General features: G+C 41.0%; 2 protein-coding genes across 2 annotated transcripts; one reads left to right on the top strand and one right to left on the bottom strand.

Annotated features, from left to right (window-relative positions):
- Positions 1–7,450: 7,450 nt before the first annotated feature.
- LOC142665524 (protein-glutamine gamma-glutamyltransferase E-like) lies at positions 7,451–49,617 on the top strand. Its single transcript, XM_075845233.1, has 15 exons — positions 7,451–7,475; positions 8,194–8,256; positions 18,713–18,898; positions 20,391–20,606; positions 22,288–22,406; positions 32,213–32,341; positions 36,017–36,191; positions 37,018–37,153; positions 38,890–38,993; positions 40,965–41,207; positions 41,372–41,686; positions 44,428–44,490; positions 46,537–46,694; positions 48,284–48,417; positions 49,325–49,617. The coding sequence occupies exons 1-15, from the start codon at positions 7,451–7,453 to the stop codon at positions 49,479–49,481; spliced, it is 2,223 nt and encodes a 740-aa protein (XP_075701348.1). The 3' UTR covers positions 49,482–49,617.
- A 2,502-nt stretch (positions 49,618–52,119) lies between these two features.
- On the bottom strand, positions 52,120–69,583 carry LOC142665525 (protein-glutamine gamma-glutamyltransferase E-like). The gene is made up of 12 exons (XM_075845234.1): positions 69,382–69,583; positions 66,309–66,557; positions 65,727–65,845; positions 65,181–65,309; positions 64,109–64,286; positions 62,494–62,629; positions 60,815–60,918; positions 60,414–60,656; positions 59,590–59,916; positions 58,815–58,975; positions 56,629–56,762; positions 52,120–52,297 (listed from the first exon to the last, which is right to left on the bottom strand). The coding sequence occupies exons 1-12, from the start codon at positions 69,581–69,583 to the stop codon at positions 52,150–52,152; spliced, it is 2,130 nt and encodes a 709-aa protein (XP_075701349.1). The 3' UTR covers positions 52,120–52,149.
- Between the last annotated feature and the right edge of the window lie 74,596 nt (positions 69,584–144,179).

The following is a 144,179-nucleotide window of genomic DNA, read 5'->3' on the forward strand; positions in this document are numbered from 1 at the left end:
CAGCTTGGAAAATCTCACGTTTCTGAAAATGAATCAAGCGTGGATCGGTGAGGATTTTAAAACCCCTGTGCCTGATGCCACTGATTAGATCTGACATTGCTGCTGCTGCCGCCTGCTACTGCCGCCTGCTACTACGGGATTCTGTCCTGTCCACTCTTTTTTTAATGTGCTGCTGCTACTACTACTACCACCACCCTTGCTGTCTGTGTTGGCTACCTCTACTACCACCAATACACCTCCACTGCCGCCCGTCTGCTACAAGCAGGCCTGAGGCCTGCCCCACCACAGGGCTTTGTCCTGTGACTGTCGTCCAGTCTCTTTTTTTAATGTGCTGCTGCTACTACTACTACCCCCCTTGCTGTCTGTGTTGGCCACCTCTACTACCACCAATACACCTCCACTGCCGTCTGCTACAAGCAGGCCTGCCCCACCACAGGGCTTTGTCCTGTGACTGTCGTCCAGTCTCTTTTTTTAATGTGCTGCTGCTACTACTACCACCCTTGCTGTCTGTGTTGGCTACCTCTACTACCACCAATACACCTCCACTGCCGTCTGCTACAAGCAGGCCTGCCCCACCACAGGGCTTTGTCCTGTGACTGTCCAGTGTCTTTTAATGGGCTGCTACTACTCACCCTTGCCAATAAAAAGGGTCAATTTTTGGAGGGCTTGTCAAAAGCCATTGCTTGTTGCTTTTACATCCATGTATGGAAGAACCCCGGCAGGCATCTGCCAAAAAAAAGGGTCAATTTTTGGAGGGCTTGTGAAAAGCCATTGCTTGTTGCTTTTACATCCATGTATGGAAGAACCCCGGCAGGCATCTGCCACCATAAAGGGTACATTTTTTGAGGGCTTGTCAAAAGCCATTACTTCTTCTTTTACCACCTTATATGTATGAACCCTGGCAGGCATCTGCCGCCAAAAATGGTTAATTTTTGTACCTTTTTTAACAATGCATTATGCATACAACATGCACAAGTGCAGTGGTTTCTGTTAGTTATTACCGTGTCCCATCCGTTTTCCTATAGCCATACATGTTGGCGTAACTTTGACACTAACTTTGCCTTAAAGACAGCTTAAAAGTACTTGGATACACTCATGGGTGACCTAAACTCTTATAAAGGCCTTCTAGGGCTTTTAAACAGTGTTATACATGATTTTTAGGGGCTTTCTTGTATTACAGGTTCGGTCAGAACTAGTTCGGTCCGAATTGAACTTTTTCACGAAATTCGGCGAACCTGCCGAACCGAACTTTTCATAAGTTCGCTCATCTCTAATTCTAGTGTATTAGTGCCTGTCCGTTTAAAATGGACAGGCATCTGCTAGGCCATGCCTCTGGCATGGCCTAGCAGGCATAACTAGGGGCAGACCTGGGGGCCTTTATTAGGCCCCACGGTTGCCATAGAAGACACCGACACCCGGCGATCTTATCGCCAGGTGCAGGTGGGATGAGAGGGAGCTCCCTCCCTCTCTCCGTAACTCAGAAGTGGCACTCGCTATTGAGCGCCGCATCTGAGGGGTAATTGAGAGCAGGGAGAATTAACGGCTCCCTGCTCTATTACTTTATTCCGATGCAACGCCATAAAAAGGCTATTGCATCGAAATAAAGCCTGTTAGTGGCTACCGTAAAAACACCTATGGGTGGTCACTAACGGGGTAACTGTTGCTTTAAGGTTATATTCACAATGGGTGAATACAATCAGTGGGGGTCTCACTGCTTGGACCCCCATCGATCAAAACATCTGCCATGTCACTATGACATGTCAAATGTTTTTTTAAATGTTTAGTTACCATTTAACTACTGACTTGCTAACATGCAGTGTATATTTTGTGTGGAAATCCTTTTTTTATTAGAAACGGCTTGCTGGAATTCATAGTCACCTATATGCCCTACTATGTGTCCTACAGATGTAGTACTGCTGCATTTTTCATTTCACTGTATCCTTTGTGCACGTGATAAATTGATTACTGATAGCTGCCATCCTATAAAAACCATTCAGAATTTATATCACAATGCATTGCTCCAAATGACAAATGAATACAGTTCAGTATACAGCAACAACTGTCAGACGTCATCAGTAAATAGACGCTTTGAATAATAGTAAGAAGTCAATAAAAGGGATCCACCCAGATCATTAGGGATAATAGCAATTAAAATGCTAGGAGAGGCCGCATTCCTATAAATGTTAGCTGTGCATGCGAGAGTCACAGAGGACAGTCATATACTCCGAAGTCTCAGGACAGAGGCAACATGACAGGTATGTGTTTCTGGGTTTTAATGAAAAAAAGTATCAATTTTGAAAGGCAGACGAATACAGTCATGTGAATTTAGCATCATTGCGGAGAGGGGTTTATTGTGGATGATTCTGTGTTACTGGAAAAAAACATATTGTCCTTGGTATTGACGGATGAGTTCTATGTGCACATGTCAAATATTGGAAAGACAGGGCAGTATATATCATATGGATATTAAGAATGAGGTGAAGTGGGATCTGGTGGTCTCACCAGTACCCATTGTGGTTTTATTCTGCCATCGCCTTTATGTTACTTTTAAGATGAGTTGTTATATTGGCAGCTATTGGTATTTAAAGGGGTCTTATTAGAGCATATGGAAGATGAAGATGGCAGGTCTCCTATTCAAGTACCCCTCTTTATGAGCCAAAGTCTCTCACAAAGAGCGGCTCTCACTCTGGCAGACCTGGCCTGTTAATTTTCCCAGCAGCGGCTGAAAAGTCTGGCCTGACAACATTAGCTGTTATCATTGGGGGTTAGATAAGATGGACCCAGCGTGATTTCTAGCTAAAAGGGGTAGTTTTCATGAGGCAACCCCCTTAAAGGCGTTTTCCAAAAAACAAATGTATCTGCTATCCACAGGATACATGAGTGGTCGCTGGGGGTCCAACCGATGGGACCCCCAGTGATATGGAGAATGGGGGACTGAATGTCCCCCGAAGTGCTCCATGAGAATGGAGTTCTCGCTCGTTCTCCTCATCACTGGGAGTTCCAGCAGTCGGACACCCATCGATTACACATGTATCCCTTATCCTGTGGATAAGGGATACATGTGTTTTGTGGATAAATCCCTTTTATCTGGTAAAAGTGTATCCATGATATCAATCAGTCTAGCCCATTTCATGAGAAAGTCAATTGACTGGATCCGTATATTTCTTTCACTACAAAATATCCCCTATTGTGAACACTATCCCATAGTTTCCAAACATTATTACATCTTTTTTTATGCTGTAGACTCCCAGTAAGAAATCCATACTGCGGATCTGATCTGTTTCATTTAACTAACTTAATAAACGTACTTAGCTTAAAAGCTTAAAATGGAGAATACCCTTTCGTTAGAATTGTACCCTAAAAATAATCTGATAACATGGTGTCCCACTACTAGGACCCCAGCAGTCATCTAGTATATGGGGAAACGTGGCAGAGAGTACTCATTTTCCCTGCAGCGCTGCCACATGGTAAATAAAGAATTACACAAATCTCATTAAAATTAATGGGTTGTCTGTGTAATGCATAATTGTTCCGAGTCCTCCAAAGGGACACTTTTTATAGCCATTCTCTGCTCTGGCTAAAAGATGGGAATCCTGAATAGGAAACCAAATGTTCTATTAACTCAGCTACTTAATATGGAATATAAAATGAGTTATCTAAACTGGACAACCCCTTTAATCATACTCTAATAAAAATGGCAATATAGAACTAGTACCGTCTTGCTAATTTGTTAAAGTATATCTATTGATTTAGACAGTTTGCTAATTTTTAAATATCTATATTAGAATTAGAAATAGTTTTTTCCCCACTAATATTAACCATTAGTCACAATGAAATGTAAATATCATTACACTCTTGTTCACTTTGTAAAACAAATATGGTGTATTTTATACTCTGTAATTAACTTTACAGTAGCACCAAATGAACAGTCACCATACAAATGTCATTTGCTTTATTAGTCAGTACTTCTTAGAACTTCACATATCCCAAATATCCTAAAAAGAAAAACATGCATTTAATAAATGGTGAATATTTCATTCTATATTTTATAATTGGATACAGAATCTGACCGAAACATAAATGTTTTGTACGTCTAGCTTACTAATTTCAATGGATTGTTTAATTCATATCACAATGAATTTTGATTGGACCTTAAATGCAAGAGAAAAAACAAACCATGTGGTTTAAGGAACACTCTGGGCCCTATTTATCAGAGCTTATGTAATGGCCGTGGTCGCAGACCGCAGACCCCTCTCATCCTGCCGACATCTTCTTCCCCAGAGATGCCAGCACATTCCCGTCCTTAACCGGTTCCCGACCGATGACTGTGTATATACGGCCGGCGGTCAGGGTCCTTAAAACCCGCGCCATAGACTATTTAGCTTGTTGCCCGAGCGATCATGAAGCTGAAGGTCGGATATCCAGCAGTCAGTGACTGCCAGGGACCCTGAGTAGAAGATAGAAGCAGCTTTCGCTTCTGTCTTCTCTGATCTTTTCTACACAGCGCTCAATGAGCGCTGTGTATATGAATAGACGCAGCGTCAGCGCCGCTGCCTCTATTGGTGCTGGTGATCATGTGACTAGTCACAGGATCGCCGGGTGCGTTAGTGTCAGACTGCTACTGGGTCTTACTAGACCCAGCACAGCCCTATTAGGGCTACAAGAGGGCTACATGAGGGCTGATTTACCATGTAACTGGGGCTGCTGTGCAGCCCCAGTTACAGTGGAAAAACATGGTGTATAAAAAACATGGTGTGAAACAAATAAAGTCCCCAAAGTTATTTTCTGACCTTTGAGGGACAGACCATAATAATAAAAAAATAAAAGTAAAATAAAGTGCAAAAATAATAATAATTAATACATATAAAATACCCACCCAAAAAAAAAGTTCCCCCCGCCAATTATTGTCGTAACGCTAGCCCTGAGCCAATTAACCTAAAATAGACATGTAATATATTACAATTTACGGTAGACAAGGACGATCACAAATAAAAGGTCTATTTTATGGTAAAACTATGTTATTACAAGAAAAAAATAGCTAAAATGTAAAAAAAGCTTATTTATTACTATTATTTTCAAACTTTAAGCCTAAAAATTCTAAAATAGCAAAAAGGGTGTATATAAAAATTATAAAAAAAAAGTAGCCTGCATCGTCTACGAAAAAAACAATAATCACGTAGCTAGCTCAACAAATGAAAAAGTTATAGCCGTTTAACTAACGCATTCTAAACATGGCTAAACGGTGTCTGGTCCTGAAAGTTTAAAATAACCCGATCCTGAACCGGATAAAGGGCCAGTGCGTGCACCTGTTAAGAATTAACTAATCACTCCCAGATCACCCTGGACTATAAAAGGGTCCCTGCCCTTTCACTCCTTGCCTGAGCGTTGTTTGTATTTTCTGTTAGTCTTGCAAATGGTCCCTTAGTCGTATCCTGTTACCTGTGTTCCCGTGCCCTGCTACCTGTGTCCCATGTCCCGTGTTGTATTTGTTACTGTGCCATCTCTAGTGTTGGAGTCGTGTTGTGCCGTCTACGATGCCTGCTGACTTAAACCACGTCTGGTGTCATCTGCCACGTTTTGCATCACCTGCCGCCAAGGTCCAATCTGTGCCTAAGCCGTTGCTACTGTCTGGACTATTACAGCATACGTACAGTGCTGGAGTTCTGAAAACATCAGCAGATAGGCCCGTTGTTAATGCAAGAAGAAAGCATTGATTCATAGGATTGTTTGAATATAATTAATATATTCTTTCCTGATCTCAAAAGATTAAAATGAGTGCAACGAGATACTGCTGTGTGAGGACATGCAAATCTTTTCATTGTTCTTTAGAACAGTAGTATTCAATAATTACACAATGGGACACATATACAACGCTCAGGCCATTGACTCCACTGGTCATACCAAGACCATGACGACATCACAAGTCATGCGGGCGGATATGCTAGACCTACGGTCACTACAGGACCAACTCCTCCATGCAGTGAACATAATTGCACATCGGCTGAATACGCAAGCTGCAGCCATGGCACCTGCTCCTATTGCTCCTGCTGTTCCTCCCATTACACCTCCTGACAGTACCGATTCCCGATTCTCTATGCCACTACCTCCTCGCTACGACGGAGATGCGAGGACCTGCAGCGGATTTCTGAACCAATGTCAGATCCATTTCAGTCTACATGTCAGAGCATTTCGTTCCGATGGTGCAAGGATCACATTCATAGTCTCTCTTCTTACTGGCAAGGCCCTGGCATGGGTGAACCCCATCTGGGATTGCCAGGAACCAGAGATTCGTGACTTACAGTGTTTACTACAGACTTTCCACACTATATTTGAGGAACCTGGACAAGTCCCTTCAGCAGCTGCATCACGGCTGACCCTTCGCCAAGTAGACACCTCTGTGGGAGAGTATGCCATTCAGTTCCGTACTCTGGCGGCAGAGCTGACCTGGAACAACGAAGCCTTGGTGGCTACCTTCTGGCAGGGTTTATCCTCCGATATCAAAGACGAGCTTGCCGCTCGAGATCTGCCTTCTACCCTAGATGACCTCATTCTTCTAGCCACTCGGATTAGGCTGAGGATCCAGGAACGGTCTCAAGAGGTACGCCGGGCCAGAAGACTTCCTAGGCTGGCTCCTCCATTCCAGCAACCCCTGCTGCCCTCATCAGCGGTTCCTCCTGAGGAGCCTATACAAGTAGACCATCTCAAGCTATCTGTCCAAGAGAAACAACGCAGACGCACTTCGGGATTCTGTCTGTATTGCGGCCTCGGAGACCATTTTGTGCTTCTGTGTCTCCAAAAGCCAAAAAGACTCCAGCGCCTAGGATTGGTTGAAGAGACAACTCTAGGTGGAAAAGGACTAAATAATAAATTGTCCATTCCCGTGACCATAGCGTCCGCTGAGAAGACGCACCTGGTCTCTGCCTACCTGGCCTCCGGTTCAGCGGCCAACTTCATCCAACAGGACATACTGGATCAGCTCCTGTTGCTGACGGTTCCCTTGGAGACACCCCTGGCTGTTGCCTCAGTGAATGGACTTCCTCTGCCTGACCCCATCATGTCTGAGACCAAGCTACTGAAGCTCCAAATGGGAGCCCTTCATACCGAGCAGATTAATTTCCTCATCTTGCCCAAAGCCGTCAATCCGGTGTTGCTGGGTCTGCCTTGGCTCCGGCTTCATGCCCCGGTTCTGGACTGGAATTCCGGAATTCTCAAATGGGGCTCCAAATTTCTCCATCGCTGCCTGTCGCAAATTCAGCCTGTCCTGCCTCCTATGTCTCAGTCATTGACATGATTACCAACTCATTTTTCACAGTTTGCGGACGTCTTTTGCAAGAAGGAGGCTGAGATGCTTCCCCCACACCAGGCGTACAACTGCCTGATTGAACTGGTCCCTAATGCTTCACCACCTCGTGGACGGGTTTAGCCCCTCTCCTTGCCAGAGACTCAGTCCATGTCGGTGCAGAGAGAGGTGGAAGGTAATGAGTGGTCTGAAAAGGAGATAGAGCAGTGTGTGTGAGGAAGGGGGTACATGGGAGCAGTGTGTGTGAGGAGGGGGGTACATGGGAGCAGTGTGTGTGAGGAGGAGGGTACATGGGGAGCAGTGTGTGTGATGAGGGGGGGTACATGGGAGCAGTGTGTGTGAGGAGGGGGTACATGGGGAGAAGTGTGGAGGCGGGGGCATGAGCGGTAGTCTGGGGGAAACTGGAGGTACATGGGACGCTGTGGGATACTTGTTTTCGTGATGTGTTGTAAGTAGTGTGTGTATGTAGTGCTTATGTGGTGAAGTGTATGTACAGTCTGTGTGTGAGATGTGTGAGTGGTAAATAGGGGGGTCTAATCTGAGGATCTAATATTTAGGTGTCTTTTTGCGGGTCTGAATTTATTTATGGGACAGAATTCATTTTTTAAGCAGGACATGTCACCAGATCCTAACATCCCATTTACATGTATTACCTTTACCCCGCTTCCTCCCTGTTTCCAGCGCGAGGCAGTTTAGAACAAATATGTTTGATTAGAAGACTTCTCCCTGCGCGGTGTCACTGGACAAGGCTTATCATAAGGTACTTCATGCTGATTGGACAGATGCTGAGAAGATGGCTCCACCCAGGGAGATTCGCTGTAGTTCACACCTTGTTGTCTTACTACAGAGAATTACCATATTGGGCGCCTGAAGTACGGAGCATCATTACTCAGGAACAGGGGGGAGCAGAACAAAAATAAATACAGCGTTGGAAACAGGGAGGGAGCGGGCTAAAGGTAATATATGTGAGTTGTATGTTAGGACCTGGTGACAGGTCCTCTAAGTCTAGTCTGGAATTAAATTAGTGGTCTAGTTTTGGGGTCTGATTTAATTTTGCAGAAGTGCTAGATCAAAGATGTCTCGGCAGCAAACTCTGCAGTAATTAGGAGACTATGTCACAGCGGCCTGGACCAGATGAAGAATAAAAGTAAAGAGAATGCCTCAGAAAAAAACGTCACCTTTTAGTCACTGAATGTAATAGGTATGAATTCTGTCTGTGAGTGCAGTTTAGGGTCTGTATTATTTCAAACGGTTCTACACAGATCACCACATGTGACATGTTCAGACTTGGCGGAAATTTGCCACTACCTGGCCACAAAGGAATTCCGTAGCAAATCCAATAAGTCTGAACAAGCCCTAATAAGAAATCAGGAAAACCACCCCAAATTAAAAGTTTTGGGAAAGGCTGTCCTGCATACCTCTGATGGGTTATCAATCTGTTTTTGATATAAAGTATATAGCACTTAACCTGAGCAACAATGCAATAGTGTGGAATACAGTCGTAATAAGACGTCAGGGGGGGCCAGGGGTCCATCTGTCTATAAATGAAAACCGCCGATAAATGAGATTGTACTATATGAGGAAAATATTTATAGATTGAGGGTGTTGGAAGAGAAACGTTTGCATATGTGGGGTTACGGAAAAACACTTCTCTCTCTGAGGCTGTGAGTGGGTCACAGGTCAGTGGGGTGGAGTTGGGTTTATATTTATACTTTATATTTGTACGTTTTTGAAAGAAATAATTCAAAAAAGTCAGGTGCAGGACTACAACAGGAGATGGCAGTGTCGGCGAATGGGTACTAACCCCTTCCCGACATTTGATGTATCCATACGCCAAAGTCGGGTAGGGGAAGTATGGAGCGGGCTCACGCAGTGAGCTCATTCCATACGATGCCGGTGTCGGCTGTATGTTACAGCCGACACTTCAGAGTAACTAGCGGCATCGCACTCGAGCGCGATCCCACTAGTTTAACTAGTTAAATGCCGCTGTCAATACCGACCGCAGCATTTAAATCGTCAGAAAGAGGGGGGCGACCCCCTCTAACAGCTCATCGCGCCCCCCGCAATGCAAACGCGGGGGGGGGGGCGATGGTTGCTATGGCTGCCTGGGGGCTTAATGAACGCCCCCAGGTCTGCCATCTTTGTACACCTATTAAGCCCTGCCTCTGGCAGGGCTTAATAGATGACTGTCAGAATCACGATGTACTGCAATACATTCGAATTGCAGTATATCGTGCAAGCGATCTAACGATCGCTGGTTGAAGTCCCCTAGGGGGACTAATAAAAAAAGTAAAAATGAGTTAAATAAAGTTTTTTTTTGTGTAAAAAAAAAATAGAAAAAATTAAAAGTTCAAAAAACCCCCCTTTTTCCATTTCCCCCCTAGAGCATATTAAAAAAAAAAAAATAAACATAATTGGTATCGCCGCGTCCGTAAAAGTCTGAATTATTACAATATATCATTATTTAACCCGCACGGTGAAGGCCGTATAAAAAAAAAATTGTAAACGCCAGAATATCTATTTTTTGGTCACCTAATCTCCCGCAAAAAATGAAATAAAAAGCGATCAAACCATCGCATTTACACAAAAATGGTATTATTAAAAACTACAGCTTATCCCTCAAAAAATAAGCCCTTATACAACTTAATCGACGGAAAAATATAAAAGTTATGGCTCTCGGAATTTGGCGACACAAAATAAATTTTCTTTTTTACACTTAGGTTTTTACTTGTAAAAGTCGTAAAATATAGAAAAAACGATACATATTTGGTATCGCCGTAATTGTATTGACCCGCAGATCAAAGTTAACATGTTGTTTTAATTGAACAGTGAATTCCGTAAAAATGGCGTGTGAAAAACCATGGAGGAATCGCTGTTTTTTTTATTTTCTACCCTACAAATTATTTTTTTCCCGTTTCCTAGTACATTATACGGCAAAATAAGTGGTGCTACAAAAAACTACAACTCGTCCCGCAAAAATCAAGCCCTCATAGTACTATATCGATGGAAAAAGAAAGACACTATGGCTTCTGGAATGTGGGGAGGAAAAAACGAAAATGAAAATCTCAAAAAGGGCTGCGGCGGGAAGGGGCTAAGGGCATGTTCACACGTGGCGGATTTCCTCCGCAACTGTCCGCATCAATGCCGCACAGAATCTGCGTTGCAGATTCTGCTGCGGATCTGCACAAAATGTGCAGTAAATTGATGCGGACTAGCTGCTGCGGACTGCGGTAAAAGTACTTCCCTTCTCCCTATCAGTGCAGGATAGAGAGAAGGGACAGCACTTTCCCTTGTGAAAGTCAAAGAAATTCATACTTACCGGCCGTTGTCTTGGTGACGCGTCCCTCCTTCGGCATCCAGTCCGACCTCCCTGGATGACGCGGCAGTCCATGTGACCGCTGCAGCCTGTTATTGGCCTGTGATTGGCTACAGCCGTCACTTAGACTGAAACGTCATCCTGGGAGGCCGGACTGGAGACAGAAGCAGGGAGTTCTCGGTAAGTATGAACTTCTATTTTTTTTGACAGGTTGCTGTATATTGGGATCGGTAGTCACTGTCCCGGGTGCAGAAACAGTTACTGCCGATCGCTTAACTCTTTCAGCACCCTGGACAGTGACTATTTACTGACGTCTCCTAGCAACGCTCCCGTCATTACGGGAGCCCCATTGACTTCCTCAGTCTGGCTGTAGACCTAGAAATACATAGGTCCAGCCAGAATGAAGAAATGTCAAGTTAAAAAAGCAAAACACATCCGCAGCACACATAACATGTGCATGACAGCTGCGGACTTCATTGCGGAAATTAGAATCTCCATTGAAGTCAATGGAGAAATTCCGCAATGAGTCCGCAAACAGTCCGCCACACCTCCGCAACAGACAGAGCATGCTGCGGACACCAAATTCCGCTCCGCAGCCTATGCTCCGCAGCGGAATTTTACGCATCGTCTAAACGAACACTGCTAAATTAAAGTGGAAGTCAATGGAGAAACGGCTCCGCTGCGGATTAACGCTGCGGAGTTTCCGCAGCGGAATTTAAGTGAAATTCCGCCACGTGTGAACCCAGCCTAAGAGAGAAAGTATAGTACCGTGTTGTCCTGTGGGTGTAATTAAAAGATGTCCTTAGTGTATTTTATGTTCTGTTAGGAGCACTGTATGGGGGTATTTTTCACACATGACATTATGATATTATTTGGACTATGTATGGGGTTATTATTTACACATGGCATGGTGATATTGTTTGGACTTTGTTTGGAGGTATTATTTGGATACTTTAGGTATTAGTTCAGCATCACTTGCTTTCAGACAGTATTATACAGATGCTGTATTACACTATTTTTAGGCATTGTATTGCTTTTATTTGCACATTGAAAGTTATTATTATGTTTATTATGTTGGTATTGTATGAGATCATTATTTCTATATAATATTGTAGTAAAAAGTGGAGCAAATTGTGTACATGAGGATGTATTCAGTCATAATACTTTTGACAACATCAGACTCTGTTCACATATGCATTTGAGGCTGTTAGGAGCCTCCGTAGCAGATCTGCCTGACATTACTGAAAACAATAGCACAGCATGCTGCGCTATTGTTTCCGGTAAAACCATGGACACCCCTACAGAAAGCCAATGGAAACCATTAAAGTCAACTGGTTCCGTCGGCTGCCGGTGGTGTCCATGGTGCAATGGAACCGTTGCTTCCAGTATTTCCTTGTTCTGCTTCTCTGATGGAGCAGAACAACTTAATCACCTGACGCAGGTGTGAACGCAGCCAGAGATGTAAATATGTCCCTGCCTGGTAAGCGTGATATTGTGCTGAAGGAAGAAGCAAAGTGTAGCAAGTAGGAGCCAGGTTGTTAATGGTGTTTTTATTGTGCAAAATGCTGGTATAAGATAAGAGATATGTGATTTAACCCCTTCCCGTCGTAAACAACTTTCAGATTTTCATTTTCGTTTTTTCCTCCCCACTTTCCAGAAGCCATAACGTCTTTATTTTCAGTCGATATAGTACTATGAGGGCTTGATTTTTGCAGGACGAGTTGTAGTTTTTTGTAGCACCATTTATTTTGCCATATAATGTACTAGGAAACGGGAAAAAAAATATTTGTGGGGTAGAAAATATAAAAAACAGTGATTTCTCCATGTTTTTTTGCACGCCGTTTTTACGGAATTCACTGTGCAATTAAAACAACATGTTAATTTTGTTATGTGGGTCAATACGATTATGGCGATACCAAATATATTTAGTTTTTTCTATATTTTACTACTTTTACATGTAAAAACCTAAGTGTAAAAAATAAAATTTATTTTGCGTCGCCAAATTCCGAGAGCAATACGTTTTTTATTTTTCCATCGATTAAGTGGTATGAGGGCTTATTTTTTGCGGGATAAGCTGTAGTTTTTAATAATACCATTTTGGTATACATGCAACGCTTTGATCACTTTTTATTTCATTTTTTGTGGCAGATTAGGTGACCAAAAAATAGACATTCTGGCGTTTACAATTATTTTTTTTTACCGCGTTCACTGTGTGGGTTAAATAATGATATATTGTAATAGTTCAGACTTTTACAGACGCGGCGATACCAATTATGTTTATTTATTTATTTTTTTACTATGCTCTAGGGGGAAAATGGGAAAAGGGGGCTTTTTTGAACTTTGAATTTGTAAGTTTTTTTTTTACACAAAAAAAAACTTTATTTAACTCATTTTTACTTTTTTTATTAGTCCCCCTAGGGGACTTCAACCAGCGGTCGTTGGATCACTTGCACGATATACTGCAATACTAATGTATTGCAGTATATCGTGATTCTGACAGGCACCTATTAAGCCCTGCCGGAGGCAAGGCTTAATAGGTGTACATAGGCGTACAATAGGCGTTCATTAAGCCCCCAGGCAGCCATAGCAACCATCGCCCCGCCGGCGATTGCGTTGCGGGGGGCGCGATGAGCTGTTAGAGGGGGTCGCCCCCCTCTTTCTGACGATTTAAATGCACAGTCGGTATTGACCACAGCATTTAACGAGTTAAACAAGCGGGATCGCGCTCGAGCGCGATGCCGCTAGTTACTCTGAAGTGTCGGCTGTAACATACAGCCGACACCGTCATCGTATGGAGCGAGCTCACTGCGTGAGCCCGCTCCATACTTCCCCTACCCGACTTTGGCGTATGGATACGTCAAATGTCGGGAAGGGGTTAAGCTACAGTATATATTGTGAACCATACAGCTTAACGACTTCCCTCTGCTTGCATTCTGGGCTTTAATGACCAAGCAATTTTTATAGTTTTTCCATCGCCACATTCAAAGAGCTATAACTTTTTTATTTTTGCGTCGACATAGCTGCATAAGGTCTTGTTTTTTGCGGGACAAGTTGTATTTTTTAATAGCACCATTTTGGAGTAGATGCGATTTTTTAAAGTCAGGATTCACAGAAAACAGCAATTTTTCCATTGTTTTTTATTTATTTTTTTACGGCGTTCACTGTGCGGGTTAAATAATGTAATAGCTTTATAGTTGGGGTCGTTACGGACGTGGCGATAACAAATATGTGTAACTTTTTTGCTTTCTTTTGGTTTTTTAATAGTAAAGCATTTTGTAAGGGGAAAAAGTGGGTTTTTCATTTTTTTTTATTAACATTATTAAACTTTTTTTTTACTTTTTTACTAGTCCCACTAGGGGACTTTAATATGCGATCCTCTGATCGCATTTTAATACACTGCAATACTTTTGTACTGCAGTGTATTACTGCCTGTCCGTGTAAATGGCTCTGGCATATCCTAGCAGGCATTCGTTACAGGTAGACCTGGGGGCCTTTATTAGGCCCCCGGCTGCCATCGGAGACACAGACACTCGGCGATTTTATCGCCGGGTGTCAGTGGGATGAGAGGGAGCTCCCTCCCTCTCTCCAAAACCACTCAGATAGGACGCACGCTATTGAATGCCGCATCTTAAGGGATTAAACAGGTGAGATCGATACTAATATCGATCTCACCTGTTCGAGAAGGGATGCCCCCAGCTACTTCTGGTAGCTGAGAGCAGGGAGATTTAACGGCTCCCTGCTCTGTTTATTTATTCCGATGCAGCGCCGAAAAAAGGCTTATGCATCAGTATAAAGCCCACTAATGACTGCCGTGAAAGGGCTTATCGGCGGTCATTAAGGGGTTAAAATGTGTAAGTAACGTTATTATTTTTGTCTGGAGTTGGTGAAGGTCCCTAAGTTAGTAGGGGTGCCCCCATGTAAATTAACTGCTACATATGCAAGACATCCTTAATCTGTCCCTGACTGCAGTCCCTTCATTCAGGAAATAGGTGGTTGTCTGACTTCATGGACTGCATTTTTGTTCTCTTCTGACACATATCTATGACAAAAAATAGGTAACACTTCCTTTCTTAGCCATCAAAAGTTGTGTATACTCTCCCAGTATGGTGACTGACAAACAGTCTTTATCATGCTTTGTTTTGGCTAAAGTGTAGCAAAACTGGATAAAGAGACACAACTTTTGACAGATGAGAAAGTGAGTGCTGCCTCAATTTTCCACACTTCATTGTGAGATTGAGAAGGGGATTGAGTTCCACAGAAGCATTTTACCACTTAGTATAAACCTCATGTACATGCTGCTTTATAAGTTCTATATCACATATATATGACACGTCAGAAACTAATTTCCCTTTAATCTTCCTGAAAGATGTTTGTAGAAAATGAGTTGTGTGACCCACTGGGGACAGGGTTTATTAAGAGCAAAGGGATCATACACTTAAGGGGAACCTGTCACCAGCATTTCACCTATTGAACTTTACTTATCCCTCACTGGCTGCTGCTATCAAAACGTCATTGCCGTTATCCCCTCTCCTAAACTCCTCCTCCGACTGTAAATATCGGTCTGCAAACATTTTGCGTCTTTTATCGTAATAATCCTGTGTCCCGTTGTGTGCACACACCAGAAGAGGACATCAATGCACAAGCACAGGATTTTGTGTGCTGGGGGAAGGCGAGGAGCTGTCAATCAAAAATATGGAGGCGGGTAAACTCGGAAAGACTTGAGGAATGAAGATTTGACTCTTTTCAAACGAAGATTTGACTCTTTTCAAACGAAGATTTGACTCTTTTCAAACGAAGATTTGACTCTTTTCTGCTCATTAGCATACGGTGTGGGAACACTAAAAAAACGGAAAACTAAAGCTACAGAGACGACTAAGAAGACAATTATAGGTTATATAGAAATTATTTTTCACCCATGGTTTAGTAGGTGAATATGAACAAAAGTATTGGGACACACCTCTTAATCATTGAATTTCGTTTTTTTTTCATTAAGGCCCATTACTACAGGTGTATAAAATCCATCACCTCGCCATGCAGTCGCCTTTACGAACATTTGTGAAATAATGGGTCGTTTTAAAGAGCTCACTGAATTCCAGCGTGGTACTGTAATAGCGTGCCACCATTGTAACACGTCAGTTCGTGACATTTCTTCTTTCCTAGATATTCCTCCATCAACTGTGAGTGGTATTATTGCAAAGTGGAAGCATTTAGGAATCACAGCAGCTCAGCCACGAAGTTGCAGACCACGTAAAGTTACAGAGCGGGGTCGCCGAGCGCTTAGGCGGATAGTGCATAAAAGTCGCCAATGCTCTGCTGATTCAATAACTGCAGAGTTTGGACACTTTTACACGGGCCAATGATTGGGCAAAAAAGCATTCATATAAAAGCTCATCTATCAGCTGATTGTAATTAAATATTATTGCTGTTGTCAGCATTTCTCCCTGTCTAAAGTTTGGTGGAGGAGGGATAATGCTATGGGGTTGTTTTTCAGAGGTTGGTCTAGGCCCCATAGTTCCAGTGAAGGAAAATCAGAATGCTTCCGCATACCAAGACATTTTTGACAATTGTTTTCTTCCAACTTTGTGGGAACAGTATGGGGAAGGTCCTTTTCTGTTCCAGCATGACTTTGCCCCAGTGCACAAAGCAAGGTCCATAAAGGCATGGTTAGGTGAGTTTGGTGTAGAAGAATTTGACTGGCCCGCACAGAGCCCTGAATTCAACTCAATGGAACACGTTTGGAATAAACTAGAACGGAGATTGCGAGTCAGACCCTCTCGTCTAACATCAATGCCCAACCTCACAAATGTTCTTCTGGATGAATGAGCAAAAATTTCCACAGACACACTACAAAATTTTGTAGAAAGCCTTCACAGAAGAGTGGAAGCCGTTTTAGCTGCAAATGAGACAACAACTCCATATTAATGTCTATAGATTTAGAATGGAATGTCATAAAAACTCCTGTAGGTGTAATGTGTAGGTGTCCTAACACTTTTGTCCATATAGTGTAGTTGTTGGCCAAACAAGCTATTCCTCCCAATTTCACCATAAATATGCATGCATGGCTCGGGGAATAAGACTCTTCTGGCAGTGACTTATTTTCCACTGAAGTAGCATCCAACATGTCCAATTCTTTATCCCCTCTGCACGGGTTCGGCTGACATTTGTCTAATGTATATGGCCACCTTAAGTGCATCTTGTGGACAGTTCTACTGAGTATATTGGTGCTATATAACTAGTAGTTATGCGACTACTATGGTAAATATAATTTGACAATATAGAATTCAGACTGCCCCAATATCTTCCATTCTAATATTCCTTTATATGGAAATCCCACATCTGATATCCCCCTACTTATTATTTCTTGCATAAAAATTTATAATATTTCCCACATATCAAAAGAATATTGTAGAAAAAATTATTCACATGAAGAAAATCATATCTGAAAGTCAATTTAATGAATGTATTCGGAGTTTATTTATGAACTCACAATTCACCTATATTTGTAGCCCTATGTTTGGTACCTGAATCTTTCATTTAGCTTTTACTAGCTCGTGATTAATGATGATGATAAAATACGGCAAATAAAATAAGAATAGTAAAATTGGGTTTCATAGATATGTACCGAGAAAATGAGACTCCCTTGATTAAAAAAAGGAAGTGTTAAGTATTGCTTAGGCGGCTGCCTGACCTAGATAGATAGAATAAATGGAAAATACATATCTTTATTTTCCATTATGTAACCTATAAACATCTAAACCCTTCTAGAGCCTTTACATTTGGTAAAATTAGCCAGAATCCAACCCCTAACAGACTCTAAAGACATCCATGAAGCATCTCTATAAAAAATGCTACATCAAGATTCATTTCTAAACATGCTCACCAAAATTTGGTAGGAGTCTAGTGAGGATTCTCTTAGTCTCACCTATTAACTGAAACGTTTGGTTTCTGCCAGTCCTACTGGACTTATAGAAGACTTCATCAAAGAGGAGATACTTTCCATGTCTAATTATCATTGATACCTGTTGGCTTTTACTTGGTGTCTGAAGACTCACAATATTATAATCATTATATTAAAGTATTAATGATATATAGCAAGTTCTACTGCCATATGATCAACAGAGTATATACCAATCTATGGTAACCAAATAAAAAGAGTTTAAAAGGGTTAGTTTTGGACATTCTAAAATCCACTGTTTTTGAAGAAACAGCATTGATGTAATGGAATTAAGCAGAGACATTTTTATTTCGGCATGCCATGACTTAATGTCATAATATCACTATGAAGAACTGAATAATGCTGCCGTTACCGAATAATACCCCCTCAACATGACCTCATAGTGATTAAATAGTGTTTTTTACAGTTTGTTTCTTAAAATATTTTACCTTACTGTAAAAACCTATTGAAGGTAATTACGTGTACATATCAGCCATTTTTTTTTTTCAAAACCATCTGCTCCCAATTTGCCTTTAGATTCAATGAGAACTTTTGTGGTAATGTCCCCTTTCAACTACCTAAAGATAGGCTATTGTAAGCAGATGAAGCTGAATTATATGGTGAACATACAGTATAAGAAGACATAAGCTTTACCAATCCCTCAAGTGATCACATGATCTCACTCGGACTGTCCTATACTCAAATATATTAATACAATATTATTGGTACTGACCCATGAAACATCCAACTGTGACAACTTTTTAACATACCTGTCATTTACGTACAATGTTGAGTGAGAGATTTGGTGGGTTTGACTAAAATTCCTAACATATTCATAGAAACAGACTTAACCCTGAGACATAAGAGATTGTTAAGGCTAATTGTATAATAGATTTGTTTTCTTGAATATTGGGTAATAATCACGATGTGTTTCACAATGCTTCAAATCATTAGACTGGGTTTACACTGTGCGTTTTTGTTCCGTTTTTACAATGCGTATTTTTGTTTTGGTAGATAAACTTCCTTGTCTCTCGATGGGAGTTCATCAACCAATACAAAAAAATGTATTCTCAAAACAAAAATGCACATTGTGAACCAAGCCTTAAACTGAACTCTGACAGAACATATTGTTCATTTATCATCATATAATATTGTCTTGCAGCTCAACTAACCAACTATGACTTTCACGTAAGTGAGAATAAAACAGCCCACAACTGCAGTGCGTACATAGGCAATGACCTGGTTGTACGTAGAGGTCAAGAATTCCGCATCTCACTGACCTTCAATGCACCTGTAAAAAATGAAGATAGACTGCAATTCATCGCTAATCTTGCCACTTCATCAGGAGGTAATGTAATAAACAAATTTTATTGTACAACCTATTATTGTACTCTAGCTTACTGTATACGGTATGTGCCCCAAGTATTATGGGAGAAGCATCAACCAGCTACACTGTCTTAGCTTGGCTTCAGATACATGGTATGGAAGGTGAACATTAAACTTTTCCACAGGTAAGGATAGTCTAGTTACGACTCTGGATTCCCCCACTTAGATTCCCCCCAAATTATCTTTCCTCTGTTGCATTACTCACTACATAGTCCCAAACTGCAAATGACCTCAGCACTAGAACTGTGCATCGGGAGCTTCATAAAATAGGTTGAATGGTCGAGAATCTGCACAGAAGCCTAAGATCACCATGTGCAATGCCAAGCGAGGGCTGAACTAGCGCAAAGCATGCCACCACTGAACTCTGGACAAGTGGAAAAATGTTCTCTAGAGTGATGAATCACATTTCATCATCTGGCAATCTGATAGATGCATCTCGGATTGGCAGATGCAGCAGAATTAATACCTACAGGAATGTATAGTGCCAACTATAAAATGTGGTGGAGGAAAAATAATAGTCTGGGGCTGTTTTTCAGGGTTTGGGTTAGGCAAATTATTTCCACTGAAGGGTGCAGTTAATGCTACAGCATATAAAGGCATTTTAGATGATTGTCTGCTTCCAACTTTGTGGTAACAGTTTAGGGAAGGCCCTTTCCTAGGCACAAAGCTTAGTCTAAAAAGACATGGTTCAATGAGTTTGATGTGAAGGAACTCAAGTGGCCTGCACAAAGCCAAGACTTCGACCCTATCTAACAGCTTTGGGATGAATTGGAACACCAATTTCTAGCCAAACCTTCTCATACAACATCAGTGTCTGACCTCACAAATGCTCTTCTAGCTGAATGGGCACAATTTCCCACAGACACACTTCAGAATCTTGTGGAAAGTCTTCCCAGAAGAGTGAAGGCTGTTATAGTCACGAAAGAGGACCAACTCCATATTCATGCCCATGGTTTTAGAATGGGATGTCATAAAAGCTCTGGTTGGTCTAATGTGTAGGTGTCCTAACACTTTGTCGATATAGTGTAGTTGTTGGCCAAACAAGCTATTCCTGCCAATTTCACTATAAAATGCACGCATGGCTTGGGGAATAAGACACTTCTGGCAGTGACTTATCTTCCACTGGAATAGCGGATCGGGCATCCAACATGTCCAATTCTTTATCCCCTCCGCACGGGTTTGGCAGACATTTATCTTATATATATATATGGCCAACAAGCTCATATACTGTAGGTGTGCTGGTCAGGTGTCCAGATACTTTTGGGCATATAGTGTATAATAAAATTAATCAGCAGAATATCTTGGACCTACTTAGAAAGCAAAAAACTAAAATAAAACAAAAGTATATGTACCGTTTAAGGTAAAAAAAAACTGTGAAACAGTAGCAATGTAAAATATACAAAAAAATAATAATATATTATTTGGATTAAAAATAACTATGTTTACATTGACAGGTAGTTCCCTTCTTGAGTACAGTTTTTCAGACTCTTCAGCATCTTCAAGGAAAGGCTGGGCAGCACAAAGGAGTGGAACTGGATCATCCTCCATTACTATGACATTTAACACTCCAAATGATGCCGTAATTGGACGCTATGCTCTGCATGTGCAGACTAATGGCGGAACCAGACGCATTGGAGAGTTTATGCTGATCTTCAATCCTTGGGCTCCAGGTACGATGTGGTTCTAGTAAGTCCATTTAAGTCTCACAGTGTATGAAGTGAGAACAGTCAAGTGTGATGCTACACCACAAATTGTAGATGGCTTTAAAGAGTTAATGCATCCATTATTCAATTATACAAGTATTAGAGTGAAATGGTAATTATGAAATGAGAAGGTTCTCTAGCTGCATTCATTCTCAGAAATCAGTTTTAAAGGGTTTTCCAGGGCTTAAATATTGATGGACAAGGCACAGTCACACGTGTATGTAGTGTTTTTCCTGCGTAGACTATGCAGAGGATGCAGAGCTCATTGTGACCCCATGGCCACTCTATTTTGCTGATCTGCGGGGCTCCCAGGAGCTGGACCCCCACCATCACATTTTGATGGCCTATCATGAGGATAGACCATCAATATTTAAACCGGGGAAAGCCCATTTTAATCGGTTCTGTTCAAAATGTACAATTTTAAAGCTAGCCAAATAGCTTCCCCACAATTATTTACATACAGCACATACATATAAGATGGCTTTTACCCCTAATGGACTTCACCCTGAACAAAAAAGTGATTTTTGGAAGAAGTTATATGGTTTTACGAAACTATTACTTCCTACCCTTTGTACTGATGGATAACTCTTCAAGGATTAGAGTTAAAGGAGTTAATCATTCTGTACATATACTACTATTCATTTAGCCTATTACTATTTAGTGAAGCTGGTAACATTGCTGGGCATCTAGGGCATCCCAGACTGTAGAAAGTTTCCAAAAAGTGGCCAAAAAGCAACATAGAGCGATCGAAACTGAATTTACATTTATAGAAAGTTTTATCTACTGTGGGAGGGAATATTTTTTGAGGGGCAACTATTGCTTATTCCGGTCGCCTGGTCTCATCATCATCATCATCTCATCATCATCATCTCATTGTCAGCTCTTCAGTAAGCCCCATTCAAAATCCAAATGACATACCTGCATAGAACTTTTGGTTACCAGCCACTTGGCCAAAATAAACCATGACGTCTCCACTATGATAATTCTTATGTAAGGAAGTTGATAAGGATCCGAATGTATATGTATAAGTGCTGTTCCTTATGCCAAACAGGTATACAGTACCTGTATAGAACATATTCAGGGAGACTCCATGGTTTACTATAAAGCTTTAAGGATTATCATTTGCCATCTGTTTATGAATACTTGACCAGTCATGATGATCACACCAGGTGGCACCATGTTAATAAGTCAATTGTGGCAAATGTTAGTAGCGTGTGTAACATCTGTGAGTGAGAAAATACAGGATAATATCTGGTGCCATATCTCTTGGAAGTAAAGGTGATGAATTTATTGCGATACGAATATTTACACTTAAATTAAACTTGTTGAGATTCCTGTTAGTGTGTCATACTTTCAGCCCATTACAATATCCAACATGTCAACACATAATCAGAGGTATTAACTTAGCTCATCTGTCAAAAAGGGCTTGGCATCAATCTCCATGTGCTGTGTAGTTATTTATGTACAGGGAATATATTCTTTTATAGAATGATAATTCATTCTGCCAGTCAGGATCTATGACACCTATTGTTGGAAATATTTCTCATGGATTTTGCACTTTTAGAAACTGCATGACAAATATATGACAGGTTAATATTAGAGCAGGTCTGGCCTGTTGCTATAACACACAATCTTCATTTGCTTCCAGGTGACAGCGTATATCTAGCAGATCAAGCTGACAGAGAGGAATATGTTTTGCACGAGTTTGGTCTTATTTGTGTTGGTGAATTCTCAAATCAAATTGCAGCCCCATGGAACTATGGACAGGTAAATAGAGGGGCAATTGGGAAATCCATCATGGGTGCCGAGCTGTTACTGTGATTTAGAGGACACTCTTGGCATATGTTTGGTTCTGAAAGTCTATGGGCACCTTGGTGTATATGTCGGGAAATGCTACCAATGTATTCGGACTGTCTGTGGTGACCTTGCTATAGAATTTCCACCCAGTTGTTAAGTGGCCAGCTTGCCCGGTAATTGATAGGGGAAGGCTCATGCTGGTGAGAAGAATGGAGCCTGGAGAGTTGTGTAACCCACTGGACACCGGATATAATTAACCTCTTCAACACGCTAGACCACCAGGGATGCTGACATTTACCCCTTACGGCTCTAGACCATCGGGTATGCTTAAATTAACCACTAACTGCCCTAGACCACTGGGGATGTTGGCATGAACTCCTTCCCCAGGCCATCAAGAAAACTTAAATTAGCCCCTTCACTGCCCTAGACCACCAGATATGCTTATATTAAACCGTTCACAGCCCAAAAATATCCAGTGATGTTGATGTTAGGGCTTAAGTTGTGCCCACTGAGGCACGTATATACAGTAAACTTTAAAGCAATAACTGGAAACATGTTTTAATGTATTGACAGATATTTTTGGAAAAGATAAACTAATTTTTGTATTAAATTGATTAATCTGTCTGTATTTACATAGACCATGATTATATGAATAATTAAAGATGAATGGTGTGGTCACAGGTTGATGAGTACAGAGCTTGAGGCTTAAATTTTTGGTGTAAGGCCAGCAACTATTATGTTTATGAGATGCAGCTATGTACATGTAACAAAACAGGCTTTTAGCGCACAATAGCCATTGTCCATGTGGTATTACTGTTCATATAGCTATAGATAGAAACAAAATACAGCAATATTCTCATTCTATAACTAATTTTAGCCAAGACATAATAATAGATGTAAAATTTCCTTTTAATTACCTGCACAATATTCCAGTTTATGGTGGTCTGACATCGGGGCGTACCTAGGAAAGACTGGGCGCCATAGCAAACTTTTGACTGGGTCTCCCCCACAACAAATGCACCCCCACATTCCCGACAATAAACACATCAGTCATGTGTGCAATATAAAAATATAGCTAGGCCGCCAAGTGTACTCCTATTAACCTTTAGTTGCAGGGTTACGAAAATTGTAACAGTTAAGCACTGATATTTTAAAAAATTGTATCACTTAATTATCCTATTTCTTTTTTTGAAACAAAAGTTTTTTATTGAGAAAATAATAAGACATCTGATGTACATATATTCCACTTTACCAGAGTATCTCGGGACAACCCCCGCTGACAGTCATATATGAAGATCATACTTATACAAGTCAAGGATGTTCAAAGCATACTTAAATATACATCTTAGGCCCATATAAAGTTGTAACATGAACAGTCAATGATATATAAAGGACTAAGAACATATGTATTCCTTTAGTAATATATTTGTTTTACTCGGATTTTGATACAAAATAAAATAAAAAAAAAAAAAAGAAAACAGAAACCATCTTGGTCAAACTAAACAGAATTAACTAAAAACAGAACCAAAAAAAAATAACACTAAACCTTACTCACAGGATCATACATTTGTAAGGAGAAATGTCTTATGTGTGAAGAGCATCAACAAAGTAACGAGAGTCAGTCCATTTATCCCAATGAAGACACTGGGTCCCTAGGGTTCTCTGCTGATAAATCGAACGTTCCATAATACAATTTAAATTTACACATTGAATCACCTCCCTTATCGTAGGAGTGGAGATCTTTTTCCAATACCTAGCAATTAATATTCTTGCTGAGCACAACACATGAAAGATTACGGTCTTATCATGTGTATGAAAGTCGCCTAATCCCACATTAAGTAATGCCAACTCCGGGGTACATTCTAGCGGAAAGTGTAGGACATTGGTTAATAGTTTGTCTATTTTCTTCCAAAACGTCCTAAGAGCTGAACAAAACCAAAAGATATGCTTAAGAGTACCAATTTCTTTACAACATCTCCAGCACATATTAGAGGAGTTGGGGTAAATGAGAGATAGGCGGTGAGGTGTCAAATACCACCTATATAATACCTTCCTAGAGGCTTCTAAATGGTGAGTGGAGTTGGATAGTTGAGAGGCCAGGGAGAAAGTAGCTTCCCAGTCTACACTACCCGTGGGCATTGCAAGATCCGTTTCCCATTTATCAACGAATAGAAGGTTAGATTTGTTCAACACTTCCAAAATGGCCTGATAGGCTTTGGACACCCCTTTTGCTCTTCTATCCGGCTGGTGAAAGTATATTTCGTAAGGTGTTTTAAGGGGAGAAGGAGTATCACTCATTCCCAACAAAAAGTGACGAACTCTAACATATTTGTAAAATTCTGTAATTGGCAAATGATACTTAGTAGATAGCTCCGCAAAGGTAAGAAGAAGACCTTCACTCCACACGTCTCCCACCCTCTCAATGCCCTCCGATTCCCACATTGACAGGTTCATATCAGGTAACAAGTATGAGAGATTCTTAATGGATAACTCTGCTACCCTTAGTGGAACTAGGCCTCTTTTTACTACCATCATTTTCCATGAAGCAAAAGCAGCCTTGGTAGTTAACATAGTTGGGGTGGGAGTGGGCTGTTTAAGTGCCATAGCCCATAGGTATGAATCTAAGGAGCTAACACTTTCCCATTCTTGTTCTATGAGAACCCAATGCAAGGACTGTGTAGGGTGCATCCATTGTCTAACCTGATCTAAAATGCAGGCGTGATAGTACGCTGTAATATGAGGGAAGCCTAAACCGCCTTGAGCGATTGGTAGGTAAAGAACCTGAGCCGCGACTCTGGCCCTTTGTTTTTTCCATACATATTTCACCAGTAAATTTTGTAATTTATGTAAATATGAGGTAGGGATCCAGATGGGCAAATTCCTAAACAGGTAGAGAATTTTAGGTAAAATCATCATTTTCAGTGCTGCAATACGCCCTACCCACGAAACCTCAAATTTAAGAAATTCCTCTAGCTCGCTGGATAACTGGCTCAGTAGCGGGGGGTAGTTAAGAGCATACATCTGAGAGGCTGGGAAAGATAATTTAATCCCTAAATAAGTCAGCCCTCGAGTCGACCATTGAAAGGAGTACAAAGATTGCAAATTCTGAACCACCGAATCTGATGAGCCCATGTTCATAATTTGGGACTTATTTTCATTTAGTTTGTAATAAGAGACAGCACTGAACGTGCTTAGGCTATTCATAATGTGTGGAAGGGAGGTGCAGGGGTCTGTCAGAATCATAAGAACATCATCAGCGAATAGACCTATTTTGTGTTCTGTTCGCCCTGCTTTTACCCCTCTGATTTCTGTGTTTGATCTTATGACCTCCGCCAAAGGCTCCATCGCCAGAGTAAAAATTAGCGGGGAAAGCGGACACCCCTGACGCGTGCCATTAGTGATAAGAAATGGGGGAGATTGATACCCCGAGGCCAACACCGTAGCGGAAGGATGAGTGTATAGAGCCATAATGATGTCTCGAGCTTTCCCCACTATGCCAAATTTGGTAAGAACAGCCTCCAGGTAACCCCAGTGCACCCGATCAAACGCCTTCTCCGCATCCAAAGATAAAAGCAGAGAAGGCGTCCGACTTCTCCCCACCCAGTCGATGAGGTCTACAAACCTTCTCGTCCCATCTACCGAAGATCTCTGCCTAATAAATCCGACCTGATCTTGATGTATCAATTGAGGAAGTATCAAAGCCAATCTCGTGGCTAAGATTTTGGAGTACAACTTTAAATCTGTATTAAGTAGGCTAATGGGACGAAAATTCTGCGGCCTGTCCGCAGTCTTGCCCGGTTTAGGTAATGTTATAACTGTAGCTCGGAGCATTTCTGGAGGCATTTGACCCGTCGTGTGAATATGCGTGAATAAAGATAAAAGCTGGGGGCCTAGAATAGCTCGGAATTTTTTAAAATAGTCATTAGTAAGCCCATCAGGCCCTGGGGATTTTTGGGACTTCAGGGAACTTATAGCATCTCCAATTTCTGTCAGTTGGAAAGGCTGGGATAAGGTTTCCAGCTGGTCTGGCGTGACACACGGTAGCGCTACAGAGTCTAAAAATCCTGTAATGCCCAACGAGGAAGGTTGGGGAACCCCTGGATCCTGTTTTAAATTATAGAGAGAAGAGTAATATTGTGCGATAGAGTTCGCAATATCCTGTGGATTAAATAAAATCTCGTTTTGTTGGTTGTAAAGGAAGGGAATTCTAGATTTACAGTCTTGACGTTTTAGTTGTTGCGCTAAAAGAGTTCCCGCCCTATTACCGTGCCTGTAATACTTGACTTTCAGTCGTCTTAAAGCTTTATCGTATTTGTATAAGTCTAATTGGTGCAATTGTGTATGGAGATGTCCAATCTCTCGGGCTCTTCCTGTATCAAATGTCCCTTTATTTACCTGCGTAAGTCGGATAATATCTTCTAATAATTGAATTCTTTTAGCTTCCCTAATCTTTTTGTCTCTAGCTGCTAAACTAAGGAAGTGCCCTCTCATATAGGCTTTATGGGCACACCAAACCATTGTGGGAGATACCTCCGGGGATACATTAAATTGAAAAAACTCTTCTAAGTTAGTTACATGAGCGTCTTGGTATTTAGGGGAATTTAAGATAAAGTGATTAATCCGCCAGGGGAATGAAGGGGGTTTATTAAAATTTTCAGAGATTGAAATCGAAATAGGGGCGTGATCAGACCACGTAATGGGTCCAATTTGAGAGGAAGAGACCTTATCAAACAAATACCTATCCACAAATACCATATCGATTCTCGAATATGTGCCATGAGGGTGTGAAAAGAATGTGAAATCCTTCTCGTTCAAATGTTGCAAGCGCCAAACATCCACCAGACCCTCCTCTGACATAGTTTTGAATAATTCCGAGGGAGAATGCACCGCTCCCAGTGTTGTAGTGTCTAAAGACGGCCACATAACTTTATTGTAGTCTCCTACTATTATAAGATGCCCTTTTTGAATCTGATGAATCTTTCTAAAAAGCCTATTAAGGAATCGGATCTGATGAGTGTTCGGCGCATATACATTGACAATAGTATACTGTACATTATTCAAATGGCACACTAGAATGATATACCGGCCTCCAGGATCAATATGGATATGATCCTGTACAAATGCAACTGCGTGATTAATTATAATAGACACACCTCTTTTCTTTGCAACTGCCGGGGCTGTATATATGTGGGGAAAATGCTTGTGTTTTAAACGAAATGTGTCTGCCTGATTTAAGTGTGTCTCTTGTACACATAACACCGATGCCTGCAATTTCTTAGCTTCAGCCCATAACATGGAGCGTTTGAAAGGGCTATTTAACCCTTTCGTGTTCAGGGAGGAAAATTTAAGTACCATATTGACGGTTAAAATGTACTTGTGTAAAGGCCCCTTTCTCACGGTGTAACAACCCCATCTGTAATTTCAAACTAGTTATGAGATCCAGTATCTTATGACCTGTGAGTGTGAGTAACTGAACCACCGGATCCAACCCGCGGATCCTTAAACAAACAACTAAACATAGCAATCCAGGTCCCATCTGCCAAGCAGATAGTACAGCCCCAGAAGGGAGGGAAATCTGCATCAACCCTAGCAGACATGACCCTACCCTAGGCCATATCAACGAGCTCATCCCCTCAAAACAAAAAGCATAAAGCTTAAAACTCATCCAATACTGGCATAGCATAACTGCCTCCACAGAGGCTACTTATACATGAACAATGCATTCTAGCAGTGTAAGCAATAACAGAGGATTTAAATGGGAACCCCCACTGGAGGTTAAGATAAAGAAGACCGACGATGGCGCACTTCGCGCCATTCCTCCTCAAGGCGGTGAAACTTTGTAGCTGGGTTGACAGCTCGGAGCCGTGGAGAAGATCCCCCTTTTGGTAGTCCCCCAGATTCTAAATTCCACTTGGTGATGAGTGCCGCGGCTTTAACCGGAGTGTCCGCAACATGCCTTGAATCTTTGTATGAGATAACCAATTTAACAGGAAACCCCCATTTATAGGGTATCTGGCAGTCCCGTAAGACACGTGTTGTGGGGCCAAATTCTTTCCTGCGAAGTAGTGTAGCTGCTGAAAGATCAGCAAATAGCTGTATATTTTTAAATCTCTCAGGTAGAGAGGTTGAGTTTCTCGCTGCCAGGAGAAGCTTATCTTTGAAATGGTAAAAGTGTATCCGGGCAATCACATCTCTTGGTGTCGATGCCGGCAGGGATTTAGGTTTAGGGATACGATGCGCCCTATCCACCAGCAAATCTCCCTGCGGTGTCTCCGGCAACAGGGCTACAAATAGATCCATTAAATATTCCATCAGTTGAGCATTTGTTATATCTTCAGGAATACCCCTAAAGCGCACATTATTTCGACGTGACCTGTCCTCCAAATCCGCAATTTTACACGACAATGCTTCCACTTGTTCTTCCAAACAGATATTAGAGTCCACTAAGTCATTATGGGCCACAGAGTATTCTGATAACTTAGTTTCAATGTGAGAGGTTCTATCCCCCAGGGCCATGAAATCTTTTTGTAAATCATGGAATGCATGCTGAATGGACTGCTGTATAGAAGCATGAAAATCGTGCAGCATGAGTTTAAGTGCAGATTCAGTCACTGGTTTATCAGCCCCTGTGCTGTGTAACATCTCAGACGCCATGTTTAGCACATGGTCTGAAGGAGATTTATCAGTACTCACTGTTGGGGAAGATTGCGGCCTGGAGGAGAACAGTCCAGCTTGAGGCCCGGTATGCAGCAATGCAGGGTCCGAAGATCGAGGAAAGCAGGGTGAGGAGACTGCGAGGCCTGCACCTCTAACAGTCCCAGAAGATCTGCGGTCAGCTACATGCTCCTCTGACCTCTCTGAAGACGGCGATCCGGCGCCATTTTGGGACCTCGCCGCCGGGAAGAACTCTGTCATCTTTGCAGCGGCCGGTTTCTTGCGAATCCTTCCCATCTTGACAAGGTAAGTATCCTTACGGTGTCCGGTTAACGGTGCTGTTATTTAAAATCACGGATGAGCCCTGTGAGAGCCGATGTTAGCCGATTATAGCCTAGGAGCTAGGGAGCTGGAACAACACACGTCCTACTCCATGCGCTTGCGGCCACGCCCCCTTAATTATCCTATTTCATAGTCCTGATAGTTGATTAAAAAATGACTTACCTGAAACTCAAAGCACTGGGACAAAAAGGACTTTTTTTCCATCTGTTCTTACTTACTTTTGAAAGGTGATGGGTGAGTATATGTTACAGCTATCTCTGCATTCCCACCCCCCTCCCTCCCTATTTTATGTGATACCATTAATATAGATCTATAGTAGATCTATATCAATGGGATATCAGACAATGAGGTAGATCATCTACCCCTCCCCCTGTAGAAAGTATCCCACAAAGTACCCCCCCATATATAGTGTAACACAACCCCCTTGTAGATAGTGCCACAGTGTCCCCTGTAGATAGTGCCACACTGCCCCCTGTAAATAGTGCCACACAGCCCACTTGTAGACAGTGCCACACAGCCCACTTGTAGATAGTGCCACACACCCCCTTTATAGATAGTGCCACACACCTCCCCTTGTAGATAGGGCCCCAAAAACAAATTAAAAATAACTTATGCACACCTAGCCCCGTTCCCAAGATGAACAAAGCTGCAAACCCTCACAGCCTTTTGCAGCCTATGAGACACCGAAACAGGATGTAATCGCGCCGGCCTGCGCATGGATCCTGTCCCAGCGTCTTATAGCTTGCAGGCCTTACGTGGCCAGTAACCTAGTGAATGGCGGAGTATACAGCTCCCTGCTTCACCATAGTATTCTATTGTATCTGTGTCCTGAGGACGCGGATACAATTGAATGTGGCAGTCATTCCGGAGCACCGAGCCAATACCAGGGGCTAGTGATGCCACTGAGCGTATGGCTGCTATATCGGTAGTTCCGCCACTGTCTGACATTAACATATAGATCCTGACACTATAAGGTCACTTTATGAGCAAATTAGTTTAGGTTGCCTAGTAACAGCCCTTAAATGGCTTATCTCATTGACAACTTCTTTCTTCAAACCCTGTTGGGTATATTAACATCATAGGCAGGGTCCCCCACATGGGACACCCCATCTAGGAGCCAGAGAAGAGAGCCACTAAGTAAAAGCGGCTAACACACTGGCAGACCTGGCCTGTCCATTTATTACATCATCCCCACTCACTTGAGTGCCCAACATGTAATACTGAGTTTTCCCCCACAGCAATCAGCATGAGAAAACTACTTTAAGTGCCAGAGATGACCATATTGGATCTCCATAATTTTGTATACACACTGTACAGAGGCATAACATGACGTTTCTAGGCCCCAATGCAAAATCTGTTACAGGACCCCCCAATGCTAAAGAGATCATGCACAAAGTGATGTCAGGAAACAGGAATAACAAACAGTTATGTGACTCTATATGGATAATAAACACTGTAAATTCATAGGAAAGGGTAATGGCACACAGTGATGTCACAATATGGGAATAATTTGTACATTAATGTCACAGAACTTAAATAATAAAAACCGCATCATGATACAAGGATAATGCACAAAATGAAGTTACAGAAGGGATAATTTCACAGAACAGGGATAATAAACATATCAATGTCACAGCTAATGACTAAGAACCACAGTGATGTCCCTGGGATAATTAATGTAGTGATGTCAGAGCACAGTAGTAGTAGATACAGTGATAAAGCTGACAGATAATGCACACCGTGATGTCACAGTACAGAGAAGAAACACTGCTATTCCCTTATGTGGCTGAGTGGTTATTGGGCACCTTATTGGGCACCGTATTGGGCAACCTCTGCACCCCCTATAGTTATGCCCCTGGCACTGGATATATATTTTTTATGATCTTGGTTGTTAATAAGCCAATAAGACCAAAGCCAATTCACAACAGGACAACGTTATGTACTTAACAGGCAAGAATAACAGATTTGTACACAGCTGATTGTTGACAGTTTCCATGTATTAATGTAAGATTTTTTTTCTACATCACACAGAGTAAGGGTATGTGCACACGAGAACTGGCTTTTACGTCTGAAAAGACAGACTGTTTTCAGGAGAAAACAGCTGCGTCGTTTCAGACGTAAAAGATCCTCCTCGCATTATGCGAGGCATCTTTGACAGCCGAACATTTGAGCTGTTCTTCATTGAATTCAATGAAAAACGGCTCAAATTACATTGCAAAGAAGTGTCCTGCACTTCTTTGACGAGGCAGTCATTTTACGCGTCGTCGTTTGACAGCTGTCAAACGACGACGCGTAAATGTCAGGTCGTCAGCACAGTACGTCGCCAAACCCATTCAAATGAATGGGCAGATGTTTGCCGACATATTGGAGCCGTATTTTCAGACGTAAAACGAGGCATAATACGCCTCGTTTACGTCTGAAAATAGGTTGTGTGAACCCAGCCTTAAAGTACAACTAAAACACAACTGACACAACTGAAAACAACAAAAAACATAAAGCTGTGTTATAAAGATGGGTTTTACATTTGCTATTTAAAGAGCCAATGGGTATCAAGTGGGTATTAAATACACTGTATGATGTTATACTACCTCATTTGCTTTAAACCACTCACACTTTTTTTTTGTGTAAATTCTTTATTTTTTGTAATAAAGTATTTTAGGGGGGGGGAAGGGGTACAGGAAAAAAAGACAAGGGATGGGTAGGATAGTATCACAATAACAAGTCATGTTAAACATATTCCCTTTGGGGGGACTACTCTCACACTTTTTATCTCCGTTTAGTTTCAGGAAAATATTTTGTATATCACCTTTGTCCTTTTGGATTCAACTTTAAGCTTCAGAAGAAACCCCCAGGAGGATGTAAGGCAGCGCAACAACCCTGCATATATCTGTAGGGTCCTGAGTGCTATAGTAAGTGACTAAACCCTATTCAAGAAAAATGTGTTGTCTGCTCGGTGCACTAGTGTTTATTAATAATGATAGTTTTGTGATATAATTTATATTTTAAAGAGCGTTAACTGTATTTCCATACCATTAGCAGGCGAGCTAAAAGTTGTAATATCAAGTCTGGAATATGAAGAATTAAAAAGATGCTAATACAGGACTTGTATGCATTGTATTGCATGGAATTGACATTTTTAACAACAGGTTTCCACCTTGGCCAACCAGACCTCATCACGACTTCTCCCGGACACTAGCCATTACTGCAGAATTTACCACTCAGATGTTTTCGGCTCCTCATTATTCCAACATCATATAATGGCACCATATACTGCGCCCTTAATATAATAGTACCATACACTGTGCCCCTGAATATAATAGTACCAAACACTGTGCCCCAGAATATAATAGTACCATACACTGCACCCCCGAATATAATGGTACCAAACACTGTGCCCCTGAATACAATTGTGTCAAACACTGTAAAGAAACACACACATACAATGCCCCTGTAGATAGTGCCAATCACAAATAGATAGTTCCATTTACAATGTCTCTGTAGATAGTGCCCTATGTAGAGCCCCCATAGAGTCCCCTGTAGATAGTGCCCCCATGGAACCCACTGTAGATAGTGCCCTCTGTAGATAGTGCTCCGCAAAGAGTCCCCTGTAGATAATTCCCCCTGTAGATAGTGCTCAGCAGAGTTCCCTGTAAATAGTGCCACCTGTAGATAGAGCTTCCCACAGAGTCCCCTGTAGATAGTGCCTCTTGTACCTAGTGCCCCCTGTAGATATTGCCACCTATAGACTCCCCTGTAAATAGTGCCCCAACACTGCCCACTGAAAACATTACATGCTCATCTGTCCCCATTCCCGCACCGTCCTCCAGAGATGCAGACCTAGTCTGAGAACAATCTTCATCCAGCGGAACGATGCAGGTGGCACGATGACATCATCGCACTTCCTGCATCATTGCTACAGTACCAAATAGCAAGGCATGGAGCTGATAGCTCTCGTGCCTCGCCAGTGCTAGACTAATCAATTGTATCCGTGTCCTAAGGATGCGGATACAATTGAGTGCAGGGGACCTGTTCTGGTTTTCCGCTATTGCCAGGTTTTCCGAACCAACTGTAATTTTAACAACCGGTTCAGCAGAATTGGGGAAGAACCGACCGGATCCCATAGACCCCCTGGGAGCCTCGGGCCCAGACGTCTGGCTGAACCGCACTAATGATGATCCACCATTGACTGGGACATTATTGTCAAGATAGTTAGGCTGCTCCAGGCTCCCCTCACTGAAGTCAGAGATTAACAGTTAGGGAACTGGCCTGTAACTTGCCCAAGAATAAATTCTGCAATCTGATTTTGATTTTAACAACTGGATCAGTATAACTGAGATGAACTGTCCAAATGCCATCCCTGACTGTAAGCAACATTGCTTTGAGAGTACATTATACATGTACCCTAATCTAAGGCAAGCTTGGGCTGAATGAGGAAATTTACTGTTGAACATTATTGTGTGTTGTTCTTGGCTTTGATCCTACATATATTACTTATATTTAATATTAAGCCCCAGGAGAAAAATGATCAAGCAAATGATTTCCCAGCTTGCTCAATTGGCTGTTAAATATATTTACAGTGATTACATGGAGGTTTATGGTATTAACATGATATTGTAGCAAGACAACTTATCATAAATTAAGGGCAGGGATTCCTCTGTAGCAGTCAGAAGCTTTTATCTCCATTGCATTTTCCTTTTATATTGCAGAAGTCATCTAGAGGTGCATTCCTCTCCATCAATGCATTTACTATAAACTGGCATGTTCAGTAAGATGACAACGTAAAGCAGGGGTGCACAACCTTCTTTGGTTTAGCGGCCAAATTTCACCATTCCCTACAACCACAGTAACACTTAAAGGAGTATACCCACCTGGTATATAAATTTATGGTATATTGATAATATAAGCCACACATGTCTGAAAGGCAAGGGTTCCATATCTGGGACTTTAACCCATCAGGAGAATGGGGGTCGACGTTTGATCCATTTGAGCAGCCATTAGAAGGGGCTGACATCTATCTTCCAAGACCTACACTGATACCTACAGTCATTGCAGGGAATGGAGAACGGAGCTGTCATGTCTGTGTCTCGATGGTTGAGGGCCACATAGAATGACATTGCAGGCCACAGTTTCTGCACCCCTGACATAAAGCCTTGCATATTCATTTTGTATCATAATGCAAACAACCAATTTCCATGTGCACTAGTAGACCGGAAAAATATTAAAGAGAGGTCACTTGCATTTCCCTAGCTATACATATATATATGTGTGTGTGTATGTATATGTGTATATATATATATATATATATATATACACACATGTACATATATATGTGTGTTTGTGTATGTATATATATATATATATATATATATATATATATATATATATAATTTGAGGCAGTGCTCAAATCTTTTTTTGTTGTATACTTAAGGGCTCCAAGCCTGAGACTGGGAGGAATTGCACCCATTGTTGTCCTTACCCTGTTAGCGACTTTCTCAGGCAATTGTAGAATAACAAAGGTGCGATATTGGCTATGGAAAAAGATAAAACAAGAACACGGTGCACATGGTGCATCATCCCAAGGTGATTGAAGTGTAACGTTAAATATAGAACGGTGCTCCCCTGATAGCGTTGTGCTGGGAGCACAACGTCCTTGTTGGTATGAGAGTCAGGGGGTCTGCAGCCCGGGATTTTTCCAGTGACCTGTAGGGTTCCGTTGGCACAAATTGTAGATATTCGATAAGAAAGAGGAAATCCCACTGGACAGCGCTGATCCTCCCAAAAACGAAGAAAAAGATCCAACAGGCTCCTTGGGTATAGAGCTGCTGGTATAGATTTCAATAAAATCCTGGACAGCTGCAGTAAAGATCTTTTAACTATTTATTGCGTTTTTTGGGAAATAAAATACATTGGAAGGAATGCTAAGCGTTTCAAGATCGGACCGGTCTCCTCATCAGGCTAGGAAAAAACAATGACGTGACCCACCTTGCTGAGAACTATATAGCCCGTCGTGAATCCACAAGGAGGCTCAGGTTCAGAGTTCATATATTCAAAGTTGAAATTAAAACAAGCATTGGTGTAAAAACACAATATAAACATTCGGTGCATTAGCAATTGTAGCATTCACTGTTAGCAGATGTTTGGTGTGAATGAGCAGATAGGCAGATAAATGTTTATCGGTATTATTAAAAATTCTAATTATTATTAGCCAAGACCCGTCACCGTCATTGTGTTTTTTCCTTGCCTGATAAAGAGACCGGTCCGGTCTTGAAACGCGTAGCATTCCTTCCATTGTATTTTATTTCCCAAAAAACACAATAAATAGTTAAAAGATCTTTACTGCAGCAGTCCAGGATTTTATTGAAATCTATACCAGCAGCTCTATACCCAAGGAGCCTGTTGGATCTTTTTCTTCGTTTTTTGGAGGATCAGCGCCGTCCAGTGGGATTTCCTTTCTTATCGAATATCTACAAAGGTGCGATATTGTCACATAGAGAGGATGCCTGTAGCAGTCTATAGCCAAACATTGTACCACATTACTATCCAACTGCTGTGTACTCAACAAATCTCACTTTCATACCCTCCAGGTCAACAGTAAAGATGATAATGGTGTGGTGATGGGAAATTGGAGTGGAGATTACTCGGATGGCACAAACCCTGGTGCTTGGAATGGAAGTACCAGTATACTAAAATCTTGGAATCAGCAAAGACAACCAGTTAAATATGGGCAATGCTGGGTATTTGCTGGTGTTCTCTGCAGTGGTGATTATAATTTACCATATAATGTCTTAATAATGTACACTGCTCTATAGGAGGTTTCACTCTGTAATCTGTCACTCACCAGCTGGTGGAGAACTAAAGCTTTGAGAATTCTGTATATGTGACCCGGCCATATACAGGAAGGCATCTTGTAGACACTGACATGATTCTTGTCCATGGACTCATAAGCTAGAAAACTCTAACCTATATCTTCCCATACATAGTCCAATTCTTGGTCCAATCACTGCATCGGAAAATAAGGAGTTGAAACTTGTATGGTGGGTGTCACCTTTTTATTTAGTGTTCGGTTACTATCTATTGTAATATTGATGCATATATGAATACATGATATTTTCAGTTTATATCTGGAAGTAGCTGCCTGACAGCTGACATTGGCAGTCATAGTAGCTTTACAGTCACCTGGTCATCCGCAGAGTCCTATTCTCTTCCTCTCTCAGGTTTCATTGGTAGTCAGTCACACTTAGAGATCACTCCCCACCAATCCTTCTAACTTTGCAGATACATGCTTGAATTATCTATGCCTGAAGACTCTGAAACATCATCTGGTATCAGTGACCTATGTCATATGTCATATGTTAAACAGACAAGAGCTTCCATCCTAATAAAGACTAAAGAGACTTCTTTTTAACAAGGAATGAAGGGAAGTGTAGTTCAATGGTGGCTTGTGTGAGGGAGGAAGTAGCTAGCTTCTCTTATTTGGGTTTCAATTGAAATCAATAACTTTATCGGTTTTATCAAGAGTGAGATGTACTGTATACCATGATCAGTTTTTATCAGGCTCTCTGTCCATAACTGTCCTTCTCCTCAGTCAGCAGAGCACTTGGGTTACCCTGTCGAGTGATAACAAATTATAACTCTGCCCATGACGCAAATGGCAACTTGAGTGTTGAGGAATACTATAACGTGTATGGGGAGCCCGTGATGGAAAGCGATGATAGTATATGGTAAGTACTGTATTACTTCATAGTAAACCATTTCCTTTACAAAATTAAGTCATTGCATTTACTTGCCAAACTATTTCTCATCTTTATCAGCATTTTTCAAATGTGTAGAACAGTTGGAAAGTAGCTCCAGTAAAATTTAAGTGTGGTATACCTGCACATCTAGTGGTAGAAAAATAGTAGTGATATAAAGATGTAGCAGAGCTTATTAATCATTTGGATATGATTATGTGTTATTTGTCATTTTACATAGGACTGTGTTGAAACCCACACAGAATAAATAAGGCTATGAACACCTTTGTATGCATTTTTTTTTTAAGTTAAATTAATGTATTTTGTCTTTTAAAGAGGCTCTGTCACCAGATTTTGCAACCCCTATCTGCTATTGCAGCAGATAGGCGCTGCAATGTAGATTACAGTAACGTTTTTATTTTTAAAAAACGAGCATTTTTGGCCAAGTTATGACCATTTTTGTAATTATGCAAATGAGGCTTGCAAAAGTCCAAGTGGGTGTGTTTAAAAGTAAAAGTCCAAGTGGGCGTGTATTAGGTGCGTACATCGTGTGGCCGTCACGATGCAGGACCTGTGAGTGACGTCACAGATCTGCACTGTCACAAGCTGGGCGTTCTGAAGAGAAGAGGATGTTACTTCTCTTCACAGCGCCCAGCTAGTGAAAGTATTAAAAACGCCCCGATGTACGCACATAATACACACCCACTTGGACTTTTACTTTTAAACACACCCACTTGGACTTTTGCAAGCCTCATTTGCATAACTACAAAAATGGTCATAACTTGGCCAAAAATGCTCCTTTTTTTAAAATAAAAACGTTACTGTAATCTACATTGCAGCGCCTATCTGCTGCAATAGCAGATAGGGGTTGCAAAATCTGGTGACAGAGCCTCTTTAAGTCAAATTTATTTTTATTTAAAAAAACAAAAACTTTTTAAGATACCGCTTCTCTGTACCCTGTATACAAAGAAGCTGTATTGTTCTGTCTCAGATGATTCTGTCAGTTCAGCTGGACTGACGGCTCGGCTGAGAGCGGGTCCTGCGTGTATCTGACTCACAGGATCCACCTAATATCAATCACATCTAAGTTCATAACTGTCTATTCCCCTCGCGAACACAAGACACAGGTTCCGTGGAGAATATTAGTACCATGTAGCTATTGTGTCAATCCTCCCATTCTATTTAGATTGCAAGCTCTTATGGGCAGGAACACCACAATCCTTTTGTCTTATTGTTTGCTCATTTGATTTATCTACATTTTACTTGTTTCTTACTTTCCCAATTGTAAATTGCTGTCCAGTATGATGGGGCTATATAATTTAAAGGGGGTTTCCACCTTCTAACAACTGATGACCTATCCACCGGATAAGTCATCAGTATATGATCGGTGTGGGTCCGATACCTGGACCCCGCACCGAACTTCCACTCCGGTGGCCTGCGGGCACCGGATGTTATAGCACATAATGCTATGTACGGAGCTGGAAGAAGTTGGCTCCGTACATAGCATAGCGACCGTGCTGCAGAACTGCAGGTCTGCTCATATTCACCTGAACTGCTTCCGGCACCGAACCAGCAGATCTGTGTGGGGGTTCGAGTGTCGGACCCCCACAGATCATGTACTGATGACCTATCCGGTAGATAGGTCATCAGTTGTCAGAAATTGGAAAACCCCTTTAAGATTATTATTATTATTCCTACAAGATAATAAAACAAATGTTCTTTTCTAGGAATTTCCATTGCTGGAATGAGGGCTGGCTCACCCGGACTGATATTGATGCCCATTATAGTGGATGGCAAATCTTTGATTCAACTCCACAAGAGATGAGTGATGGTAAAAAACAGCAAAACACATATAAGACAAAAAAAAACCTCCTGGTTCCCCTCCTTTCCTCTTCTTCCAGCCTGCCTTAAAAGGCTCAGCTCAAAACTGCAATGGCACTTGGTTGAATAAGCCGCATGTCAACTGTCAGCTCATACCATTGCCCCGCTAAAGCTCAAACACTTGTGATAGGATAAAGCTAGAATATGCCATCACTTTCTGATCGGTGGGGGTTTGACTGCCATTACTTTTCACTGATACTGAGAATGAAAAGAGTTTGAAGAGGACTCAGCACTATACAGCGCTATGGTCCCTTCAATCTTACTTTCTGTGATGGGAATAACCCTTTAAGTCATTGGTCTCCAACCTCAAAACAACTTGAAGGGACTTTTGCAATGCTCCGTATTAGACCCTGTTCTTCTGCAGGCAGAAATAATCTGCCTCAGAATAACTTCAGGAATTTTGAGGCAGACTTTGATCTGCCTGCACATATTTTCTCGTCTTTTTTCCCCAGCGTATTCCCCCCCCCCCCATGGCAATTGAAGCTAATGCAAGGACCGCGTGGTAAAAAATGCCACGAAAAGCGCTCAGAAACTAGCGCCGTCGTTTCTTCTGCCTCCCTTTGAATTCAATAGGAGGTAAAACCATCAACAAAGTTCTATGTGTTGCAACTTTTGCGGCGGAAACGCTGCGATTCCGCCCCAAAAATTTGTAAATAAAAAAAAAAGGTATTTTTTACTTGAAATTAATAAAAAAAGTTTATACTTAACCTGGCTGTAGTCCTAGCGACGCGATCCTCTCTTATGAGTTCAGGCCGGCCTCATGGAATGATGTTTCATCCCATGTGACTGCTGCAGCCAATCAAAGGATGCACCGGTCACATGGACTACAGCGTCATCCCAGAAGGATGGGCTACACTCAGAAGAGAGGGCATGTCACCATGACTACAGGGGAATTATACATTTTTTTTTATTGCTGCAGGATTTTCGCAGCAGACATGCCGCCTAAAAAACTGCACCACAATTTGGTGTGGTTTTTCGGACGTAAATCCCTGTGGGTTCCAGGGAGGATACACTGTGTAGTTTTACACAGTATATCCGCCAAGTGTGTTCCTATCATAAGCTCGTGGGCGTATCTGCATGTTGGTCCATGGCTAGCGCAGTCGAAACTTTGATGATGTCTTTGAGATGGTGAACCAGAGTAGTACAGGATAGCAAGAATTATCAGGGATGGTGAAGCAAAGTAGAACACTGCGGGAGAGGTTTGGCAGTCGGCAGGAACAATGAATTACTTATTGAGTTGGCACAAACTAATCTGAGTAGTGGAGTCTATGGAATCCCTCGTACTCTACACTTAACCCACGCAAGAAGGTTTGGACTTTGCCGGTAAGTCTTCCTGGTTGTAGTCCCCAGGTTAGACACCAATAGACGGTTGGGCTGCAGATGGTGGATGTGAATCATTTCGTGGTCATACAGGTCCGCTTTGGTAATAGGCAAGCAACGTCAGGTCGAGTAATCTGTATCAGGAGGAAACGTCAAGGTCGAGCCAGAGGTTGGTACACGGATAGTCAGATCAAGAGAAGTAAAGTCAAAAGCCGGGTCAAACACATGGAACAACAGTAAAAAATGCCAGGAAATTCACCACCAGCGCTGATAACCATTCACTACAACAATGGAGTGGCTCAGTGACAACGGGTCCAAACGCTTCAGGTCCGCGGGACTGTGGATTCAGTGAATAGTGCTAGATACAGCTATAGAGAATACAGAGCAGCTGTATCTAAAAAAGTAAAACACATTTTTAATAAAAAAGTATTTACAAAGTTACACCAAACACACTGATATACCTTTTTACAAAAAAAAATTACAATTTTTTTTTTGCCTTTGAAAGGTTTACATAGCCGTTACACTTACTGCTTGCTTTGCGTCAGCATGTAATGTGAACATTATATTGGTACCTTAGTAAGATTTACATTTCTGTTTATAGGTATTTTTCAACTGGGCCCTGCGTCTCAACGTGCAGTGAAAGAAGGGAGTGTGGATCAGCTTTATGATACTCGCTTTGTGTTTTCCGAAGTAAATGCCGATGTAATTAAAGTGATTGTACAACAGAATGGAAATAAATATATGGGAGAAGCAGATCGTACAAAAATTGGAAAATACATCTGCACAAAGGCTGTGGGAAGAGACGGTTACATCAACATCACAAGTGACTACAAGTATGCTGAAGGTACTCTACTATTACTGTATGATACTAAACCCTGTGACAAGACGTTTGATGTAGAGCAGGCTGTGAGTGCATGTTGGGTGTTGTAGTTTCCCAAATGTTGTAAGACACAGTTTGGAGACCACTGATGTAGAGTAATGAAGTTCTAATGTTCCTTCTACCTTAAGGTTCTTCAGATGAGAGGCAAACGTACAATAAAGCCCTGCGTTTGATTGGTATGGGTTCAGGATTTGTAGCATTCTCCGCAGACGCAAACCCTTCATCGGCCCCAAGCCGTGAAGCTGAGGTTTCTGGAGAGATATCAGTTTCTGGATCACCTAAGCTTGGAGATGACATCGAAGCAATCCTAACACTCAAGAATTTAACACCAAAAAGCAGAAATGTTACTGTCAATATCTGTACAGCTGCAATTGTATACAACAAGGCTGTGAGACGAAAGATCTTTAATCAATCTGTGACTGTGAATCTCAGCCCGAATGAAGGTATTGTCTTCTACTTTTTGATATTTTATAACTGCATAAAGGGGTTGTCTTCTTTTCACAATCCTTTGTTGTTAGAAGGGTCCCCCAAAAATAAGCTTATCAAAGGCTGTCACCCAGCAGGGACTGACAGGGATTAACTGTTATCTGTGGGGTAATCCAGCAGCAAGTGTGGAATTCCTCTGCAGTACCCCCACAGGATAAATGAAGAATTACATGATGCTCATTAAAATCAATGGTCTGTCCAAGTAATGCATGGAGAGACTTTATTGTGTATTAACATTTGGAAAAATAAAAATTTACTTTTTTTTACAGTAGATTAAAAAAAAGTCAATTGATTAAACTTCTCCTGCACCGAGAAGGTCTAACAATGATAGTGTAAGTGACCCTCACCCACACACCCCTGACTAGGGTACAGTAAGTTTGCCAGTTTTCAATGTCTATGACATATAGATTATTAAATATTTATAGGTATAGTGTCTTATCATTATACCATCATTATACCAGGAAATGCCACAGTATTCAAAAAAAATTTATTCTATAGGCAGGATATGTGTTAAGTCAATATACAGTTTGACAATTATAAAGAAATTCTAGCTATGCTAATTTTAATAAATTTATATATACTAATTGTCAGGGGGTTGTGTAGTTGGGGGTCTCTCACACTATACCTGTTGGACCTATTTCGTGCAGGAGACTTTTAATCACTTGACCCCTTTTAATCTACTATAATAAAAATGTATTTTAGTTTTTCAATTTTTTCAAAACTCGTGGGCTTTTTGTTTTTATTACCATCTATGATGTTTGAGAGTTGTAACCACTCCAATCCTAAGATTAGGTTACTTGTCCCCATCAAAGTCATCATGGTTGGTTTGCTTTGAGTCTGATCGTTTTTCCATTATAAAGTAAATTATTCTGAGTTAAACTCTTTATAGGTATTGGCCATGGCAGGTTTAATATTAGATAAGTAGATAATGTTAGGCCACAGTCTCTTCTCCCATGTAGCAAGCATAACTATTTTTTTTGTAGATTTATGTGTTGTACAAGGTAGCAGCAGAATATTTTCCTCTTGATAAAACAGGGAAAGCTACAAAATGTGGATAAGGATTTGGCAGTTTTTAAGCTCAATAAAACTAGACTCTTGTTTGGCCGACAGCAATTTTTCTTCCCCATAAATATCCACGCTTGACCTGGCTGATGATGGATTTTTATTTCAGTGGGAAAAATGGCAGTATATCTTTCGGGGTCTTAAGGATTGGGCATGTTGAAACTTCCGCTTTCCCCAACATCTGCCCTTGGGTAACGTTTGTCCTGCCCCCATACACATCAGATCGTTGGCTGATTCAGACAATATAGGCAGATTCCGCCTACTTTAATCTAATCTGTATGACCACCTGTAGAGCAACGAACATTGTGCTCCAGCAGTGTTAGGCTACATTCACACGAGCGTGACAGATTTACGCGCGTAAAAAAAACACATGTAAATATGTCCATGTGCGTAGCATTTTTGCATCCGTGTGCTTTGCGTGTGGCATGTGTTTTTCATGCACTTGCAAGTCCTTTTTTCTTTCAATGTAATTGATGTGTAAAACATGGACACCACGCCGATGTGCGTCTGTGGTTTTCACGCATCCATTTACTTCAATGGGCGACTAGGTGCGTGAAAATGCACCAATATATGTTGGACATGCAGTGAGTTTCACACAACGGACACTTGCAGCGTGAAATCTCACGCATGTGTGAATAGCCCCATTGAAGTCAATAGGTCCGTATGCTGTGCGTGGTTTCAATGTACAGCACACGGACGAGATTCACACTTGTCTGAATGAGCCCTTAAGCTTTAATGTTATCTATTCCTGGATCTACATTGAAAGCCGCACAAAAGGGGACAATGTGCTAGTTTTTACAGACCTATTCCATTTTTTGGAAATTTTGGGAATCAAGGAAGAAAGAAAACACATAGATGAAAAATTGTGCATCTTTACAACAAAGATAAAATACATAACTTCTAATAACGCAGTACTAGGCCTTTATTGTGAGGTGCGTCAGAGACGTTTGGCCAACTTTAGCAGTCGGTGGCTTGCTTGTATGAACTAATGACTCTTGACTTTGGACTATGTAAAACAAAAGCCAGTGGTGTGGGTACTGGACAACTTTTTCGGGACCTCAAACGATATTTCCAAGCTGCAGGATTTGAAGCACTTTATTGAATATATATGTCATAGTTTCTATTGTCTAAAATGACATTTTACTCCGGTGAACCAGCATCAACCCAAGATGAGCAATCAATGGTCAAACATCTACATGTCCAAGAGAGGAGAACATGTTTTCTTCACAACTCTTTAGAAAATTACCATTCGTCAATGGAACATCAATGAAAGGTAAAAGGAGGTCTCAAGGTTAACACAACACATTACCTATAAAATCTATGATGGAAAGTGTTACAAAAAATTATCATGAAAAAAAATCATGGCTGCCATCATACTCTGAACAAGACTCGGCATCTAACGTATTAACTTGACTCCACTTGCAGATGCTGCCTGTAGACATTAAGGAACTAGAAAATAGAACTTTTCCTGAAATTTTCGCTTCCTTTAGTCAGGAGGCAGCACCGATCTTATTAAAATATGTGCATGAAATGAATGTAATTGTACTGTTTTTGTAATATAAATCACATTGAAAAATAGAACACTGGGTAGAAAAGACAATTCCAGGCACCAATTATCCTTCTTGTCCTATAATAGGTAATGGGCGGGCAGTACCCGCATGTATATCCTGCATTCCAAGCAAAAGAAAAAAAAAGTTTGGTAAATATTTTTTTATTTTATTTTGCATTTAATCAACAAATTACATAGAAATAAAAATGAAAATACAACTTCATCCAAAACATAAGATTATGTACTGGATGAGAATAATAAATCAACCAAATACTATCAATTACTTCTCTACTGTGATTCACTGTTCTGATCAATCACTTCTCATGGGACCTTAAAGGGGAAATGTCCAACAAAGTTTTCTACACAACTCTTGTATCAGAGACTGCTGCTGATGGAAATCTCCGACTAGTGCCAAAGGGGTGTCCATTGGGTGTCACCCATGTCATCTCTTGACATTGTCTATATGAAATCTGAGAAGAGGTCAATGGATAATTTCCCCTTTGACAGCCTTTTATTCTTTTGTGGAATTATTATTTTTCTATACCAATGAAATGAAGATAAAAAAAACATGAATATCTCACTATCCGGGTTGTTACTTACAGGGTCAAGATTGTTTCAATTACTTATTTATTTACATAAAATATAAACAGACTAATTATTAGATTATATAATAGTTTTTATTATTTAGTAAGGCCCTATTCACATTGCACAACCATGCGCACATTCACCTGTATGAATACACATGAAGTCCCTGCGGCACCATACTATGGAGTCATAGGTGTTCCATGTGTTGCTGAATTATACCTTTTGTACGGCACCGTATTACAGAGACAGTATCCCTTAGAAGTAATGCTTCAATGGGGAAATGGCTTTGTAGTATGGCATCAAATAGAACATGACAGCTGAAATCAGTTGTATATGGAGTTTCCTTAGGGCCCAATACATTTCTATGGGTGCCGTATTCTGGCTTTATCCAACTCAAAGGCTATAAAGCCATAATATAGTGGTGTTCATGAGACCTAAGGTCTGTGCAGCCCACAAGTGAGTAATGAAAAATGAGACTGACTCTGTAAGAAACAGAGAAGACAATTAAAGGGTAACTCAACGTTCAACAAACTTCTGACATATCATAGAGACACACGTCAGAAGTTTTGATTGGTGGGGTCTGAGCACTGGGACCCCCACCAATCGCTAAAACGAAGTGTCAGAAGTGCTCGTGTGAGCGCTGAGCCGCTTCGTTTCTGTTCGGCTTTTTCCGGAAATCAGTGTATCGGAGTACAGGCTCAATAGAAAGTCTATGAGCCCGTACTCCGATATATCGGTTTTCCGGAAAAAGCCAAACAGAAACAAAACGGCTGAGCGCTCACATGTGCACTTCTGCCGCTTCGTTTTAGCGATTGGTGGGGGTCTCAGTGCTCACCAATGTAAATTTCTGACACGTCACTATGACGTTTGTTGAACGTTTAGTTACCCTTTAAGTAAAACAAAAGGAAATTATACATTCGAGGTGGACCTTGCAATACTTTTCTGTAAATGAATGTCAATGTAGATTTGCTTTCATTTTGAACCACATAGAAGATTTTTTTTGATAAAAAATAAAAGCAAAGTAAAAAAAATATAGTATAGTAAACAGCAAAACCATTAATTAGAACTACAAACTTAAGACACTATAAACTGTACTCCAGTCCCAAGTCCCTCCAGACAACTATATATAATTGTCCATACGGATACAAAGTGAATAAGATATGTTCATAAATCTCCATGTTTCTAGGGGAGAACACCTCCGAACATACGGTATCTGTTGGAACATGTCATGATGTTTTTCCTATTGGATCCGTACGAAATCCAACAGACAAAAATGTCTGTAAGTCTCAGTATGAAACCAGAGACGTACAGATGTACAGTAGAGGCGCCATGCACCTCTATGGTAACTTTTGCAGCTCCGTACAAAAAGGAAGCCATAACACGGCCACGGGCATGGGTACTAAGGCCGCCTTAAGGGAATTCACATGCTAAGTCTTTATACCACCATATATAATGAAGAGTGAAGCGGGTAACATAATATAAGGAATAATGAACTGTTGGTAAATATCTTGTTAGGTTTGTAAGACCAATATTACAGCCAGAAAGAGTAGATGACTGTATGCATAGAGCATGTAAAAATAATAAAACACTGTTTATTTTTATTTTTTACAGAGAAGGAAATCCCTATAAAGATTACATATTCCCAATATGAAAATGCATTAACTACAGATAATACAATTAATGTGACGGCTGTATGTCAAGTTGAAGACTGGGGTGATCTATTTGTAGAAAATAATATTGTCTTGAAGAAACCACCACTTGTAACTAAGGTACAGTACCTGTTCTCATAACTACACCATTCTGCAGGAGTCACATAAAGGCCATCTCAAAGGCCAAGGCATGCCAATACACAGGAGATGTAAGTTTCAACTGCAGATTATCTTCAAAATCCACGGCGGAATTGCCTAGTGCAAATCCTGACCCTGTGAACAATCCCTAGTTTCCTATACTCTGTAGTTTAAATATGGGATCTACGCTAGAAATTTCTGTAAGGCTGAGTTCACACGTGAACCCCCCTACCTTTTTTGGGGGAAGGCAAAAAGATTGCCTGGATACACTTGAAGCAGAAGCATGAGGTTTCCCATTCTCCAACTTCAGAAATGGTATGGACTTTGCTGAACTACTGAACGGGTATGGGGGGTTCAATAACCCGCAAATGCTATTTTTTGCATCTATCTGGGAAAAATATTGTCCGCATACTCTCTAACTTCGAGCATCATATGCACTTTATATACAACATACATGAACATAGCCTCTTGAAAGTGGCATTATACAAAATCCATAGACATTATATTTCCCTGACAATAGGGAATATTTTTCTGTTTTGTACGTATTTTCCAGTGTGCTATTGTCTGCACACTGCCCTTTTTTAAAACAAGTAAAACTTATATTTTATGAAACTCTAGTCCTCCTCCAGTGATCCTAAGTTAGTGGAGTTAAAAATAGAAGTAAAAAAAAGGACAACCCAAGAAAAATTAATATCCAAGGTAGCCAGATGAGTAGTTTCAGGTCACTCCACCATCTCAGGCCCCATGCACATGGCCGCAATTTTGATCCACAATTGTGGACCGTAATTGCGGATCAAAATACTGATCAATTAATTTCTATGACCCACGGACACTTTTACATATATTTACGGGAAGATGCCCATGTGGTAGAAATGATCCTTTAAAAAAATAGAACATGTCCTATTTTTTGATTTTACGGACCGTGCTCCCATACTTTAGAATAGGAGCACGGCCCGCAAATGCGGGAGACTGTCCGACTGTGATTATGGGCACAGCTGTGTGCAGGGGGCTAAAGGGAGGGATTTTGGTAATATCACCAATATGTAAACAGCACCAAAGCTAAAGCTTTAAGGGTTGTGCAAAATTAGAAAAAAAGATCTGCCTTTTTTTCAGAAACAGCACCACTCTTATCAATGGTCTCTATCTGATATTGCAGTTTGTTCCCGGTCAAGTGAATAGGACTGAACTTCAATACCAGAAACAGCCCAGAGGCAAGAGTGGCGCTGTTTCTGGGGAAAAAAAATCTAAGAAAACCCCTTTAAATTGATAGCTGTTTGTGCACATTTATGTCATTTAATGTAAAATCAGATGATTTAGATTTTCTGACTCAATAACAAGGACCAGACACATTAGGGCACATGAGGTTCATAGAAGGAAAACGTCACTTGTACATCGCTTACTGCTCGATATAGCCGGAGGGTGGGTACTTTAAATAATGTTCTCTAGGGGATCCCATTTAACCAAATCCAACACTGCCTGTAAAAATGTTACGGGAAATATACTACCGACCCTAAACTACTGTATGGACAGCAAATAACAACAATTTGAGCATTCCTGTTCCCCTCTTTCAGGCTCTAGGGCCAGTTGTGTTGGGCAAACCAGTGACTGTAGAAGTGAGATTTACTAATCCTTTGCCAACTCCTGTGAATAACTGTGTGCTGACAGCAGAGGGCAGCGGCTTAATAAAAAATGAAATAAAGAAAAGGTGGGTACTGTATTTTATTAGTGTCACATCATTCCAATTCATTCTTATTAATATTTTTTTTACCCATGAATTAAAGGGGTTGTTTCCCCCCCCCCCTCCCAGAACAGCACCTCTCTTCAAAATGGGCTTTGTCTGGTATTGCAGTTTAGGCTCACTCACCTGACAGCCCATGGACAAGAGTGATGTTATTTTATTTTTTTCGAACCTCATATAACCCCTTTATTCTAATTAATACTTATTAATCTACATCGCACAAAGGAGCGTACACAAATCATGCTCACAGTAGAATGCTGCCAAATTCCTACACTGAGTCCATGCTTGGTTGGTGGCATTCAGGTCATAGAAAAGTGAACTAGCATTACATTGACTTGCACTACCATACAGGGGGCTAAACAAGTGCAAAATTACATTATTGCCAGCCATTTTGGTCCTAATCATGTCCCAGAATTAGATTTGGGACCACTTCATTAAAACACATTTTCCGGTAGGGAGATTTCTCATTTGTTGGTACTCCTCTCTACGCTCCCACACCTCTGGTGGCTGGCCTGTTACCCTTCCATCCTGTCACTGACCCGCAAGTTTAGGACTGCCACAGATTATTCGTCATGGAGTCTGTAGGACTCTCAAAAAATAATTGGAATTGAACCTCTTAGATTCATCAGAGTTTGTATGGGGGCAATGTTGTATAAAACTTACTGGGTGGAAATATCCTTTAAAGCAGAGTTTGGCCAAAATTTAAAGAAGTGCAACAAAAATGCCATTTGGATTTGGCATGTCATATCCCTTATCTCTCACGAAACTATGCGGCCCCAAAGATGTCTGAAAGCCACTTCACTCCCCTGCTGTACTAAAATACCAAGCACGTAACTTTAAAAAAAAAAGTTTTTTTTTCTTTCTTTTCTTCCAGTTTTGGTGTCCTGGAACCTGATCAGACAATGAAGGTCACTTTGGACATTGAACCTTATGTGTCTGGAGAAAAGAAGCTGCTAATAAACTTCACATGTGATAAGTTTATTGACGTCAAGGCCTTTTTATCCATGGCTGTGACTGAGAACTCTTCATAGTCATAACCGGATCTGCTCCGGGCTGTTGTGCTCGAATATGTTATCCAGCGTCAGGACTTGCATCTTACAGCACAGACACAAAATTCTACCCATCAAGTGTAAAGAGGTCGCATGAAGATCTGAACTCCAACTTTATCTGCTGTTTATATAGAAGTTATGGTTTTTCTAAATATTAATTTGCTGCTATAAACATTGGAAACGTGTTTGTTTTCTGGATTTATTATTGACATGCACCATTAGGGCATTCATTGTCAAACTGGATTCTGGGAAATACAAGAAGAAGAAAATGGCAGAATGAATGAACGGGTCAATAATGCCCCTCTGCAGTTGAGCCATGCATTAAGGTTTTTTGCTGCAGCCAGTTGCCCTCCGTCATAGGGTCAATACACACCTTGTATTGTAGCATACATTCTCCATTTAGGTCTGTATGACTGGCGGGCAGACACTCTGTGTGTTACTGTTTGGTGCCTCCATAAAATGATACATTGGAACATGCTACAATTTTTTTTCTTAAGGATTCTATATGAATAAGTATTTAGATAGTCCATGGCTTAAACAGAGGCACAAGGAAGTTTTCATTGAAAAATGTCATGCTCCGACACATGTAGTTATTTTTCCCTAGAAGCAAGTGCAGAATTTCTATGTTGTGTACTCAAGGAGAATGCCTTTAAATTTTGGGCCCTGAGTGCTATGGGCTCATCAGATGATCGACACTCATAACCCAACAGTTATAACCCTTTTCACGGTGTAAACTTATTTTTTAGATAAAAGAGACCCATTCCATAGTTATAATGTGTTTCTAGGTGTTAATCTCTTCATCAGATTAAAACAGAGACTCACACCTCATTCCTTTCATTTAGGAAAAGTTAAACATGGCAGGGGCAGAGTCTTGCTGCATTCGTGGGCCTTTTAAACCAGTAGCCACACACCCTAGTTTGTGGACTCAATTCCGTTGACCAATCCTTTTTAAGGGGTCGGTCTCAATTCACCGCACCCTCTTGCAAGTAGTCACCCATTGAGCACCAATCAATAGGAGGTATAATAGTCAGTAACCATGGAAACTTAGCAGCACTTCTCCTGTGCCTGAATCCGGGTAAACACCGGCAATTTACCGTCTTTTTGATAGTAGCTCAGTTGACTGTGCTAAGGCTGAGGGTTATAGAGATATATCTATATTAAGCAAACGTCATCGGTCTGCACATTAGTATTGAGTTTGTGCTTCTGTTACATTTGCAGTCTACCTTAGGCCCCATTCACATCGCGTTTGTGCTATCCGGGGGGCATACGTTTTTTAACACTAAAAAAAGTATTGGAACATATAGCTCGGCGTATACATAGACTTTAATGGGTCAAACGTAGACCAAAATAGCTATAAAAAAAAAACACAAAACATGTTTCTATACGTTTTCAATGGTCCACGTTTTTATTTTAAAAAACGTATACGCCCGGCAGATAGCACATAGTCACCGATTCAACAGTTTGGTCTACTGTTGATTTTTAACCAAATTCATTTGTCATTTACCATTTAAATGCTAAAACGGTATGGAGTAAATTAAAGTTTGGGGTCAATATATTTCACTGGCATCCCATTCACCTGCCCATGCTGTTTGATGCTCTAATAGTTGGTCATAGGAATAGGGATTTTGCATTCTAATTCATTCAAATGTACTGTACTGCAGCTTAGTATACATATGGGAGTGCTGCAGTGCAGACTCATATGGTATTCGTTTAAAGGAAGCAACTGAAGCGAAGGTTTTTATTTAGACCGTCTGGAGTGACTGATATCATGCGATAAATACAGTGACACTTGTATTGTAATCCATTTTTGTCCCAGTTTTCACCTCTCATATTCATGGAAATCAGTTGCATCCCCCAAAACCGTATTGTTTTAGAGTCCTCTTTTTAAAAAGTGGGCAGGCTTATCATAAAGAAGCGGGGCAGTTGCCGCTCTTGCTGGACAAATCATATCCCATTTATCTCTTTTTGTGCTGCACCAGTTACTAAATGCATACATTTTTCCAAAAAAGTAGATTACAAGAATTATAGATGTTGTCTAGGGTTACTAAAAAGAGTCTGCTTTTTTCTTTCTCAGGAACAGTGTCACTCTTGTCCATAGTTTGTGTCTGGTATTGCAGCTTTTCCCTTTTCAAGTGAATGGAGCTGAGCTGCAATACCAGACACAGCCTAGGCACGAGAGTAGCGCTGTTTCTGGGGGGAAAAAAGCAGACCTTTTATTTTTATCCCTGACAACCCCTTTGAGTAATAAAATGTACAAGTTGTCCTAAATGAAACAAAACGAATGTACTTTATATAAGACTATAGCTAGTCTTAGATAAAATTTAGCAGCAAACATAGGATAATGTAACAGAGAGCTATTTATTCAGCCACATAAACATAATCACATTTCAATATTTAAATGATTGATCTACAATACTAAAGAGGTAGAAAGTTAAACAAAAAAAATGTATCACAATGAGAACAAAATCAGCCATAACTGTACAATCCACTAACATTAACGGTGACAATATTGTTATCATGCACAGTACTGGTGGCCACAGGGATCAAGAACCACAAGTAGATGTCATCACCAAGTCTTCTTGATGACACAGCCAGCTTGTCAGGATGCAGGCAGTGACAATTACATGGATTCTGGACTGACACCATGGAGTCAGGGAGCCACAGCAATGTTGTGATAGCTTTTAATATTCTTTATCTTATCACAGGAGAAGGTCGCAATGAGTGTTTTACTGCCGCTCTTAAAAGGGGTGATTAAAAAGATAACCTCCGTTTTTTCTCCAGGCTTCAGAGGTGGTAGGCTAAAAATAGAAATGAAATTAGCATTTAGGTTCATCAAACAATTCTGGTAGGGGCGTAGCTGGGGGGGGGGGCAGGTGGGGCATGAGCCCTGGATGCAACTGGGAGAGATGCTTGGGGGGTACCCCAGGCCCGGCGCAGATACAATTAAATACTCCTCCTGGAGCGGAATCCCCCCTGACGTCACTATCCATATGTGGACAGTGACGTAAGGGGCTCCTCCTGCAGGAGAGGAATCATACCTCCCAACCATCCCGGACGACCTGGGGTATGTCCCACAGTCAACTGTATCTGCGTCCTCAGGACGCAGATACAGTTGAACCAAATGCTGAAGCAAGGAACAGTCAGCTCCCTGCTTCAGCATTAGTTTAAAGTGTAGAAGCAGAGGGAGCTCCTCTGCTCGCCGAGGACTCCCAGCGCTGTGCCTGGGAAAGCCCTTGACGTCACTGTCCATATATGGACAGTGACGTCAGTGGCTCCTCTGAAGCAGAATCCCCGTTGCCAATGCTCTGGCAGGAGGTTTCGCTCCTGGAGTGGAGGAGGTGATGGGGTAGGGCTATCTAGAGGGACGGTGGCGCTATCTTCAAGGGGGGTGTGGCACTATCTATATGGGCTCCGTGGCGCTATATAGGGGCACTATCTACAGGGGACACTGGCACCATCTACATGAGTACTGTGAGCACTTTCTATGTGGGCACTGGCACTAGGGGTATGGTATCTAAGGGGGCATTATACTGTATGGTGGCATCAAAGGCAGCATTATACTGTATGGGGGAAGTTATAAGGGCATTATACTATATGGGGCAGCTGTGAGGGCATTATACTTTACGGTGGCAGCTAAGGGGGCATTATACTGTATGGGGACAGCTATGGGGGCATTATACTGTATGGAGCAGCTATTGATACATTATACTGTATGGGGCAGCTATGGGGCATTATACTGTATGGGGGCAGCTATAGGGGTATTATGCTGTATGGGGGCAGCTATAGGGGTATTATGCTGTATGGGGGAAATTTGATTGGGCATTATACTATATGGGTGCATATGTGTGGGCACTATACTGCATGGGAGAATCTGTGTGGGAATTATACTGTATGGGGGCATCTGTTTGGGATTTATACTGTATGGGTGCATCTATGGGGGCTTTATGCTTTATGGTGGCAGCTATGGGGGCATTATACTGTATGGTGGCAGCTAGAATACATTATACTGTGTGGGGTAGCTAGAGGGCATTTTACTGTCTTGCTCTACGCGCCGTATCGGTTGTCCCTCTTTGTGATACTTGAAAGTTGGGAGGTATGGAGGAATCCATAGCCAAAGCGTTGCCGAGGCTTTTCCCGGGGATTCCGCTCCTGGAGAAGCCTCTGATGTCACTATCCATACGTGGACAGTAACGTCAGGGGCTCCTCTAGGGATCTCCAATGGCGCTATTTACAGGAGTGTGTGAGTGGCACTATCTACAGGTAGGGGTGCGTGTGCCACAATCTACAAAGGGGGAGGGTGGCAATATCTACAAGGGGGCGTGTGTGACACTATCTACAAGGGGGCGTGTGGGCACTATCTCCTGAAGGGTAAAAGTGTGGCAGTATCTACAAGGGGGGGTGTGGCACTATCTATAGGGGGTTGTGTGGCACTATCTACACGGGGAGGTGTGTGGCACTATCTACAGGGCAGGTCTGTGGCCGGGCTGTTCATTATGTCACCATATAGTCTCATTAGTCTCAGTCATACAATCTGTTTTAGTCCGGCACTGACCTCTTTATTTTCTTAACTCCCTTATATAACTATACTGCTTGTAAAATGTACAAATGGTTTTATGCTTTTAAAAATTACATCTCATTGATTGGTAGAGAAAGCAAACATGGCGAGGGGTAAGGAAATTTTAGGAAAGAGGTTGTGGGGGATGAATGTTTGCCCGGGATGCTGGATAACCTAGCTACACCTCTGAATTGTAGTATATAATTTGCTATATGAATAGTATCAAACTGAGGGACATTGTGTTTACTAGTGGAATGGATTTAAGGACCTTCTGCTAGCTATACAGAAACATGCATGCACACTTTTAGTTGCATTGTAAGCTGTCCTATTACCACTGCACTCATGGTTGCTGATAACATGGACGAAGGCTCTGTTCACATCTGTGTTGGAGGCTCCGTTAGGGGGTTTACTGGAGTTTACCGGAGACAATAGCGTTATACGCTAAAATCATGGCCACCACGATGGAAAGTCAAAGAAACCCTTTGGTTCCGTTATTGCCTTGTTCCGCTCCTCTGACGGAGCAGAACAGTGGAACAGCAAAATGCAGATGTGAATATGGCCTAATACGTTATTTGTAAGTGTGACAAGCCCCAGTGTAAATGATCTGGTTGATGTCCACCCTTGAACACCAGTTTGTTTTATTTAATCTAAATAGATCCAACATTCTGTGCTGATTAATATCTTAATATATCTCCATAACGGTCAGGACACAGACATTTCTGATATATATATATATATATATATATATATATATATATATATAGTTCAAATAGATGCAAAAAACACAGCACTCAATGTAGACTGGAAATCAGGCCATGTGCACGTTACCATAGTAAGGATGAATCAACTCCTTGGAATAAAATAGCAGGAATAAAGAGCGAGTAACGGCACCAGGACTTCAGTGTTGGGGAGATGTTGGTTTATTCACCACCAGGTGGAAAGAATGAGCGACGTTTCGGTTCACACCTGAACCTTTCTCAAGCTTGAAAGGTTCAGGTGTGAACCGAAACGTCGCTCATTCTTTCCACCTGGTGGTGAATAAACCAACATCTCCCCAACACTGAAGTCCTGGTGCCGATACTCGCTCTTTATTCCTGCTATATATATATATATATATATATTTATATATATATACCGAATTTTAGCAGCAGATCCTTTAAAGCCGGGTTCCCACGTAGCGTAAATGCTGCAGAATTTTCGCAATGGAATTTTTGTTTGTAATTTCCACAGCATTTACAGTAGCAGCAAAGTGGATGAGATTAAGAAAATCTCATGCCCACGTTGCAGAAAAAAACGCAACGTAAATATTAATAAATTGACTTGCAGTGCGGAATTTAAATCCGCAGCATGTTAATTTATGCTGCGTTTTCCCCGTTGAATTCAATTGGGATGCAAAACCGCAACAGAAAGCCAGGTGTTGCGATTTTTGCAGTGGAATCGCAGCAATTCCGCTGCAAAAATCGTAACTGAGGAAAAATCCAAAACATTATACTTACCCAGAAGTCTCTCCTTCTTCCTGTAGTCCGGCCTCCTGGGATGACGTTGCATCCCATGTGACCGCTGCAGCCATTCACAGGCTGCAGCTTCACATGGCCTGCAACGTCATCCCAGGAGGCCGGACGACACGCGGAGAAGAGGGAGGGGTAAGTATGAAGGTTTTTTATTTTCCCCAAACCTTCTTTCCGCAGCGGAAATTCTGTTTGAAAAACCGCACCACAATGTGGTGCGGTTTTTGTGACAGAAGGTTCTGTGGGTTCCAGGTCGGACACACTGCACAGTTTTTACGCAGCGTATCCGACCTGTGGGAACCTGGCCTAAGTCCTTTAAGTTATATGGTGGGGCTGCATGGATCGGACTTGTTTTTCCAGCACATCCCACAGATGCTTGATCGGATTGAGAACTGTGGAATTTGGAGGCCAAGTCAACACCTTGAACTCTTTCTCATATTCCTCAAAGTATTCCTGAAAAATGTTTGCAGAGTGTCATGGCGAATTATACTGCTGAAAGAGGCCACTGCCATTAGAGAATACTATTGTCATGAAGGGGTGTACTTGGTCTGCAACAATGTTTTAATAGGTGGTACTTTGTATGGGAGCACGGCCCGAAAATGCGGCCCGCAATGATTACAGGCACGGCCGTGTGCATGAGGCCTTATGGCGGAATGCTGTAGAGTTAAATGATAAAATTCTGGCTGCTTGCAGCCACCACTAAAGGCAGCTTGGGAGCTTACAGCATACCGTTTACACATTGAACTCATTAATAAAACTGTATACAGTAAGCTCTTAAGCTCCCCTAGTGGTGACTGCAGGTCGCAAAAATTGTATCATTTATCTCTTTGTAGAAAGATGTGCATAACAGAGCTGACCACTATAAACATATTAAGAAAATGATCAATACAGATTGTTGGACAAGTGACATGGTGATAAAGGGTTGTGATTCACTTTAAAGGCCTTGTGATAGCCAGGTCTAGGTACTGTAGTAGAACTTGAGTCCCCTGTTGGTAGCTCTAGTCCGGTGCGTATGGTGGCATAGTCTAATTGTCATAGTGAAAACAGATTGAACCATTTTACTTACTCTTTCTGGACAAATCCATCAATAAGACCTCCTCCTTCAACCAGCAAAATGCAAGAGTCCATTGTTTCAGATAATGTGTTGGTGATAATAACTTCAGCTTTAAATGCGGATTTTAGCGCAGCTTGGTCTGAACACTGCCATAAAGGAAATCCACAGAAGACAAAGCAACAATAAGAGAATAAAGAATGTGAGTATATCCACAAAGTAATACTGATATTGTACATGCTATAAGTATTTTAGCAAGTTGAACTTATAAATATATATTTTTTATTTGAAAAATTTCATTAATACCATATTCTGATATTTGAAATGGCATGACTCAGTAATGTCCCAATACAGTTACGTGCTCATGTCATGCCAAGTTGTTAGAACTAATCACAAATTATCATATTGGTCCTCATGCACATGTTACGCCCCGCATGAAACTTTTTGCACAATCGTACAAAAAACAAAACGGTTGAGTGATATACTGAGATCTAGTCATTTGACGTAGGGCTAGGTGATTATGACCTAAATCAAAATCACGATTAATTGAACATTAGTTGAAATTAACCTCGATTACGATTAATAAATGATTATTTAGGCCACACCCCTTTTTGCATACCACACCCTTTATTTGCATGCTATGCCATTGAATTAATATTTATCCCCTGAGCCTGCTGTACACTACTGTATATAATATACCCCCTGGCACTACCTCCACACAGTATATTGCCCCCAAACTGTTCCCCACACAGTATAATTGCCCATAGCTGCCCCCACACATTATAATGCCCATATAGTTGCCTCCACACAGTATAATGCCCCCCATAGCTGCTCCCACACAGTATAATGCCCCCATAGCTGCCACCACATAGTATAATGCCCCCATAGCTGTCCTCCACACAGTATAATGCCCCCATAGCTGCCTCCACACAGTATAATGCCCCCCATAGCTGCCTCCACACAGTATAATGCCCCCATAACACAGTATAATGCCCCTCATAACTGTCCTCCACACAGTATAATGCCCACCAAAATTTGAAAGATGACGTCGATTAATTGCGCTGAATTTTGGTTTCTGTTATTTTTTCGATTAATTGCCCAGCCCTAATTTGAAGTTATAGACCCAAAGCCTGAAAGACACAACAGAGATTCTCATGACTGTACATTATCTTTCCGTAATTATCAGTATCGCCATGGAAACCTCATGTGGATTCCAATTCACAAATACAACAATATCTACTCCAACCTAGGTCTCCATGAAAACACCACAATTGACAGAATCAAGACAGATTCAACAGAATCACTCAGTAGTGCAGCTCAGGCTTAGGGTCATAGTTAGTTAGTTAGTTAGTTAGTTAGTTAGTTAGTTAGTTAGTTAGTTAGTTAGTTAGTTAGTTAGTTAGTATGGTTGAAAAAAGACATCATTCCATCAAGTTCAACCAAGGGAGGGGAGGAATTATAGAACATTATTTTACCTCTATTGATCCAGAGGAAGGTTTAAATAAAGAAAATAAATAAATATAAAAATTACCTATAAGGCATTAACTAATCTTCCCTAAAAATAAAAAAAAGCCCCTCCTGATCCTGAGTGGCAATCTGTCTGGATCAACATGCAAACAAGAATTCTACACATTGACATAGGAGCTTCTATTTTTTAGTTCTAGGAAGCCTTTTTTAAAGCCATCTCCTGTCCTGCGGTGACGGCTCCTGCGGTGACTATTCCATAGATTGACAGTTCTCACAGTAAAGAAGGCTTGTCGCCTCTGCATATTGAACCTTTTTCTCTCCAGACGGAGGGAGTGCCCCCTTGTTTTCTGAGGGGGTTTTACATGGAACAGGATTTCACCATATTTTTTGTATGTGCCATTCATATATTTATATAAGTTAATCATGTCCCCCCTTAGTCGTCTCTTTTCAAGGCTAAATAGGTTTAGTTCTTTAAATCTTTCCCCATAACTTAGATTCTCCATGCCCCTTATTCGCTTTGTTGCTCTTCTTTGTATTTTTTCCAACTCCGGGGCATCTTTTCTATGAACTGCATATTCTAGATGAGGCCGCACTAACTGTAACTTTAAATGATCATATCTTAGCCATTCCATCCAACCATGATAGGTCTCCTTTAAAGACTCTTTTTCTATCGATCATTGTCAAAGGATCCTAATTAAATCCAATTTCATATATTAGTTCTTCAAGTGCATTACCTTGATGGTTATTGGAGGCTTTACCAAAATGATATCCTTCTCCACCAAAATGCGTTCCTCTGTCCCTTCAACTTCACACAAAGCTGTCATACGGATTAGATTGTCTTCACCCATATATGTTTTATATTGAACGTATGTCAAAGGGATTGAGATGTGTTTATCTGGGATATAATCATTAATGACACAAGTCATCATATGCTTGCATGCAGGTTTGTTAAATATTATAATATTATTTAAAGATTATTCTAGTATATGACTTTCATGACTTATCCTTTGGTTAGGCCACCAATGTAAGATTAATGGGTGCCCCACCCCTGTGACACTGATTAGCCCCTTTTTTGTATATCTAGGAACAGGGGCTCATATGTTCCTACAGTTATGTTTGGTTTTGCAGCTCTGTCCCATTAAAGTTAATGGGGATGAGCTGCAGTACCAGACACAGTTCCACATACGGATAAGCCACTGCATCTGATCAAACTTTGAAGGGGCTGTGACACCCCCACTGTTCTGCTATAGGAAGGATAGCCCATCAATGTTTTATTTTACCCCAGAAAACCCCTTTAACACATAACATTTATTTGTGAGCATGTCATATTACTAGTTAGTGTATTCTCTGTAATATTACCACATAAGGGCTTGAATTGAAACATATCAAGGAGACACACCAAAAAAATATCCCAATGTAAAGATCCATTATCATGAAGAAGACAAAATGAATGTTACTTAAGTGCTAGCAAGAAATCAGTAGACCTTTATTACAGACGGTAAGACATACCTTCACTTGGACCCAGGGGTACCATCTTTGTATCTGCCCAGATCTCATACTTGTGTCTCCCGGTGTACAGAATGCTGGAGGAAGTCATGTTCACAATCACTCGAATGTTGTTAGCTGTCAGGTTCTTCAAACTTAGTATTAGATTTACATCTTGACCAAGACTAGGGACTTGTAGTAAATTGAACATTCCAGCCAAGGTTGTGTCCATTCTTGGTTTTTCTTCATCTCTTTTTCTGAAATAAAGTAGTTTTTTCTCAAGCTCCACAAAAGGACTATCTAGTAGTTTGTTGACTGCCTTCTGAAATACCTGTCTTTCCTCTGATGAACCTGAAAGGCAAAATGGCGACTATTAGTCTGTATCACTATAATGGACCCAAAAAAGAAAAATCTTACTGGGCCCCAATGCAAAATCTGTAACAAGTCCCCCTATCTACCATGTACAAGTTATAATACTGGGGTCTTCTTATGTGGCAGACAAGCCTTTGGGTACTCGTCAGTTCCAGCTAATATGAATACTCAGCTATTAAAGATTTGACATTTTTCCATCTAGTAAGTTGTAAGGCTAAATCCGATTTCACAGGGTTTTAATATTGCTGCATTTTAGCAGACACTCATACTGTTCTACTAAACTGAACTTAGAATCCTATGGTGATCTAATGTAAGTCCAGTAAGAGTGCAGGAGTTAGGGTCCTGTGGCTGTAATATGGCCATCTACATGGCTCTTTCTTATTGGCTCTCCATTCTAGTAAATAAAGGGGGTCCTCAGCATGCCACCCCCCTCTATGATGCCCTATGATGCCCATAGGTGTTGTCTTTTTCCTCACCTTCTGGATATTTGTATGAATTTGTGACATCCACTCGGTCATCACTTCCCACAGCTTTCGTGCTTACATATTTGCCAGTATATTTGGTATCGTTAGAAATTCTTTTTTGTGTGCCATCATTGTAATAGATCCATTGTGAAAGATCAGCATTTACCGATGCAAACATGAAGGCTACATCATACTTAAGGTCTACATCACCTTCTTTGATAGCCACAAGAGGTGCAGGACCACAGCAATATATTCCTAAAGTCAATAGATATTGCAAGAGTAATTAAAACCTTAGTTATCTTTATATAATGACCATATAAAAGAAAATTATTGCCAACCGCTGCAGGGAAAAGACAGAAAAGGAGAGTGCTCAAATTTTTATGTAGAAGTACAGGTTAGCTTGTATTTTTTACCATCACTAGTCTCCAGTGGCGTTGAATCCATCACCTGCCATCCATTGTACACTGGATCTATATCCTTACGTTTAAACCAAGCCTCATTCCAGACATGGAAGTTCCTGAAAATGCGAGAATACAAAATAGAATATAAATATTTTGAATGCGTACTAATACTTAGACAATGGCATCTAATAATCAGTGATGTGACTACAGTCATGATCCTGATGATTTATGCATGGGAAAAAATACTAATTAAAATTACCCATGTCTAGGGCGCCGTTCACACTAGTGTCAATACTTCCAGTCGTGAAAGTTATGATGGGTGTATTGCGTAACAGATCCAAGTGACTTATAATGGGCCATCAGGTTTCCTTTTGGTTTACAAGTTTTTACTGGGAAGAATATCTCAGCAGAATACAATTATTCTAGCTTTTACAAAATGTTTGGAAACTTGATAGACTGGATCTAAGTAGTGTGAACAGAGCCTAAAATAATATGCCCTCACTCACATATTTTCCATATTCTTCTGCTGGACCAGTAAGTCTTGGCCAATATATCAGAATTAGGGATTTCTGCCAAGGCCACCAATTCTCACATATAAGGTCTAGCAGAGAAAGAATGTTACTTCCCATTATTCCAAATGTCTTCTTAGTAAAAATATAGGGAACAACTTCTAACAATAAACAAATAAAGTCTGTGTAGACAAATACATGAGTAAGAATTGTTTGTATATCTGTGCCCACTCGGACTGAGCTTCCCCTTTAGTGATCAGACAGATTCTTCAAGACCTCCGCACGATCGTAGGGAACTGTGAGGCTGTTCAATCACAGCCACACAACCCTCTCTATACCCTCTTTGCTCTGACTATCAGGGATGTTGGCATTGACTCCCTTAATACCCTAGACAAACAGGGATGTTGACATTGACCCCTTCAATACCCCAGACCATTACTGATGTTGGCATCGAGCCCTTCAACATCCTAAAGACACCAAGGATATTGGCATTGACTCAATATCATCAATACCATTAAAAAGACAGACCACCAAGGCTGTTACCATTAACTGCCCTAGACCACCAGAAATATTACCATCACTATTTTACCTTCATTGACCACCAGAGAGGCATAGGTTGGGGCAATGTGTATTTTTGCCCCAGGGAACATGAGAGAATGTAGTTACACCTCTGCCAGTTAGATTTAAGTTGACTCTCCCTTCCAATAAATATTTAGAAACAAAACAATTTCTTTATTGCAGCACTAGGAAGGGTTTAATTCTCGGGGTAAAGATTATCAAAGAAGAGCAGCAAGCATTTTATATCATCTTGTAATTCACTTTTATTGCAATATGCATACACAATAAGAATAATTCCTTAACTATATGAAGGACTTTATGAACAATGCAAGTACTCATTCAGGGTACCTAATACTGCCTCTTGGCACTAAACCTGGTGCTCTTGGTGAGCAATTGGTGAACAGGTGCAGAATTTGGTGTGATGTCATAGGCCACCATCATGGTAAATGGGAATCAGATAAGTGTTGATTAGGTCGTTTAAGACTTGGAAGGAAGTTGTCAACCTTGGTTGTCAGATTGTATGAGGGAAGGCTGTTCAGAGAGTCTAAAAATAAGTTGTCTTTAATCTTTAGAGAAAAATATTTATATGTAAAACTACTAGAACAAACAATTTACCATACTTACCACATCAAATCTTGCATGGATTCATTGCTTGCTCCACGGTTATCATAATAGATGTCAATATAAAGATTTCTATTCTTGTCTTGGGCTGAGTTGAAGTTGGTGATTACTCTTGTTGGTATTCCCAAACATCGTAGCACTGGAATGACAGATTGATGTATCATTTTACAACATACAGATATAACATAGCTAAATATGTGTTCTAACTTTTACGCAGTAAGTTTATGAGATGTCCTATATGAACCAAAATATAACATCTCATAACATTGCCATCCATTGTGCCAAATTTAAAGCTGCTTTAGTTGGAAAACATAACTTAACCCAATGTAGCATAAAGTTCCAATATAACCACACCTATTGGCACATTAATATCTTTACAGCGCCAGAAAAGCTTTCTAACAATTGAAAAGCCATACAGAGATTTTAATCAAACAGTCTTTAAAGGAAATGTCCACCTTTCAACACCATTTAATATATCTAGATTAAAATCGACATAGTCAAGTCACTTTGTAAATTCATTACATTACTTATCTTGTACTGATCCTGGATTACAGAATGATTTATAGTCCAGAGCTGCATTCACAATTCTGTTTGACGGATGACATGGTTATCATCAGAAATTTCCTAATGCCTTCTTTAATGCTTTGAAAAAGTTAGTTATTGCCTGCTGTGTCTGGTATAAAGAGGACAGTTCCCAAAATAGAAATCACAGAAGCAAGTTCTCTGCAGGAATACTGGCTGGCCGCACCTCTAAAACTGACAGAATTGTGAATGCAGCTCTGGAGTATAATACAACATGTAGATCAGGATAAGTACAAGTTATGTATTTGCAAATTTGCTTGACTTTTTATGTAGACTAATTCTATATGTAGACTGATGTTTAAAGGTGGTCATATGCAGTACTTTAAAAGGGTTCTGCACAAATATAAATATTTGATTTAAAGGGTGCTTCAGAGAACTGGGGGAGCTGGGAGACAATAGAACAGATCAAGTTTTGCTCATGAGGTTGGTTGCAATGTGGAGCGTCCTTTATTTGGCCTGATGGAGGCCTGTCTTTTCAGATACATGCTATATAAGCTGATTTTGTAGATGTCAACATTTTAACACACTTATAACCTGAAAAATATATTTATACTTGTGCAGAAGTCCTTTAAGCTTTCTGTATATATTCTTTTTGAGGTCCGCAGGTAACCATTAGCGACCTTTCATAGTAGAGAAGACTATAAGTATTGTAGCTGACAATGTTGGATGTTTACCATTATTTGATCAAGCTATTCCAAACAGAATGCAGAGGAAGACATTTTCATGGTCAGATAGCAGGTCAATGGTCTGCTACAACCAGCTATACTGATCAGATGGATGACATGTTCAATGATTCAGTGATCTAGCATTAAATACTGTTGTATGAGTCTATCATTACTGTTCAACTGCAGTACTGTCCCCTAGATAAAAACATACAGAATTATGTATTCATCTAACAGGTCTTAACTAATGTGGAGTCTATAAGTACCCATTGTTTAAATGACTTACATTTTAGTAGAGCCTGGCTGTACAAAAAAACCCTTTCCTACAGCAGTATGCAACTATGAAGCATATTTCCAGTCCAGATGATCCCTACCTGTGCAGAGCACTCCACCATACACCCAGCACTGGCCATATTTCACAGGCCGGTATTCATTAAAGTACCAGTTCTTTAAAATAAAAGAACTTCCATTCCAGCTGGCAGGACTAACACCATCATCATAGAATCCACTCCAGTTCTCCACAAGTACGCCATTTTCATCTTTACTATTTACCTTAGGAATACAGCATGTAGAAAAGAGAAAAAACAGCTTGGATTGAAATGTCTGGCAATTTATGGTTGGAAGTTAGGTCTACATCCATAAGGTCATTATTGTGGGACCAAATTCTCTTATTTTGGCGTCTGAATTTATAGCTGGTCTTAAAAAAGGAAAGCATACTGGAGTGTGGGAGGGTGTGAAATAGGAAAATTAGATTGTGGATCCCATTGGTAATATGAACTAATGTTAGTGATAGCAAGATCCCCAGATCCACATGTCCAATAATCCAATAAATATAGCCTGGCTTGACTAGGTGACGCAAAGGTTGCCTTCATCGTGGGCAAAGACTCCTTTTGGCCACCCCCTTTTATCCTTGGCAAAACAAAATAATAGGAGCCATCATTACATCATGTATGTAGGGAAATGCTTCCATCATCAATATAGGAAAGGATTACTTTTAGTAAGATTTGGGAAATTCTAGAATGCCTGCCACAAGAGGTAGTCATGTATCTCATGACTATGCAAGAGTTATAAAGGAGGGGATGAGGGGCAATGTTAATTTCCCAGTAACTTCTTTAATTGCCCTTTGGTTATTAGGAAAAGATCTGAAGCACATGTAGGAGAAAAACTTTCACAATCGCTCTGCCCCTGTTGGCAACCAACTACCCCGGCACCCACTACTTGAGAATATATACACTATCCCTCTATCTCCCAGATCCACCCCTTGTACGAAGCATTCTAATGCATTGATATTAAAAAACATACTGCCGCATACAAAATGTTTTGTGGGGAAGTAGTGTAAGAGACAATGAAAATGAATAAGGGATGGGTTACCTGCAGGTGATGTTTGTTAGATATTGATCATGAAACAAATATGAATTTATCATAAACAGTTGGTTTTTCACTTACCGTTGCATTAAGCACTCTACACACATATAGGGGGTCATTCCTCTGGGCAACATCTGAGACTGGATCTTTTTGGTAATTGATACTTCGATCCAATATAGCAAAGCAGATTTCAAGTATGCTCCTCTCAAACTACAGCCATGTTAATATAAAAACAGAAAACAGGATTATGGAACATTTCACGTTGGATGCAAAGACGTCTCTGCCTTCTCAGAAAACAACTTTTACAATCTGCTAACTAAACTATTCCTGCTCTCATGCAGAAAGGTCCTACTGGTCCTTGTATTTAATCAGAAACGACTTCTCTCTTTCATATGATTGTGGGTTCAGTTTATTACGCTTTGTTCTGTCCTGTTCTTAGTTGGTATTTGACATCTGTCTGGACGTTTTTTTACAGGCTTACTATAATATGTCTCCTCAAGAGGTCTTATTATTACCCATAAAGTTCCAAAAAGTAAATTGTATCTAATTGTTCTGAATCATAAATGACACCCTATGCATATGCAGTCATATAATGCCTATATACCAATAGCAATTAAAGTGGAGTACCTGATTGTAGTTCCAGGTCATAGATAACATCTCCGTGTCACTTCCCATAAATATTACCCCTCTTTCATTTAGAACATATTCTTGTCGCTCATTCTCATCTGCTAGAAACACGTTGTCTCCTGAAATAAACAAATAAAAAATGTATCTAATAAAGATAGGCTCTGTTCATATCACCTATACATCTAGCTGGCCCATAGAGTTCTATAGGCCAGATGTATGTCGGTATTGTATGTTTTTTTTCAATTATGTTGTAAAGTGTTTAATGTATATGCTCCTTGCACAGATAGACACCTTTGTATGCATTGCATGATTCGTTTTTAATCTCTATGTATGGTTTTATGAAATGAAATAAAGTATTTTTTGTAATTTTCTAAAAAATTCTATGTTAATTTATCTTTTTTGTAGGCTATACATAATATAATAGGTCAATGCACCAGGCATCACTTGGTTATACTAAAACTTTTTTGCCTAGATATCTTATACCGCAGATACAATATTTATGTAGGCAAAAAATCTCTCCTGGATGTACAAATAGGTTGTATAACCAAGATTATTAGTAAGAAAAAAAGTGTAACATTATACCTTGTGACCAGGGGTTGAAGAGCAAGTAGAGTCCACCAATAGGTTGTGGAGACGCGGCCTGCGTGCTGCTGGTAGTTTTAGAGACACTCAGGATATAATGTCCAATCACTGCATCGGGAGGACTGTTTATGGCCACCGTCAAGGCATTAGAGTTACTGGATGTTAGGACTGAGCTCCATGACTTCTGATTTTCATTCTCAAATAGTTGAAATGTAGTTCTTGTTTTGTTATCTTCAGATGGGGATGGACCTTGTATGAGGAGAACACAAGAATTTTAATGTTGCAGTAGACTGACCAAATGTTATAAATTAAACTGAAGTGTCCACATTTTCCATTAAAAAAGTTTTGGAATTTTAAGTACACACCTGCAGTATGCTAGCTGATACTGGTAGAAAACCCCACCTTGAGCTGATAGTGGTTGTTACTGGTTTTATAGTGATGGAGAGTAGTGGGATTTATCAGATCTTCTGCACAAAGGTGAACCAACATAGTAGAACTAGACAGCAGAAAGCAAATTGTGGATTTTTTATACTCCAAAAAGTTGACATAGTTTTGCTCCTCCACGTGAGTATCACCCACTGCGCCTCTGGGCCATATAGCAGTTGTTATAGCTTCTATAAGTGGCTAAGAATCCATTTGTGAATGCAGGCAAAAATTTCTAGACTGTCAATCTAGATGTGCATTGGTCGTAACTTTGTGAATGATCAAAGACTAACAGAAGAATAGTTCAGCAATGTTGTCATTAGCAATCGCCAGGTTATGTCAATTTCATGAAAGGAATTTATTAAAGCCACATCATTAGCGTAATGTATGAAGGTATGCCTGAGAAACATGTGAATGATGTGGCTCTTCAAGTAGAAGTTAACAGGTGAGTGACGTTTGCCCAAGGAAGGGTTGGAAATTAATGAAACCCTTTGACTGAAATGATTGATAATCTAATAAATGTCAAATGAGGAAATTACTTTTGACAGTTCCAATACAACATTACCGGACTACTGGTGTATAATGCATTATTTAATTAACTTTATTAAGGAGGGACACATGGTGATAGAAATCTTTTACAGTCTTGGACAGGCGAGGTACATGGTGGTTCTACCATGCATATTGCTGCTACATAACTTCCCCCTTATGCTAAACTTTTAGGTAATACACCATTATCTGATTATTTTTTAAAATTACTGAAAAAATACTGTTTATTGTTAATTCATTCTTAAAATGTACTTAATGATACAATCACCATATACTCAAGGGTACAATCACCATATACTTAATGATACAATCACCATACAAAGTATGTGGTCAAGAAAAACATTATTAAATCATAGGGCAGCTAGAAAAGATCCGTTTTTAAAACGGCCACGTAAAAAAAACGGCCCATCGCAACAGAACGCAGTTTTTCCCATTGAAATCAATGGGCAGATGTTTGGAGGCGTTCTGCTTCCGATTTTTCTGCCGTTTTTCGGGCATTTATGGCCCGAAAAATGGCCAAAAACACTATGTGTGAACATACCCTTAGTGTCCTACTGATGCTACCACATCACTGGTGTTTGAAACACGAATCTATAGGGTAAAAGTTCATGATTTATTAGGGTACAGTTATATAGGGTCACTCTTTTTGGGGCGAGTGCTCTATGAGGGGCTCATTGTTATTGGTATGACATTGTTTCCGATTGCACTTTATAAATAAACCACGTGGATTATACACCAATGTAAATGCCCCATTGTTCTGTGACTGGGAACACCTCATTCCCTCTTGGTATGGTGAATAAACCTCTATGTCTGCCCTATGATTTAGAAATATTTTTCTTAATCGCAAACTTCATATGGTTATTGTACCATTTAGTATATGGTGATTGTATCATTGAATACATTTTATTAATAATTTAGCAATACAATTTATGTTTTAATAGGGTAATTTTTTAGTAATTGGGTTTTTGATATGTGCCCTTAAGATAAACCACATGCATGATATTGATCAGTTAATGGACATTAGAAATTAGGCTCTGCTCACATCTGCATCGGAGGCTCCATATCGTGCAGCGCTATTTTGTCTGGCAAAACGAAGGAACACTATGACGGAAACCTGACGGAGCTCATTAAAGTCATTGGATTCCGTCAGGTGCCGTTGGTGTCCATCGTGCGACCGATCTGGCGCTGCTATTTTTATCATTATTCTTATCCTATGACGGTACAGAATAATGGAAAACCTAGCACAGATGTGAACAGAGCCTTAGTTTGAAGATGTTCTGTGCAATATACATGGTGTTAATGATTCTCATGGCAGTCCTATGTTTCTTACTGCAAGAAATTCAGTAGATGTCTCTATGGTAGTAAAAATTGGTACTTTAAAGGGTGAGGCACAAAATCTAGAGCTCTCAAAAGAGGTCCATTGATAATATGCATACTAACAACCTGAAGCATGTATACATTGTATATGGGCTGGACATCCTTGAATGCTTTAAAGCCCTGTAAAAATATAAAGTGCCTTTTTGGCATAACTGCTTTATAGATGCATGCTACAAACATGGACTATGAGAGCTGGTATTATGGCACCAATTAAGTGCCAGGTTAGTAAAACATATAATTGTTATAAATCTGTCAGTAACTCATAGTGTATATGTTCCAACCCTATTATCAACATAAGCTCAGTTTAAGCTTATTTTGAGAAAGGAAGGAGAGGACAATGTTTTATGCAGCATATGACAGTTATTTTTTCTTTCTCTAAGGCCTCATGCACATGACCGTAGTGGTGTGCACGGGCCGTGATTTGTGGCTCGGATGGCCGCACAGTGTCACCCGCAGGCCGCCCGCAAATCACGGGCCGTGCACATGGCCGTGTACAGTCATTTCAATAAGCCTGGACCGCAAAATGCGGCCATAATAAGACATGTCCTATCTTTTTGCGGTCCAGGCTCCTGGGCAATGCACGGACCGTGGAAACGACGGTCGTGTGCATTGGCCCATAGAAATAAATGGGACCGCAATTCACCTGCAGATTTGTGGGTGAATTGTAGGCTGCAAAAAAACGTTTGTGTGCATGAGGCCTTAGAACTTATCTTTATGTCTTTCTTACCAGTTTCAGCAGTGAAAGTAACATTCTCTCCTGATTGTAGAGATCGGTTGAAATACAAAGTGATGGTGAAAGGTTGACCTCTTCTGAGGATGAGTGCGTTGTTGTCAAAGACATCAGTACGATGGTTAGTCTTATTAGTAGGGAGATACCACTCACAACTGTTGACTATCAAATCTGTAAAAATGAAGGTAATAAATAACATGAAAACATAATTATTTTACTTTTCTTCCTTTATATTAACAACTATTTAGTTGTTTGCACACTGCATTGTAGCCATCTCTCTTGGCTGGCTCATTAATCAGGGTTTTTGACACTTTAGAAAAAGTTCAGGTATGCTACATCTACCATGAATCTAATTCTTGATCCTAACTCAGAGGGGAAGGAAAAGATAAATATAGGCCTAATATATGTGGTTTATCCTGACTGTGACATGCCAAAAAGTGACATTGGAGGAAGTCCATAAGCTCAAAAAAGCCATATTGGAGATTTCTAATAAAGGACAGGTCTGGCTTCCTCCAAACTGGTTCCATATACTCCAGTACTTTTTTAATACCAAATTTATATGACAAAATAATGTACCCTTTATTGCATATTTGTCCCTCTGAATGGTTTCTGTTCTTTGAGACAAACATAACCTGACTAAACACTTAACACCTTTTTAATTATTACTACAATTATTTCAAGTAGTTTTCTCTTAACATGTCAAGAGTTAAAATGGTGGGCTTCCAGTACCTAGGACCTCAAGTGTTCAAGACCTAGTCCTTGCTTTGGCAGTCATTCTCCATTGAGGGCATTCGGAATTGCGTAACTCTCATTGACTCTGCTGGGGAGTGACTTCGACAGAATGAGATGGCGCACTACCCCCTACTCCCAGTGAAAACAGGGTTTGGGGTAATGTTGCTCTGGAAATCCCAGCAGCTGGTTCTTCACCGAATTAGCCCGTCTATTTGATCAAACTGTCATAAATAATGTTATTGATCATCCATATCACCCATGTAAAAAAGTAACTACCCCCTTAAACTCAGAATTGAACTGGTCACATCAACTTTAGCCAAAATAATTGCAACCAAATACGTCCTTTATTTTCATATTAGTCTTTCACATTCCTCTGTTGATAAATTTAACCCATTCTTTTAATGAGCTGCTTTAATTTAGACATATCGGTTGGTTGTTATGCATGAATTACTTGTTTCACATCCTTCCGTGGCATGTTTATTGGGCTCAAGTCAGAACTTTTACCAGATTGATCCAAAACTTTGATTTACAAACAGATGACTGGACTTTCTCCCTATTAATATTCTGATACATTGCAAAATTCATGGTTCTTTCAATTATGGCAAGTTGTCTAGCTCCTGATACAGCAAAACCTCCTCATACCATCACACTACCGGCATCACGTATGATAATATGATGTGCTTACTGTGGAATGCTGCATGTTTTATGCCAGATATAATGACACCTGTGTTGTCCACAGAATTACATTTCTGACTCATATGTCTAAGGAGCATAATTATTGACTTTGAAATCATCCGGATATAATTTTACAAATGTGAGAGGAGCTTTACTACTGGGCAGGATTGGGCTTTGCCTCACTGCCACTTATAAATCCAATTTCTGCTTAATCACCTTCCTAATGTCATGACCAGTAGGTCATTCACTGTTCTTGTGGGCTATTTTGTGAATTTGAGTAATTTTAGCAATATGGTCACAGGAAGATTCCCAACTGATCGTTCATCAGTGTGTAGTAGAGTTTTGATTAAACATTGCTGCCATCAAGATTGGCTGTGTTCAATCAACTGAATCTGATTATCAATTACACATAGATGGTTGATTGATAACTGAGGGGGTAGTTACTCTTTCATATGACTGATATGGGTATTTAAAAGGGCTATTCCCATCTTTTAAAGTGATGGCGCTACGGCACCTTCAATCTCAAGATCGGTTGAAGTCTCTGTGATCGAAACCTCACCGATCATAAAAGTTATATGCCATCATTTTATAGGATGGAAATACCCCTTTAAATAAATACAGTAGTAATTAAAAAACTGTTATCTGTTGACATGGGTTAATTTTTTTAATATTACATTATTTTTTTTTTAAAGATCAAATGTCAGTTGGGGTACAATAATTGGGGACATAAAAAAAAAAGGGAGAAAACGTTTTGCTTTGTAGGATCCATTCTACATTACAGAAATTTTCCATCCGATAATTGGCCTATAATTCTGATGTGTATACAATTTGTGACAATTGCACATTACAGATCATGATTTATAGACCTGACGTCAGGAAAATCTGCTATTTCATCTACAATTTGGAGTCTTATTCATCACTGAATTAATGCATTTATTCAAACCAAGGCAATTTGTGAAATGATACAGTATGCTTTAATGGGATGTTTTGTGCATACTCATGAGGTCCGGCTGAGCTGTAGGAGCAATCGTGATAATAATAGCTTAAATTTTACATGACACGGCATCAAGAGTTCACATGGAATAAGAAAACCTCTCTGAATCAAGACTCCCTTCTAATTTTGGTTGGAATAGGCTCTCTTATCCAACCCCAAATATTAAATGTATTTTGCTTTTTTAAAATCTAGATCCATTTTGATGGATTTTCTGAAAATTTTAAATATAGAAGATTGAAAAATAAATCAATCAATAAATAAAATTTAATGTAAGTGAAACAGAACAAGTGTGTATCAATTCTAGCATGTAACATTGTAAAGAAATTGATATTAGGTAGTTAAAGCTTGTCATCTTTCAGGAGACATATTAGACTTGTCAACATATTCTTTTTTGGCCTAAATACATTGTACAATGTGTTTTTTGGGCTGAACACCATATTTATGAAGTCCCTGCACAACTTTTTTCAAAACATAAAAATTGACCCTTCTACTTTAAAATTGTTAGAAAACAATTCCATGTCTGAACGGTCATTATTTTTGGCCAGTGGCACATTCATCATGCTCCAATATTATACTTCAACCTGAAAATTACAAACAACTGTATTCCATCACACTGATGGGGAATTACCTGGAAAGGTAGCTTGGGTACTTGACCAAGCTGGTGACTGTTTAATGTGTATCAAACCTGTCAGAAAATGATTACTTTGTTCAACTGAATACTTTGGTGAATTTAAAGTGTAGCTACAGTGAAGGAAATAAGTATTTGATCCCTTGCTGATTTTGTATGTTTGCCCACTGCCAAAGACATGAGCAGTCTAGAATTTTTAGGCTAGGTTAATTTTACCAGTGAGAGATAGATTATATTAAAAAAAACACAGAAAATCACATTGTCAAAATTATAGATATTTATTTGCATTGTGAACAGAGAAAAAAGTATTTGATCCCTTTGGCAAACAAGACTTAATACTTGGTGGCAAAACCCTTGTTGGCAAGCACAGCAGTCAGACGTTTTTTGTAGTTGATGATGAGGTTTGCACACATGTTACATGGAATTTTGGGCCACTCCTCTTTGCAGATCATCTGTAAATCATTAAGATTTCGAGGCTGTCGCTTGTCAACTCGGATCTTCAGCTCCCTCCATAAATTTTCGATGGGATTAAGGTCTGGAGACTGGCTAAGCCACTCCATGACCTTAATGTGCTTCTTTTTGAGCCACTCCTTTGTTGCCTTGGCTGTATGTTTCGGGTCATTGTCGTGCTGGAAGACCCAGCCACGAGCCATTTTTAATGTCCTGGTGGAGGGAAGGAGGTTGTCACTCAAGATTTGACGGTACATGGCTCCATCCATTCTCCCATTGATGCGGTGAAGTAGTCCTGTGCCCTTAGCAGAGAAACACCCCCAAAACATAATGTTTCCACCTCCATGCTTGACAGTGGGGACGGTGTTCTTTGGGTCATAGGCAGCATTTCTCTTCCTCCAAACACGGCGAGTAGAGTTAATGCCAAAGAGCTCAATTTTAGTCTCATCTGACCACAGCACCTTCTCCCATCACTCTCAGAATCATCCAGATGTTCATTTGCAAACTTCAGATGGGCCTGTACATGTGCCTTCTTGAGCAGGGGGACCTTGCTGGCATTGCAGGATTTTAATCCATTACGGCGTAATGTGTTACCAATGGTTTTCTTGGTGACTGTGGCCCAGCCGCCTTGAGATCATTAACAAGTTCCCCCCCCCGTGTAGTTTTCGGCTGAGCTCTCACCTTCCTCAGGATCAAGGATACCCCACGAGGTGACATTTTGCATGGAGCCCCAGATCGATGTCGATTGACAGTCATTTTGTATGTCTTCCATTTTCTTACTATTGCACCAACAGTTGTCTCCTTCTCACCCAGCGTCTTACTTATGGTTTTGTAGCCCATTTCAGCCTTGTGCAGGTCTATGATCTTGTCCCTGACATCCTTAGAAAGCTCTTTGGCCTTGCCCATGTTGTAGAGGTTAGAGTCAGACTGATTCATTGAGTCTGTGGACAGGAGTCTTTTATACAGGTGACCATGTAAGAGCTGTCTTTAATGCAGGCACCAAGTTGATTTGGAGCGTGTAACTGGTCTGGAGGAGGCTGAACTCTTAATGGTTGGTAGGGGATCAAATACTTATTTTCCTGTGCACAATGCAAATAATTATATATAATTTTGACAATGTGATTTTCTGTTTTGTTTTTTATATAATCTATCTCTCACTGGTAAAATTAACCTAGCCTAAAAATTCTATACTGTTCTTGTCTTTGACAGTGGGCAAACTTACAAAATCAGCAAGGGATCAAATACTTATTTCCTTCACTGTAAATGTTCGACAAACTTCTGACATGTCATAGTGACATGTCAGAAGTTTGGATTGGTGGGGATCCGAGCTTGGAGACCCCCACCAATCGCTGGAAAGAAGCAGCTGAAACACTTGTGTGAGCGCTCAGCTGCTTCGTGTCTGTTCGGCTTTTTCCAGGAAGCCGATGTATCGGCGTACAGGCTCATAGACTTTGTATTGAGTCCGTACACTGATACATTTCTTTCCGGAAAAAGCCGAACAGACACGAAGCGGCTGAGCGCTCACACGAGCACTTCAGCTGCTTCGTTCTAGTGATTGGTGGGGGTCTCCGTACATGTAAAAAGAGGTAAAAACATAAGAAGAATAATAGATAATAATATATAGAATAGAAAACTGAGCAGCTGTAAAGGGGGTACAGTAGTTTTTAAATAAATTCTTAAGTACAGGGAAAAATATCACACAGATTTTCATGAATGGATTTTTTATACTTTTTTTTGTTCTTTGCTTTCTTGAACTGACCCTAATGACATGCGTTATTGTCTTTCGTGACCTCATCTGTTTTTTACCTCACATGCACAATGTGCGTAATTGTTATAACATGTGATTGTTCTCTATTCCACCCACTGTTAACATCCCCATGCAAAATAATTGGCACGCTTGGCAAACTTATTGAACAGTTTATTGTGCAACCTATTCATTAATTTGTTGTGTAACAGGTTTATATAATGTAGATTAAGTATCAATCTGCTATTCACTACCTGCTACACTTAATTCATTCAGCTACAGCAGTGACAACACAGGATAGCTCAAATTTGACTTCTTAGGCCACATTCACACAGCAAAACTATGTGCATGGAGCCTGTACAGTGCAACATGGAATGAGCCGTGGTACAAGACTGTATTCTCCTCGAGCCTCTGGAAATAAACTGGTATCGCTGGAGGGGAGTTTTGTTGGGCCATACATGTCCCCTGCAAAGGCTGCATATTGGAACTCTTACTCTCACCGCTCTGGCTGATAGAGGGTGGTCATGAAGGTTATACCCCCTCTATGATTTCCATATGTTCTAATAGGGCATATGGACAGTGGTTGCTCCCCTTCCACATAGAAAGCTGCTTGGCTGTGGATTCACCCACTATCTAGGGTTGCCACCAGGCTGGTAAACCACCGGCTCATTCTGTATTTACACTAGGAAGCCGGTAAAATATTTTGACTGCCAATAGCAAATACCGTTTTTTGGGCGTTTTAAAAAGGTATGTGTGAATGCCAGGACACCCAGTCCTAGGAAAGTCAGCAGCGTCAGAACTAGGTCAAGTGTGAGATTGGCGTTGGCATGAGATTGCAGCTGGCAAGAAAACTGAAAGCCAGAGACATTCACAACTAATTTCTCAGTGCCTGCTGGTGGTGCAGGGAATTTATATTCAGTATAGAGATTCTTGCTCTACAACACATCAATATTGTGTCTGACTGTTGTAAGGATTGAGTGATATAGTGACAATGAGAGGATGGGGGGTGCAAATGTCTTTCTGTTTCATAATTTAAAGGGATTTTCCAGGATTAGAAAAAGGGGTCTACTTTTTTTTCAATAAACAATGCTACTCTTGTACTTAAACTGTGTCTGGTATTGCAGCTCAATCCAATTCCCCTTGAATCTGGATGAGCTGCAATACCAGACACAGACAATGGACAAAAGAGGCGCTGTTTACGGGGGAAAAAGCAGACCCTTTTTCTCACTCCAAATCCTTTAATTTGTCAAACAGGAAAGATCAAGAAATTCCAAGCTTCTTGTCTATCAGGTTAAGAAAGTGAAATACTATTGACCAATAACTTGTAATGTCCATGAGCTCTTATCTACCAACTGGATTTGTAGCCATGTGTGAACATACCAGACTTATTTCAAGTGGATTATTCCAGGTCATATGGTTTAGTTTGAAGACTCATTTGAACTGACACCAATGCAACATATGAAACCCTATGCAGAATAAAAGCACAGAATACCATTCACAATATTCTTTGTTCCTATACATTACAGGTGTATAAACACATTTAGAGGATTTACCTCACTAATATGTTATTTTAGTAAGAAATACCCAGGATTTGTGCTACTGTCTATCAAACTCTTAAATTCCAGTAAGCTTTATAAAGGAGGTTTTAAATCTACACATACTGTATATTGTTAATAAATAGGATTATATTTATATCTCAATACATTTTCCATGGGTTAGTGTGTTCGAATTAAAGCACATGTTTTTCTGTTTAGGTTTGTTAGGTAATATCATCGAAAAGCAGAGGACATGACTTATGCAGAGACGCAAGATATGTTATTTTGTTCTTTACCACCTTGTTTCAATAAGAAGACTGGAAACAATATTCTCTTGTGCTTTAAATATAGTATGTACAATTTTATTTTTTATATATATATATATATATATATATATATATATATATATATACATACTGTATATATGTATATATATATATATATATATATATATATATATACAAACACACGCACACATAGTTCAGCCATAACATTAGTACCACCTGTCTAATAATGTGTTGGTCCCCCTCATGCTGCCAAAACAGCTCTGACCCACAAGATCTCTGAAGGTGTCCTGTGTTGTCTTTCACCAAGATTTTAAGAGCATTATCTTTAAGTCCCGTGAGTTGTGAGGTAGGGCCTCCATGGATCAGACTTGTTTTTCCAGCTCATTCCACAGATGCTCAATAATTTTTAATTCTTTGTCACGTACCATTAGTTTTTGTAGTATGGAGTCTTTGCTTAAAGAGGCCACTACCATTAGGGAATACCGTTTCCATGAAGGGGTGTACTTGGTCTGCAACAATGTTTAGGTAGGTTGTACGTGTGAAAGTAACATCCACGTGAATGCCAGAACCCGAATTTTCCCAGCAGAACATTGCCCAGAGTATCATACTGCCTCTGCCGTCTTGCCTATTTCCCTTAGTGCATCCTGGTGAAATCCCAGGTAAGCGATGCACTTGCATCCGGCTATCCACATGTTGTAAAAGAATATAGGATTTATCAAACCAGGCCACCTTCTACCATTTCTCCATGCTCCAGTTCTATTGCTCACATGCCCATTGTTGGCACTTTCAGTGGTGGACACGGATCAGCATGGACACTTTAACTGGTCTGCAGCTACGCAGCCTCAAAATCAGTAAGCTGCAATGTACTGTGTGTTCTGACATCTTTTTATAATAGCCAGCAGTAACTTTTAGTTAGCAATTAGTGCTACAGTAGCTTTCCTGTTGGATTAGACCAGACAGGCTAGCCTTTACTCCCCACTGGCACTAACTATAAGGGGGTGGGTGTTGTGTGGCACTAAATACAAGGGGGGTGTGGCACTAAGTACAAGGGGGTGTGGCACTAAGAACAAGGAGGAGGGGGTCGGGTGGCACTAAGTACAAGGGGGAGGGGGGTTGTGTGGCACTATGTACAAGGGGGAGGGAGTTGTGTGGCACTAAGTACAAGGGGAGGGGGGTTATGTGGCACTAAGTACAAAGGGGGGCAGTGTGGCACTAAGTACAAGGGGGTGTGGCACTAAGTACAAGGGTGGGCTGTGCGCAATATCTACAATGGGGTGCTGTGTGTGGCACTATCTGCAGGACGGGGCTGTGTGTGGCACTACCTACAAGAGGGGGCTGTGTGTGGAGCTATCTATAAGGGCTGTGTATGGCACTATCTACAGGGGGGCTGTGTGTGGAGCCATCTACAGGGGGCTGTGTGGCGTTATATACAAGAGAGGGGCTGTGTGTGTTGCTGTCTACAAGAGGGGGCTGTGTGTGGCACTATCCACAAGGGGGCTGTGTGTGGCGCTATCTGCAAGGGGGCTGTATGTGGCGCCACTACAAGGGGGGCTGTGTGGCACTATCTACAGGGGGCTGTGTGTGGCGCTATCTACAAGGTGGCTGTGTGCAGCGCTATCTACAAGGGAGGCTGTGTGGCGCTATCTACATTAGGGCTGTGTGGGGCGCTATCTACAGGAGGCAGTGTGTGGCGCTGTCTAAAAGGGGGCTGAGTGTTGTCTCTTTAATTTATTTTCTTTTAATTTATTTTTATATTAAACTACCTTATAGAACTATATAGCTTGTAAATTGATCTTATGCTCGAGTTACATGAAAAAAATGGTGAAAAAAAAATGACACCGCTTTGATTGGTAGAGAAAGCAAACATGCCGAGGGGGAAGGAGATGTCCGGAAAGAAGTGGGGTTGGGGGGCGCCAATCTGAATCTTTGCCCCGGGTGCTGGAGAACCTAGCTACGCCTCTGCTTGTTCAGTTGTGACCCTGTTGCCGGTTCACAAGTTGTTTTTCCATGGGAGACTTTTGGTAAGACTGGCCGTTTTGGAGTTCCCATGACAAAGTCACCCAGCCATGATAATTTGGCCTTTTTAAAAAAAAATATTTCAGATTCTTACACTTGCTGCCTAATATATCCCACCCCTTAACAGGCTTCATTGCAATTATAGGATCAATATTATTCACTTGACCTGTCTGTGGTTTTAATGTTATGGAATGGTGTATATATAGTAGTGTATTATCATCCTAGTCATTTTTATGATCTGTTCCAGTAGAATTCCATACAAGAAAGTTATTTTCCAAACATAAATTACAAAGACAGCAACATAAATACTAAAGAAATGAAATAAATAATCAGGTTACAATGTTTCTCATTGGTTTAAAGTGGGTTCAAACCTTTAGTGATGAACCTCTACTTATCTTTAGTTTATATGACCATTTTATGACTTCCAGGGTACTGTTGTTTTCATATTTACTTGTATTAGTATCACATTTAATGACTTTTACCCAAGATCTAATTAAAGAGGTTTTCCATTCTACAAAACCCACTTTCATTTACCCTATTATGGGCTAATAGAGGAGGTCCTCTTTTCAGGATCCCCCAACTCTTGGCCAGAGCAGATATAAAGAGGGTTTCTCACTCTGGGGGACCTGTTCTGTCCTGCATTAGACACATATCGTGTTTTTGGAAAATATGTTCAAATTGGGCCACATAAAATTAATGGCTTTCTAATGAGCTATAATGTGGTACGCAGCATGGATAAAAATAATTAGAAGAGCTGCCTAAGGTGGATCATGATCAATTTTCATCATTGGGGACCCAACAGCACAGCACCCATAAATTATCTCCTCTTCTATTATGTCCTCAATTTTACATAATTGTCTCACAAGGTCATATACAATAATCAGAAGACACCATAATATTGCTTTTTCATTGTACACAAGAAGATGACACATCCACAAGGAGCACCAAGTGACCACCAACACAGTGACAATACCGAGTATTTCAAGCACTAAGGCAGTCAAACAAAACCAATAGCTCAAATGCTCCCAATAAAGCAATAAAGAAACTAAAACAATAACCTGGTTCTAAAACTTCACACACAACACCATATACATGCTAAATATGTAAAACTATATTGCTTAGTTGAAGGTTAACTAATATAATAGTATAAGTCACCTTAACTCACCAATGTATTATGCTGAATAAATGACAAATGAGACGGTATCTCCACAAGAGGTCTTAGTGTTCAGATTTCGGGTGTGCATGAAAAGAAAAATAAATCTACACCCACAATTATATATTATCTCAGTCATATATTAGTCGAATACAAAGAGGACATAGAGTGCCATCAAAGACTGTCTTCTACATAGTTTAATCCATGGTATCACACTCCTACACTCACCTGACATGGCTTCGGTGTGTTGACCTGAGTGGTTCAGACCATGCACTCGGACTATGTAGTCATGGAATGACAGCACGTAATATCCCGGCTGTATTTATAGCTGAAGCTTGCTGGTCTCCTCCTTCCAACTTAATTACGATTTAAATGAGCTGGGTGAGGTTCAATACACTTTCATTCAGATTGTTCTACCAAACTAGTAGTTAACATTGTAGCCAGAAAGTCCTGTGAATATTGAAGTTGTACTATTTACTCCCATTCAATGACACAAAGACATTAGGGGAGATTTAAAAAAATAATAAAATGATGCACCGTACGAGTAGTGCGCCAATCTTACCCACAGTGCAGCATGCCACCGTAAGTGAGAAAGAATGCCATGTGAGGGCTTGACTCTAAAGCCTCACCCACTTTTTCAGACACATTTGTATAGTGGCGCAGGGGCATAATCAATATGGTGTTCATCTCAAAAACGCATGACTATTTTCACCTACTTAGCCATGTCATCTGCTGATCAACATTTCATGATAAATATTTCACAAAAAGTACCATTTTCATGTGGCCTCTATCCAATTTATTATAATAATAATAATAATAATAATAATAATAATAATAATAATAATTCTTATTACTAATAGGTGTTTCCATTCATGGTTTCCATTTGAATAATGTTTTGCCAGCATTTCTTATCTTTATTTTGAGGTTGTTTTGCAATGAATTTCTTCATAATCCTGTGTGCCTAATAAGTCCGGTAATATTTTTCTATAATATTTTTATTTATTTTTTGTCCGTGGTATTCTCAAACGTCATGTCATTGTCGAAAGCTAAAATTCATCAATACTTTTCCTGACAGAGAAAACACCTAGGCCTGTTTCATTCTGAACTCTCATTACATTTGAAGATTTTTTTTGGTCCTTAAAGTGTAGCTAACACTGTAGCTGCACTACCAAGTGTGCTTTAGGAAATACCTATCAGGCAGATATCTTTCCAGCACAACAAACTGGAAGTTGTACCATCGTTTGTGCTATATAGAAAACATTAATCAGCCTGCAACGTACGTAGTGCAGCTATCTAGGATTGTTGAACAAACACAATTGCTCAGTTTTCAGGTTCTAATGGCAGTGCACAGTGTATAATTCCTGTGTACACTGTGAACTTGAAAACGAACAAACAAACGGGGTGATGATCCTCGTAAACAGAAGTGCCTAAACAAATCTGATGTGGATAATAAAATAAAATAAAATAATAAAAAAATATTATATATATAAAAAAACAACATATCAAAATATAAATACAAATATAAATGAATAAAAATAACAAAAACAATATAAAATAATACCATACCATGGGCCGCAAATAGAAAAAATGGGAAGTTAACGGCGCGCATTACTTTCAAATTTGATACAACACAAAATTATTGTTAATAAATTACTTATTTGAACTACTATAACACTATATTACTATAATAATAATAATAATAATAATAATAATAATACTACATTACTATAAAATGAATACTACATTACTATAATAATACCGCTAGGTTTAAAATTTGAGATATTTCTCCACGTGCTTATTTCAACAATCCAGTTCTCCAGTGTTTAAGTGTCGCTAAATGCAGTCCGGCGGCTCAGTTGGTAGCGTTTGGCAGACACACATGTCAAGATTGGGCAGCCCCTTTTTAGATAGTGCCACTGTGCCCTCTATAGATGCTGCCACAGTGCCCTCTGTGGATGCTCCCGCAGTGCCCTCTGTGGATGCTGCCGCAGTGCCCTCTGTGGATGCTGCCGCAGAGTCTTCTGTAGATACTGCCGCAGAGTCTTCTGTAGATGCTGCCGCAGAGTCTTCTGTAGATGCTGCCGCAGAGTCCTCTGTAGATGCTGCCGCAGTGCCCTCTGTAGATGCTGCCGCAGAGTCTTCTGTAGATGCTGCCGCAGAGTCTTCTGTAGATGCTGCCGCAGAGTCCTCTGTAGATGCTGCCGCAGTGCCCTCTGTAGATGCTGCCGCAGTGCCCTCTGTAGATGCTGCCGCAGTGCCCTCTGTAGATGCTGCCGCAGTGCCCTCTGTAGATGCTGCCGCAGTGCCCTCTGTAGATGCTGCCGCAGTGCCCTCTGTAGATGCTGCCGCAGTGCCCTCTGTAGATGCTGCCGCAGTGCCCTCTGTAGATGCTGCCGCAGTGCCCTCTGTAGATGCTGCCGCAGTGCCCTCTGTAGATGCTGCCACAGTGCCCTCCGTAGATGCTGCCGCAGTGCCCTCCGTAGATGCTGCCACAGTGCCCTCCGCAGATGCTGCCACAGTGCCCTCCACAGATGCTGCCACAGTGATGTCAGTGGCTTGCCCAGAGCTGGAGTCCCGGTGCAGAGCCGCTTTTAGCACTCTGCCTGGGATTCCAGCTCTGCTCCTGACATCACTGTCCATATATGGACAGAGATGTCAGGGGCAACCCCAGAGCTGGAGTCCCGGGCAGAGCGCTAGTAGGCTCTTCCTGGGACTCCAGCTGTGGTCCTGACATCACTGGGACTCCGGCTCTGGGGAATTCCACAGAGTCCCGGAGCAGAGCCTGTACTAGCACTCTGCTCGGGACTCCTCTCTGGAGAAGACCCTGACACACTGTCCATATATGGACAGCGATGTCAGGGATTTCCACAGAGTCCCGTAGCAGTGCCTGTACTAGAGCTCTGCACTGGACTCCGGCTTTGGGGAAGCCCCAGACATTGCGTGTCCAAACATGGACACCGATGTCAGGGAATTCGACAGAGTCCCGGAGCAGAGCTGATACTAGCGCTCTGCTCGGGTCTCCGCTCTGGGGAAGACCCTGACACACTGTCCATATATGGACAGCGATGTCAGGGAATTCCACAGAGTCCCGGAGCAGAGCCGATACTAGCGCTCTGCTCGGGACTCCGCTCTAGGGAAGACCCTGACACACTGTCCATATATGGACAGCGATGTCAGGGAATTCCACAGAGTCCTGGAGCAGAGACTGTACTAGCGCTCTGCTCGGGACTCCGCTCTGGGGAAGACCCTGACACACTGTCCATATATAGACAGCGATGTCAGGGAATTCCACAGAGTCCCGGAGATGAGTCTGTACTAGCGCTCTGCACGGGACTCCGCTCTGGGGATGCCCCAGACATCGCTGTTCATATGTGGACAGCGATGTCAGGGAATTCCAGAGTCTAGCGGCTATGTGTCCCGCGGGCCGCAGATGACAGCCCCAGGGGCCACATGCGGCCCGCGGGCCGTGTGCTTGAGACCCCTGATATAGAGATTAGAGAAATAATAGGCAGACTCTGTACAATTATCTCGTTTATTGACCACATTACTGAGTTGATAGTGTCAATGTAACTGCATAATGCACTAGTAGCAAATACTATCATATCTGTATTATCTATCAATATATGCAGAGATTATTTACTAACCAAACACAGTAACATCGTTATCTGAATTATATTATATCCCTAAAGATCTAAATCAGTGAGAAAATAAGTACACACTCTGGGAAAAACTAATAAAGACATTTAAATATAAGCAGTGAATTCTAGTTGATACTTAAAACTCAGCTTGACTTTAAAATATTACAGAAAGACCTAGATAATTTGGCAGCATGGGGAAAAATATGGCTGATGAAATTTCACGATGATAAATGTAAAGTAGTGCACTTAGGACGCAATAAGAGTATTAATTCATATACGTTAAATGGAATAAAACTGGGGGTGACGGAACAGGAGAAGGATCTGGGTATTCTGGTAACAAATAAGCTATGCAGCAGCACTCAATGTCTCATTTACAATATGGAATTCAGTTTTGGCCTCCACATTGTAAAAAGGACATAGGTGAACTGGAGAGGGTTCAAAGGTGGGCAACAAGATTATTAAATTACTAAAAATTGGGCTTGTTCAGCTTTTAAAAAATAGGTGATCTTATTAATATGTGGTAAATACAGGGAACTATCACATAATCTGTTTTTTTCTAAAACTCTACATAGGTCCAGGGGACACCCATTGCGTGTGGAAGAAAGACGTTTCAGACATCAATATAGAAAAGGGTTCTTTACAGTTAGATTGGTCAAGCTATCCAATGCCCTAACCCAAGAGGCAATGATGGCAGATACTATGTCAGCAATTAAAAAAAGGCTAGATGCTTATTTAGTTACGAATGGCATTGAGGGTTATAGTTAATCAAGCATTGAATGATGGGTAATTTATTGAGAAAGGTTGAACCTAATGAATCTATGTCTTTTTTAAACCTATGTAACTATGTCACACTAGTACTTTACAAATAATAACTGCCTAAGAAAAGTGGCTGTTATCAGTAGTAGTCATTCAGTTGCCGGAGTTATTATTTTCATGCTTGCCTTGTCAACAATAGGACCAACGTTACAAGGCAACACTATGATCATCGGACTTGTTTATCTTCCCTTCTACTTTTGCTCGTCCTCCCTTCACATATTCCTCTCTTTAGGCCCCATTCAATGAGAGAAGGTATGAGGTATGCCTGTTTCATGGTGGCCAGAACTTCTGAAAGAAGAAACATTAAGACACCTCAGAAGGTGGATAGTTGTATTTCTTTATGGTATGAAGTATTCATATAGAAAATAGGTTTGTAAGTTCATTAGAAATGTCGGAGAGTATGCATATGATTTAGTCTCTCAAGCTCAGCAGTTCCATTGATATGAAAACATGCACGAGACATGGACAAGATGTAATTTCTTCTTTGCACCGTCTACTTACTAAGCATAGTTTAGTGACCAATAGATGGTTGACAGAATGTATTTTATGCCAATGTCACCATAGATCTACATAAAGAGAGAGAAAGAGAGAGAGAAAGAGAAAGAGAGAGAGAGAGAGAGAGAGAGAGAGAGAGAGAGAGAGAAAGAGAAAGAGAGAGAGAAAAAAAAATAAAAAAAAAATGAATCCAGCATGGACTTTCAACTACGGTGTGCTGCCTATTTTTTGGATTAGTAGATAGATAGATGATAGTATTAATATTGTAGTGTGATTTTCACCCCAGTTGATCTGCAACAGATACACCCATGGAAAATTTTAACCTCTGTACTAATCAATATCCTACTTCATGGTTATAGAAAGTTTGTCCACATGTAACGGATTTGCTGCTCAAAATTTTTGCAGCATTTACATATCAACTAACAGACAATCAGCTGCAAAAAATATGCACCATTTCATGCGTTTTTTCTGCGGAAAATAGCGCAGATTTTTGGGTGCCTTTTTTTAGTGCATTTTTTCAAGGGTGATGGGAATATTTCTTCTTCCTGTGATGTGATTTCAACCTCCTGTAAAGAAATTCTGCACGTTTCCGCAGCAAATTACGTAGTACATTGTAGTTTGCTGCAATCACTTGCCACTAAGATCTATTTCTTAGGCTTCGTTCAGATCTGCGCTAGGGCTACGTTTCGACGTACCGTCTGAGCTTTCCATCGGAACGGAGCCCTGACAGACACAAACGGAAACCATAGGTTTCCGTTTCCATCATCATTGATTTCAATGGTGACGGATCCGGTGCCAATGGTTTCCGTTTGTCTCCGTTGTGCAAGGGTTCCGTCATTTTGATGGAATCAATAGCGCAGTCGACTACGGTATTGATTCTGTCAAAACGAATAAACCCTTGCACAACGGAGACAAACGGAAACCATTGGCACCGGATCCATCACCATTGAAATCAATGGTTTCCGTTTGTGTCTGTTAGGGCTCCGTTCCGACGGAAAGCTCAGACGGAATGACGGAAAAGAGCCCTAGAGGAGATGTAAACGAAGCCTAATAGGATGATTCACAAACAAACTTTACGACCTTATTGTCCTGTGTGTGCAGTGATTACAATTAAGTTTATGATGCAATTAAAGGTGGAAACCTAAAACATAATGATAAAACAAACAGGAAATATACTTGTTCACACCGTTTGTCAGCAGGATTTTCTGCATGTTGCTGAAACAAACAGTCTTGGAGAAATCCTGCACAGAAACCATGGGTTAATTTCCTGCTGATATGGTCAATTTTTAGCTGGAGAGCAACTGAACGTAGGGACTGAGAATAGACAGTGTGGATTAATGATATGTGTGTCCTACTACAGAGAGTGCACAGGAGCAGGGCAGACTTATAGTGTACAGAGCACCTTGGGAACTTGTATTTGGGGGACCAGAGTAAAATTATTATTGGCCCTAATAAGTTATATGACCCAAGTAGTTTCATTGTACCAAATTTGCCCAGAGTTTCACAAAAAAAATCCCCCAAAAATATCACATATGTAGATATCATTACAGACTGAGCAAATTTCCCATATTTTTATAAACTGTCCAAGAATTCCTGTATTAATGACTATACTGTCTATATACATAATAAGAACAAAAATTGAACTATTATTATTCATAATAATAATAATAATATTATTTTACAACTTTACATGTTTAAGACTTTATTTAAAAGGAATGTTATTTTAGATTTTTTTTTTAATACAATTTTGATGCCGTATATATGTCTTTTGAGTGTTTTGCTAGAATGAATATTGTTTTCTCCAGCCCCTTCACCCTCAGGCAATGCCTTTGCCCTGCTTAGTCAGCATTAAAAGGCATTAACGGATACAACGCATTTACAGGTAATGCTGTTTTTGTATGTTTTTGGCCAAATCTTTTTAGATTGATATAATAAAAAGATTTCACACTGAGGTTTATTGTCTCCCAATAACTGTGGTTCTGTTTTTCTGAATAAACAAAAATATGACAATATGACATGTACATGAAATCTGCACATAATACATTTTATGCTATCCTTCTTGGAAAAAGATATTTCTGTGGATAAAAGCAATGTTGATTTAAACCAACACATCACCCAACAGTGATCCCCAACTGAAGGAAAGCAAATTGTTATGGTGCAGCTGCCTTCCCAGGATATAGATCAGACATGAATGCTCCTGTACGCTGAGTGATCTGCTCAACTACAAAGAACACGAGAGCTATTCTTTTGTCTCCTCTGTTGTAACGGCACTGTGGTAACTTACCCATCTCCAAAAGTCATGCCTTGTTTATGCATATGTATCTAGGTAAATAAATTATATGGAAAAAACACCACAACAAAAACATATGTGTTAAAAAAAATTCATGCCAGTGTGCCTACCCCTGTCTGGATGTGATGTGTGGCCCTTTAATAGCGTAAATGGAGTTTCAGGCCCCCATAATATGTTGGGTTGACCAGAACAAGGCTTTTGCTACCTGAGAAAAACTGCTTTTTGTTTGACTGTCATTCAACAAAAATCACAAAGCATTTCATTCAGGAGAGCACAATGAACCATAGGGTAACATCTAAGGATCTTCAGCCTTTTCTTGCTCTGGGTAATTTCAGTATAAATTCTCCATTAGGTAAACACTGAATAAAACTAGTAGGCATCGGTGGGTAACAAGGAAGAAGCCAATACAAAAACTTAGCTGCCTGTTTGCCAATGAACCGGAGGTCTACTGGAAGCAGTAACATACATGGAAGAGACAATGCCTCATAGAAAATATCAAACTGGGCCCTCTAGTGTGTGTTTCTCCCTTTAACTTTTCATTTCATAACTCTTATGCCAATTGTCTTACACCATTAGTTGGTTACAATGCATTTCCTTTGTAGAGGGGAGTCCTGCACAGGTTTTTGCCACCAATTTGCAAGGAAATTGGGCCAACCGGAACCATGCCCCCTCTTTCCAATAGTCCCATAGCAGCTGCATCAGTTGTCTCTATGGTATGGACACCCGAAACAATGAATTTGATCCAAGCTGTCATGAGACCAGGGGGTTTACCATCATTGATAGAACTTTGAATACTGAATTACATCAGCAAATTCTACAGTGGAATGTCAGGGAATTCAAGCATGACCTGAAGCTAAAAATGAAGTTGTTTGTTCAGCTTTCCTATCTATTTCTAGTAAATAGAAAAAAATCTCCATCCGTTTAAAAACAGTTATTTCTGTACGTACAATAATAAAGCTAAAAAACAGATAAGGTTATAACTCATTTTAAACTATTTTCTTTGGTTTGAGTGGCGTGTGTGTGGAGAAACCGCAAACATCTAATTCCAGGGAGTGAGCAATAGAGAAATAATCACAGGATGCAATAAATATGATGTAATGAGCTTCATAATCTGTCAGCACTGGGCTATTAATCATATCACAAAAGAAGAAAAGAGGAGGCTTATACCTTAGAATTAACTAGAGTAATAGGTGGCTATGTGCAGAATGGACATGACATAACATTGTGATCGGTGGGGTCTGATCTCGAGGACCCTTGTCAAGGCTAATTCTGGGAATGAGCATTTCTTCTAATCAGTGAGGGCTCCTGGCAACTAGCTCTGTAGGGAAAGGCAAACACATCTCAATTCAAGTGAATAGGGCTTTGTTGCAATTCGCTGCACAGAGTGGGGGCAAGACTATGTATGCACAGGGAAGAACTCCTCCTGAGGATTGGTGGGAGTCTCGGCAGTCAGATCCCAACTGATCAGAAAGTGTTGGCATATTCTAGCAATGTGCCATGGTTTTATGGTGAAAGAACCCTTTAAGACATTGATGATTGCCTGCAGGACTGCATACATTTTGGCAGAGTACAGGCTATCCTTTTTCACACAAGCATACGTCTCACAATGAGTATAACTGCTCTACTGTAAGTGGAGAGGTGTGCTCACTAATGTCCCTATGCTCCATCTTAAAAATATGTATTCAATTCTGATGTGTTCCAGTAGCAGAAGATTGGATTACCTAAATCATAGCATAAGTATAGAGTTCCGGGTAACTACCTTTATATTAGTGTATGGACTCCATACTTCTAAATGAGTGGAGTCTGTAGTGCCAACAAATTCTGACATTTTTGGCTCCCTCTGCATTCTTACAATGAGGACAGATTATAGCTTACTTCGTGATTTGTGCTACAAGAGTCTGCACGAGTAGCAAACTTTTTTTTTAAAAAATTTTGACAAGAAAGGGTTATTCCTCTAGATGAGTGACTCATTTCTATTGAGTCTGCAAATTTCAAAACTTCTGACGGTCGTGTCACACGAATCGCAGCAAAATGGCAGCTGCAATTTCACAGATTAGTAAAAGGATCCCATTACGTCGGGCAGGCTTGACAATAATGCCTTGCAGGTAGCCTTCGAAAATGCAATTTGGTTATCTTTCCCTCTACCCATTTACACTGAAGCACCAAGGTTTTTGGCCTTTCCCAGCCTAATAATGCCAGCCTGCGGCCGCCCCAGTTCCTGACCGTCACTACAGATGGTCGGGTACTGGATCGTACCCGGCTCTTCCCAGTACCACTGGTGGCGGTGGGTAGCAGGGTAATAATGGGGGTTAGTGTTAGCCTTTTCACTGGCTCACACTAAGTCCCGTCTTAGTAATGGACGCTGTCAAGCAGCCAGCAGCCATTACTATGGCGGTAGTAATGGAGTTTAAAAGAAAATACAAAGACATCTAAAAAATATTTTATTGAAATAAAAAAAAAACATACAACCCTCATTAACCATTTTATTGACAATAAAAAAGCCGTAATCGAAGTAGTCCTCGAATCCGACGTAGTCCAACAACCGAACCTGTAAAAAAACAAACACAATTTTTTTTAGTAACACATAAAAAAGCAAAATAATTTATTATACTTTTTATTCTTTATCTATTTCCTGGGACCAGTGCTGGAGCCGCAATGTCAACGAGCTGGGCCCTATATCTAATCCAATCATGTTTGATAGTGTCTGACGTAAAAAAAAAACGTGCGTAAATCTGTCCGTGTGCGTTGCGTTTTGCATCATTGCGCTTTTCATGCACTTGCAAGCAGTTTTTTTTTTTTTGTGTAATTGTGTAAATCATGGACAGCACACGGATGTCTTGACGTCAATGGGCGACTAGATGCGTGAAAACGCACTAATATAGGACATGCAGTGAGTTTCACGCAATGGACTCTCGCTGTGTAAACTCACGCATGTGTGAGTAGCCCCGTTGAAATCAATCGGTCCGTGTGCTGTGCGTTGTTTCAACGCACAGCACACGGATGAGAATCACGCTTGTCTGAATGAGCCCTAAGTCTATTGTGTGTGATACTGTCTGCTGGGGCCATGTATCTAAGCCTATCATGTGTGATACTGTCTGCTGGGGCCATGTATCTAAGCATATCATGTGTGATACGGTCTGCTGGGGCCATGTATCTAATCCTATCATGTATGATACTGTCTGCTGAGACAATGCATTCAATTCCATCTAGCGGTGTAGCTATAGGAGCCTTAGTCTTATAGATATGCTATCTCCGATTTATATGTAAAAATGTATTTATTTTTAGGAGGGGGGGGGTAAATATATGTCTCGGGGTTTGTACCCTAGCAACGTCCCTGCCTGAAACTATTGTATTTCATGTTGACCGGCTTTCACATATTCTCATTTGCCTTGTCACCCATGACTCGATTTATTATATGTCCCCTTTCAACCTTTTCCTTCCCCTTTATTTCTGTACCCTTGGTTGAAAAAATGTAAAATGTTCAATAAAAACATTATAGAAAAAATAAATGTTATAAAGCCTTTTGCACATGGAACAGAGGCTGTACATCATGAAGTCCCGTACGACTCTGTGCTATGGAGCCGTTAAGGACTTCATGCACCCTCAATCAATACTTTGTAAGGTGCCATAAGTATAGGACTATTCTCCCCTAGGAGCAACACTTCTATAGGAGAATACTTCCTTATATATGACATTCGATAATGCTTGGTGCAAATTTATATCTGTTAGATTCATACTGAATCCAACAAAAAAAATAAATCTATTTGCATCTGTTTAAAATCATAGACATAGGGAGGTACAGTAGAGGCCCTATATATTTCTATGGGTGCCCTATTACAGCTCCATACATAGTGTTTGCCAGAAGACTCACTGGAATGCAGGGAAGCAAAAAACTTCTCATGATCCTAAAGGACCAAAAATGGCTTGGTTTTAGGGGGCATCGCTTTAGTGGGTGCAGAGGTTTCAGTCGCACCTGAGCCCTAGTGCCAGAAAGGGTCCAAAAGGACAAACAAAAGCACCCTTACTCCGGTGGGGGCCCTGTTACAGATTTTGCACGTTTTTTTTCAAGCTTCAAGTTACACCTCTGCTCGGTTCTTAAGGGGCTGATTTAAATCTGTAATATTGATTAAAGCTACAGATACTATTGGCAACTTCCCAACCCCACTTCCAGTACCCGAGGAACCTTCTCCCAACACTCCTGCCCTCTAGCTATGCCCATGCAGAGCTGGCATTTTAGCCATGTAAAGAAAATAATTGATGACCACCAGCTCCCCAACTGTGGGAACACTGCTAAATAATTCTCAATATTTATATGTGCATAGGAAATGAAATACTGGAGTCAACCACTGTCACACTTGAATGTTCAGGTCTTGAGTGGAGTTAGAATTTAAATATCACAAAATAGTTAATTGAAAATCTTATTCAATGACTTAAGTAGTCTTTGATGTGTTAATTAATCCCGCAGACTGAAACTGTACTGGGAGGGGTAGAAGAGAGTGGGAGTTGTACTGTATGTATAAAGGTAGCTGTGCATACAAACATGTCAAACAAAAACACTATAATACAATAACAGTAAATAATAATCATACTGCACTGTATAACATGTGCAAAACACAATAAAAACAATATAAAGCAGCACTTAATATAATCTTTCATATAACCAAGCGAAACAAATCATTCTATTTATATTCATTTTTCAAAATGTGTCTCTCAAGCTACTGCAATACTACAAGTGATGGAATATTTGCAGAATATGTTATCACCTGAACGGTGGAGGTCTGAATGCAGGGACCCCCACCAATCCCTGCACATCGCTGCACAACCCTGCACATGGTTGCTGTTACCCGTACAGAAGGATGGGGACAGTTGTGCAGGTAAAAAGTCCCAGGTGACTTGTGGGAGGTCCCAGAGGTGTGAATTCCAACAATCATAAAGTGATGGCATAGCCTGACGATATGTTATCACTTCTCATGATTGGAATACCCCTTTAAATAGATGATAACTTACCTAGCTTACCAAAAAATGGCTTGAGATCAAATACTGACCGTAATAACAGACCTCACAACTGTCAATGATTTTAAAGAAGGACAAGTTATGCTTCGTGCATCGTTGCATATTTTTTTTAACCCCACCCAATCCCATTTCATACACACCCAGTTTCCTGTATGTCCCCACACAGTATTATGCCCCAGTAGAGCCCTCACACAGTATCATGCCAAACTAGTACCACCATACCGTATCATGCCACTATAGTGCCCCCATACAGTATCCTGCCTTCATAGTGCCACCACACATTATAATGTCCCCATAGTGCCCCACACTGTACCATACCCCCTAGTGTCCCCACAAAGTATAATGCAGACAGTGTGCACCCCACAGTATAATGCCCCCATACACGCAGTATAATGCCCTTATAGTGCCCCCACACAAACTTTAATGCACCCATACACACAGTTTACTGCCCACCTATTGCCCCAACATGCAGTATAATGCCCTCACAATGCCCCCACTCAGTATTATGCCCACACACAATAAAATGTCCCAAAGTGCCCCCCACACAATGTTATACCCCCATAGTGCCTCCTGCACACAGTATAATGGTCCTATAGTACTTCACCACAGTATAATGCCCCCATAGTGCCCCACGCACCCAGTATAATGCCCCCATAGTGCCATCCACACAGTATAATGCTCCCATGGTGCCTCCCCACACAGTACAATTCCCCCAAAGTGTCCTCCACAAAGTATAATGCCCCCATAGTGCTCCCCACACACAGTATAATGCCCCGATAATGCCTCCTGAAAATAATAAGATAAATACTCACCTAGCCCCGTTCCCACAACAAATGCAGGAGATCCCTCTGCAGATCTCCTCTGGTCTGTGCTGTGTGTAACTCAGTGCAGACAGGCACGACGACATCACAGCATCGCGCCCATCTGAGCCAAGCCATTATTGGGAGATATCTCAGTGTGAATGGTAGAACTGAGAGTTGACAGCTCCCTGCTCCACCATTGGATTCAACTGTATCTGTGCCCTAAGGACGCAGGTTAAGTTGAAACCGGACATGCCTCCAGGCCGCCTGGGACAGCAGGACATCGCCCTCAATCTGGACTCTCCCTCTGGATCCAGGACGGCTGGGAGGCACCTGAAAATCTACTTGGGATTTGGGAGAGCATTAGCCCTTTGGATGCCACAGACAATGTGAAAGTTCTTTGTTCCAGGCAGTATTGTAGAGATGTTTGAATGCACGCTGTATTATAGCTGAAAAACTGTTTACTGGGGGCAATTTGAAGGCTCACGCCTCTCCTGTGAGGCTCCTTACTACAACAGTAGTCTGTGTGCTGCCATATGTGGCTCTGTGTGATGCAGTATTACTAGTGTATTCTCCTCTAGAATTAGTGAACACAAGATGTATGGCGCGAGATATTACACAATCATGTAAAAATAAACGAATACTTTTGACGGATACAGCCACCCGTCACCCATACATATTTAAATAATGTACATGCTTAATGCATAAGGTTTTTACTTGATGGCTGTGATGGATGCCTCCGACGTATGCCATCGGTCGCCGATAGACTCCCATGTTAAAAACTTTTAAAAAAATTTTTATTGGATGGAGCAGGTATCTTGGCAAATTGTAAAACTTAGCACAGGTGGACACATCTGTGCCTCTATAACACGACATCCAACATCCAAGTTTCGTTCTGTCAGATTCATCCAGAATCAGACAGAAGAAAACTCCATCTGCCTCTGTTTGAAATTGGTTTTAAATCTAAACAGGGTGAGATTTTGGTTTTGTCGTAAGTGATGTTGGTTTGGAGGTTGAGTTTAAGCCAAACTTTTACACCAGGAGTCATTAGCCCTTAGCTGCATCTATGGTCACACGGTTCGGGTAACAGGCAACCCATGGATCCCCATGTGATGGGCAGCTGATGCGTCACCCCTATAACTGACCCCATTTTTTTCTTTCAGCAGGAAATTTAGCAATTACTTTACTTCTCTCACCCCCACTTATACTGGATGATACCAGGGGCCCCATCAGTTATACCCGTTACAGGGTTTAGTCTAAATAGGACAGAAAAAAGAAGGACATATCTGAACTAAAGCGAGTGCAGAGGAGGGCGACAAAAATAATTAAGGGAATGTGTGGATTGCAGTACCAAGAAAAGTTGTCAAACTTGGGGCTATTCAGTTTAGAAAAAAAAAATGGCTTATTGGCGATCTAATTACTATTTACTGTACAAATATATGAATGGACAGTACAGAGATCTGTCTAATGATCTTTTTACACCTAAGCCTGTAATTATGACAAGGGGGCATCCTCCACTAGAGGTAAGAAGGTTTCACCATCATAGGCAGGGATTCTTTACTGTAAGAGCAGTGAGACTATGGAACTCTGGAGACTATGGTACATTGAGCAAGTTCAAGGAGAGCCTGGATGCCTTTCATAAAAAATATAATATTACAATTTATGGGAACGAAATTCTAGAAATGGTGCATTTTTCCAGTGATTTATTCTGAGCGTCATATTTAGAGTCAGGAAGCAATTTTTTTCATAATATAGGGCAAATAGCATCAAACTCATAGGGGTTTCTGCCTTTCTCTGGATTAACACGCTAGGATTATAGGTTGGACTTGATTGACTTGTGTCTTTTCCCAACCTTATTAACTATTTGTCCCTATGTAACCCCGTTAAATGTTTTTTTGTAGTGAGAAAATAAACTTTACAATGTATCCTAGGTAAGTGGGTCATGCTAATGTTTATCATTCAAATGCTGCACTATAATCACAGACTCTGACGTATATATGACAATATTGCACAATACTAACACAAATGACATAGTTACATCCAATATTTACTCAAATGCTGAGATAACGGAGGTATATCTGGTGTGGTCTAACATTTTTATTTACTGTATGTCAAGGGATATATAATCAGTGAGACCATTATTTGTTCTTCTTATGACCATATTCTTAGATATTATATTAAGCATTAGTACAATAATGATTATTTTATTTACATGTAACACATAAGAAAAATAAAAACTAACACTTTGCTACTGCAAAGTACATTAATACAAAGACACCAATGGCCCCTAAGTGTAGTATCAAAAATGATGTTCAATTCTTAAACATGGGATAATTAACCCCCTACTGTAAAAATATAAAAGTATTGGAAGCGACCAACTACTTGTCATGCACCAGACTAGTTAAAGAAATATTCTCTCCACTGGATAAAATTAGCTTAATTTCTTTTTTCTATATATATATATATATATATATATATGCATTGTCTGAGTACTAAATATGAATACAAAATAAGGGTATGTTCACACGCAGTAGCAAGATACGTCTGAAATTACAGGGCTGTTTTCGCCTGAAAAGAGCTCCTGATTTTTAGACTTTTTTTAACAACTCGCGTTTTTCGCAACGTATTTTACGGACGTTTTTGGAGCTGTTTTTCAATGGAGTCAATGAAAAATGGCTCCAAAAACGTCCCAAGAAGTGACATGCACTTCTTTGACGCGGGCGTCTTTTTACGCGCCGTCTTTTGACAGCGACGCGTAAAATGACACCTCGTGGGAATAGAACATCATAAAACCCATTGAAAGCAATGGGCAGAGGTTTGCAGGCGTAATGGAGCCGTTTTTTTCAGGCGTAATTCAAGGCATAAAAAGCCCGAATTACGTCTGAAAACAGTGCGTGTGAACATACCCTAAGAGTAAAAGATTTTTCCTCGACAACTAGTCCATAGGCGATCAGCTGATTGCCAAAAGGGCAAAATTTGGAGAGGGGGTTGTGGTCACTGGACAACACCTTTGAGCTCTTTATTGCATTTATATTCATGCCTATTTGTCAGTATGCACCTTCTGATGGAACACATACAACAGTGCAGATGAGTTCTCAGGATATTTTGTACAGAGAGTAATATCATAGTATTTATGGTCAAACTAATGCTTAATATTGCTAATCGTGAAACAAACACCTCTCATCAGTAATCAGTCAAATCTAAAAATACAAAAAAAAAAAAAGGCCCAGCACGGGCCTCTACCTTGCTACGGCCCACAGAGCAAAATCTGGTATAACATTCAAATTCCCAAAAGTCACAATTTTCAACGCATGATAGATAAATTCCCCCCAATGTCTTCTCATTGTGAACTGGTAGCAGCATCACTGATATTCCGCTGCCTCTGTCCCCATATTGATATCCATAGATTGTAGATGCTAATTTTCTGCTGCCGTCTATGATAATTCAAGAATGAATAATAAGTAATGACAGGGATTTATTTTATACTGACTCATTTAAAGTTGCCTGATAGCATTTAACCCGGTCTTTAAAAATGAAGGGTCATGAGTTAATGTGGGCTTTTCTGCCAATTATTTGAGTCTTTTTATCATGACAAACTGACAGGATGCAGCTCTTAACTCGGGTCAGTGCACTTTGTCATTACTCTCCAGAAATAGTTATTATTTAACTGCAGTGAAACATTCTGCCGGCACGCGGCTCAGCCCTGCAATTGTCTCCGAGGAATCCTCCCACAAACAAGATGCAACATTCAGACATGTGAACAGTCATTGAGCCATATAAGGGTCATCGTGTGCATCATGGAGCAAATAAATGATGGCCTTCACATTGCTGAAAATTGTTGCATTCCATTTCTGATGTACAAAAAAATAAAGGAAATGTATGATCTAATAATATAATGTGTGTAGTACGGCTTCAGGTATACAGTTAATTGTTCTATTATCTGCAACTCTACATGAAAGCAGAAATAATATAAGGATAGAAAACAGCAGTTCATGAAAATTGAATTCTCAATGGTTGCCATCAGAGCCCATCAATAAACTATAGATCACTATTTATGAAGACCTATAGATTGCCTATGTGGCACAGGCTGCCAACCTACAGAGGTTGTCCCATTCGGACAACCTCTGTCTATATGCCCTGTTATGTCATATGGATATCAAAGAAGGGGGTTCCTAGATTGGGACTTCTTTCTATAAGCCAGGTGTCAAGGTCTGTATCAGATTCGCAATCCAGTTTCTGAAACTATTTGACATTGGGGTTATAATTACAGGAGTAGTTAAGTAACAGCAGGGCCGGCCTTAGGTTGGATGGCGCCCGGTGCGGGACTCTCTATTGCAGCCCCCTACACAAACCAAAAATTAACCACATATATAGACACGCACACACACCAGGATATATAGGGGGCAGCAGGATATATAGGGGGCAGCGGGGTATATAGGGGTAGCAGGGTATATAGGGGCAGCAGGATATAGGGGGCAGTGAGATATATAGGGGCAGCAGGGTATAAAGGGGGCAGCACAGATATCTTTTTTTATGAACACACACTTTTACAAAGAGACATAAACACATGCAGAGACACACACACACACAAACATATACACATACAAAAACAGAGACAAACTGTATACACACACACACACACACACACTGTAACATATACACATACAAACACAGTGACACATACTGTATTCACACAGAGACACATACTGTATACACACAGACACACGTACACACAGACACACATACTGTATACACACACAGACGCTCACCATCTCTCAATGATGACAGGATCACAGGATGGGCTGTGGGCGGAGCTTCCTCCTCTTTTATTATTCCTCGGTTCTTAGTCCATGTGTGTAACTAAGAACAGAACACAGAGTAGAGGCAGTGCCCAGTGGTGCCCCCTACATGCTTGGAGGGGGCAGCGCCCTGTGCACTCGCACAGCTCGCACACTCCTAAGGCCAGCCCTGAGTAACAGTCCAGGTTTGGTACAGAGATAAGTGGCAACAATTTGTAGAGCGGCAGCAAGGCACTAGACTAGAGGCAGGAAGCTCAATAGTCTGGCAATCAGGAAGTGGAAGGACCAGACTTTTATAGTAAGCCCAATGGGTGAAACTAATCAGGCTATCAATCCATGGAATAGAAAGAGACATAAGTCAAGAGAGACTAGACATTAGTTTCAGCAGTGGAGCTGTCCAGCGTCACCAGTTAACTCCCTGAGAAGAGCTACTTCCTGGGACACAGTAATTTCTTGGTTCAATTCCCGGCTTAAGAGCTACTGTAAAGTGTCTTTAATCTGAAGGACTCTCCTCAACCATGTAATACCAAATGAAGACCTATAGATTATATAAAGGTTATGGATTATTATAATAATATTCTAATAAAAATGTAATATTATAATAATAATTATTATTCTATAAAAATATATATGTACAATTCATGTGCAATACCACATTTGGTATCTGTTATTTTAGGCTGTGAAGAAAATGATCCCAGATCATAAACTGAAATAGCTTTTCTTTCAATATGTTCTTGAAAGCTTCACATATTTGTAAATGTCATTAGAATTTCTATAAGCCTTATTCCAGGTCAATGGGAGGAATATATCAACAGGTTTTTGCTCGTTTTCTGGTGTATTTGCAACATTTTGCTTTTTTCACAACTTTTCAAAAGTGGTAGGAAAAGGAGCGGGGTTTAGGTGAAGGGGTAGGGCCTCCACTAGAATGACAGATTTATCTTAAACTGGCATAAATTATGCCGCAAATCTATACCTGCTCCTAGCAGGCGTAAATTCTAATTTCTGTCGCCTGGACAGCTAAAGATGCGCCAAATAAATTACCCCCTTAAGGACACGGACAATTTGAGTTTTTTCATTTTCGTTTTTACCTCAGCCGCCTTCTACAAGCCATAACTTTTTTTTATTTCTATGTCGACATAGCCATATGAGGGCTTGTTTTTTTTGCGGGGCAAGTTGTAGTTTTTCATGGCACCATTTATTGTACTGCATAATGTACTGGAAAGCTGAAAAAAATATATTTGTGAGGTAAAATGGGCAAAAAACAGCAATTACACCATTTTAGGGGGTTTTGTTTTTACGACATCCATCAGGCGGTTAAAAACAACATATTAACCTTATTCTACTGGTTGATACGATTATGGTGATGCCAAATTAATTTTTGCCACTTTAAAAAAAAACAAAACAATTTGCTAAAAACAAAAAAAAAATGTTTTGTGTCGTCATATTCTGAGAGCCATAACTTTTATATTTTTCCATCAATTTAGCGGTGTGAGGGCTTAAATAGTGCAGGGCATGCTGAAATTTTTACCGATACCATATTGGGGTACATTTGACTTTTTGATGACTTTTTATAAAAAAAATATTTTAGTTATGTTAACTTTTATTTCTTTTTTAACATTGCTTTAGGGAAAAAATGGGAGATTTTTTAACTTTTAATAGTTTTGTTTTTTTATTTAACTGTTTATTATTAGTCCACCTAGGGGACTTGAACCAGTGATCATTGGATCGCTTGCATGACATACTGCAATACTAACCTGTTGCAGTATATCATGATTCTGACCAGACCTCAACCAGAACAAATGCTGGAGTGTTCTTGTGTAAAACTAAAATTTTCCTAATGCTGCTACATGGCTATATGGCTGAGCAGAACTTCCCCTGAAGGTAATTGCTGATCGCCAGGGGTTTTTGAAGCTAGACCCAAATAGATCAGCTGATGGCCGGGCCGTCTACACTTTAAACAAGGGTTGTCAAGATGAAACAGCATGGCATTTCATCAACTTAAATGACAAACTTGAAGATTCATAAGATGTTTATTTCCAAAATAAGAGAATCAGAAATAATTACTCTGCATGAAAAACATTCTTCACCCTATGCTCTCATTAACCTAGTAAGAAATAAAACTCAACTTGACTGCCACCTTTAGGATTTCAAGTTTGGTGCAATCAAATATGTCAGCATTACTACAAAATTTATAAACTTACCTGAAAGGATACAGTAGAAAGCCAATCACTGGGTGGTCATGATTTAGTAAATAACCATTGCAAAAGGAACGATCAGGGCAATGGATCAAATAACAAGATTGGCCATGTTGTCATAATGTAAGTTATCAATGTGTTTTATTAAAGTTTTCAAAATTAACAATAATATATTAAAAACTTGAAAGTTGAGGGGCGTGTCTTAGCTATGGCGCCGTGAACACGCGTCTTGGGGGAGCTCCGCTGCACCGAACACGAAAACTGCAGCGTTTATCGTGCAAACACTGTTGGCGATGCCCAGAAAACATAGAGAATCCTCTTCTACACCCTCCAGCACTTTTTCCAGATCCTCGGCTGGGAGGCTGAGCATACACTGGTACCTCACAGCATCGTGCTCCTCAGCGGCATCGTGCAACATGGAGGACATGGCGCCACCTCACTCACCTCCTTCTTTATCTGAGGTCAGCTCCCAACGGCCATCCTAGTCCTCAACACAGCGAACAGCTGTGGACTTTCCATCAACCCGGTATCAACTTACCGAGGTAAATCAAGAAACCCCCCTCATTACAGCATCTCCCACTGAGATAGCGACCGCCATTTCAGAGACATCGTCCATGACGGACGGACAGCCAGGACAGTCAGGCCTCCACGTGAACCTTCACCTCCTGCATGAACTAATTCAGGCCCTTCCAACCAGGCAAGACCTAGACTCCCTAGTCTCTGCAATCGAGCAATCTCACCAGCAAGTCTTATCAGATTAACGTTCCGAAATTGATAGATTGAACAACAGAACCCATGTCACTGAATGTCCGCCATTGACACCAGAGTGGCTTCCCTTGAAAGAGTAGCCAAATCGAATAGAGCACATTTACAGTCCATAGCTCTTCAAATCGACGACCAGGAAAACAGGTCCCCTTTAGAAATAACGTTCGCCTTAAAGGCCTTCCTGAACTTGGCCCACAAAATGATCTCTCTACTAGGGTCTCCGTCATTTTTTATCAATATCACTAAAAGACCTCCTGACGCTACCTTCCTAATGGACAGGATACACAGAGTAGCTTGCTCGGGCCAAATCAACCTTTCTAATCCAAGAGATGTTCTGTGTCGTCTCCACTATTATACTGATAAGGACATGATTGTTTGGGGAGCTTGGTCACACAGCTTGTTAACTGTTGACGTAGGTACAGTCACAGTGTATCCTGATGTTTCTTCTAGAACGCTATATATGAGACACCTTCTGCATTCTCTCCTGGAAAAAATGAAAGCCATGGGTGATACCTATGGATGGGGTCACCCGTTCCAAGTTGTCATCAAGAAAGATACTTTTCTATTGAGTCACCATACGGATCTCGATGGCTTGTTTTCTGCTAATTGATCCCTTCCCGGTACCTGACTGGTTAAGACTAGAAAGATTTGACCAGCAACCGCGAAGACGTCCGCGCCGCTCCAGACATCCCTCCATCACCCGGTCCTTTCCGTCAGATTTGTGTCCACCTCTTCTGGACCTCTCCCTAAGGGTCCCTCCTGAAGCGTAACTTCTCTACTACCCTACACGGTCCTCTCCATACACACTTTGACTTGGGTTTCCAAAACTGCACTGGCTCACCTAGGCAGTACCCATCTATATCCGCCTCTCCCTTGCTCTTTATTTCTTCTAGGTCACCCCGACTTGGCGACATCACTAGGATGGATGGAAGACTAAGTACCTGTTAATATAACATCTATATATTAGATATATCAGGTCTCTACAGTCCCATTATTTGTATTATATGATTGTTTTACGAAGCCTCCAAATGTTCACATACTCCTTTGGTTGAACACATCATACCTTGACTTGCGATACTCTATGTTCCTACACGTATATTTTGGCTACTTGTTCTTTGACCACTGAGGTTTCTTAGACAGATCAGATGGTTTTGTTAATATGTAATGTTACTCCTGTACCTCTACATGTTCCTATGGTCCTATACTATGTGCCCTTTTCTATGTGTGGCTCCGGCTGAGGTCCTGGGGCCATACTTTTTTACTTCAACGTCATGCCTAATTAACCTTCTTATGTGGACTAGTCTGGGTACCTCCTAGGGACACCATCTGGACGTGGGTACTTGTTTTTTAAATTGGTTATGTTTATGCTCTTGGTGCTCATCCTCCCTTTCTCATTGCTCTTCCACCTCCTCCCCCCTCCCCTACCCCCTACCTCCCCTTCACATACTTTTATTGTCCATTGACCTATGTCATACATTGCCTTGTGATATCCTTTTAACCTACTCGAATACATTGGTTTCTCACTTTTGACCTGCAGGGTTCTCTTAGACTGACAAAATTGTCCTTACAATTACACTTCTACTTTGTCCTTAAGTCCCACAATTTCTACTTTTCTCCCTGTTCCGGATTGTTGTCCAGGGAGAGGTCCTGGAGATTCACTTTTTGACTCCATCGTCCCGCATACACGGCCTTCCTATGTGGACTCCCCTGGACGTCTCCTAGAGACACATTCTGGTCATGGCCGCTCGCTTTTTAAATTGTTATGGTGTATGTGAATGCACGTCCTTCGTTCTTCGCTTTCCTTCTCCTTCCTACTTTCCCCTATCTCCTCCCTTCCCTCTTCCCTCCCACACGATACATTCGATACACTTCCGTTATGTAACAATTATAGCCCTAAGTCATCCTGCCTTCTTATGAATGTGTTATGGCCGGAAGAAGGGGAAGGGGATAAGTGAGTCCTAATCTACCCACCGCCCTGTCCCTGCCTACTTGCAATGACCCGCCTTAGTCGACGGGGTACAACTGGGCGGCGGTCCCTACGCTGACTAAGTGCAAGGGAATACAAACAGGGAACAAGCAAGGGAAGGGGCAGTAGCCCACGGAACACCGTGAGGAAACCAGAGTGGTCAACGAGCCAGTCAGAATCAGGATGTCACGAAGTATACGAACGCAGAGCAAGGAGCAGGAAGCAAGCCGGGGTCAGAGCGAAGCAGGATAAGCGGAAGCTGTAGCAAGGCTGAAGCAAGGCAGTAGCAGGCTGTAGCAAGGCTGTAGCAGGGCCCGGAAACCAGGAAGAATCACAAGCAATGAGGAAGAGAAAACGGCAGGTATAAATGGACAGGGGGCGGAGCTAACTCCGACTGACCAGGCCGCAATAGGCTCTCCCACTCCTGAGCCTGCCACTCTGATTGGTGGGAGCCGGAGTCAGTCTAAGAGGTCCGGCCTCAGGTGTCGATTGATTAATCCTGGGAGTATCCACAGAAGTAGTGCCTGGCAGATCCTTTACAGTACCCCCCCTTTTATGAGGGGCCACCGGACCCTTACTAAGAGGACCTGGTTTAGTGGGGAAGAGAAGGTGGAACCTCCTGACCAATACCCCAGCGTGAACATCTCGAGCAGGTACCCAAGTCCTCTCCTCCGGCCCGTATCCTCTCCAATGGACCAGGTACTGGAGGGAGCCCTGGATCATCCTACTGTCCACAATCTTGGCCACCTCGAATTCCACCCCCTCAGGGGTGAGAATAGGAACAGGAGGTTTCCTCGAGGGGGACCAGGACGGGGAGCAGCGTTTAAGGAGGGAGGCATGAAAGACGTCGTGTATGCGAAAGGATGGGGGCAGCTCCAGACGGAAGGATACAGGGTTGAGGACTTCAATGACCTTATAAGGCCCAATAAATCGGGGAGCAAATTTCTTGGACGGGACCTTAAGGTGCAAGTTCCTAGATGATAACCATACCAGATCCCCGACGATAAACCGGGGGTTAGCAGAACGTCTTCTATCAGCCTGAATTTTTTGTACGCTCTGGGACGCCTCTAGGTTCTTCTGAACCTGGGCCCAGACTGTGCACAGTTCCCGATGAACGACCTCTACCTCGGGATTATTGGAACTATCAGGAGAAACGGAGGAGAACCATGGATTAAACCCGAAATTACAGAAAAACGGGGAGACCCCTGACGAGTTACTGACCCGGTTATTCAGGGAAAATTCGGCGAGGGGAATGAATGAGACCCAATCAAATTGACAGTCAGAGATGAAACACCTTAAATATTGTTCCAGGGATTGATTAGTCCTCTCCGTTTGGCCATTAGTTTCGGGATGGAAGGCGGAGGAGAAGGACAGATCAATCTCCAACTTTTTACAAAAGGCTCTCCAAAATAATGAAACAAATTGTACCCCTCTGTCAGAAACGATATTGACTGGGACCCCGTGGAGACGCAGAATGTGTTTAACAAACAAAGAAGCTAACGTCTTGGCGTTAGGTAGTTTCTTAAGGGGCACAAAGTGGCACATCTTGCTGAAGCGGTCTACTACCACCCACACCACCGACTTGCCTTGAGATGGAGGCAAATCGGTGATAAAATCCATGGAGATATGGGTCCAAGGTCTCTGGGGAATGGGCAAAGAACGTAGTAAGCCCGCAGGTCGGGACCTGGGGGTCTTAGACCTAGCACAAACCTTATGTTATGGCCGGAAGAAGGGGAAGGGGATAAGTGAGCCCTAATCTACCCACCGCCCTGTCTCTGCCTACTTGCAACGACCCGCCCTAGGCGATGGGGTACAACTGGGCGGCGGTCCCTACGCTGACTAAGTGCAAGGGAATACAAACAGGGAACAAGCAAGGGAAGGGGCAGTAGCCCACGGAACACCGTGAGGAAACCAGAGTGGTCAACGAGCGAGTCAGAATCAGGATGTCACGAAGTATACGAACGCAGAGCAAGGAGCAGGAAGCAAGCCGGGGTCAGAGCGAAGCAGGATAAGCGGAAGCTGTAGCAAGGCTGAAGCAAGGCAGTAGCAGGATGGAGCAAGGCTGTAGCAGGGCCCGGAAACCAGGAAGAATCACAAGCAATGAGGAAGAGAAAACGGCAGGTATAAATGGACAGGGGGCGGAGCTAACTCCGACTGACCAGGCCGCGATAGGCTCTCCCACTCCTGAGCCTGCCACCCTGATTGGTGGGAGCCGGAGTCAGTCTAAGAGGTCCGGCCTCAGGTGTCGATTGATTAATCCTGGGAGTATCCACAGAAGTAGTGCCTGGCAGATCCTTTACAGTATGCTGGAATGTAAATGTCAAAATCATTATCTGATGTCTTCGACTCTAGGTGCAATATTGCACTTGGGTGGTGCAACAAGTTACTTAGTTCTATGCAGGGGCGTTGCTAGGGTCTTAAAAGATCAGGGGCACAAGAGACATATATTTACCCCCCCCCCCCCCCCTGAAAAATAAATAAATTTTCAGATACATATCGGAGATAGCATTTCTATAAGACTAAGGCTCCTATAGCTACATCTCTGGATAGAATTGGATGCATTGTCTCAGCATACAGTATCATACATGATAGGCTTAGATACATGGCCCCAGCAGACATTATCACACATGACAGGCTTAGATACATGGCCCCAGCAGACATTATCACACATGATAGACTTAGGGCTCATTCAGACGAGTGTGATCCTCATCCGTGTGCTGTGCGTTGAAACAACGCACAGCACACGGACCCATTGATTTCAGTGGGGCTATTCACACATGCGTGAGTTTTCATGCAGCGAATGTCCGTTGCATGAAACTCACTGCATGTCATGTATTGGTGTATTTCACGCACCTAGCCGCCCATTGAAGTCAATGGGTGCGTGAAAACCACAGACAGCACACGGATGACATCCTTGTGCTGACCGTGTTTCACGTATCAATTACACTGAAATGCTTGCAAGTGCGTGAAAAACACATGCCACACACAAAGCACACTGATGCAAAACGCAACGCACACAACCAGATTTACGTGCGATTTTTACGCACATAAATCTGTCACGCTCGTGTGAACGTAGCCTTAGATACAGGGCCCCAGCAGTAAGTATGTGTGTTTGTCTATATATATATATATAGGAGATGTGAGGATGATGTTTGCACAAAAGGAGTGTAGGTGGATTATCACTTTGGGCACTATGGCTCCATTTCGTCTCAACAAGAAACTGAGCTTTGCTGCCTTCTTATAGGCTTTTCCTGCCTTTTAAAATTTTATTTTTTTAGTTTTCCCCTATTTGTCCAATTAATTGTTATATGTTACTTACTGTCTGTTTTGAGTTTATGTCCAGATTCTCACTGTAGATATTTTTATATTTTGATCTCTGGGTGGCCATGATGTCGTATCACTAATGAGCATTTGTTAGATAATCGTCTGACCAACTATCAACATCTCATGTATGAGAGAAAAAAAGAAGAAACCCCTCTTTTACAAAAGTAATTTTATTGTGCAAAAAGTTGTAGAACATAAAAAAGTGCTATAAATTTGGTATTGTCGGAATCGTACTGACCCGCAGAATAAAGTTAACATTTCATTTATAATGCTTGGTGAATGCTGTATAAAACAAAACTAAAAAAGCTATGCCAGAATTTCTGTTTTTTGGTCACTTTGCCTCCCAAAAATAGGATAAAAAGAGAACAAAAAGTCGCAAATACCCCAAAATGGTACCAATAAATACTGTAGCTCGTCCCGCAAAAACTATCAGGCCTCATACCACTACATCTATGAAACAATTAGGCTCCAATAAGTCAGGAAAGAAAAAATATGCGGTTGTGCAGGCCTGAGGGGAACATTTCTTCTGTTTCAAGAGGCGATTATCACGGCCCTAAAACTAGGGATCCAGAAAGGATAGGGCCCAAACATATCTGCTGGAAGTGAGGGTGCACGTATTATACCAGGACAACACTTTCCCAGCAAAATTCCTCAAACTGCAAAGGTACAGATTGTGGACCAAAAGGGGGATACGAAAGGACACCATCTATCAGTGCGACACTGATCAAACACAAATCAAAATCCAAATTTTTGCAGATTTTCTCAAAATTTTGGTGTTTTTCACAAATAAATATTCAATATATCGACAAAATTTTACCTCTGACATAAAGTACAATATGTCACGAGAAAACAATCTCAGAATTGCTCAGTTAGATAAAAGCATTTTAACGTTATTACCACATAAAGTGACACATGTCAGATTTGAAAAATAAGGCTCTGTCAGGAAGATCAAAAGTGGCCACAGCGGAAAGGGGTTAAAGATTAAAGGACATGGGCCACTTACTGACCACTATAGCCAAGATACACTTGGTTTGGGTTTATAAATTGTGTTTGTGCAGTATTTATCACTTACATCTTTTAATTTTTACAGGCCCTGCACTCAAACATGAAGGAGTGTTGAAATAAAACAAAGGGGCTGCGGGTCTGCTCTTGCCATGGGCACATGGGCAGTGCCCTAATGCCAGATTAGTTAGTCCTCCCCTTATAATAAATTTCTAAGACTACCCAGTGTTTGTTAATGCGCCGCAAATTTGGGATGTTGCATGTGAATACATTTCTCAGCTGGTTGTGTCCCAACCATTACAATCGCTCACAATATCCACCTTGTAATATTTTTTATCAGCAACTTAGTATCACATGACATGTACTCATATTTATGGTGCAGGGTGGACTGGTGTTAGGCTGAATGGTATTAAAGAGGCTCTGTCTCCAGATTATTAGCGCCCTATCTCCTACATAATCTGATCGGCGCTGTAATGTAGATAACAGTGGTTTTTATTTTGAAAAACGATCATTTTTGAGCAAGTTATGAGCAATTTTAAATTTATGCTAATGACTTTCTTAATAGACAACAGGGCGTGTTTTTACTTTTTACCAACGGGGTGTTGTGAAGAGAAGTGTATGATGCTGACCAATCAGTGACCAATCAGTGACCAATCAGCGTCATACACTTCTCATTGTTCCAGCCCAGCTTCTTTCACTGCACAATCACACTGTAACAATGAGCTGGAACAATGAGAAGTGTAGGACACTGATTGGTAAGCGCCATACACTCGTCTGTACGACGCCCAGTTAGTAAAAAGTAAAAACACGCCCAGTTGTCTGTTAAGAAACTAATTAGCATAAATATAAAATTGCTCATAACTTGCTCAAAAATGATTGTTTTTCAAAATAAAAACCACTGTTGTTATCTACATTACAGCGCCGATCAGATTATGCAGGAGATAGGGCACTTATAATCTGGTGACAGAGCCTCCTTAAAGGGAGCTCAAGGACCAGCAACACTGCCCTCCCAGACCTTTTTTTATAATGATCAAATAAACTACTCTTCTTAACACCAGCATCATCCTCATTGATCGCTTTTATCTTACTTTGAAATTGTCTTGTTTATACATATCCTCTTATTTTGTGTACCCAGCTTTAATGCAGACCTATGTGCCTCCATGGTTACAAACTACATGTAAAACCGTGTAGTCTGATTTTGCCATCATGTGTTACCCTTCTCTGTTTGCCCTGTATTTTTTTTTTTGCTAAGTCTGGTCAATGATGTTCCGTTCCCGACACGAGACTGGGGCAGCCAATCATTAACCGCAGTGGTGATGTTAGTATGGACTGTGATTGGCTGACGCCAGCACATTTCAAGTACAGCACATCATCTGCTAGACTTAGCAAACAAAGACTGGAGAGAAACCAGGAACCAGAGTCGTGGGGAGGAGGTTGAAAGGTGAGTATTTAGGACCGTCATTCGCTGTGGAGACCATTACACACCTAGTTAACCATAAGATTTTTGATTGATCACTATATGATTGTGCATTCATTACGATTTTATTTGCTTGACACCAATTATGGTAAATTTTCAGGTGTGTTCATGCCACATTTTAATTGGATGAGGAATACTGCATAGGCTATACCAGCCCAGCAGCATATGTTAATATTAATTAATTAATTAATAGTCTGTGTTTTAAACATGTCGACTGCAACTCGTGTTCATTTAGCTAAGAACTTTGGAAGTTTGACAAATTTTTAAGGGGTTGTCTCAAAAATCACTTGTATAATCTTTCTGTTATTAAGTGTAATTGACTGATTGACCGAACCCAAAAATGTGGTGTTGCTGCTGGTCAAAAATATCAGTGGAGAAGAAAGAAAAAATGTGCCTCAAGGATTGTGTTCTTTTTGTCTGTTTATGAAATTATTGACTGGTAAATTTGCCTTTAGTGACATCACTGTACATGGAGATAATTAACAAACGGTTGGGATTACATCCCTGCCCCCTCCACCCCCATTCTACAGACCTATGTATATAATGTAATGTATTTTGAATGAGTGTATGTGCATTTATAGAATTACAATTTTTTACTTTATTTTTTGATGTTCCAATACATAATTTGATTTTGTGACATTTGCTTTAGTTTGTACTCACACTTCATGTACATTTGGCGCATGCACCGAGAAAGCTAGAAAGCTATCCGTGCATATGCCAAACATATCCATAGTCCTCATTTAGGATGGTAAAAGACTGTCCTTTTTGGCATTCTTTGAATAGGTATATGGTGATATACCTTTTTTTTTTTTACTCTATCTAAGGAAGTCGAGTACGCTATTTCATACAGAGGTATCTTGCAAAAACAGTATACCATGTGGTATACATTTTGTTTTTAACATGGAAGGTGATAGGCAACATAGGCCACTGTTTGCCTTTACACTTCACATTTGCATATGTCGGAAGCTACCATAGGTTAAGAAATCCTCCCGACATATAGCTCCAACATACACTGTGAATGCAGTGTGAATAGAACCTTACATATTTTTTGATATATTGTATATTGTGATGTGTAATTTGTGAGGACTTCATTCTGATGTTCCCAAACTTTTTGCCCTAAAATGTTGCATATTTTATTATGTTTTATTTGTTATGATTCTTCTCTCCGTTGGAGTAAATGGGAGGTTTGGAAATATAACTTCTGTAGTTAGAACCTAGCAGTCATGTACACTTTACATCTTTTTATGATTTACCACTGCTATTATGGTGTTAGATCATTATTACTAGTAAAAGGCAAGCAAGACAATGATTTAGTCTCTCCAGCATTTTATGTTCAATTAAGCAAAACTAAAACCTTGAAGTATAAGAATGTAAAAATTAAAACCATGAAAGGGAATAAAAGCTGTTCATACTGTAAAGTGATAAAGTTCCCCAATTGACCAGGGGTATACACAGATAAGAGCCCACTTGGAGAGGTTAAAATACCAAAATTGCCTCTTTCCTGGAGTTGGTTAATACTATACCACCCCTATCACACTTGTCAAACTGGAAACTTATTCATATGTGAAACAGCTTCATCAACATAACTTACATTTTCATGTGATATTTAATTGTAATATGAAACAATTAGAGATATAAGTTGCATTCTAATTAATGAGGACACATGAAGCACAGGCAAAGCCTGACCTCCATGCTGTCTGCAATTTCAGAGTGTTACTGAGAATCCCTTCACTAGCAAAACTGCTAGCAGCACGTTATTACCCAGCATGCTGATTGGAGGACATGGAGATAGCGATGCAGACATGGGTTTTAATGGGGTTTTGGTTGAAATGACAAAATAAAATGTCAACATTAACCCTTTCAGGAGCGAGCTCACTTTGGCCTTCAGGACCAGCCCCATTTTTTTCAAATCTGACATGTCTTATTTTATGTGGTAATAACTTGGAAATGCTTTTACCTATCCAAGTGATTTTGAAATTGTTTTCTCGTGACATATTGTACTTTATGTTAGTGGAAAAATTTGGTCGATAAATTCATTGCTTATTTGTGAAAAACACCAAAATTGTAAGAAAATGTTCAAAAATTATGATTTTTCTCATTTTAAATGTTTCTGCATGGAAAACATAGTAATAACACACAATATAGTTACAATTTCACATATTCCATGTCTACTTTATGTTGGCATAGTTTTTTGAACGTCCTTTTATTTTTCTAGAACGTTACAAGGCTTAGAACTTTAGCAGCAATTTCTCACATTTTCAGGGCTCAGAAAGGAAGGAGCGCCATTTGGATTTTGTAGCGCAGATTTTGCTGGAATGGTTTTCGGAGCCATGACGCTTTTGCAACGCACTGGAGGGACCAAAACAGTGGAAACCCCCCAAAAGTGACCCCATTTTGGAAACTACACCCTCAAGGAATTTTACTAGTGGTTAGCATTTTGACCCCACAGTTGTTTTGCTGAATTTATTAGAATTATTCTGTGAAGATGAAAATCTACTTATTTTCTAAATTTTTCAAGGTATAAAGGAGAAAAAGCACCTAAACATTTGTAAAGCAACTTCTCCTGATTATGGCAATACCCTATATGTGGTAATAAACTGCTGTATGGGCCCACGGCAGGGCTCAGAAGGGAAGGAACGCCATTTGGATTTTGCAGTGCAGATTTTGCTGAATTGGTTTCTGGGGGCCATGTCACATTTGCAGAGCCCATGAAGTACCAGTACAGTAGAAATTCCCCAGGTGTGATCCCATTTTGGAGACTATACTCCTCAAATAATTAAATTAGATGTGTAGTGACCATTTTGATCCCTCATGTGTTTTATAGATTTTATTAAAATTGGGCTGGGAAAATGAAAACATTTTTTTTTCCAATAATATATAGATTTAGCTCATAATTTTTCATTTCCACAAGGAATACAGGAGAAAAAAACACCCCAAAATTTGTTACACAATTTCTCTTGAGTAAGGAAATATCCCATACGTGGTTGTATACACATGGCAAGGGGGAAGGAGATGTCGGGAAAGAGGTTTAGGGGGGGTGCCAAAATGAATATTTGCCCTGGGTGCTGGAGAACCTAGCTACGCCTCTGCCTCGGCCACTGAAGCAGCCTGCAGGTCTTCTATGTGAGAAGACATTGGCAGATCACAGCTTGGAGACATATGCGGTGGAGTAATGTCCCCATCTGTAAGCAAGTCTTGCAATAATTGGGCTTCTTCTGAGGATTGTGAAGGACCCGGCAAGGATCTAGGTAGTTGTTTGTCCTTTTTGCTTTGCTTGGTGACCGAACTCGTCATGGTAGGTGTCGATGTGTGTCCTCCGCGTAAAGAGGTAGGGGAGTGTTGATGCAATTGTAGAAGAGGTTGAGTATCTCCTTTACTAAAGTATCTGTTCATGATCCTGGTAGGAAAATAAATGACGACCCTGTGTGCAGAGCAGATCAATATGGAGGTTCGTTCATGTGGTATTAGATCAACAGCACGAGGTGAGCTTGACCGTTCCCGGCAGCCATGAAATTATCACAAGTATGTGGTACAGTCCTCTTCCGTTTGCAGCGTTGTACCGGAGATATGAGACCATTTTATTGCATGTCGGCAGCAGTCAGAATGCCAAAAGTTTGGGTTATGTCAGGCTGCACTCTCGAGGTAGGGCCAACAGGTGGCGCTGATGTGAAAGGAGTAAAATTCAGTAGAGAGCAATGTAATATCAGTTTTTCCTTCCAGCACACGCAGGAATTTGTTGGCAATTAAAATAATTGTTAGTTCACTTAAAGAGGCTCTGTCACCAGATTTTGCAACCCCTATCTGCTATTGCAGCAGATAGGCGCTGCAATGTAGATTACAGTAACGTTTTTATTTTAAAAAAACGAGCATTTTTGGCCAAGTTATGACCATTTTTGTAGTTATGCAAAATAGGCTTGCAAAAGTCCAAGTGGGTGTGTTTAAAAGTAAAAGTCCAAGTGGGCGTGTATTAGGTGCGTACATCGGGGCGTTTTTAATACTTTTACTAGCTGGGCGCTCTGATGAGAAGTATCATCCACTTCTCTTCAGAACGCCCAGCTTCTGGCAGTGCAGACACAGCGTGTTCTCGAGAGATCATGCTGTGACGTCACTCACAGGTCCTGCATCGTGTCAGACGAGCGAGGACACCGGCACCAGAGGCTTCAGTTGATTCTGCAGCAGCATCGGCATTAGCAGGTAAGTCGATGTAGCTACTTACCTGCAAACGCTGATGCTGCTGCAGAATCAACTGTAGCCTCTGGTGCCGGTGTCCTCGCTCGTCTGACACGATGCAGGACCTGTGAGTGACGTCACAGCGTGATCTGGCAGAAGCTGGGCGTTCTGAAGAGAAGTGGATGATACTTCTCATCAGAGCGCCCAGCTAGTAAAAGTATTAAAAACGCCCCGATGTAAGCACATAATACACGCCCACTTGGACTTTTACTTTTAAACACACCCACTTGGACTTTTGCAAGCCTCATTTGCATAACTACAAAAATGGTCATAACTTGGCCAAAAATGCTCGTTTTTTAAAAATAAAAACGTTACTGTAATCTACATTGCAGCGCCTATCTGCTGCAATAGCAGATAGGGGTTGCAAAATCTGGTGACAGAGCCTCTTTAAGTTTGCACAGTTTTTTCACTTGCCTGCATGTGATGAACGATTTGTCAGGTTAAATGTGCACATAAACAATAGACTTATCTGTCCAGAGATTCTCTGTCTTCTGGTGCACCTTCCAGTTTCAACGTTAGAGAGTACCACTTTGTTCCTGAGCCCCTTAACAGGTGAGGGGAGGTCACTGTTGTACAGCCTGGTCAGCCTGCTGATACACGGTACTATGTATTGTAAAAATAACGTCCTGCTGCTCTTTTTGTTGCTGCCTCTCCCGCCTGTTGCTTAATGTTAGTAGGCCGCAAGATGGATAGAAATTGTGTTTGACATGTATTTTTGGGTCTTTTTCTGTCCCTCTGCATACCTTCTAAAAATGTATATTTTCTCTCGACATGACTGCTAAGTGGTCAGACTCTCAAATGATAAAAGCTGTGTACCACACTCTGTTCATCGTTCCTTTTAACCTGTGTGGCCATGCTTAGAAGCTCCCCTGCTCAGGAAAATTCTGCTCTTGAGCAGACTCCTTGGGATCCCCCTTAATAGTCAGGCAGAGCACTCCTTAGATGCTCTGCCCGATCACAGATAAGATGAAGCAGCTGTGCAACTGCACAGTTACAGCTTCTACTTCCTCTCAATCCGCTCCCGACACTCATCTGATCAGTGCAGGGAAAGAACAGGAAACTGAACAATCAGTGATCAGCTTCCTGTTTCAGCCTGGACAATGCTGGAGCCTGAAGAAGTGAGTAACCACTGGATCCCAGCTATGAAGGACCCATTAACTGCCCTTTACCATATATCCCAAAATTAACTACCCTAAACCAGCAGGGATTATGACATTAAAAGGAACCTGTCAGCTGTTATTTATAATTATGGTGTCGTTTGGTCAAACTCATATCATTCCAGTGTGCAGGCCAGCGCTGTGAATGAAGAGTCCAATGTATTCATGATATGCAGACTCCCCACCCTCCCCCTGTTACTATGCATACGGAGAAATCTGTCAATCACCAGGAGTCGGGCAGGGGGAGCCCGCAGCTTCTGTGCCCCGCGAGATTACCATCATGTACATGTAAGTCGGGATGCGGGGAAGGATTAAGGAATTGTTCAGGAGGTTAAGCTTGCAGTTAAAATATTTAATTGGAAATAGTAGTAATTTTTTATGTATTTATTTTAATTTCTTACTGACTGCCTGACAGTGAAATTCGCCATGCTATTCGGCAGAGGACTCTTCGGTGCAGTTTATAAACAGTGCCGCAGAGTTTTCAGCTGCACAATAAATGTGAGAGACAGCTGGATCCACTATAGAGAAGGCAGGGGTGGTTTACTAATTGTTAGATACATGGTGCTCAATGAACACCATGTACATAGAATAGTAAGGGTCAAAGCCGCTTGCTGTACCCCTCCTGGCAATTACATGATAAAACATGTAATCCCCTCAGCTTGGCAAAAATAAATGATGTTTACTTAGATTTTAATGTGTCCTCAAAGCCAGTGGGCCTTGTCATCACCCCAGGTTTGTCTGATGCTAATGACAACCTGTCCAGTAGGGGTTTGAGTTTCTACAGCCCCAGATCATCCCTTTAATGTGAGCAGAGAAGCAGAATTTCCCTCTATAACTGGGGCTGATAAATATTGAGATAAAAGGTCTCTTATGACTCAATGTGTACAAAATAATAACAAATTAATTAAATAAAATGAAGCCCAAAGAAGAAAAAAGCCACTGTCAGCCCAAACCACAGTGGTAGACCATCATAACAAAAAGACTGGCCAAATTTAAAAACACTCTAGTACAATTTATGCGGTTAAAAATTAAAACAGAAATAAAACCATTTTGTTTTTAACCTTTTTTTTATTTTTCTCTAGAAATACCAAAAACAGAAAACAATACTACATCAAAATGTTACAAAAGTAAAGCCTCATAGATAACCGGAAAAGTATTAGTTATTAGTTATAGTTGTCAAATCCACATGATCTGTCAACACTCAACTGTGTCTGGTCATTAACGGGGGAGCAATACCCTAGCACTGAAGGGGTTAAAGAACATAATAAACTACCTGAATCCCTATTTTAAAGTGTACCTAACTTTTCAGAATAAGTTGTCAAATGTGTACACATGAGGAATAACGCTACTTCTGGCCATTATATGACTGCTATTCTGTATTTTTTTTAGCAGTTTAAGTCTCTGCAGGCTCTATCTCTGATTCTCATTTGTCTATAAGCTAGCGGGTGGAGCCTAACTGCTATCATGTCTCCTATACTGCACACATAGTAGAAGAGAATCCTGCTCTCCTATCTCTATCAAATATATATATATATATATATATATATATATATATATATATATATATATATATATATATATATATATACATATAGATATAAAAGCTGCAGCAGCATGGATGAGATTATACAGCAGTAATAAGCAGTGTAGCTGTGAATCCAGCATAGGGGTGAGACAGTAACACTTACCAGGAAGCTGCAGAATGTCTGCCTGTCTTTCTCACTCTTCTCCTGCTCTCCCCTCCCCTCTTTATAGACTTCTATGGGCAGTTTGTTTGTATCGTCTTTCTCTGCTCCCTCCTCCTCCCTCCTCTCTCTCCATAGACGTATGAGCAGCCTGTCTGTGTCTCCTTTCTCTGCTCCTGCTCCCTCCTTTTCCCCCCTCCCCTCTCGATAGATTCCAATTGGCAGGTAGCGAAGAGAACCCACCACACACACACTTCCTGCAGTCTGTCTCTGCTTCTCTGTTACCATTTTGCTTGAGAATTTGACATAAGTCCAAGAATTGAAGAATTTGGATATAAAATATGTAATATGTAATTAGCCAAAATATGTACATTGACACTGTAAATTACTATGTTATAATTCATGTGTGGGTGTAACTGAACTACTGCAATGTTCCAGAAAATACAACTTACATTTTGTTTCATAGCAATAACAAAGAATAAATAAAATGGTTAACTCTATCATTTCTGTGCTTATTTTCTGATCAACATTTGGAATTACTGTAGACCAAAATGTGGTACTTATCATTCTGCATGTGGCTTTGTCTATCATAAAACTCCCTGCTGCCTGTGATTCCCTGGATGGCAGGCGGTTAAGCTGGCCATACAGTATAGATATTAGACGATTTAGACCATTTTCTGACTGTCTGCGCCTTTTCGGGAAACTGATCGTAGGCAGTTATCTCTGGAAAAATTGATCTGCCGTGTTGGATTTTTTCAGTCATTGTAAGGTGCATTTTTGCTTCATTTTCTTGTGACATTGTCACTGCACTAATTTAGTGTTATGTTTTTCTAAAATATTTTTTTCACACACTGCTTTACTCTTTAACCCCTTCCCAACATTCGCCGTATATATACTGCGCTGTCGGGCAGGAGTTCCCGCAAACCGTAGTACGTCGGGTTGATAGTGCAGGCTCAGGAGCTGAGCCCGCACCATCACCGCCAGATGCCAGCTGTATGTTACAGCTGACACCCTGATGTAATTGCCAGGAACGGAGATAGCCTCCGATCCGGCTGATTAACCACTCAGATACTGTTTTCAATAGAGATCGCAGCATCTGAGGGGTTTTTAGCCACCGGCACCCCAGCAATGTGATCGCTGAGTTGCCGGTGGCTGCAATGGCCTAATACTAGTCTCCTAGAGGAGGGGCCTAGAAGGCTTCCGGTACCAACGACAAGATGGCGCCGACTCAGCTTCCGGCTCAGAAGCTGAGCCGGCGTGATCAGCAGTCTATTACAGTGGACACCCTGCTGTAATGGCAGGAACCAGAGCTAGCTCCGATCCCTGCCGTTAACCCCTTAGATGCAGCGATCGAAATCGATCGCTGCAACTTAGTGGTTTGTAGCAAATCGGCAACCGTGCCATGCAATGGCAGGGCTGCCAACTGCTACTATGTCAACAGGAGGCCTAATAATGGCCTCCTGATCTGCCATTACGGAAGCCGAATAGGCCCCGCCCGCAGGCGGAGCCTGATCGGCTTGCAGGCCCCACATATATCAGACATTTATGACCATTTATGACATACCCTGTAAAAATGCTATAAATGTCTATGGCCAGACCACCCCTTAAAGTGTTACATATTCTGTGTGCACATGGTCTTACCTTGCTCCTTGGTTGCCACTTATCTCCTCATTGCTTCTTTGTAACACTGTGCTTAGTGAGTCCTATGGTCCTAACCCCAATAGGTTCATTTCAACCAATTGTGAGGACATTTCAACAAGGGTATGACAGAAAATGGAAATCTATACTTACACAGCTAGACATCCAGACTACTCTTCTTCAATTGTGTTTTATACCATACCTAATAATGATTATTTAATCTAAGGTCATTAGAAACCACAAGAGTTACTGTAATCCTAACCTTTCATTTGTAGCATTATGAGAATGCCCAGTTCACTTCAAATTATATATTAAGTGTAACGAACGCACGTTTGCTCGTTCATCTGCTGATCGCTGTCCTGTTTATACGGGGCAATTATCGGCATTAGTGTTATACACACGCTCGTCTGCACGATAATTGGCCAGGGTAAAACCCCCTTTATACTATAGCATTCGCTAATTCTCCTACTCAAATCTATAGTGTCACACTGGACCCTAATTGAATACATATGGTAGAATAAGTCATTTAAGCATTTCATGTTTATATCACATAAATTATGCTATTATTATATAAGTATATTCTATCTTGTACCTTTACTTGTATTATATGATAGCATGGACGTAAATGAGCTCTAAAAAGGTATCAACATTCTACAGTAGCTCCAGATGGAAGCAGCTTTATTACCCTACTGTCATCCATCCATGAAATCAGTATCCACGTCCATAATGGTTCAGATCATACAATATAATATTTATAATAATGTGGAATGACCCATTAATTTGATTTTGAGTTAAGGTAAATGTTTTAGAATATAATACGCTATTGGGATAAGTATAGTTCATAATTATTTAATTACTTATTACCTTATACCATTTCAAAGGATGCAGAATCTGAACATAACCACTAGGGGCAGTCTCTACTTTATATAATTAAAGGGGAAATCAAGTCAGAATGATCATATATATCATAAATGCAGAGGTGACATTGGATAAAATCTGTGATCTCGGATCATCACTAATTTCCAGGATGAAGAGGGATTTTAGAAGTTTACAGTAAACCCTTTTGACACTGTTCATAGATTTATGTTAAACTAACAATGATTTGAATGGGAATCTAGTTAGAAAGATATGCCAGATTTCTTGTAATGGAAATGTCAGATTCATGTCTGGAAAAACAGACTTCACCAATGTCATCCATTTATGACATCTCAGAAGATTATTTTCACTGCAGCATTTCCCATTTAACCCCTTAATGAACAGGCCTAAAAAACAAGAGTCCTTATTGATAGCTATATATATATATATGTGTGTGAATAGTTGGAGCAGCACTGTGAAGCAAGCCTTGCGGCGAATGCAGAGCCTTCCAGAGGAGTGACCTCTCCCCAAGATCCAGATACAAAGAACAAGCGTGGAAGCAGCACTCCGAAAGCATCAAAAAGGCTTTATTCACCACCACATCTTAGTGCAACGTTTCACCCTCACATTGGGGGCTTTTTCAAGCATGCCCTCAATGTGAGGGTGAAACGTTGCACTAAGATGTGGTGGTGAATAAACCCTTTCTGATACTTTTGGAGTGCTGATTCCACACTTGTTCTTTGTATGTATATATATATATATATATATATATATATATATATACACTACCGTTCAAAAGTTTGGGGTCACCCAGAAAATTTTGTGTTTTCCATGAAAACTCACACTTATATTTATCAAATGAGTTGCAAAATAACTAGAAAATATAGTCAAGACATTGACAAGGTTAGAAATAATGATTTTTATTTGAAATAATAATTTTCTCCTTCAAACTTTGCTTTCGTCAAAGAATGCTCCATTTGCAGCAATTACAGCATTGCAGACCTTTGGCATTCTAGCTGTTAATTTGCTGAGTTAATCGTGAGAAATTTCACCCCATTCTTCCAGAAGCCCCTCCCACAAGTTGGATTGGCTGGATGGGCACTTCTTGCGTACCATATGGTCAAGCTGCTCCCACAACAGCTCTATGGGGTTGAAATCTGGTGACTGCGCTGGCCACTCCATTACAGATAGAATACCAGCTGCCTGCTTCTTCCCTAAATTGTCCTGTTGTAGGATGAAATTGGCTCCAATCAAGCGCTGTCCACAGGGTATGGCATGGCGTTGCAAAATGGAGTGATAGCCTTCCTTATTCAAAATCCCTTTTACCTTGTACAAATCTCCCACTTTACCAGCACCAAAGCAACCCTAGACCATCGTCAGGCATTCTTCCAGCATCTTTTCAGTTGTTCTGCGTCTCACAAATGTTCTTCTGTGTGATCCAAACACTTCAAACTTCAATTCGTCTGTCCATAACACTTTTTTCCAATCTTCCTCTGTCCAATGTCTGTGTGCTTTTGCCCATATTAATCTTTTCCTTTTATTAGCCAGTCTCAGATATGAATTTTTCTTTGCCACTCTGCCCTGAAGGCCAGCATCCTGGAGTCGCCTCTTCACTGTAGACGTTGACACTGGCGTTTTGCGGGTACTATTTAATGAAGCTGCCAGTTGAGGACCTGTGAGGCGTCTATTTCTCAAACTAGTGACTCTAATGTACTTGTCTTGTTGCTCAGTTGTGCAGCGGGGTCTCCCACTTCTCTTTCTACTCTGGTTAGATCCTGTTTGTGCTGTCCTCTGAAGGGAGTAGTACACACCGTTGTAGGAAATCTTCAGTTTCTTGGCATGGAATAGCCTTAATTTCTAAGAACAAGAATAGACTGTCGAGTTTCACATGAAAGCTCTCTTTTTCTAGCCATTTGGAGAGTTTAATCGAACCCACAAATGTAATGATCCAGACTCTCAACTAGCTCAAAGGAAGGTCAGTTTAATAGCTCTTCTAAACAGCAAAACTGTTTACAGCGGTGCTAACATAATTGCACAAGGGTTTTCAAGTGTTTTCTAATCATCCATTAGCCTTCTAACACAGTTAGCAAACACAATGTACCATTAGAACACTGGAGTGATGGTTGCTGGAAATGGGCCTCTATACACCTATGTAGATATTGCATTAAAAACCAGACGTTTGCAGCTAGAATAGTCATTTAGCACATTAATAATGTATAGAGTGTATTTCTGATTAATTTAATGTTATCTTCATTGAAAAAACTGCTTTTCTTTAAAAAATAAGGAAATTTCTAAGTGACCCTAAACTTTTGAACGGTAGTGTATATACACTACCGTTCAAAAGTTTAGGGTCACTTAGAAATTTCATTATTTTTGAAAGAAAAGCACAGTTTTTTTCAATGAAGATAACATTAAATTAATCAGAAATACACTCTATACATTGTTAATGTGCTAAATGACTATTCTAGCTGCAAACGTCTGGTTTTTAATGCAATATCTACATAGGTGTATAGAGGCCCATTTCCAGCAACCATCACTCCAGTGTTCTAATGGTACATTGTGTTTGCTAACTGTGTTAGAAGGCTAATGGATGATTACAAAACACTTGAAAACCCTTGTGCAATTATGTTAGCACCGCTGTAAACAGTTTTGCTGTTTAGAGGAGCTATAAAACTGACCTTCCTTTGAGCTAGTTGAGAATCTGGAGCATTACATTTGTGGGTTCGATTAAACTCTCAAAATGGCTAGAAAAAGAGAGCTTTCATGTGAAACTCGACAGTCTATTCTTGTTCTTAGAAATGAAAGCTATTCCATGCGAGAAATTTCCAAGAAACTGAAGATTTCCTACAACGGTGTGTACTACTCCCTTCAGAGGACAGCACAAACAGGCTCTAACCAGAGTAGAAAGAGAAGTTGGAGGCCCGGCTGCACAACTGAGCAACAAGACAAGTACATTAGAGTCTCTAGTTTGAGAAATAGACGCCTCACAGGTCCTCAACTGGCAGCTTCATTAAATAGTACCCGCAAAACGCCAGTGTCAACGTCTACAGTGAAGAGGCGACTCCGGGATGCTGGCCTACAGGGCAGAGTGGCAAAGAAAAAGCCATATCTGAGACTGGCTAATAAAAGGAAAAGATTAATATGGGCAAAAGCACAGAGACATTGGACAGAGGAAGATTGGAAAAAAGTGTTATGGATAGACGAATCGAAGTTTGAGGTGTTTGGATCACACAGAAGAACATTTGTGAGACGCAGAACAACTGAAAAGATGCTGGAAGAGTGCCTGACGCCATCTGTCAAGCATGGTGGAGGTAATGTGATGGTCTGGGGTTGCTTTGGTGCTGGTAAAGTGGGAGATTTGTACAAGGTAAAAGGGATTTTGAATAAGGAAGGCTATCACTCCATTTTGCAACGCCATGCCATACCCTGTGGACAGCGCTTGATTGGAGCCAATTTCATCCTACAACAGGACAGTGACCCAAAGCACACCTCCAAATTATGCAAGAACTATTTAGGGAAGAAGCAGGCAGCTGGTATTCTATCTGTAATGGAGTGGCCAGCGCAGTCACCAGATCTCAACCCCATAGAGCTGTTGTGGGAGCAGATTGACCGTATGGTACGCAAGAAGTGCCCATTAAGCCAATCCAACTTGTTGGAGGGGCTTCTGGAAGCATGGGGTGAAATTTCTCCCGATTACCTCAGCAAATTAACAGCTAGAATGCCAAAGGTCTGCAATGCTGTAATTGCTGCAAATGGAGCATTCTTTGACGAAAGCAAAGTTTGAAGGAGAAAATTATTATTTCAAATAAAAATCATTATTTCTAACCTTGTCAATGTCTTAACTATATTTTCTAGTCATTTTGCAACTCATTTGATAAATATAAGTGTGAGTTTTCATGGAAAACACAAAATTGTCTGGGTGACCCCAAACTTTTGAACGGTAGTGTATATATAGATACTGTTCTTGTTTCAAGCTAAATAACCTGATAAATTAATTCTTCAGGTAATTATGGTCGTGTAGATACCTAATATGTGTAGGTTTTTGTTTTTATGTAATGTATGGGCAAAGTTTTATGCTAAATAATTAGGTTTTTTTTAGTGAACACTTCTCAACAAATTATTATTTTTTGCTAAGTTTTTTTTAATCCCATGAAGGGATAACTTTTGAACAACTTTATTTTATACCTATAAAGTATTTGCATACTCCTGTATGCTAATACATTATAGTGTGTCACTATGACACAGGCTGCTGTTCGGGCAACACATAATGTGCCCTATCAGCAGTCTAAGGCCCCATTTACACGACAGGGATTTACGGCCGTGTGACATGGGGCCTTAGATGGCATCAGCTAGAGGGTGCTGTGTGGCACTACCTACAGGTGGGCCGTGGCTACAGAGGGAAGTTTGTGGCATTATCTACAGAAGGAAGTGTGTGGCAAAAAAACTTTACAAATGAAATTCATCCGTTTTTAAAATGGAATGGGAAAAAAAATGATGCAAAACGGGTCAAAATTGGCCATTAAAAACGGGAGCACGGAACGGGAATGGATGCAAAACAGACCGAGAAAAACGGACCAAAACAGCCGTTTTTAACAGCTGACACTCGGACCCTGTCGTGTGAATAGAGCATTACAGAACAGACTGCCCTGGGGTCCTTTCTATGTCCCCAGGGCTGACTGCAGAGGGTTCCCTGGTTTACAATTGGGTCACCGAAAAAACTTAATGACGCGATCAAAGGGGGAATTTCCTTTAGATCATGCCGTGGTCACAGACTGCTGCTGTCAAATTGTTAAACGAGTTTCCTCCGATCCCGGCAGTATTCAGGAGGCTGCTCTAAGTACAGAAGTTAATTTCAGCTCCTGCTAAGATCATGATTTGGGACCTGAACCACACACGGTAAAAAGACAGTGGGCATTCAGGAAGGGGTTAAATAGAAACCTTTCTGACTAGATCACAACATATTTATACATCAGGTCTGGCAGGTCTCCCAGTCTGTGGGTTTGGATACGGACCTCATTTGCTTAATTTTTAATTCATGCTTTGTGGCTTATGCTTTGTCAGGAGCAGCGAGCTACAGTGATGAAGGGTGGCATTTTCAAAGCAGCAGAGGCGTAGCTAGGGGTTTAGCACAGGGTGGGGAAACAAATTTGAGTAGGCCCCAACCCAGTGGGCCCCACACACAGTATAATGACCCCTTAGTGGCCCCACATAGTATAATGCCCCAATAGCTGCCCCCACAGAATAATGCCCCTATGGTTGCCCCCACACAGAATAATGCTCCCATAGATGCCCCTACATAGTATAATGACCTGTTAGTTCCCCCACATATTATAATGATCCCTTAGTGGCCTCAACACAGTATAATGACCCCTTAGTGGCCCCCACACAGTATAATGCCCCTATAGTGCCTACCCACACAGACTAATGCCCCTCCATACAGTATAATGCCCCTATAGCTGTTCCCACACAGTATAATGCCCCTAAAGCTGTCCACACACAGTATAATTCCCATATAGTGCCTCTCGCTCAGTATAGTGCCCCATATCTGCCCACATACAGTATAACGCCCAATAGCTGCCCGCATACGGTATAATGCCTCCATAGCTGCCCCATACACAGTTCAATGCACTCATAATGCCCCCCACACAGTACAATGACCCCTTAGTGGCCCCCAAATAGTATAATGCCCCACTTAGCTGCCCCCACAGGTTAATAATGGCCCTAAGGTTGCCCCCATACAGAACAGTGCTCCCATAGCTGCCCACACACAGTATAATGACTCCTTAGTGGCCCCCACACAGTATAATGCCCTTATAGCTGCCCCACACAAAATAATGCCCCCATAGCTGCCCACATACTGTATAACTCCACATAGCTGCCCACATACAGTATAATGCCCCCAAAGCTGCCCCTACACAGTATAATGCCCTCATAGTGCCTCCCACACAATGTAATGCCCCCATAGCTGCTCCCACACAGTATAATGCCCCATAGCTGCCCACATACAATATAATTTCCCATAGCTGCCCACATACAGTATGATGCCCCATAGCTACCTCTACACAGTATAATGCCCTCATAGTGCCTCTCACACAGTGTAATGCCCCATAGCTGCCCAACACAGTATAATGTCCCATAGCTGCCCACATACTGTACAATGCCCCATAGCTGCCCACATACAGTATAATGCCCCCATAGCTGCCTCATACAGTATAATGCCCCCATAGCTTCCCCATACAGTATAATACCCCATAGCTGCCCTCATACAGTATAATGCCCCTATAGCTGCCCTCATACAGTATAATGCCATCATAGCTGCCCCATACAGTATAATGCCCCCAAAGCTGCCCCATACAGTATACTTCTCTATTGCAGCCCCCCATACCCAGTATAATGCCCCAGAGTGCCTAATAAAAATAATTACCTATCCCCGTTCCCACGACGAGTGGAGGAGATCTGTCTGCTTCCCTGCTCTGTGCAGTATGTCACTACATCGCGCCTGTCTGCGTGGAGCCGCTCACAACTGGAGCTGGCATTACACAGTAAATGCTGGCGCAAAGAGCCGTCAGCTCCTTGCTCTAGCATCGGATCCATTCAACATTGGATATGAGGACACAGGTACAGATAAAACTGGGACACACCGGCGCTGGGGGACCAGCCCTGGGCCCCACCATCTCAGTGGGCCCAGGGTCACCGCCCCCCTACCCCCTCCCCTCCTGCTTGCTATGCTACTGCAAAGCAGCAGGTGTATTTGGAATAATAGTGGTGTGTAATGTGGGCACAGTGGAGGGGTATTCTGGGATATACCCAAACCTCAGAAAACTCTTTCAAGTGTTTACATGACATATGTACGTAAGTGGTCTGCAGCGTAAATCTCTACTTTTGCTATAAAACCACAAGTCCCAGCCTGCCAGGACACAGTGAAGCTTACAATGGGTGCTGAAAGTCCTATAGTAAAGAGAGTCATGCTTGCTCAACAGTTATCTGCTCTAGCTACTAAAGAGGGGTTAATAGTCAGGAATCAGGAGACTCCCCTATATAAACTCCATATGTCCTTTTTGGGAAAAAAAACTAGCGGTTGCTTACCTTAGACATCCACTTTACTTTAGGCCTTATTCACACGACAGTGAAAAATGGCCGTGTGATGGCCGTTCTTTTAACGGCCGTCACACGACCGCTTTCAGAACAATGATGTTCTATGGGTATATTCAGACGGCCGTTTCATTTAACGGCCTGTGAATAATGCCCTTAAAAAAATAGGACATGTCCTATTTTTGGCCACTTTAACGGCCTGACGGCCCCCATAGAAGTCAATGGATCCGTTTATAACGGTTGTCAAAACATGTAATAACCATTAAAAACGGATCTATGACATGGAGATTGGCAAGGGAACTACTAGTTCCCTTGCTGGCTATCGGCGGTGCGACGACACATACTCACCGATGCAGCGCTGACCTCTTCAGGTGTCGTCTCTCGTCTTCACGGGTTCTGCCAAGGTGACGCGATGACGTCATCGCGCTGCCTTTGCAGATCCTGTGAAGACGAGAGACCACAGGTGAAGAAGACAGCGCTGCATCGGTGAATATGTAGGGCATTCATGTCGGGCTGTGTGGCATCATCTACATCGGGGCTGTGTGACATCATATAAAGGGGGGCTGTGTGTCATCTACAGGGAAGCTGTGTGGCATCATATACAGGGAGGTGTGTGGCATCATATACAGGGAGGTGTGTGTGGCATCATATACAGGGCGGCTGTAAATAGTGTCTAGGTGAACATGTGACCTTCCTTTGGGTGTTTTCAGGGGGTTGGGACAAAAAAAGCCTGACCAATGAAATTCATTCGTTTTTTTTAACGCCCATGAAAAACTGATGCAAAATGGATGTCAAATGGACAGACGGACTGGAAATGGATGAAAATTTAGAGACACACTGATGCAAAATGGCCATGAAAAACTGACCGTTGATCCGTTTTTAATGGACATTTTCTTTTCACTGTTGTGTGAATATAGCCTTAGTATGTGACATCTTTTGCACTACTGTTAAGCAATTACAGGATGTTCAGACTGTCTAATTATTTATTATTTATTTGGTAATCTGTCATGCGGCAGACGGAGATGTGACTCACAGAAGGGAAAACGAGGCTTCACCTGTAACAATTTATACTAAGTACAAATAACATAGGTGGAGGATGAACACACAGGTAATTAAGAGTCCTTAATTATTGTAATAAATGCTACAAGTCTCTTGTGGAAAGTAGTCCTAAAGTCCACAAATTTGTAGCTATTAAAAACTAAAAAGAAAGTTCAGTACAATGTAAATTATCTTAAATAAGTCTACTAAATCATCCAAGTTCCAAGGCTCAGTCCCAGGGGCGTAACTAGGTTAGACTGGGCCCCATAGCAAACTTTTGACTGGGCCTCCACTCCACTAGGTGCCATACACGTCCCCCCTTGTAGATAGTGCTCCTGAAGATAGTGCCCCACATAGATTGTGCCATACAGCCCTCTGTAGATTGTGCCATACAACCCCCCTATAGACAGTGCCCTACAGCCCCTCCTGTAGACAGTGCTATACAGCCCCCCCTGTAGACAGTGTCACAACCCACTTGTAGATAGTGCCCCCACTACCCCTTGTAGATACTGCCATACAGCTCCCTATAGATATTACCATACCTCCCCATGTAGATATCGCCATAAAGCTCCCCTCTAGATAGCGCCATACAGCTCCCGCTGTAGATAGCGCCATACAGCCCCCCTGTAGATATTACCATACAGGGTGGTAACTAGTCCCATAATAAAATTCTGGAACGATAAAGACCAGAAAGGTACAATAACCTTCACGACGGGGCCTTGAAAACCTTTCTCCCATGAACCCACTCTGGCCCAGGAATCTCAGTCCCTTTTTGGCTTCCATCTCCACATGAGTGGTAAAAATGTGTACTGCTTCCTCCTCTTGGTTGTTGCCACCTTGCTTGTTGCCCATAGAACTATCTACAGGGGTTTTGCTTGCAAAAAATCCTTAAATGTTAACCCCCTCAATGGCACCCTATGCCACCCTCTATTCCCTTTCCTGTTACATTCTTCTCCCAGCTCTAGTGCCACTCCTCTGTGTTTTGCTTGTCCTGTGCGCCGCGATGCCATGGCAACAGGACGCTTGGCTATGACGTCACTGACCTGAGCATCCAAACCAATTCTGGCGGCCTATTTAAACAGGCTATGTCAGTTCTTATTTTCTGGTCCCTGCATCTAACCTGCATATAAACTATAGCTTGCTTGTATTTTGACCCAGCTTTCCTATCTTGGACTTTGCCTATTGTATTGCCCCTTGGATTCGCTGACTTCTGTTTGTTTGTCTCTCTCGTTTGACCTCTGGTCTGGACCCCTGACTCCCCCTGTGCCTCAGTTACACCCCCTGGGTTTGTCGTTTTTTATTGATCTTCTGGTTCTGACCACGACCTCGTCTGAATTCAGTCCCGTTCCTACATCACTGTGCGTCCTGCTGCCAGTGAGTCACTATTTTGAGCCCCATGACCTGGGGATTCCACCAGTTAAGTCGTTGCTGCTGTCCCTGATAAAGAACTGGGGGATCCCTTAGACTCCGCACATCTAACTTCAGTCAGTGTTGACTGATTGCAGTGTCAAGGTTCCACCACAAGGTACGCCTTCCTAACGCTACCCTTGTCCTGCTCCTGGGTACATCTTTAGGAATATATTACCTACGCATCTCCCCTATATATTCACTGAATAGGCTATAAATGTGGAGCTTTACTTTAAATGTCAAGCATTGCAGTATAACTACACATACTACCATAATCATGTGGAAGTTGTCATAAAGGCTCAGCACAAAGTATTTTTAGAAAGTTGAATGTCCGGTGTCTCCAACCACTCCTTACAATGATCCTATAATGGAGAGTTATATAGAATCACAAATCTTTGAAGTCAGCAAGTGCTTTTTACAAAGACTGTCAGACCTGGCTCATATAAAGCTTACAATTGGATGTTATTAATGATCTGGGTCTGGGCTGATAAAGTGAAGGGCAGCTCTTATATTCTACATTGTCATACTTATTATTTTACAAGTTAAAGCACAGCACTGGGATAATGAACCCAAAGATGGGATAATGTACACAGTGATATTATGATGTCATAGTACAAAGACTATGTAAACAATGGGCCTCATTTATAAAAATGATCCAACAGAAAAACTGGCCTTGTAGTCTAAAGCAACTAATCAGAGGTCAGCTGTAATATCTTAAGCTGCTCTGGAACAATGAAAGCTGCTCCGTGATTGGTTGTTTTGGCGACAAGTCCGGTTTTTCTGTTTGACAGAATTCTATAAATGAGGCCCAGAATTGTCACAGTAAGGTATAATGCACACAGTGATGTCCTTACACATAAATAAATTATCCCAATACAGGGATATTTTATCACAGCACAGGAATAATAAAAACAGTAATGTCACAGTAAAAATATGTTCACACGTAGCGTATACAGTGCAAATTTTGCGTCCGGATTTGCGGGCAGAAAATCTGCAGTGTATTACAGGTGCGGCAAAGTGGATGAAGTTTTAGCAAAGCTCATCCATACGCTACGAAAAAAATTAGCACAAAAATTGCATAAATTGACCTGCATTGCGGATTATAAATCCTGCTGCATATCCATTTATGCTGCAGATTGGCTGCGCATTTGTTGCAGAATTTCCTCATTAAGTACAATGGTGAAGTCAAATTTCACCAGAAATTAAATAGTAAAGCCTATAATAACCTCTTGTGGCGATGTCAACATAATACGTCCGTGCCCTTCTGGCTGCCATGTGTCCAGGTGGCCCACTGTGATTGAGTGCATCGGTCAGATGTGAGGGGTTCGTCTGGACACAGAGCAGTTGGAAGATCAAAGATGCGTTGCTATGGCAATGCCGGGAGAGGTGAGTATAGGCTCTTTTTTGATTCTTTGGCAGCCGGTTTTCATAGCGGTCAATCCGGCCAAAGATACACACCAAATTAAAGCACAATTTGGTGCAAAAATTAAGCCAGATTTCCTTGTGGAGTTTTGTGCAGTGTATTCGATCCATGTGAACATACACTAAGGCTGGATTACCACAAAATGGAAATGCTGCAGATTTTCAGTCAGGAATTTCTGTGCGGAAAATCCACTGTAAAAAAATTAAATGAGAGTTTAAAGCGCTGTACAGTAATTATACCCTTTTTTACTTTCCTGTGTACTCAGCCTTTGTACCAGAAAAAAAAGTTGACTATTATATGTTCAGAGCACCTACTGATTTACTTACCAATGTGCTTTGCCTGTGTCACAGATGGAAAAAAAACTGGATGATACATATTCATTTTATAAACATTACACATGTTTGTTTTCTTTAGTTTGCAGTGTGCTATGCCCATGTTAAAGATGGAAGGAAACGACAATGATGCATCTACAGAAAATTTTAATTCACAGTTTTGAAGACAGGAGTTAAAATACCAGCAAAAAAATATATATATTTTCTTTTAGGAAGTGTGGCTTTATAGGGGAGAAACAGAATAGTATATATCAGGCTGGGATTTAGAGGTTGTTAATGCTTGTTTTGCTGTTCTACATGCTGCAGGGGGGAAATCCAGACCAGCATGTGCAAAGTAGAAAGCAAATTATATGGCACATTAGCGCTGAATGGCTGAGCTGGTCCACATTCACACTGAAAATTGTGCCCTGATAATTCTGCGCTTAGCAGAAAAAGGGAGTTGGAACCAGCGCTGAGAGTAGAAAATCTGTTAAAAACGGGAATCTTCTTCCAAGTTTGAATGTTACTTTGTTAAAAAAACAAAACAATGGACTGTGAAAAAATATATAGTGGTGACGGGCAGGTAATGTCCGAGGTACAGAGAGTGATGAGGAGATAGGCGGTAGCGCTTACTTATATTCTGGGGTTGTATCATGCAACACATGATTTCAAACAACACTCTTGACTGGTTCAGTGGATCAGTTTTGTGATTTGCCACCAAATTTAAAAATATTCTAAATTTGTTGAACTCTGTGAACGCCCCTATTTTAAAGCAAATCTTGAGCCTTTCCGCTCATTCCATTGTCTGGGAAGGCCTATCAAGCCATATTTTAGAACTTTTAATTTATCAAACTATATTCTTGTGCTACACCCTGTCTAGCACATTGACACGACATAAGCTCATAAATCATGAGTCACCTCATCATTTAATGAGTTGTATAAGTAGGTGAATGATTTACACACGGTTTTATTGTAATTTTTCTATCTAAATACTTATATGCAAATCAACTTAAAGAGGCTCTGTCACCACATGATAAGTGCTCTATCTCCTACATAATGTGATCGGTGCTGTAATGTAGATTACAGCAGTGTTTTTTATTTAGAAAAACGATCATTTTTGATGGAGTTATGACCTATTTTAGCTGTATGCTAATGAGTTTCTTAATGACCAACTGGGCGTGTTTTACTTTTTGACCAAGTGGGCGTTGTGGAGAGAAGTGTATGACGCTGACCAATCAGTGACCAATCAGCGTCATACACTTCTCCCCATTCATTTACACAGCACATAGTGATCTTACTAGATCACTATGTGCAGCCACATACACACACATTAACGTTACTCAAGTGTCCTGAAACATAATAGACATCACTGCCAACCAGGACAAGATGTCTATTCAGAATCCTGACACTTCACTAACGTTTGTGTGTCATTTACAGCACAGCACATCGAGATCACGCTGGGCTGTCATTTACAGAGTAATCTCGCGAGATTACACTTGCTGTGCTGTAAATGACACACAAACATTATGTACAAGACAGGGCACTTATAATGTGGTGACAGAGCCTCTTTTAGTACTGTAAAATATTTGCAGTAAAAAAAATTGTACTATTACCATTTTTGGTACAGAAGTCGAATTTCCACTTAAGAAAAAATTAGATTCTATTGGAGGATGAATAAAAGGCTCCAGAGATAAGAATATATTTTTTATATATATACATGCAGAATATTCCCCCTTGGTTTAAAGTATACTGTATATGTGCTTGGAGAAGCGGGCAAAACTGTAAAATTTACAACCATGAAATCTAAGCTCGGTTACATGATTATTACACTGTGTCACTAATAAATTTGCCTAAGGGCTAAACTAAGGGGAGATAGTCTAAGGGAATACTTATGCCAACTCCCTGGAGTAGTCTACAATTGAACTGCTGGCAGCTTGCAGGTGATTTTCTATAGAGAGGTACAAAATCAGTATGGGAACACAAATATGGGTGTATCAGGAAGCAAAGTCCAACAACAGCCCAGGTCTATCCAAATACAGCAAATGAAAATCATACCTTTACGCACGACTAAAAACCTTGTAAAAGGCAGGTACAAATAGTAGCTTTTGGCTGGCAGAAACCTTTTGGCGCACTCTTAGCCTTTAAGAAAACAGGGGCAGCGCATCCCCCATAAGGGGAAGCAGGAGCTGCTACACATGGGCGGCAACAGGAAATAGATAAGGAAGTCTGTTTAGGTAAGCAGCTGGTGACCCATCACAATGATCAAGTGGGACAAGCTATTATTGTGCTGGTATCCCCCATTTTGGGAGGTAAGCATATTTCTTGGGTCTTCTCTCTATTGCTTTAGGAGCTGTGGATGAGTCAGAATTTTTTTCTACAGATGTGATTTTTAATGGTCATAAACAATTTTGTTTTTGGATACTCTTGAACTCATCTTCATACACAGCCACACAAGCTATGGTAATATATATATATCTCAACAGGTCTTGCTGTAGATCTGTGCCTCCACACAATCCTGTTCTACAGGCAGTTCTTTCCTCCTCATGGCTTGGTTTTTGCAAATCACGTCCAATCAAATGAATTCATCACAGATAGACTCCAATCAAAAATGATCAAAGATGATCTAGAGAATTGGGAGGCCCCAGAGCTAAATTTCAAGTGTAATTTCAAAGCGTCTGAATACTTAAAGAGGCTCTGTCACCAGATTTTGCAACCCCTATCTGCTATTGCAGCAGATCGGCGCTGCAATGTAGATTACAGTAACGTTTTTATTTTTTTTAAAACGAGCATTTTTGGCCAAGTTATGACCATTTTTGTATTTATGCAAATGAGGCTTGCAAAAGTACAACTGGGCGTGTTTACAGTAAAAGTACAACTGGGCGTGTATTATGTGTGTACATCGGGGCGTTTTTACTTCTTTTACTAGCTGGGCGTTAGGAATGGGAGTGTATGATGCTGACGAATCAGCATCATCCACTTCTCTTCACAACGCCCAGCTTCTGGCAGTGCAGACACACAGCGTGTTCTCGAGAGATCACGCTGTGACGTCACTCACTTCCTGCCACAGGTCCTGCATCGTGTCGGCCACATTGGCACCAGAGGCTACAGTTGATTCTGCAGCAGCATCAGCGTTTGCAGGTAAGTAGCTACATCGACTTACCTGCAAACGCCGATGCTGCTGCAGAATCAAATGTAGCCTCTGGTGCCGATGTGTCCTCGCTCGTCTGACACGATGCATGACCTGGGGCAGGAAGTGAGTGACGTCACAGCGTGATCTCTCGAGAACACGCTGTGTCTGCACTGCCAGAAGCTGGGCGTTCTGAAGAGAAGTGGATGATACTTCTCGTCAGAACGCCCAGCTAGTAAAAGAAGTAAACACGCCCCGATGTACGCACATAATACACGCCCAGTTGGACTTTTACTTTAAACATGCCCAGTTGGACTTTAGCAAGCCTCATTTGCATAAATACAAAAATGGTCATAACTTGGCCAAAAATGCTCGTTTTTTAAAAATAAAAACGTTACTCTTATCTACATTACAGCGCCGATCTGCTGCAATAGGAGATAGGGGTTGCAAAATCTGGTGACAGAGCCTCTTTAACCCCTTCCCGACATACGCCGTATATATACGGCGCTGTCGGGAGGTGGTTCCCGCAAAGCGCCGTATATATACGGCGCAGTGATGGTGCGGGCTCAGAAGCAGAGCCGGCACTATCACCGCGGGGTGACAGCTGTATTATACAGCTGGCACCCTCCTGTAACTGCCAGGACCGGAGCTACTCTCCGATCCGGCAGATTAACCCCTCAGATGCTGCGCTCAATAGAGCGCAGCATCTGATAGGTTTTCACCCGATCGGCAACCCAGTGATGCAATCGCTGGGTTGCTGTGGCAATCGGACGCCAGAAAATGGCGTCCGAGTCTGCCTTGTACGGGAGCCGATGAGGACCCGCCTGCGGCGTGTCCTCATAGGCTTGCTGTCAGTGAATAACTGACAGCGCTAATACACTGCACTACGTATGTAGTGCAGTGTATTAGAGTAGCGATCGGGGCATCAGGCCCTCATGTCCCCTAGTGGGACAAGTAAAAAAAGTAAAAAAAAGTAAATAAAAATGTGGTAAAACAATAAAAACACACACATTTCAAATAAAAATAAAGCTAAACTGACTTTTTTCCCATAGTAAGTCTTTTATTATGGGAAAAACCGTAAAAATAAAAAAACCTATACATAATTGGTATTGCCGCGTCCGTAACGACCCAAACTACAAAACTATTATGTAATTTATCCCGCACGGTGAACGCGGTAAAAAAAAAACATGAAAAACAGCGCCAGAATCTTTGTTTTTAGGTCACATCTCCTTCCAAAAAATGCTATAAAAAGTGATCAAAAAGTCACATTTACTCCAAAATAGTACTAATAAAAAACGCCAATCCGTGCCGCAAAAAATAATCCCTGACACCGCTTTGTGCACGCAAAAATAATAAAGTTATGGGTCTTAGAATATGTCGACAGAGAAAACAAATGATTTTATAAAAAAAGTGATTTTATTGTGCAAAAGCCGCAATACATAAAAAAAACTATATAAATTTGGTATCGCCGTAATCGTATCGACCCGCAGAATAAAGCTAACATGTAATTTAGGGCGCACCGTGGATGCAGAGAAAAAAAAACAATAAAAAACTATTCCAGAATTGCTTGTTTTTGGTAATTTCCTTTACCAAAAAATGAAATAAAAAGTGATCAAAAAGTCGTATGTGTTCCAAAATGGTACCAATAAAATCTACAGCCCGTCTCGCAAAAAACAAGCCCGCACACCGCTCAATCAACTGAAAAACAAAAAAGTTACGGCACTAGTAATGCGGTGATGAAAAAACATCTCAATGCGCAGGCCGGAGGGGAACATTCCTTCAGTTTCAGGTCCCTAGTATTTAGGAACTAGGAAAGGGCAGGGACATAGAACATCCGCTGGAAGCGAGGGCGCCCGTATTATACCAGTGCAAAACTTTCCCAGCAATATTTCCCAAACTACGAAGGAGAAAAAGTCCCCAAAAGGTGCAGAGCGTTACAAAGGAGGGATAAGAAAGAAAACCGTTTATCAGTGTGACACCGGCCTGCGCATAACGGATTGCTTCACAGCGTAACACACATCTATGGATAATTGTATTATTTACCCCATTATTATGCCCTGATGTACTCCGCACAGATTACATATACCCTGATGTTCTCCGCACAGATCACATATACCCTGATGTTCTCCGCACAGATTACATATGCCACCACATTATAAGCTGAAATACCAGCAAAACCCCAAACAGAACTACTACCAAGCAAAATCCATGCTCAAAATGGCGGTCTTTCCCTTCTTAGCCCTACAGTGTGCCCAAACAGCAATTTATGGCCACAAGTAAGGCATTACCATGCCCGGGAGAACCCGCTTAACAATTTATGGGGTAAGATTCTCTAGGGGCACAACATCTTGTGCGGTGAATGGGCAGATCAGTGGAGAAATTGCAATTTTCACTTTGCACCATCCACTGCGTATTCATTTCTGAAAAACACCTGTGGAGTCTAAATTGTCACTACATCCCTTGATAAATGCCTTTAGGGGTGTAGTTTCTAAAACGGGGTCACTTTTGTTTGGTACATCAGGGGTTTTGCAAATGCAACATGGCGTCCGCAAACCATTCCAGCAAAATCTACGCTCCAAAAGATAAATACCGCTCCTTTTCTTCTGAATGCTCCCATATATGTAAACAGTCGATTATAACCACATATGGGGTGTTACCGTACTCGGGAGAAATTACTTTACAAATGTTGGGGTGCTTTTTCTTCTCTATTCCTTGTAAAAATGAAAAATGTGTATCTAAAACTACATCTTGTTGGAAAAAAAAAATATTTTTCATTTTCATGGCTTAATTCTAATTAATTCAGCAAAAAACCTTTGGGATCAAAATTTTCACTATACCCCTAGATGATTCCTCAGGGGGTGCAGTTTCCCAAATGGTGTCACTTTTGGGGTGTTTCCACTGTACTAGTACTACAGGGGCTCAGCAAATATGACATGACACCCAGAAACCATTCCAAAATCCAAATGGTGCTCCTTCCATTCTGAGCCCTACCGTGTGTCCAAACAGATGTTTGTGACCACATGTGGGGTATTATTTTACTCGGGAGAAGTTGCTTTACAAATGTTGTGGTGCTTTTTCTCCTTCAGTCCTTGTGGAAATGAAAAAAAAATACCTAAACCTACATTTTCTTTGAAAAAATGTAGATTTTCATTTTTACGGCCTAGTTACAATAAGTTCTGTAAAAAACCTGTGGGGTAAAACTGCTCACTCTACCCCTAGATAATTTCCTCATGGGGTGTAGTTTCCAAAATGGGGTCACTTGTTGGGGGTTTCCACTGTTTTGTCCCCTCAGGAGCTTTGCAAATGTGACATGGCCTCCGCAAACCATTCCTGCTAAATTTGAGTTCCAAAAGCCAAATGGCGCACTTTCCCTTCTCAGCCTCGCCGTGTGTCCAAACAGCCGTTTATTACCACATGTGGGGTATTGTTTTACTCGGGAGAAATTTCTTTACAAATTTTATGGTGCTTTTTCTCCTTTAGTCCTTGTGGAAATGAAAAAAAATTAGCTAAACCTACATTTTATTTGAAAAAATGTAGATTTTCATTTTCACAGCCTACTTGCAAAAATTTCTGCAAAAAACCTGTGGGGTCAAAATGCTCACTATACCCTAGATAATTTCCTCAAAGGGTATAGTTTCCAAAATGGGGTCACTTGTTGGGGGTTTCCACTGTTTTGTCACCTCAGGGGCTTTGCAAATGCGACATGGCCTCCGCAAACCATTCCTGCTAAATTTGAGCTCCAAGAGCCAAATGGCGCTCTTTCCCTTCTAAGCCCTGCCGTGTGTCCAAACAACTGTTTATTACCACATGTGGGGTATTGTTTTACTCGGGAGAAATTGCTCTACAAATGTTGTGGTGCTTTTTCTCCTTTAGTCCTCGTGGAAATGAAAAAAAATTAGCTAAACCTACATTTTATTTGAAAAAATGTAGATTATCATTTTCATGACCTAGTTCCAAAAATTTTTGCAAAAAAACTGGCCGGTCAAAATGCTTGCTACACCCCTAGATAAATTCCTCGAGGGGTATAGTTTCCAAAATGGGGTCACTTGTTGGGGGTTTCCACTGTTTTGTCACCTCAGGGGCTTTGCAAATGTGACATGGCCTCCGCAAACCATTTCTGCTAAATTTGAGCTCCAAGAGCCAAATGGCGCACTTTCCATTCTAAGCCCTGCCGTGTGTCCAAACAACCGTTTATTACCACATGTGGGGTACTGTTTTACTCGGGAGAAATTGCTCTACAAATGCTGTGGTGCTTTTTCTACTTTAGTTCTTTTGGAAATGAAAAAAAATTAGCTAAACCTACATTTTATTTGAAAAAATGTAGATTTTCATTTTCATGGCCTAGTTCCAAAAATTTTTGCAAAAAAACTGGCCGGTCAAAATGCTTGCTACACCCCTAGATAAATTCTTCGAGGGGTGTAGTTTCCCAAATGGGGTCACTTTTGGGGGGTTTCCACTGTTTTAGTTCCACTAGACCTGTTCAAAGCTGACATGGTGCCTAAAATATATTCTAATAAAAAGGAGGCCCAAAATCCACCAGGTGCTCCTTTGCTTCTGAGGCCGGTGCTTCAGTCCAGTAGCACGCTACGGCCACATGTGGGATATTTCCTAAAACTGCAGAACCTGGGCAATAAATATTGAGTTGCATTTCTTGGGTAAAACCTTCTGTGGTACAAAAAAAATGGATTCAAAATGAATTTCTGGAAAAAAATAATGAACTTTGTAAATTTCACCTCTACTTTGCCTTAATTCCTGCGCAATGTCTAAAGGGTTAAGAAACTTTCTAAATGCTGTTTTGAATACTTTGAGGGGTGCAGTTTTTAAAATGGGGTGACTTATTGGCGGTTTCTAATATCTAAGGACCTCAAAGCCACTTCACAACTGAACTGGCCCCTGTAAAAATAGCATTTTGAAATTTTCTTGAAAATGTGAGAAATTGCTGCTAAAGTTCTAAGCCTTGTAACGTCCTAGAAAAATAAAATGATGATCAAAAAACGATGCCAATCTAAAGTAGACATATGGGGGATGTTAATTAGCAACAATTTTGTGTGGTATAACTGCCTGTCTTACAAGCAGATGCATTTAAATTGAGAAAAATGTTAATTTTTGCAATTTTTCGCTAAATTTTGGTGTTTTTCACAATAAATACTGAATGTATCGGGCAAATTTTGCCAGTAACATAAAGTCCAATGTGTCACGAGAAAACAATCTCAGAATCGCTTGGATAGGTAAAAGCATTCCGGAGTTATTACCACATAAAGTGAAACATGTCAGATTTGAAAAATGAGGCTCTGTCAGGAAGGTCAAAAATGGCCAAAGAGGGAAGGGGTTAAGTCCATGTGAGTTTCTCCTTTTAACCAAATTAGCAAAGATTACTAACATTTTGTGTTCACTTTGTCATTATGGGGCATTGAGTGCAGGATGATGGGGAAAATCTTACATTTTTCTTTTATTTTAGCACAAGGCCTCAACATAACAAAATGTGAAGAAATGAAAAGGTCTGAAGACTCTCCATATTCATTGTATAAACATCCAGAGATATGAAAAAAAACCTGCTAACGGTAAGTATCTTAGGCCTCATGCACACGGTCGTACAAAGTATGGGAGCACCGACCGCAAAAAGAAAACGATAAGATATGTCCAATCTGTTGCGTTAAAGTTCTACGGCCAGGACACCTTCTGGCCATAAACGGGAAGGTGTCCGTGGACAATAGAAGTGAATGGGTCAGTAATTGCGGACCACAATTGCGGTCTGCAATTACAGACGATTTTTACGGTCGTGTGCATGGGGCCTTAGGGTGTACAATAAAACTGCTATATTAGTTTGTTACAATTCCCATGACTTACCTTTCACATCCCTGATGGATAATTTAACAATTTATACAGGATGATGTTTCAAGCAGATCTCTTTACAGTTGGTTCTCTCAATCTTATTTGAATGGGGCTGAGAAATTAACATGGGGTGGAGTAGAGGAATGGGTTAGAGCAGTTAATAGGAATAAGAAGAAAAGTGGTACGGATGAGCATATAAAGTGCATGCATACTAATGTGAGAAGCCTCAATAACAAGATTGAGGCATTAGAATTGATAATGCTGGAAGAGAATTGTGACATAGTGGGGATAAGTGAGACCTGCCTGGATTATAGGTATGACTCGGCTGTTAATTTGCAGGGTTACAGTCTATTTAGAAATGATCGTACTAATAAGAAAAGGGGAGGGGGTTGCTTATATGTAAAATCCTGCCCAAAACCCATCCTGCGTGATCATGTCTATGAGTGAAATGATCGTGTGGAGTCCCTATGGGTGGAAATAAGGAGAGGGAGAAAGAATAATAAAATACTGATAGGAGTTTGTTATAAGTCTCCAAGTATAATGGAAGAAGCAGAAAATCAACTAATAAAGCAAATAAATGAGGCAGCAAATAATAATGATGTCATTATTATCGGGGACTTTAACTACCCCGATATAAACTGGAGGACAGAAACCTGCAGATCCTACAAAGGAAACAGGTTTTTGACAATTACCTATCACAACTCGTGCAAGATTCAACAAGGGGGGGCACATCTAGACCTAATTTTAACCAATAGGCCAGACAGGATATCAAAAGTACAGGTTGGGGGTCACCTAGGTAATAGTGACCACTAAAATAATACGTTTTTATGTAGGCTTTTATAAGATGTTTGGTAGAGTACCTACAAAAACCCCAAAATTCAGAAAGGCCAATTTTCATGGGTTAAGGGATGACCTTAAGGGCATAAACTGGGAGAATGTCCTCAAAAATTTAAATACACAAACTAAATGGGACATTTCTAAAAGCCTCTTAATAATAAGAAACTTAAAAGGCCTGTTCATACTGAGTTTTTAGCAGGCAGAAAATTCTGCCTGGAAAGATCAGCTCCGTTTTTTTTTTAAGTGGTTTTGCACCACAGATGTTTTTTGACGCGATTTTTGCCCCGAACTTTTGCAGCGTTTTTTTGCTGCGTTTTTTTCACCTCTTTCTATAACAGGCAAAGGAAAAGAACGTGAGCATTTTTTGCCATAAAACGCGTCCCTTTCGCAGCGTTTTTTTCCGTCTCCCATTGATTTTAATGGGGTTTTTGAGGCGGAAAACGCCTCAAGATAGAGCATGTCGCTTTTTTTTTCCCGCAAGCGTTTTATTCCAACTCAACCTCCCATTCAAATCAATGGGAGGCAATTTTGGTAGTTTTTTGCCGCGGGTTCCGCGACAAAAAACTCTGTGTGAACTAAGACTGAAAGTGTCGGCCCTCTCAAAAATAATCTGGGTATAATGGTGGAGGAGGATGAAGAAAAGACTGATTTATTAAATGCCTTTTTCTTTACTGTATTTACACATGAAAATCCAATGTCAGACGACATGATTAGGGATAAAGTCAATTCTCCATTACATGTCACCTGCTTAACCCAGCCAGAAGTGCAGCGCCGCCTTAAAAACACTAAAATTGACAAATCATCGGGTCTGGAGGGTATAAACTCCCCACGTTCTGCAGGAATTAGGTACCATAAAAGACAGACCCTTATTTCTGATATTTAAGGATTCTATGGTCACGGCTATGGGGTATGTGGACCCACTAGGCCACTCTGGAGTAGCAGCTGGCCAAACAACAGTCAATGAAAGTCTTTAGGAGAAGAGTACTTGGGTAGAAGATAGGCAGACACTTGGCATGGCAGACACTTGGCGTGATGACACTTGGCACAGATGACACTGGTAAACAAAGAAATAGGATGGGCACGACAAGATATGTAAAAAGGTGCTTGGAGCGCTGACTCAACAAATGTGTAACAATACACAAAAAGAAGAGGAAAGACAACTGCTATTAGAATCGCACATCCAAAACAATCTAACCGGTTAAGGACTAGGCTGTTTTACAGCTAAATGACCGGAGAAAATGGTCACAATTTTGCTACGCGCTTCTTTAGATGACTATAACTCTGCAGGTGAATAACGTTCATCTTTCAATTTTACACTCTTTTTAAAGGACAGATAGGGCTTTGTTTTAACCCCTTCCCGACATTTGACATATCCATATGCCAAAGTCGGGTAGGGGAAGTATGGAACGGGCTCACGGAGTGAACCCGCTTCATACAATGCCGGTGTCGGCTGTTTGTTACAGCCGACACTTCAGAGTAACTAGCGGCATCGCGCTCGAGCGCGATCCCACTAGTTTAACTCGTTAAATGCCGTGGTCAACAGAGACCGCAGCATTTAAATCGTTAGAAAGAGGTGGGCGACCCCCTCTAACAGCTCATCACGCCCCCCGCATTGCAATCGTGGGGGGGTGATGGTTGCTACGGCTGCCTGGGGGCCCATTGAAGCCCCCCAGGTCCGCCATCTTTGTACACCTATTAAGCCTTGCCTCCAGCAGGGTTTAATAGTTGCCTGTCAGAATCACGATATACTGCAATACATTAGTGATCGCTGGTTGAAGTCTAATGATCGCTGGTTGAAGTCCCCTAGGGGGACTAATAAAAAAAGTAAAAATGAGTTGAATAAAGTTTTTTTTTTGTGTAAAAAAAAATAAAAATATTAAAAGTTTAAAAAAAAAACCTTTTCCCATTTTGCCCCTAGAGCATAGTAAACAAATAAATAAATAAACATAATTGATATCGCCGCGTCCGTAAAAGTCTGAACTATTACAATATGTCATTATTTAACCCGCACGGTGAACGCCGTAAAAAAACAAATTTGTAAACGCCAGAATCTCTATTTTTTGGTCACCTAATCTCCCACAAAAAATGAAATAAAAAGTGATCAAACAGTCGCATTTACACCAAAATGGTATTATTAAAAACTAAAGCTTATCCCGCAAAAAATAAGCCCTCATCCCATGTAATCGACGAAAAAATAAAAAAGTTGTGGCTCTCGGAATTTGGCAACACAAAATAAATTTTCTTTTTTACACTTAGGTTTTTACTTGTAAAAGTAGTAAAATATAGAAAAAACTATATACATTTGGTATCGCCGAAGTCGTATTGACCCACAGAATAAAGTTAATATGTTGTTTTAATTGGACAGTGAATTCCGTAAAAACGGCGCACAAAAAACCATGGAGGAATCGCTGTTTTTTTCATTTTCTACCCCACAAATAATTTTTTCCCCGTTTTCTAGTACATTATATGGCAAAATAAATAGTGCTTCGAAAAACTAAAACTTGTCCCGCAAAAATCAAGCCCTCATAGTACTATATCGACGGAAAAATAAAGACGTTATGGCTTTTGGAAGTTGGGGAGGAAAAAACTAAAATTAAAATCTGAAAAAGGGCTGCGGTGGGATGGCATTTGTCACTATAAATAATTTTTATTTTTTTCTCTAAAGTGGGCAAAATTGGAAAAAAAATTGAGAATTTAGAAAATGTGTTCATGCTAGCATATTTCACACACAATACGGAAAACACGGACAAAATTCATCTCAGCATGTGCCAGGGCTTGGCATAAAAGGAGGCTTTTTGGCCTTTTCGGTCCAGGAACTCTGCACTTGATTTTATAGCAGCATACTGTTTTCTAGGGGGCGTAATGCTGCTAAAACATTAGAAACACCACATAAATGACTTCATTCACACGAGTAGACCCCATAAGGTTTTCTTCAAGTGGTTTATCATCTTTTTAGAAAGCCCAGTTTTCTCCTGAAAGTTTCTTGAATAGTTTTTTTGGCAGATGCATCAGTTTATGCTAGCATTTTTCACACACAGTATAGACCACGGGCAAAATTCATCTCCTTTCACATTCTGCCACTTCCTCCGTACATGGGGATACCAAATATGTGTTCTTTATTCACTGTGCGGGCATGTGTGTTTATTTCACAAATCACCTTTTTTCAAAGCTGGTTTTACAAAACTCAGCAGAGTTTCTATAAGGTTGGGTATTATGCCTCGTTTTACGTCTGAAAATAGGGCTACAATACGTCGGCAAACATCTGCCCATTCATTTGAATGGGTTTGCCGACGTACTGTGCAGACGACCTGTAATTTACAGCTGTCAAACGACGACGCGTAAATTGACTGCCTCGGCAAAGAAGTGCAGGGCACTTCTTTGCAACGTAATTTGAGCCGTTCTTCATTGAACTCAATGAAGAGCAGCTCAAGATATACGAGCGTCACAGACGCCTTGTATATTACGACGAGGAGCATTTACGTGTGAAACGAGGCAGCTGTTTTCTCCTGAAAACAGGCTGTCATTTCAGCCGTAAATGACAGCTAGCGTGTGAACATACCCAAACACTTCCAAAATATCTGCTCTTGAAGCAGAGATCCCAAAATATTAATCTAGGGGTATAATCGGAATTTATTTTTTTGGGTTTCCTAAAATAAGAAATTGCAGGTTTATGCAAATGGAGCTCTCCAGCAGATGAACTTTAGAAAATATGCAAACATGACATCCACCCCCCACCCATTCCCTCCCCACCCTTGGAGTAAAATCAGGGTAAAAATAAAAATGTAATGTTGGGCAAATATATTTTTAACTAATTAACTAAAATCTAATAATTCAGAACAGTGTGGTATTTTTTAAAACATGGGTGAATGCACAGGCCTGGTTGCGAGGGACATGAGGGACAGAAATATCGGGAATCTTTGCGGCGCCCATTTTTTCTGCAGACGCGGCACTTTTTCTGGGGGTTGCTTCTAGTTGGTGTTGGGGGAATGCGAATGATGAAATGTCTTTGACATCCTCAGACTGGGGGCATTCTGTGGTGTCCTGAACATCAAATATGAGGCCTTCGATAATTTTCTACTGGAAATCCAGATATGTGTCTCTGCCTCTGTTTTTTTTATAGACACAAATGAGTTGTAGATTGCCACCTGTAGAAGATAAATGGCCACTTTTTTGTATTAGGTTTTTGTTTTGTATTTCACTAAATAGGGCTGTAAAACCTGGTCGCTTAAATCCACCCTCCATGTACTTGTTATATTCGGACACGCTCACTGGTTTGTACTTGTCCAATGTTGCCCCTCTTTCCCTCAGGCTGGGTTCACATGACCTATTTTCAGGCGTAAACGAGGCGTATTATGCCTCGTTTTACGCCTGAAAATAGGGCTACAATACGTCGGCAAACATCTGCCCATTCATTTGAATGGGTTTGCCGACGTATTGTGCAGACGACCTGTAATTTATGCGTCGTCGTTTGACAGCTGTCAAACGACGACGCGTAATAGGACTGCCTCGGCAAAGAAGTGCAGGGCACTTCTTTGCCACGTAATTTGAGCTGTTCTTCATTGAACTCAATGAAGCACAGCTCAAGATTTACGAGCGTCTCAGACGCCTCGCAAAATGCGAGGAGGAGCATTTACGTGTGAAACGAGGCAGCTGTTAACAGTCTGTCTTTTCACACGTAAATGCCTCTCATCGTGTGAACATACCCTCACTGCCACTGTTGCTGCGGTATGTATCATGCTTAGCACATATATGTCTTTGCGATCCCTGTACTTGACCGCCAGCAATTCCTCAGGTGCATAAGCACAGGAGTCCCCCATTACCATGCGCTTCCCCACTAACTGCTGCGGAAAACCAATTCAGTTTTTGCGCATGAAAATGCGTAAACTGGGGCACAGTAGAATAAAAATTGTCACAGTACAGGTGGTACCCCTTGTGAAGCTGAGGCTGCATTATCTCCCACACAATTTTGCTGCTGGTGGAAAGATCAGGGGGGCATCCAGGAACATTTATTGAGCGGTCCCTAAATTCTGAATGCGGTGGTATATCCTGACCTGCTTTCGCACAATTTCTAACGCTTAACACCACATCTTGCCCTTTTGGTGTTGCTATTAGTGTGTGAAGAGTGGGAGAAGAGGGTTGCATTGACAATCCAACACAATGGGCAGCACTTTGAACACATTTTATAAGTGGTCAGAAACTTGTAAATAACTCATGAAATAATAAAGTAACGTTAAAACCAAGCACACCATTGTTTTTCTTGTGAAATTCTCGATGAGTTTGATGTGTCACATGACCCTCTTCCCATTGAAAATACTAAAGTTGGATACAAAATGGCCGACTTCAAAATGGCCGCCATGGTCAACACCCAG

Source organism: Rhinoderma darwinii, chromosome 13 (genome assembly GCF_050947455.1).
Source record: "Rhinoderma darwinii isolate aRhiDar2 chromosome 13, aRhiDar2.hap1, whole genome shotgun sequence".
Lineage (NCBI taxonomy): Eukaryota > Metazoa > Chordata > Amphibia > Anura > Rhinodermatidae > Rhinoderma > Rhinoderma darwinii.

Bases quoted from the DNA above. Each gene is read 5' to 3' on its own strand.
- LOC142665524 (XM_075845233.1), top strand. From the start codon at position 7,451: ATGTCGGTGCAGAGAGAGGTGGAAG. The intron at 20,607-22,287 runs GTACGATGTGGT...ATTTGCTTCCAG, and splicing joins CTTCAATCCTTGGGCTCCAG to GTGACAGCGTATATCTAGCA. The intron at 44,491-46,536 runs GTAAATATTTTT...TATTTTTTACAG, and splicing joins CAAAAGAAAAAAAAAGTTTG to AGAAGGAAATCCCTATAAAG.
- LOC142665525 (XM_075845234.1), bottom strand. From the start codon at position 69,583: ATGTTATTTATTACCTTCATTTTTACAGATTTGATAGTCAACAGTTGT. The intron at 62,630-64,108 runs GTAGGGATCATC...CTGTCATTCCAG, and splicing joins TGGTGGAGTGCTCTGCACAG to TGCTACGATGTTTGGGAATA. The intron at 59,917-60,413 runs GTGAGGAAAAAG...TTTGCCTTTCAG, and splicing joins TTCATACAAATATCCAGAAG to GTTCATCAGAGGAAAGACAG.